Genomic DNA, 144,179 nt, shown 5'->3' with positions numbered 1-144,179 from the left:
ATCGTGATGTAGATGGAGTGTATGGGATTTATTGTAAATTTTTCTTGAAAAATTGCCATGATGCTAGATATATGATGTGTATCTCTATGTGTGTTATGTGTAAATAATATATGTGCGCATGATTTGTTGATTGGATATGGAAAGCATGCTTTTGTGATTATGTCCTTGTGTAATATGTGTAATTGTAGAAATTTTGTTGACTTAAAGCATGCTATAAATTTATGAGAAAATTCTTCTTTATTATAAAATATTGTTAAGGTTTAATGATGTGAAAATTATAGTAAATTGTGAAGCATGAAACATTCATGCATCCATTGGGAAAGAAAAAAAAAAGGAAAAAGTATTTTTTTAAAACCAATGAAATTGTTTTGGGGAAACGTTTTCAAAAGTGTTTGTGAAAACCGGACACTTAGGAGGTGCCTAGTGGTCCGTGGTGTTAGTGTGATCTAGAGGGGGTTAGAGAGAGACTCTAGTGTGGTTGAGCTATCCAGACGACGCCATGGAGGTGCCATGTGGTTGGGAAAAACTAGCCAACCCCTCCCTCGTGACGCCTTGGAGGTGCCTTTGGTCGGATTACACTAACGATTTGGAAGTTGAAAGGGAAATGTTTCGGAAATAGGGAGTGATATGAGCATGGCATTGCACTTCATCGGCATACATGATGAATTTGTGACTTGGATGACATTTGTGTTTATATTGGATGTTGTGGTTATGGTTTACATCCCCAGTATAGTATGATCCCATTCTCTTGTCTTCTATTCTATACGTAGATTCACGGGGTCATAAGAGGTGTGTCTTAGACACTTCTTACTAAGCTTAAGCTCACCCTATTATTAACATTTTTCAGGATACGGAAGGGAAGTGGCGGACGACGCTCCTCCACAGGCTTTGATGGGTTAGTGGACTGTTTTTGACATATTTTCTGGCTATAATCCCATCATTATCATTATTATTATTATTAATCATATTGTGTATCGACATAGGAAAAGACAGTAGTGCCCTTAGTTGACCTCGAGTTCGGATAAGGACCCGGTTAGCGATTCAGACCCTCGGGTTCGGGTTGTTACAAATTTGGTATTAGAGTAATGGTTAGAGGCCTACTTAGGGTTGTGTGGAAGGTGGATTGCATTGTTTATGTGCTTATGTGTCAAAGTATTTGTTATTTGAGCAGCATGCTTACGTGTTTAAACGCTAAAATTTGTATTATATGGCCATATATGTAGAATAATTATATGATCTAGCTATGTAAATGAAATGTGAAAGTATTTGAAAGCATGTTATACATGTGGTACATGACTGTGATACCCCTCGATTCTAGAGCCACGGGAGATCAAGTCCGAGCACAGAACCAAGGAGTACCAAACAATTAAAGTATTTTAAATGAACACAGATTACAAAAAAAATGATTTAAGAAATAAAAGAATAAGCGGAAAGATACTATAAAAGAAATCCTCAATAAAAACCTTAAAATATTAATAACTTAAAATCCTACAATCCAAAATCTCCAATCTTTTAACAACTCGGGAATCCATCTCTAGTGGACCCCTAATATAAAAATCCCAAACTGAATCAAAGTAAAACTGAAAGATAAAATCCAAGTCGAACATCTGGAAAGAGATCCTACATCGTCGGAAAAATGAGTGACCGTCTCTGCTCCACACGAACAAGCTCAAGCCTAGAACTATCGTACACCTGTAAAATAGGAGTGGGTCAGGCCCACGAACAAGTTCTATCCTACTGCAATCCAATCAGAGACCCGATACGCATGTACATGCTAAACAGTTCAACAATAGCTAATAGTCCGTACATAAATATATATCCACACTACTGGACTCTCGCTAGACCATGAAGAGGGTCTCAACCTGAATAGAAGGCATCACACAAATCGCACCTGAGTGGGTATGAGTACCTAAGCCTAAACAGGGTATACCTCAATCCCCACAGTCAGCTACACATCCAACTGCATATACGCATCCTAACTGTTGACTCTGAGACTCAAGCTCATGTCACGGTACCATAAAATATATTTAAACTCCAATTCCATCCATCCACAAGAAATCCATTAAGTCGTTCGGCGTAGTCAACCGCACCGACTTACATACATATAAGGAGGATTTATTTAATAACCCGTACCCTCATTCCAAATAGGTAGAACTTAGCAACTTGTGCTGTCCAAACCTAGTATGTCACCGTCCCATACCGGTACATACAATCCAATCCATCCAACAGTTGATACCATACATAAACAATGCACATAGCAACTGAACCGTAATAAGCATAAATAGAGATATAGACTAGCATGCCTACTCCGGTAACTGACAAACCAAAACCATAAGACATATCAATTAATACCATGATGAACATAAAATAAATATATAAGTTATCATATTCATCCCATATCTCCATTATAAATTATCATATTACTGAGTATGCAGATAATTCATCCTTCTCGTCCACGAATCCATGACAAGTACAATAACCTTAACTATATTAATTACCATGCTTGTCACTATTAATAGCATCATATTAATCCATTTTCCATCCACAGAGAATATAAATTAAATTCAGTAGAAGTATAATTCCTCTGCACTACAATGAACAACTTTCGTCGATGCTTACTAATGTCTAAGCTATAAACACTTACTGGTTTATTAAACTTTAATCCACTCTCACAAGTGTTAATTAGACTTAGAACATCTCAAAACACCCAAGTATAGCTTCCTACAGCTTCTGAAAAATCCAAAATCCGAGTTCCGTAGCCAAACAAGTCACAGAATACGTCACACTAGAAGTTCGGGAAAGAGCCTGCTCTTTCTTTGCTTGGAGCCTGCTCTTTGGTTGCAAAGAGCCTGCTCTTTTTGCTTCTATGAGCCGTCTCTTTGAAAACTTAAGCCGTTTCTTCTCTGTTCTTCTGTTTCCAACTCCGATGAGTTTCTGTTAAACTGTGTTTCAATCCTAAGAGTCTTAGATGTTTAAATTAGATTCCAACTAATTCCAGAGTCCACTAAATTCATTGCTCAGTTACCAAAATTAATTAAAACATAAACTTTGCACAAGAATTTAATACTAGCAGTTTATGCAATCCCAAACTCCAACTGTTTTAACACATCAACCTTGTCACTAAAAATTAATTCCATTGATTTCCAACATGATATAGAATTAATTAAAAAATCATTACTTATCAATTTCATTGAACTAAAATAAAAATTTAACATAATGAAGAAATTATAACATGAAAATACATTCAGGACCAAGCAAAATGGAGTGTAGGAAAACTAGTAAAAATCATGGTGCAACCTTTAATACCTTGGAACTTAATCCCACTCCAGACCCTTGTTAAACCATCCATTACAGTAACCATTCCATTTAGATAACTTAGAAAATCAATCTCCATAAAGCCATCTCACTGAAAACTGGAACAAAACCTCACGGAACGTGGAAAACTGGAGATAACCAAATAGAGCAGGCTCTGGAAAACCTTGGAGCCGCCTCCATGGCCTTGGAGCTGGCTCCCAAGTGTCTTGGAGCCGCCTCCAAGCATGTAGAGCCGGCTCCAAACCCTAAAGGAGCCGGCTCTCCCCCTCCTTTGCTCTGTGTTCTCTTCTCCGGCTACGTTTAAACCCTTCTACAGATCACCGTTTTGATTACCAGAAATTTCTAAGTAATTCCCCGTAAATTCTAATGTTGGTTTAAGCCTTGATTATACTTACTAATATGGATTTAACCAAGCACAATGCAAGATCAGTTCCAAGCTTTAACAGTTTATCAAACTAAACCTAAGACTAACAGTTTGCGTCCTAGTAACAAATAGCCTATCTATTTTTGTTTTAAAATCATATAATAAACCTGGAACCAATTTAATATGCAAAGAACACGAGTATAAGGGAGAGAGTAAGGTTAGAACTTGCCTTTGAGATCTTAGTTCAAAATCTCTACGCCGTCTTTAAAGCTTTCCGACGATTCCCACTGCAAAACTACTCTGTTGCTTCTCTATCTCTAGAGACGTGAATAGGGTTTTGTTTGTTTTTCTAAAAACCCTATACAGACATCTCACATATATTTATAGGGTTTTACTAAACCCTAGATTAATTCCAACCCTCCTAAAAATCCTCACCGACCCAAAGAAACCTAATAAAACCTACGTCAGCAACAACTGACTTTTAAAACAAAACCCTATTTAAAAATACAATTAAATTAAAATAATTACCACTTAAATTAAATTAATCAAACCATTTTATTAAATTAGATTAAATCAATTAAACAGTTAAATTAAATCAAATAAAGCACTTAATCCCAATTAAAACAAACCAATTCATAATTAAATAAATAAAAATATAATTTAAACAATAAAATAAATTCCAAACCTATCCTTTTTAAATTAGGGGTATTACAATGACGGTGGCAAGTAATAGGCATGGTTGGTGCAATTTTCTTTTAAGATTAAGTGACAAGTAATTAACATGGTATTATGGGTTTCATTCATTTTGTGTATGTGTATATATTTATTCTTATATGCTTATACGGATGAGCATTGGGGTGGTTGCTAGTACAGTAGAGTACTTGTCATGGCATTGAAGGTTGTGTAAGTTTTGACCTGAGTAGGAAAGGAGCTCGGTTGCTCAAGGGTTGTTGGGTACTGATTCTTATCGAACTACAGGTGTTGACTTCTAGCTTGTAGATTGAGCTATTTGGTGTGTATTCATTTTGATCTTCTTATTGCATTTTATGCGGTGCTTAGAGCACGACTTTAGAGCGGGTTCATATTTCATGGCATGGTGTCCTTGTTGTGTGTGAATTTCATGCATTGGTGTATGGGTCTGGTGACCGTAGAGGTTAGTGTTTGTGACTTGGGTCACGGTTTGGTGCGGAGGTTGTTTTCAAACCAGTCATGGTAGGTGTTGACGAGCCTCTTTCTAATGCGTTTAGAAAACAAGACTTTTTAATGCGAGAGGTCGCTTCGCAAGGTCAAAATAAGATTGTGGTTTAAGAAGCCTTTCTAGTCAAATTTACATTTATAAAACCACTACTACAACTAATGAAGTATAGCGAGTAGGGATCATCCACAGAGATTATACGTGTTGGAATTTAACTTCAACTCTAGCATATCAAAAGATTGCAAAGAGAGAGATTGGTTGATTAAACTAAGATGCAATTAATTAAAATGCAAGTAAACTAAACTAGTTAGAGATAGGGATTTAAGAGATATGAAGAGAAGTATTAGGGTGTTGGAATCACTACTAAGCTCATGTAATTAATCACTTGCTTTCCATTAATGGGGAATACATTGTTGCAATCAAGATGTGGCCACAAACATAAACACATTTTGCATGTAAAAGTGTGAACTATCTAATGCAAGAGTGAATTGTCTACCTAACCAACAAGTAAACTAAGTGTTGAACAACCCACCAAGACAAAAGCACAATCCATCAATTAATTAACAAATAGGTCTAATGAGAGCACACATCAATCTAGATAATTATGGAATTTGCAATAATAAGCCATGGAATATCAAATCAAGTATAGATTGTCTACCTACCTACAAACATGAATTAAATTATAGAACAACCCATCAAGCATAAGAATAATCTATCAAATTGATTGACAAACCCATTCAATTAAAACCATGTTTAGCCATCACTAAATCCTTAATTAATCACACATAGACATGCAACCAACATAGAGAATCTAGTGTATAGATCAATTCCCAAATAATCACATATAAGACAACATGTAATTAAAATAAAGAATCATAAGAAAGAATTAAATCAACAATCATAAGGCTAAACACTAATCACAACAATATAAATATAAATCCCCTAAAATAGAAATACAAGGGTTTAAATTACACAAGACTTAGGGCTCATCCAAGCCCTAACTGTAGATCTAGCCAATCACGGAGGAGGTGGATGTGGTCATGAAACCCTCAAGGCTAGGGTAAGTTCCAAGCATGGCTCCATCTTCTTCTTCCTCTTCTTTTTCTTGTTCTTTGAAGCTTTAGAGATAGAGAGTATGTGTATCTAGAGATGTGTTCTTGAGATGTGCCTCCACTTCCCTCTTTTCTTCTAACCCTAATCTCTAACTTCCTAGAGAGAAAAACTAATGAAAATATAGAAATTACAATGTGAAAAATATGGATCTCTCTATAAGAATGGTTGAATCTCTCTTATACACAAGGCTTTTAGAGCCCAAGAATATGAGAACTCGGCCATAGGATCTCCTCTTTCAAGCTATGCCCAAGTTGGTTCGAAATGAGCTTCAGATCTGCTTTTTAATAACTTTCGCGAACAGTTCGATCGATCTCATTTTTCTTCGATCGATCTTACTTTTCTTTGATCAATTTGGGTTCGATCGATCTCACTTTTCTGCAATCGATCTCACTTTTCTGCGATAGTCTCACTTGGCAGTTTTCAGCATCAGCCTCTTTTTTGCTCCAGATCAGCCTCATTTTTGCTCCAGAATCTCACCAAGACTTAGTTTGACTCCAAAAAGGCCTTAAGAAATCATTTTTAGCTCGTTTTAACTTTATTGACCTAAAAAAGGAAATAACACGAAATTAGTCTAAAACGAAAAAATAAGATAGATAAAGGTCCTAAAATGTTCAAGCTTAAGGGGTTTAAATGTGTACTTTTCAACGCTCATCACACCCCCAAACTTAAATATTGCTAGTCCCTAGCAATGAACTACGAAATAAAGGAATGAAATGAACAGCTAATTAACTATGAACTAGAAAGCAATAAATGGATAGCGCCACTCTAGTAGGGAACACGATTGCATTTAGCATATGTAACAAGCCTTTTAAACCCCTAAGTTACCCTTAGTAGACAAGTGAAGTCTCGTGAGGGTTTTTAGAAATGATACCCACAGACATTAAGCTCTTTCTCACTAAAGAGGCACCAATATTCCAAACAAGTATTGGGAGAAAACTACCTCAAGTATGCAATTTTTCAACCATTTCAAAGCAATCTCCCAAAATCTCAACATCAAGCAAGCAAGTATGGTTCTCCAAACATTAAGAAAATGATCATGCAAATCAAAACAACTTTAGAATCCTTTTCGAGTGGATTGGTATTAAATATGTTGATATCTAAGCCAACTAAAGAAATGATCACATCCTTACCATCAAACTAGCACACAAATCTACTGCCAATCATCAAGACAAAGTGTGGACCTTTTATTAAAGTTTTATTGTTCTAGGTGCGCTTATTCTTTCCACTCGATTTTTTTTTTTTTTTAATCCTAAGGATCAAAGATGGAAGCATAGTGTAATGTGTTGATCTATTAAGCTTTCTAGCGATTCATGAGGTCGAGCGTTAGGTCAATGACTCCCAAACTGGAAGGCTTTAGGGCACTAGGTGTTTAAACACCCCTAAGGACTTACAAACTCAAATCAACTAGGTTACAAATCAAAACAACCTCCATCTAATCATTTCCCACTTCTCACCTTTTGGGAGAAGTCCTCACTTTTTTTTTTTTTTTTTAGTATTCAATTATTAACCTAAAGTTTGGGCCCTCCACCTTTCAGCGCGAGAAATTCAGTGCTTAATGAGGTTAGAATCCCGTTTACTCAATGAAAAGGGTTTGTAATCTACTTTTATCAAGATGAAAGCTTTCAATGCACTACTAACTTAATTGGGATATAACCAAATCAATAATTAACAAAGTATGTACCCCACAAATGAATGCTAGTGTGCGCCTATGCTAGTGTAGAATCCTAGAGTGAATCTCAAAACAATCACAAAATCAGAATGATGTGGACCACAAGTGCAAGCAAGATATCAATCTTTCGAAAAATTTACTCCTAAATGGCATCCACAAGGCATACAAGGAGTATTGGACTCTCAAGTCAAGCAATTTTTAAATTTTAAGCAATATAGTCATCAAAAGATTAAAATCATCGATAAATTAGATCTCAACCTCAATCATGCATTTAAATCTCAAACTTAAGTAGAATGCAACAAAGCCACCTTACCCCCAAACTTAAACCACACATTGTCCTTAATATGCAATGAGAACAATGGAAAAGATGGAAAGAGTATACCGTGGTGATGAAAACATGAAGCCCGATAATGATCCAATATGAAAAGGGTCTCCCCCAAACTTGGAATCAACAACCTATTTGAATAACCACATTAGCAAACTCACATCAAATATCAAATGGGATAAGAATAATCAAATCATGCATTCTAAGACAATATAACACAAGATAAAAGAGAGATATGAGATCAAGCCTAATAAAAAAATACGAAAGTAGCATGACTACACATAAGGGCACAATGGTGAATTTTTATTTTTTTTATATTTTTCATTTAATGAAAGCAAGTACAATGAAACTAAATGCAAGAAAAATAAAAAATAAAAATAAAAATGAACATAAACTATACAAGAGATAAAAGACACAATGTGTCATGTGGGTGCTAAGTTTAACGTCTCTAGCAAGACGGAATGCTACTTTAAAAAATCATTTTTTTTTAATTATTTTTTTAATTTTTTAGACAAAACAAATATATACACAAACAAAAATAAAAAGGCAAGTAAATAACAATGCAAGAAGTAAAAATGCATGGAAATAAAGAATGCAATTTTTTTTTTTTTTTTAGAAGAGAAAAGTGAGTAAATAAAATGAAAGAAAATAACAAAAGTAAAAGAAAATGAAAAATAAAATAAAATAAAAATAGAAAGAATAAAAAGTCAAAGGGGCAAAGCTGTAATCGATCTAAAGATGATCGATCGAAACTCGATCAATCCAAGATGTAAAAACCTGCAGACAACTTCGAACGATACACAGAGATTCAAAAATTTTCTAAGTATAGAACTAAGATTGATTGAAGGGATAACTGGATCGATCGAGAAATAATTGGACCGATCTGGAATAAAGTTCGCACGATACACAGAGAGCTGATTTCTGTAGAGAATTGACTGTAGAGAGGTTCGATCGATTGAATGGACACTTATGATCGATTAAACTGGCACCAAATGCCTAATTTTGAGATGAAAGTGTAGAAAATCATATGTTAGGCCCCAATTATAACGACCCAAATCGGGGTCCGGATCGCTAACCGAGTTCTTAACCAAACCCGAGGACACACCAGGGGTAAAATGGTCATTTTACGCTGTGAGAGGTATTCCATCCTTAAAATAATCAAATGAGGTTTGAAATAATCATTCTTAATCATTTCATAACACTTGAAGAGGTTCTATGGTCATTAGATATGATTTCCCCAAAAGTACCCTTACCGGTTTAAGGCAATTTCTGACACTACTCCACTAAAATAGTCATAACTCTCAATATCAATGGAATTTGAGGATGAGGTTGGCCTCATTAGAAAGCTAACTCAAAATTCTTGAAAATGGACTTAAGAATGACCTTATTTGGGTTCCGAACGAAGAAGTTATGATCAAAGCTGTCAAACTGACAAGGCAAAATGGCACACTGGAGGGCTTGAACCGGTTCAAGATGGGCAGTATGCCCATTTTCGAACTCTTGAACCGGTTCAATGGGGCTGAACTGGTTTAAGATGCCCAGAACCTCCAAATAGCCCCAAACAGCCTAAAATTGTGATCCTTTGCACCTTGGCTAAACCTTTGTCCCTTGGTGACCTAACTTAAAGCCCAAACCTGTCCCAAATCTTCTATATAATGATGAAACTAACATAATTAAGTGGTAATGAAAATGAGGCTATACATGAATCCAATATATCATTAAAATTAATCAAAACCGTCATACATAAAAAATATGGCCTTAAGGCCTTACATGGGTCTTGAAATATAATGAGACTGCAAAAATACAAATGAATGGTCTCAAGACCATCTCCAACCATAGAGGTGATACAAAATGTTCCTCAATATTATATACAACAAATAGGAGTAAAATACATGTCGAGCACAAAGAGTTCAAGTCTGTCAACTTTACTAAACAGGGGGTGGATTGTCGTCTGCCACATCTTTGCCATGACCCGAAAAATGTTAATAATAAAGGGGTGAGCATAAAGCTCAATAGGAGGTGTCTAAGACACACCTCTTATGATCCTGTGAATTCACACAATGAATAGAGTAAAAGAGAACCGGATCATACAACTACGGGGAAAAATATAACTATAATATCAACAATACACAATCCAAGTCATAACGAGCCATGCCATGCAAGGGGATACAATGACATGTAATGCTGCTCGCCATTCCCAAAACAAATCCATTTCATTGTACCAAATTGTAATAGAACCCGATCCATAGCACCTCTATGGCGTCACGAGGAGAGGGTTGGCTAATAATCCTCGACCACATGGCACCTCCATGGCGTCGTCAGGACCTAGGTAGCTTAAACTCCCTATAGATTACATTAACACCACGGACCACTAGGTGCCTCCTAGGCGTCCGGTTTTCTCAACACTTTTCAAAGCATCTTCCCAAAAAAAATCATTTCATTTACTTTCAAAACATTTTTCCCTTTTTCCTTTCCCAATGGATGAATGAATGCCTCATGCTTCAAATCATAAACTCAACCATAGAATTTTACACATGCTTTGCAATTTAAATCTCTAAAATAGATAACTCATGCTTCCATTCAACATTGTTTTAGCATGTCAAGCATACAAGGCGTAAATCCATTTCACATAAGCATGCTATCACACAATTTATCAACTAGCACATTGTTCAATAATTCATATATACAACACATAAGCAATTTGCAAGGATTCAAGCTAATTAGGCATGCAAAACACAAATTCCATTACACATAGGCATGCTTATACACATACTATCAACTTTCACATAGGCACACCTTCCAAATGTAGTATTTAAACAATTTGCAAGAACTTAAACTAATTAAACATGCAATTCATCAATTTATAAAGAATTAACTCACAAAAAGTATAAGAAATTATTTATTAGAACACCCCTACCTCAATGGAGCAAGCTAAACAAGCCCTAAGCTTCCCAAATTTTGAAATCCTTTAAAACCCTAGCAATATTGGTCTCAACTTGAAGCTCATGCTAAGCTCTCCATCTTCCCTTCTTCCTCTCTCTCAAAATCCCACCTAAAACTCTCTAAATCAAAGCTTTTCCTTTGAAGGCATAAATGGGTGCTTGTGCATGAATATAGAGGGAGTTAGAGAAAGTGAAAGAGAGAGAAGAATGGTACCCGAATGAGAAGGAGAAAGAGGTGCAAAGATGGTCTTGCATCTTCCATGGCCAAGATTTTGGCAAGTGTCACAATTTGAGTGATTCTAATTCAAGCTAAGTTACTACAATGCCCCTCCTCTTACCATGAAATGCCATTCTTACCTCACAAATATCTACCTCTAACCTATAGATATAGATGTATACATATATGCGAGAAAAGTCCATTATACCCCTTTCTTAAAATGACAAAACCGGGAGAAGTTCCCGAGTCGGGAAATCGTCCCGACTCCCAAAAATTCTAAAAATAATACCGTCACTTCTAATTGACTTAAAATGATTAAAAATACACTTCTAAAACCCTTGGCTAAAAAAAAAGACCAAAATGCCCCTTAGGGCCCGTGTGGCACTCGAAACGAGGAAAGACGTAAACACCCTCGAGAAAATCAAAAAATTCTAGAAATTGAAAAATGGCAAAAATCGAAAACATCACAATCTACCCTCCTTAAAGAGATTTCGTTCTCGAAATCTACCCTCCTTAAAAGAAGGAGGCCCACAACCACACACTTCCCGAGAACACCTCATAAAACCCCGAGCTTAAGAACTCAACAACCATATTGCCTTTGACACCGGCACTAACAGGCAATCACGCTTTACCGCCAGAAAACCCAATGATCACCACCCTATGAGGGTACTCATCACTCACAACATCATACATAAAACCCGCTAAATTCTAAACTCGACTTAAAACCAACACTAGTCTCCTCTACATTACTACACAAGGCTTCGGAGCCGAAAGAAGAACGGTCATAAGACCCCTGAACTTGCTTATATCCTATCTCAACTTATCCCTTTAAAGGACAAACAAAATCCCTGACAAGGAACCCCCATCCATCACACAATCAAGCTTAAACTCAGATCTACGCCTCTCAGTCAGGCCAACACTTGTCATCTAACACACGGTTAAACCACCACATAATCATACAACAACCACCAACCACACCAACCGATAATTATTATACTGATCAACCTCAAGATAACTAAATAATGAATCTCCCAACGACTACATAACCATGAGTTACCAAAACAATAAAACAGATCATCCTGTACCCAAGTCACAAATCCTCAATACAAGATCCTCAATAATCAATGATTGTACCATAAACCCATTATCGGATACTTGGTCTTACTTAACACACCTCGTTAATCGAGACAACCACTCGAATCCACACCATCACACTGTCACAACACCCAATACCATACTCTCACTATTTATGACAACTCGAAAAAATCATTGACCGTTGACCAGACATTGTGCCAAAGAGGGATTAATTCAAGAGAAATGGTTGGCCAGGCCATTCTCATCCTTAATCCGACCTCGACACAGACATCGTTCCTGTCCTCAGGTCTAAACCTCAAACACAGTCTCACATAGTCCACAAAACAACCATGAGATCCATTCACTATCCACCCATCGCCATACGTAACCTCAACAATTATACAATCACATAACAGCACTAAGAATCTTAATCATTCCTCAATCATACAACTTGTAATAAGCTAAAAACAACGCGGCACCAAACATCACAATCCTCAACCAGCACGAGCGATCTTTAGTTTCCTCATAACACTCATACCAGGTAAACAACTCATAATATCATTCAGTTCAATTCTTACCTCGTCAAAACACATAATACGATCATCTCATGCCCAACACCTCAAAACCAAAATTAACCATTCCCATTATTCCTCAATGGGGTCCCACATTCACTTCCTAACTACTTAACATTCAAACAACACCAACACTTATCCTCAAGACACTACTCAAATCACATGTCCATAAAACATCCGCTAATACCAGACACTGGAAACATACAATCCCAATTCGATAACTCATGCCTCACGCACCACCTATCAAGAACACTCTCAGAACAAGCAATCGCAAAATCAAAGACTACACCTCCTTTCGTGGGAATGAGTCGACCCATTCAACCAAACCTTTACCAAAGAATTCTAACAGCATCACAAACCACACACAGGTTTGTCTACCCACGGACACGCTACTCACCAATCGTCCAACTAGGAATACCCAACCTCACCAGAGATGAAATGATCTCCCTACATACAAGGAGAAGAACTAACTAAAAACACATAAGGGACTACGATCTCGATCCTAGGCAACCTCGCCACTAACAGACCGTCACACTCTAATAAAATAGAAACCTCGCTTACGATACACCGCGATACCCCTGCTAACCAAAACTAAATCAGGTAAGAGCACCGACGCTCACAACATGCTAACACTAGAAATAATCACAGCCCTTCGGACACCGTGCCCCATTCTACCTAGAATCAGTCACTCCCAATCGACAACCTCTATGCCATAAAACGACACTTTACCGTCCATTACATCTCTACTTACCCAGGCGAAACTGCCTATATCACCGTGCGCACAAGACCCGTGCCCTCAGTCACAACAACTCACTGACTCCTCAAATGAAAAAGATGCCTACATAGCAACACCTCTCTCACTGGCTCTAAAGACCAAGCTGCTTACAATTGCCTCAATTGGCGCACAATCCCATCACTTACTTGGCAACGTATATTAACACTTACAATCCTAAACCACCTTCGGATGATGCCTTAAATTGCTCTGCTCCTCATCACTAAACATCTCACCATAACGACTTCACTGCCACTCATCCCAAATCTACAGTTCAACCTATCATCCCACCGGACCATCAAGCCACTACCAAGCAATCCTTCTTCCACCATCCTTAAAATAATACCACAATAACAAAGAATCAACATTACTCTTGGTACTCCCCCACAATGACCACTATTTACCACTAGAAAAGAATCTCCATACGGCAATGCTATGCTGACAAATCCTCAAAACAAAAATTGAACACCAAAAATCCAGAATGCTCAACACCCAATTGTCTCCTTAAAACCATTAACGGTGCAATCAATCACTAACGCTCAACTGGTTACTCAAACCACTCATTCTAAGGTAATTAACATGCCTAAACAATAAAATTTCATGCCCTAGGTTCAACATCATTACTTCTAATCATTCCAGTTCCTCAGAACACCCTTGGCTCCGACAAAAGTCAAATGGGGTCACTACTTAAACCTACAAGATCAACCTCGTCCCAATCATTTCCAATCAACAATCTATCACTTGAATCCTCAAACACCCAACAGAATTGTTTGATACTCTAAACATACCCGGAATACAACTCCAGCCCACAACTTCAATTTCCAAAGCACAATCCATTTGGTATACAATACCTATCATCTATTCCTCCATCTGTAAACGACCAAGCATATCGTTGATAAAATACTATCTACCTTATCGTGCAATTCTGCACTACATAGCCACAATTGATCACAATATTCTGCCTCAAGACTCTCTCAACAACACAAAAACCCGCTCATTAACTGAGCAATGCAATCAACTCACTGAGAGTTAATTACCCGTGACACACTCCTATAGTTTCCCAGAATAGGAATCACTTCTCAACTAACCATAATCAACACATCTCCCTAGACCGTACCGGAACACCCGCAATACACATCTATAACCAATAGACTACATTTGTGACTCAAACAACCTCTGTCACATCTACTACGACTGGTTTGAAAAGAACCTCTCAACAAACCGTGACCCAAGTCATAAACACTAACCTCCTAAGGTCACACCCTTCTCCCACAAAACTATATCTCACACACCTGACCTCCACGGTCATAAGAATGTAATACCCCTAAATTTAAAAAGGACATAATTGGAAATTTATTTTTATTTTATTATTCTTAGGTGTTTTCATGACTTTTGTTACGTGGTTTCCTGTTTTGTTGTTTAAATGAATTAACTGTTTAATTATAAGTGTGCGTGATTAAGTGGCATTTGGAATGTTAAATTAAATGTATTACTTTTATTTTATTTTATTTTTAATCGAACTTGGGCTTGGATATGATTAACGGACTATTTGGATAGTGTAAATGGGTACCATTTTACCCATGGAAGTATATACATGTATATAGAGCTAGTTTTAATTATTGCTATTTATTAATAATTAAACTTGAGGTATTAATCCTAATTTAATATAGGTTATAATTTTAGGGTTACATATATTCTCACGTTTTTAGCCGACTTACATTATAACTTTTATGGTTGTTTTTCTTTCTCGGATTAAAATTAGAATTAGGGTTTTAGTTTTTCTAAACCTATAAATATATCATTATGTTAACTTAGGGTTTTAAAAAAAAATATATGTAAACCCTTTTCACGTACCAGAGAGATAGAGAGGAACAGAGCGTAAATTGTGAGACAATAGCGGAGCATCTTTGGTGAGGGTTTCAACTGTGGATTAAGGATTGGTCATAGGAGAAGGGAAGGTTGAGTAGTATGAGGCTTGACGGCAGTCATGATCACCGGAAAAACCTAGGAAGACGGCGACAAGGTTTTGATTCCAAAACCGCAAAGGCAAGTTCTGTTCTTCCTCTCTCCCGTTGCCTGTGTTCTGTGCATACCTAGGTGTCTCTAGGATTTTAATTGAATATTAATCAGGTCTGGTATGAGTATTATATGTCAAATTGATTATCTGTATGTGTATATATTTGTCTGAAACAATTCTTGATTGACTTGTGTTTGTCGTATGTTTTAAGCTTACAGATTTGCACTGTTTTAATGGTTGATTTAACTCGTACTGCTATAAACAAGGGTTTAGGATGTTATTGAATATATATAAGATGGTTAAGATCGATTTTGATTATCTGTATACGTGTTAATATAATCTGTAAGTATACTTGCAAATTGAAGTTTAAGTTTTGTGGTAACGCGTAATGAATCGGTAGGGGTTTTAAGTCACAATAATAAATTTCAACTACCAAAACAAATCATTGGGATGCTACTGGATATATATTAGACTGCTAAGGTCATTTTTAAGGAAGAACAGAGGGATTGGAAGTGGTTGGAGTCGAAGCAGAAGGTCGGAAACAAGGCTGAAATGGATTAGAGGCTCACAGAGAGGGAGAGAGCCGGCTCCGGGAAGCCAAGAGCCGGCTCCCACTCTTCAAGAGCCGGCTCCAAGATGGTATGGAGCCGGCTCCATGCATATAAGAGCCTGCTCTAAGTTTCAAGAGCAGGCTCTCTCCTATTTTGACGTATTTTAGTGTTTTCTGATTTTCTGGGCACCGTTTGGATGATTTTAATTCTTTCGAATTGTGTTGTGAGGGCATTTCGGTTCTTAATTTAAAATTCAAGTGTATTTAAACCTCTTATTGCATAGTTTATACATTTATGCTAAAGTGTTAAACAGTAGGAAAGTAGATAACTTTTCAGTATTGTTAATGGTTAGAGGAAAGTTAACTTGCGTAGTTTAATTCAGTGATTGAACGGATTATAAAACCAGTCATGGGGATGATTTTGGGTGTGAATAGGATTCTTAAACTCAGTATTAAAGATGAACCGAAGGTTGGGAATAGCCGGAGACGAAGCTGAAAGGCGAAACGGAGCAAAACTGGACAGAGGAGGCTCTAAGTTTCAAGAGCAGGCTCTAAGTTTTTATAGAGCAGGCTCTAAGTTTCTAGAGCAGGCTCTAAGTTTTTATAGAGCAGGCTCCATGGTGTAAAGAGCCTGCTCTATGATTTTCAAGAGAAGGCTCTTTGGTTAGGTTACGTTTGGTTGCAATCTGGAGCTGTCCGGGAACTGTTTGGGCTATGTTTGGAGTTCTAAATTGTTTTAGGGAGTGAACTAACAATTTTAAAAGTAATTTCAAGAGATCTTAAGCTCTCTAATTGCATAAGTTAGCCTATTATAGGAAGGGAATGATCAGTGTGAAAGTTTGACAATTCACATACTGTTAACGGTTGGAAGGGAAGTAGTTGTTAAATTTTTAAATGGGTGACTTAAGTAATTATAACATGATTTTAATCTTGTTTTAAATGCACGTTAGGGTCATTTAATTAATAAATTTGATCTGTGCACACTCGGGAATATAATTGCTGAATTAATAAACCCGTTCTGCAATTATGTAGATTAAGGATAGGAAATTACTTGCTTGTTCTAATATGGCAATTTAATGAATTATAACATGTTTCTAATTTTTGTTTTAAATGCACAGTAGAGTCTTTTAGTTAACAGATTGTACCTGTGCATGCTTTGGATTTTTATATTGCTGAAACATTAATTTTCCTGCAATTACATGAGTAAAAGGTTTGCTTTAAATTGCTGAATTATTAGATACACTTTTCTACAATTAATTGGATGATGGTTTTCAACTGGATGATGGTTTTGGACTTAAATTGCTAAACTAAAACATAGGTTTTGCAATTTACATGGGAGTTAACCTGGACTTAGTTGAAGAATTAATTGCATATTTTCTGTCAATTATATGAATGGATTCTGGATTCTAAGTTAACGAACGATTAAGTTTTGTCTTGTCAATTTCATGGATATTGTCATGGATATTTAGTTGATAAACTGTTCCAATTTTGTTTTATCAGCTACATGGATTTATGTGGATTGTATTTGGTGTCTGATTGAGTTAATGCATCATTTACGGATCATATGCATGGTATGTACCGGTATGGGACGGTGACATACGGAGGGACGGATTAGATCAAAACACTAATTCCAACCCATTCATACATACGAAATGGATTAACTAAAATAGTTGAATCCTACATGGTTTCATGTCCTATCAACTAAAACAGTTGAACGACATATTGGATGGTTGTTTATATTTTCTGTTAATAGGAAGGATAGGGATTTAATTAAAATATTTAAATCCTAATTATATGTTGTGTTTTGGCGACGAATAGTTTACCGGCTCAACATTGTATTTGGATGGGTTGTATATACACTTAATTTATGTTAGTCTGTGCGGCTGAACAAGCTGAATGACTAGCTGGATTTCTTATGGTTGGCTAGGATTGGACTTTATATATATAATTATGGTACCGCGATCTGAGCTTGAGTCTCATAGTCGACGGTTAGGGAGCGTATATGCAGTAGGATGCATAGCTAGCTATATTGGTTGAGGTATACCCTGTTAGGCTTAGGTAGTTATGCCCACTCAGGTGCGTTTTTGCATGTTACCTTCTATTCAGGTTGAGACCCCTCAGCATAGTCTAGTGAGAGTCCTGTAGTGTGGTTATATGTATATATCTATTTACGGACTATATATATATGGTTGAGACATCTAGGATGTATCTACGTATTGGGTCTCTGTTTGGATTGTAGTTAGGATGGAACTTGTTCGTGGGCCTGACCCACTATTATTTTTCAGGTAACAGACGGTTCCAGGTCTTAGATCTTGTTCGTGCTGAGCAGAGACGACTTCTCATTCTTCCGACGACGTAGGCGGTTCCTGTATGGTGATTCTTTTTCAGTGGTTCATTTCTCAGTGATGATTTTATTAGGGGTCCACCAGATGGATTCCCGAGTTGTATTAGAAATGGAGAATTTGGATGTATCAGAATAATTCTTTATTAATTTAATTTTATTCTGAGGTTTCAGTATTTGGTTTATCATTCTAGTTTCTTTTCAGCAAATTTTTATTTATTCCTGTTTCTTTAATTGTATTCTGTGTTCGTTTATTGCTAATTTGTTTGATATCCTCGGGTAGTCGGGCGTGGGCCTGGCGAACCTGTATCCGGAAATCCGGGGGTATCACAAAGAACCTATACACCGATGTATGAAACTCGCACACAACATAGCTACCGTGCCATGAAATACTAACCCATTTTGAAGTCGTGCTCTAAGCACCGCACAAATGCAATAAGAAAATCAAAATGACTACCCACCAAATAGCTCAATCCACGAGCTAAAAGACCAAGCAATTCATTCGATAAGAATTGGTACCCAAACAACCCTGGAGCAACCGAGCTCCTCACCTACTCAGGTCAAAACTCACACAACTATCCCATGCTCAACTGCATATACACACAAGAATAAAGTCATATACACAAGACATACTTACATATATACACAATAACCGAAGTATAACCCTTGACACAATCGTGTCCTATCACATAAGTTTAAACAGTGAATCCATTAAATTATTATGTGAAATTAAATATCCCGTTCATCCTCATCATCATCTCATATAATACACACTTTCTCACAACCCGTGCTCAACTGTCCGTCACATTATAATGCACCATTTACTTGTCATACCTCATACTTACAGTTCGCCATCTTATCACGTGTAACATGCTTTCAATCATTATTACATAAACATTCTAACCATGTAACACATATTTTAACATTTAAGCACATAAGCACTTAGCAAATAGGCATACTTTCAAAATTGTAAACACGTAAGTAAGTAACAAGTAAACATGTTTCTCAAAACAATAAACAGCTTAACAGTCAATACTTTTGACAAATCAAGTCGAACTTAGGTCAACCATACCCATTGTCCTTAGATTTTTGAACCTGAAGCTTTGATACCATTTTGTAACAACCCAAACCGGGGCTCTGAATCATTAACCGGGTCCTTGACCAAACGCGAGGACACACCAGGGGTAAAATGGTCATTTTACATTATGAGAGGGAATTCCATCCTTAAACTAATCAAATGAGGTTTGAAATAATCATTCAATCATTTCATGACACTTGAAGAGGTTCTATAGTCATTGGATGTGATTTCCCCAAAAGTACCCTTACTGGTTCAAGGCAATTTCTGACACTACTCCACTAAAATAATCATAACTCTCAACTCTCAACATGAATGGAATTTGGGGATGAGGTTGGTCTCATTGGAAAGCTAACTCAAAATCCTTGAAACTGGACTCAAGAATGACCCTATTTGGGTTCCGAACAAAGAAGTTATGATCATCCGAAATTTAGTGATCAAAGCTGTCAAACTGACAAGGCAAAATGGCACACTGGAGGGCTTGAACCCCTTGAACCGGTTCAAAATGGGCAGTATGCCCATTTTTGAACCAAAGACTCCCTCTTGAACCTGTTCAATGGAGCTGAACCGGTTCAAGATGCCCAGAACCTCCAAATAGCCCCAAACAGCCTAAAATTGTGATCCTTTGCTCCTTGGCTCAACCTTTGTCCCTTGGTGACCTAACTCAAAGCCCAAACCTGTCCCAAATCTTCCATATAATGATGAAACTAACATAATTAAGTGGTAATGAAATTAAATAAGGCTATACATGAATCCAATATACCATTAAAATTAATCAAAACTGTCATACATAAAAAATATGGCCTTAAGGCCTTACATGAGTCTTGAAACATAATGAAACTGCAAAAATACAAATGAATGGTCTCAAGACCATCTCCAACCATAGAGGTGATACAAAATGTTCCTCAATATTATATACAACAAATAGGAGTAAAATACACGTCGAGCACAAAAGAGTTCAAGTCCGTCAACTTTACTAAACAGAGGGTGGATTGTCGTCCGCCACATCTTTGCCATGGCCTAAAAAATGTTAATAATAAAAGGGTGAGCATAAAGATTAATAGGAGGTGTCTAAGACACACCTCTTATGACCCCGTGAATCCACACAATAAATAGAGTAAAAGAGAACGGGATCATACAACTCCGGGGAGAAATATAACTATAATATCAACAATAAACAATCTAAGTCATAACGAGCCATGTCGTGCAATGGGATACAATGACATGCAATGTCGCTCGCCATTCCTAAAACAAATCCATTTCATTGTACCAAATCGTAATGCAACCCGACCCATAGTACCTCTATGGCGTCACGAAGAGAGGGTTGGCTAGTAATCCCCGACCATATGGCACCTCCATGGCATCATCAGGACCTAGGTAGCTCAACCTCCCTCTAGATTACATTACCACCACAGACCATTAGGCGCCTCCTAGGCGTCCGGTTTTCTAATACTTTTAGAAACATCTTCCCAAAAAAAATCATTTCATTTACTTTCAAAACATTTTTCCCTTTTTCCTTTCCCAATGGATGAATGAATGCCTCATGCTTCAAATCATAAACTCAACCATAGAATTTTACACATGCTTTGCAATTTAAATCTCTAAAATAGATAACTCATGCTTCCATTCAACATTGTTTTAGCATGTCAAGCATACAAGGCGTAAATCCATTTCACATAAGCATGCTATCACACAATTTATCAACTAGCACATTGTTCAATAATTCATATATACAACACATAAGCAATTTGCAAGGATTCAAGCTAATTAGGCATGCAAAACACAAATTCCATTACACATAGGCATGCTTATACACATACTATCAACTTTCACATAGGCACACCTTCCAAATGTAGTATTTAAACAATTTGCAAGAACTTAAACTAATTAAACATGCAATTCATCAATTTATAAAGAATTAACTCACAAAAAGTATAAGAAATTATGTATTAGAACACCCCTACCTCAATGGAGCAAGCTAAACAAGCCCTAAGCTTCCCAAATTTTGAAATCCTTTAAAACCCTAGCAATATTGGTCTCAACTTGAAGCTCATGCTAAGCTCTCCATCTTCCCTTCTTCCTCTCTCTCAAAATCCCACCTAAAACTCTCTAAATCAAAGCTTTTCCTTTGAAGGCATAAATGGGTGCTTGTGCATGAATATAGAGGGAGTTAGAGAAAGTGAAAGAGAGAGAAGAATGGTACCCGAATGAGAAGGAGAAAGAGGTGCAAAGATGGTCTTGCATCTTCCATGGCCAAGATTGTGGCAAGTGTCACAATTTGAGTGATTCTAATTCAAGCTAAGTTACTACAATGCCCCTCCTCTTACCATGAAATGCCATTCTTACCTCACAAATATCTACCTCTAACCTATAGATATAGATGTATACATATATGCGAGAAAAGTCCATTATACCCCTTTCTTAAAATGACAGAACCGGGAGAAGTTCCCGAGTCGGGAAATCGTCCCGACTCCCAAAAATTCTAAAAATAATACCGTCACTTCTAATTGACTTAAAATGATTAAAAATACACTTCTAAAACCCTTGGCTAAAAAAAAAAGACCAAAATGCCCCTTAGGGCCCGTGTGGCACTCAAAACGAGGAAAGACGTAAACACCCACGAGAAAATCAAAAAATTCCAGAAATTGAAAAATTGTAAAAATCGAAAACATCACACCAATGATGGTAACAAGAATGGAGAGTGAAAAATAGATGGAAGAATGTACACAAGAATGAAAAATAAAAAGAGATGAGGGAGGAATAGAGTTTTGAAACTCTACGAATACTAGTGTTTATGCCTGACATGCATGAAATCTTCAATGAAGCTCAATGGAACATATCTAAATACCGCAAGAAGTGAAAGATAAAAAGAAATGGGAGAGGAATAGAGTTGAAAACTCTATGAATGCTAGTGTTTAACGTCTTTAGCAAGACGTTGGGTCAACTCACTAATAAAAAGAATAAAAAACCGGATATGAGACATCATTATTGATCGTCTTTTCACGTTTCTCAATTAATGCCTCACTTATAACAATGAAATCATCCTCCAAAAGAATGAATTGAAAAGAAATGAAAGAGATGGTATTGCTCCTTTCATCCACGGTCTTGAAAAACAAAATCAATGATGGTTGGCATTGCCTCATTTTTGTGCTCTTGAAATGTATTCAAAGAATCACTTCCTTTGTGAATTGGCAAGTCAATGTCTTTCAAAGACTCATTTGGAATATTAAGAAACACATTCTCTTCATCCCTCTTCTCTTCCTAAAAAATAACCATATCTCCACCCTCTAAAATAGCCTCGGAGTCCATTAGAGAGTTGACTTCATTTATGGAGCTTTCATGGTCAAAACCACAATTTTTATACATTTCTAAAAGACATGTCTCAAGAGGGTCATTGGAGATAATAGAAGGAAGTCTTTCTTCAAGAAGTTCATCCTCCTCCTTTCCTACCTCTATAGTGGTCAACATCTCCTCACTCTCTAAGGTGTGAATGGCCAAGATAAAATCATGATCAAAACAAGGAAAGTCCTCATTAATCATGTTGTGCTCTATTGGATTAGCCATTGACTCACTTGCCACTTCCTCCTCTATACAAGATAGAGTGCTAGGCATTAGCTCACTTACTACTTCTTCTTCTTTACTCTCATCATCCTCATCTATATAAATTGAAGTTCTTACCATTTTTTCATTTGCCTCTTCCTCCTCCTCCTGACGAAAAAAAGTACTTGCAATTTGCTCAACTTGAGCTTTTAACTTGGCTAACATTTGAGAGTTAGAATTAATAAGTGGAGTTTGTGAAATATGCACATCAAGTAAAGCTAACACTTTTTCTTCAAATCCAGGTGAGTAAGGTGATAGAGGTGGTTCTTCATTAAATGGTAGGGGAGGGTAATAGTCACAAGGAGGATAATGAGAATAGTCAAGTCCATAATAAGATGATGTATAATGAATTGGACTCAACCTCATAAAGATCAAAATATGGTAGAGGGACATAAGGTGATGGGAAGTAATTTTCCCCCAAACTTGGATCAAATAATGGCTCCATCTACATTCAAAATCCAAATGCAACAAATAATGGCCTTCACACGGGCCGACGCTTGGACTAAAAATAAAGCATTGAAATTAGCCTCAACAAGGGCTATCACAAGCATACAAAGAAGTCCACAATTAAAATACAAGAGTTCTAAGAATTGCTCACAGAGGTCCTTAAGTAACTTCAAATTCCAATGCTAGGTTCAAGTTCTAATGATTGCTTTAAGATCCAATGTTTTCCTTCCTTGTAGTCAAGTACCTAATTGACAAATAATATCAAGGATGAGAAATGAATATACAATGGAAAATAAAATAAAAATAGAAGCAATCAAATGAACACTATTGTCTAGTTTAATTCTAACAAAACCGTTAATCCCCGGCAATGGCGCCAAAATTTGACGAGCCTCTTTCTAATGCGTCTAAAAAACGAGACTTTTTAATACGAGAGGTTGCTTCACAAGGTCAAAATAAGATTGTGGTTTAAGAAGCCTTTCTAGTCAAATTTACATTTATAAAACCACTACTACAACTAATGAAGTATAGCGAGTAGGGATCGTCCACAGAGATTATACGTGTTGGAATTTAACTTCGACTCTAGCGTATCAAAAGATTGCAAAGAGAAAGATTGGTTGATTAAACTAAGATGCAATTAATTAAAATGCAAGTAAAGTAAACTAGTTAGAGATAGAGAAAAATAGATATGAAGAGAGGTCTTAGGGTGTTGGAATCACCACTAAGCTTATGTAATTAACCACTTGCTTTCCATTAATGGGGAATACATTGTTGCAATCAAGATGTGGCCACAAACATAAACACATTTTGCATGTAAAAGTGTGAACTATCTAATGCAAGAGTGAATTATCTACCTAACCAACAAGTAAACTAAGTGTAGAACAACCCACCAAGACAAAAGCACAATCCATCAATTAATTAACAAATGGGTCTAATGAGAGCACACATCAATCTAGATAGTCATGAAATTTGCGATAATAAGCCATGGAATATCAAATCAAGTATAGATTGTCTACCTACCTGCAAGCTTGAATTAAATTGTAAAATAACCCATCAAGTATAAGAATAATCCATCAAATTAATTGACAAACCCATTTAATGAAAACCATGCTTAGCCATCACTAAATCATTAATTAATCACACATAGGCGTGCAACCAACATAGAGAATCTAGTGTATAGATCAATTCCCAAATAATCACACATAAGACAACATGTAATTAAAATAGAGAATCATAAGGAAGAATTAAATCAACAATCACAAGGCTAAGCACTAATCACAACAATATATATATAAATCCCTAAAAATAGAAATACAAGGGTTTAAATTACACAAGACTTAGGGCTCATCCAAGCAGTAAGTGTAGATCTAGCCAATCATGGAGGAGGTAGATATGGTCATGAAACCCTTAAGGGTAAGCTCCAAACATGGCTCCATCTTCTTCTTCTTCTTCTTCTTTGAAGCTCTAGAGATAGAAAGTATGTGGATTTAAAGACGTGTTCTTGAGATATGCTTCCACTTCCCTCTTTTCTTCTAACCCTAATCTCTAACTTTCTAGAGAGAGAAACTAATGAAAATATATAAATTACAATGTGAAAAATATGGATCTCTCTACAAGAATGGTTGAATCCCTCTTATATACAAGGCTTTTAGTGCCCAAGAATGTGAGAACTCGGCCCTAGGATCTCCTTTTTCAAGCTATGCCCGAGTTGGTTCGAAATGAGCTTTAGATCTGCTTTTTAATAACTTTAATGAACAGTTCGATCGATCTCACTTTTCTTTGATCGATCTGGGTTTGATTGAACTTACTTTTCTTCGATTGATCTGGGTTCGATCGATCTTACTTTTCTGCGATCAATCTCATTTTTTTGCAATAGATCTCACTTGGCAGTTTTCAGTATCACCTCTTTTTTGCTCCAAATTAGCCTCCTTTTTGCTCCAGATTCTCACCAAGACTTAGTTTGACTCCAAAAAGGCCTTAAGGTTATTTTTATCTCGTTTTAACTTTATTGACCTAAAAAAGGAAATAACACGAAATTAGTCTAAAATGGAAAAATAAGATAGATAAAGGTCCTAGAATGTTCAAGCTTAGGGGTTTAAATACGCACTTTTCAGCACTCATCAGGTGTGACAGAAGTTGTTTAAGTCATGAATGTAGTCTATGGGTTGTAGAGGTGTATTTTGGGTTTTCTGGTACGGTCTAGGGAAGTGTGTTGGTTCTGACTGTCATGGGGATTTATTAGATTCTGTAGGTCTGGGGTGATATAGGACCGGTTACAGGATGTAGATCATTTCGTGGTCTTGTAAGAGTCTATTTTAGAGACTGGTTTATAGAGGGGTGATCCCCATTTCGAAGAGTTATAGAAGTGTGCTACTGGTAATTGACTCTCGGTGAGTCGATTGCATAGCTCGGTCGATGAGCGGGTTTCTAGGTCGGCTGTCTAAAGAATCTCGAGGTGGTGTATAGTGGTTAGTTTTAGCTGTGTAGTGTAGGATTGCACAATAAGGCAGGTATTATGTAGTTATCGGTATGTTTGGTTGTTGCGAATGAAGTGATGGATGGTAAGTACTGTGTTACCAAATGGACTTTGTTTTGGAAGTTAAAAGTTGTAGACTAAAGTTGAATTTTACGTTGCATATGGGGTATGAGGATATAGTGCTTGTTGTTTAAGGATTCAAAGAGATAGACTGACGATTGGAATAATTGGGACAAGGTTGATCTTGTGGGTTTAGTTGGTAGCCCCATTTGACTTTTATTGGGGCCAAGAGTGTTTTGAGGAATGGTGAAGAGGGGAGGTAGTGATGTTAAACCTAGGGCGTGGAGTTTTCTTGCTTAGGCATGTAAATTGCCTTTGAAAGAGTGGGTTAAGTGGTCGGTTGAGCGTTAGTGATTAATTACATTGTTGATGATTTTAAAGATACAATTGGGTGTTGAGCATTATGAGATTTGTGCTCATTTTGTTTTGAAGATTTGTCTGCATGGCATTGCTGTATAGAGGTTCTTTCCTAGTGGTAAATTATGGCTGTTGTGGAAGGTATCGAGAGTAATGCTTATTCTTTTGTTATGATGGTGTTATTAGTTGAATTGCTTAGTGGTGACTTGGTGATTTGGTAAGCTGAAAAGTTTGAGTTGTCATTTGAGGATGATGGTAGTAGAGGCGTTATGGCGTGGTGTTTAGTATTGATAAGCAGAGTGGTTTGGGATATGATCAGAGGGTGGATTGGAGAGTATGAGTTGTTGTTGTATGTTGTCGGGTAGGTGATGAGGGTGCATCTGTTGAGGTGATGGTGAACAGCTTAGTCTTTAAAGGTAGTGAGGACGATGTTGCCAGATAGGCACCTTTTTCTTTTGAAGAGTTAGTGGGTTGTTATGATTGAGGTCATAAGTTAGGTGTGCACGGTGATCGAGGCAGTATCGTTTGGGAAGGTAATGATGGAACGGGTGGTAAAGTGTCATTTTATGATATATAGGTTGTCATTTAGGAGTGACGGGTTCTTGGTGGAATGGGACGTGGTGTCTAACGTACAGTGATTATTCCTAATGTTAGTATGTTGTAGGCATTGGTACTCTTATTTGGTTGGTTTTGGTTAGCATGGGTGTTGCGGGGTATCGTATGCGATGTTTCTGTGTTGATAGTATATGACGGTCCATTAGTGGCGAGGTCGCCTAGAATTGAGTTCATAGTTTCGTACGGGTTTCCATTTGGTTCTTCTCTTTGTGTGTAAGGAGTTTAGTTTATCTCAGGTGAGATTGGGTGTCCATGGTTGGACAATTGGTGTATAACATGTGATAAGGTGTCGAGTACATTCAGGTGCAAGTCGTTAGTCTATTGTGAGAGCGGGGTTTGTTACCTTTTCCATTTGGTCTAGTCCTGGCAAGGACGTCATTTGTTGTGAGCCTTGTTTTCCATTTAGGAGTTGTGCGTGTCCGTGGGTGGACGGATCCGTGCGTGATTTGTTATGTTGTTGAGTTCATCGATAAAGGTTTGGTTGACTTGGTCGACTCACTACCACTGAGGGAGACAAAGTCATCAGTTTTTAGTAGTGCTTGTTTTAAGAGTGGTTTTGATGGCACGAGTTGCCGAATAGGGATTGTGTTTCCAGTGTCTAGTACTTTCAGTGATGGCTGGGGATGTGTCGTGAATTGTAAGCTTGAGGATGATTAGGTGATGTGATGTGAGTCATGTACTCGGATGTTTTTATAGGCGTTTGATTTGAGAAGTGTCTTGATTACAAGTGTCAATAATTTCGCAATTAAATCTTCTAGAAAGTCTTTAGTCCTTAGCAACATAAAAACATCAAAAACATGAAAGGATATATACAATCAAATAATGAAGCAATTTTTAAATTTTGATTACAAAACCCTATGCAATCCCCGGCAACGGTGCCAAAAAGTTGATGCGCATAAATGTAATCACTTAAAAATACCACTTATAACAATAGCACATTTATCATTACAGATTAATGCTAGAGTAGGGGGTTATTGAACCATAAGGATTGCTAGTTTATGGTAAACAGAATTATACAACTACTTCCTCCATTTGATAAAAGAAATGATAAATCGATTGGTTTGTCACTTAACCTATGAATTTAACTTTCAGAAAACAGTAAATAATGTGAATAGGATGGATTGAGCTTACAAAGAGAAGGCTATGGAATTGACTTCACCTCAACCTCATAAACATGTTAAACTTGCACTCAACTTGGGGATTGACAATTATATATATAAAATGATGTGTAGGAACATAAAACTACCACAACATCCCTAGGCATGGCCTATCAAGGTCCTTCAATAGTATGTTGTAGCACATGAAATTAATCAAATATCATAGATTATCTTTAGTTGGTATGGACCATTTACCTAACTACATTAATCTAAGGGTGTAGCATGGTCCATCTTTTGTAGGTATAACCTATATAAATGCTCAACTTCATGCCAATATAACCATTCCATAAATTCTTTCCCATTGTCACTATAGGAAATCAAGTGTAATTCTTGTATCAATATGATTTCTAAGACAAGATAATAAATCAACACAAATATGTATTCATATGAAAAACACATGGATCAATTCAATGTAAAGAACATCAAGTCAATGAAAATACTTCTAATTTATGAAACTATATACAATAAAAATCTCCAAATTGAAATACAAATCAAACCATGTTTACTTGGTCTAGGTTACATTAACTCCCTAGAAAAGGGATTTAGCCTCTCATGAATATGGCTATAACCTCTAGGATTGAAGAAGAGAATAGAATCCCCTCTCTCACCATTGTTGCAAGCTTCCTTAAAGAACCCTCAAAATCCCCCTCTATCTCCCTATCTTTTCTCAAAAACAAAAACAAGACTTGATCTCCTTTAGCCTTTCCCCCTCTTTATCCTCCCATGAGTTCAAAAATACAAAAATCTCGTTTAAAATTCAAATCCCCCACTTAAGATAGACAAAATCGGATTAAAATAACATGAGGGCCAGTGGTCTCGTGTTCGGACGCGATGACCGGCTTCCGGACGCGAGGCCTTGATAATGTGATGTCTGGACGCCACAGTTTGTGTACGGACGCAAGCTTATGGAAGGTGGCGTCCGAACGCTAGTTCTTGCGTTTGGATTCCAGGCATGCTACTCTGGCACAAATTCCTTTCTTTAGCTCCGGTTGCATTCTTTGCCTCTTCATGTCATCTCCTTTTGATGATTAGTTGAAATGTAAGCTCGAAATGACTTATACTTCAAAACCTATTAAAACCTTATTTTTATTCCTTTTTCGCAATTAGACCTGCAAAAACATAAAAACATAAAAATGAAGTAAATCTCTATACATAGATTAAATAATGGGCTTAACTAATGCAATTAAGGGCGCTTAAATATGCAATATTTGACTCTTATCAACTACCTTCCACAATTGTAGTTGCCACCACCACCATTGCCGACATCTTCCACCTATGTAGTCATCGTCACCATTGCCACTTCTACCATCACCGTCGCCTTCCACCACCTCTTTTGCTACTGCAACCGCCACCGCCACCGCCTTCCACCACCATTATTACCACCACTATATCATTCCTCCAATGCCAATACATTCCTCCACCGACCCCACCGCCACTTTCCAACACAACCAATTGCACCAGTACTGCCTTCCACCACCACCACTACTGCTTCCATCATCACCACTAACATCTACCACCAACACTAATACACCAATGTTGCTTTCCACCATCATCGCCGCCACCAATTTCCTTCACCACCGCTACCAACTTCTACCACCACCTACTTTGTTACCTTCCACCACCAGCACGGCCCCGCAATATCGCCATTGCAGCTTTCCAGCACTACCACTGATGTAATGACCCGGCCATTTTTCTTCCTTTCCTTTTTTTTGGGTAATTTTTTTCATCCTTTTCCCTATTTTGTCTTTTTCCCGTTTATCATTTTTCCTTGCATAAGGTCACTTTTTGTGTTTGGATTTGATTTCGGCTTTGGATGCATCTATGATATTTGATTTCCAAGATAATTGTATTTTTACTTTCATAGAAAAGCGTGCTAGTTGCTTACTTTTTCGTAAAGGGCGTGGATGCATAGTTTCCTTGAAACATTCTTGATTTTTGGGGTTTTAGTGTAATTATGTAAAATAAATATTTTTTCATTTTAGGGACCATCTTGCCATTTAATTTGGAAGATATTTTGGAAAAGGACCTTTTTACAAATTTTGAAAAGTGTGTTAAGTGTCACACTCTCATGGAGCCACTTGTTGGCATTGGGGTGGAGAGACTTGAAAGCATAATGTTGTGACATGTGAAGGGTGGAGATTCACGCACTTGTTGGCCTAGGATTGGTGTACTTGTTAGCTTGGATGGTTGACAAGTGTAAGCTTAGGATTAAGCCTAGGAAGGAGCCATGGATTTGTGACAAGTGTATGCTCACAATTAAGTCTTGCATTATGTGTGTGTGAGAGGTAGTGTAAGAGCACATAGTGGGTGGAGGAATACTAGGTCCTTCACTCACCACATTCATTTCATCTTTTTCATTTCCTTTGTTCTCAAAACCGTAACCTAGCCACCATTGATGAAAAGCTTGGTTTAGAGCTTCTTGTTTCATTTTGGCCTCCTTCCACTCACCTTAGACATTTAACCTTGGGAAGTAAAAGTTTCCACTCTCATTCTCCTCTACAAAAACCTAGATTTGTTATCCATTTTGAGCTTGGTTGTTTTGGATTATAGAGATTCAATTCTCTATTGAGGTAGGGGTGGTAGTATGTTTATACTTGAAGTGTTTTATGTTCCTTTGGGGCTTAATATATATTGTGTACGTGCTTTTAATATTGTAGTATTGCATATTATAGGAAATCCTCACATTTGACTTAGGGTTTGTTGATTTAAGCATGCATGATATGTATTTATCTTGTATAGAATTATTAATGGTATATACAATTCTTATGGACTTGAATTGCTATAATTATTATGATGATAATTTTATATTTTTGCTAATTACCATTTGTAATTATTTTAGAAGGTTATTACTATAATGTTAAGATTTAGTATATAAAGCTTATTGTTGAGGCATGATTTAAATTGATAAGTTAGTAATATTGTATTATACATTATATTATGATGAGGACTTGTCATTTGGTATGCCATTTTAGACTTGGAATCCTAAGACATGGCTTGTGTGGTTTCAAAATACTTGTTCATGGAAGGTGGTTTACATGCCTTGAATATTGTATATAAGTTTTGAACTTAATTACTATTTTGGATTCTCTTGGGACATTGTTTCAAATGACATGGCTAGAGTTTGGCTCTAGTGTAAGAGGTATGAGTTCTTCCCATTTATAATGCGCACTAGGGTGGTATTCCCAATGGGTTAGTGCCCGGAATAACCGTTTAGGTCTTGGTTTGCTCTGGGATTTGATGTCCAAGTTTTCCACTATTTGATTTCCCATTCAATTTCAAGTTGACAACCAATGTTTAATTGTGACTTATAATTTTTGTTATTGGTGAATTGATGTTGTTAAGTACATTAATGTTGATATTGTGTTGTTATAGAATCATTTGAGTTAGCTTAAGATGATCTCTTAGAACACCTTGAACATAGACATTAAGTGGAATGATCCCTTGTATTTGTCTATATTAATCTTGCAATGATATTAAGACTTTGGGGTATACGCATATGCTTCTTCCTACGATTAACTTGATTACTCACCCTAGTTGTGTGGGTTATTTTACAGGTAAGGAGAAAATGTTCTTGGATGCTCATCATCCTTGGGGACTTATGAACAATGTGAAGCATTTTAGTATATTAAGATGCACTTGTTTAGCATGCTTTACTTTTGATGTTATATTTTGGTATACCATGGATGTATGGTATTTTGCAAGCTAAGATGGCTTCTTTGATATGTAATGTGTATCTAAGCACATGTTTTGGAAGCTTATTTTGAATGTATGACATGAGGCCTAAGACCATAAGTTTTAAAGTTTATAAGTATGTTTTAAAACTCAAGTTTTACAAAATAGCCTATTTTGTGGAAGTTGGAGGTTTGGTATGTCGAATTTTGCAAATGAGTTGTAATGAGGCCGTAGGCCATTGTAGTGCATCTACTATATCGTTTTACATTTGCAGGCTGATGAGTGCTCAAATGTGACGCATTTTAGCACCTAGGCTAGGGTATATTAGTCCATTCATCTATCTTACTTTCATGTTTTAGATACTTATTTGTGTTATTGCCAATTTCAGGTGAATAAAGTTCAAAAAGGCTAAAAAGAGCCATTTAGCCTCATTTTGCAGCTTAGGAGCAAAGTTAGAAAGAAGCCAAGAAAAATGCTCTAGAGGAACTTCGATGGATCGAAGGGAAGTCCCGATCAATCGAAGAGGTCTACAATTGATCGAAATGAAGGCGGTGCTAGCTCAGGAAAGTGGATAAGGCCAAAAGATACTATCATTTTATCTTGTAATTTTGAGAGTAGATATTTTTATATACATAGTTTTCTCTCTAGAACTAGGGTTTTGGGAAGAAAGCAAGGATAAAGATGATGATGCCAACCTCCAAGCTAGCCCTTGAGGGTTCCATGTCCTCTATAATGAGTGGCTAAATCCTTCTCTTGGGGCTAGAGATAGCCCCTAGGCTTGCTTCTTAAACCTAGCTTTTGTGTATTTTTGGGGATTTTAATTGTAATGGATGTTTTGACCATGAATTAATATAGATCTTGTGGTTTCTACTTGATTTGTATGGATTAATGCTTTCAATTGATCATTTAGTTCTAGTTATATGTCTACGTATACTAGAGTTAATGTTTATGTTTTTGTCTCTAGATTTAATAAAATTGATGCATGTCTATGTGTGTTGATGATATTAATCTAGTGATGGTCAAGGCATGGTGCTTAATGGAACACTTTTGTGATTTATTTGATGGTTCACACTTGTTTTTTGATGGATTGTGTCACATCTTTAGTTTAATTAGTTTAATTTCCATGTCTTTAGCCTAGTTGTAGTGTAGTTGCTCTAATTTCTTAGGTAGGTGAACAATCCATTCTTGTTTCTTGCTGTTCCATACTTATGAATGCAAAGAATGCATGTCTCTAGATATTTTTGTGTGCATTAATTGTGGTTTAATTGAATGGATATTGGTTTCATTTGATCGGTTGTGCTATTCATTAAAATTGGCTAGACAATCTATACTTATTTGCCATCTATGCTTAGTTTCAATTAATGACACACACACATAAGTTACAATTTAAATTTCCCCATTAATGTACAATTGCTAGTGTTTGATGAAGTGAAGCTTAGTGGTCACTCTATGCCCCAAGACCTCTCTCTTATATCTTTTCCCTACTTTTAGATTGCTATCTACTTGTTTAGTTCTAATTGCATTGTAGTTTAATTAATTAATCACCAACAATCTTTGATCATTCGATCTACTAATCCGACATTAATTTCCATCATAAACGCACCTCCTTTCCCTTGGGATGTTCCGTACTCATTCTAGCTATATTTTTAGTTGGAAGTGGTAGTGACATTTTATAAATTTTCAACTTGGCCACACGACACACTTTTCTTGCTTCCTTCCATTCACACACCGAGTTTTTGGTGCCATTGCCGGGGATTGGCACCATCGTATTTGGAAATTAATTAGGAATTAGTACTCTTTTGATCTTATTTTTATTTTTATTTTATTTTGGTTACTTATTGTGTTTGTTCTTGATTGGCTAGGTGAATTGAGCCAAGAGAGCCAAGCAAAGTGGAATTGAAAAGTAAAAGAAGCAAAGAAGCCAAGCAAAGCTAAGCAAGAGCATAAAAAGCTCAAAAAAAAAAAAAAAAAAAAAAAATTGCAAAGCAAAGCAAGGCAAAGAAAAAAAAAATTGAAAAATCATTTGAAGTTGCTTAAGGACCCTTTGTGAGCTTTTCTAAACTCTTTCTCTAATTAAATTGTGAGCCCTCGTGGAGGCAAGTCTTTACTTTCATAGATAAATCGTGAGCCCGCGTGGAGGCAATTTAATTTTTCTTGCATATTGTTCAAAGCATGGGAGTATGGGATTATCGTATGTAGAGGATTGTTGATTATTGATTTGTTGTGGAGGGGAAGTGACTGCTACTTGTTTGTTGCTTGTTTTTGTTTTATTTGTGCATGCATGGTCATAGGTCGTTAAATCTTACTCTTGTCCCACTTAATTTGAATCTTGAATCCATTGTTCGTAATTCTAAGGGAAGGGTAATTCTAGTCATTACATTTCATCAATGGAAGACATCAGTGAGGACCGTGTGGAGGACCTTGGTCACGTAGACTAACAAGGCATCCTTCACCCTAATGTGCATCATGACAACATTCAAGTACCATTAGGCATGCCAAGACCTTTCATTTTACCACAACAACAAGGCCAAGTTCCATTGGGAATACTTTGGCCAATTTTTGCTCCACAACCTCTCATTATTCAAGGCAGTCAAGGTGCTGATGTAGCACCTCCAATTGTGAATCGTCCTCTTGCTTTGCGTGATCATTATGTGCCAAATGAATATAATGCACCTATATGTATTCAATTGCCCCCTTTTAGAGCACATCACTATGAAATTAAACCGCAAACTATTCAAATGCTTCTTAACTATCATGGACTTCCAAGTGAAAAACCTTACAAACATTTGGATGAGTTTCTTAAAGTATGTTTTACTGTGAAATACACGGACATGCCGGAAGATGTTTTGAGATTAAAACTTTTTCCTTTCACCCTTAAAGATAAGGCAAAATATTGGTTCAACAATCTTAGGCCTTTTTCGATAACTTCTTGGGCGAAAATGCAACAAGAGTTCTTGAAAAAGTATTATCTGGTTTCAACGACCAATGCAATGAGAACCTCAATTAGAAAATTTTCTTAAGGGGATGGGGAATTGTTTCATGAGGCATGGGAAAGATTTAATGATTTTCTTAGGAAATGTCCATATCATGACATGACTAAATGGCAATTAGTTTAATACTTCTTTGAAAGTTTGCCGGATAATCACAAGGGTAGGTTGATGCATCTATGGGTGGTTCATATCTTGATAGACATGAGGATGATGTATGACGTCTTTATGACAGCATGAGCGAGAATTCAATGCATCGATCCTTGTCTTCCAAAAATGGCAGAAATTTAGGTGGAAGGAAGAATGTCATCTTTTATCAAGTTGACAATTCCAATGACATAACTGCTGAAGTCAAGTCTTTATCTCAAAGGTTTAATCAATTTTTTATCAACCAAAATTCGGTAAATCAAGTGTCTTCCTCCCCTAATCATGTTCATCATCATAATTCTAATGAATCATGTATGACTTGTTCTAGTGTCTTACATTCTACTTCCAATTGTTCCCATAGACATGTGCAAAGTGAGCACCATGAACAAGTCAATGCCACATTTGTCAACCAAGGGAATAATCCCTATGGCTCATATTACAATCCTGGGTGGAGGAACCATCCAAACTTCTCTTGGAAAAGCTAAGGGAAAAATTCAAACCTTCACCAAGGTGGTTTTCAAGGCAAGCATGTTCCACCCCTAATGAAAAGCCAAGATTCCCAAGGTTATAGATCATCCTTTCAATTATCATATGGAAATTAATTTTCTAACTCTCATTTTCCTAATCAATCATCTTATTCTCAAGGAAATTCTAGGAGTCCCGCTTTTGAGGAAAAAGTGTTGACCGCTTTGGGTACTTTGGAGGCAAATACCCAATTGCTTCATTCTCATTCCCAATCCATTACAAAGCTAGAAACCCAAGTTGGGTAAATAGCTAGCACATTGAATGCTAGGGAAAAAAGGAAAATGCCTTTGAATCTACCAAGGCAACAATTTGTTGTGGAGACAAATTCCTCATCGGAAGGTCACACAATTGAACATGTCAATGCGGTGACAACCTTGAGAAATGGAAAAATTGTTGACAATTAAGTTGGTGTCCAAAATGAAGTGAGTGAACCGGTGCAACCAAAAGTTAACACCCGTCCTGTTTCACATTTTATTCCTCCTTCATTGCATGTGCATGATCATCTTGTTGAGAAAATTGTAAAAAATGATTTGAAAAATTCTTATGTTGAAAATGTTGTGAAACAAGGTTTTGAAAAAGCTTTTGAGCCTAAAGATCTATTTCTGAATGCCTTGAAAGGGTCCATTTGTCTTGAAAAGCAAAAAACCAAGGCCAATGAAATAATTGAAATGTTTAGGCTAGTGAAGATAAATCTTCCGCTTTTGGATGCAATTAAACAAATTCCGGCTTATGCCAAATTCTTGAAAGATCTTTGCACCCAAAAGAGGAAGAACAAAAGTCAATCACTAAAGAAAGTGGTCTTCACCGAGTAAGTGAGCTCCATTTTGCAATATAACACTTCCAAAATTTAAAGACCCTGGTTCACCACCTACTTCTTGCATTATTGGTGACCATGTCATTAATCGGGCTCATCTAGATTTAGGAGCAAGTGTTAACCTTCTTCCATATTCGGTGTATGTTCAATTGGGCTTAGGAGACTTGAAACTGAGGTCGGTGGTTTTGTAATTTGTTGACCGATCCATCAAAAAGCCCTGGGGTATCATTAAGGACGTCTTGATTAAAATTGATAAGTTCTTTTTCCCGGTCGATTTCGTTGTCATTGACATGGAACCGGTCCCAAATCCCAAGAGCTAAATTCTCGTTATCCTTGGCTGTCCCTTCTTGGCAACCGTAAATGCCAACATCAATTGTAGGATAAGGATAATGAAAATTTTATTTGGGCATATGAAGGTGAAATTGAATACATTTAATCCAACCCCGAGTTCAATAGACAAGCATGAAGAAGTGTGTGTTGTGGTAAAATGTCTTGAAAATAAAATTAAAAAATTTGAGTCTTTGCAAGGAAGTGAAATTTCCAAAAGTTTGTTTTCTAAAATGATTTCCAAGAATGTTGTTTTGAAACCAACATGGAAGCCCAAGATTTGCATTGACAAAGGATAATCAATCTCTTTTGATTCAAATCCAACAAGTTCTTTAGGGAACCATTTGTTGGGTGGGATTCAAAATGTCATTCACCCCATCAAGGAGGGGATGCACAATAAGATTTTTGATTCGGGCTAAAAAAGCCCAACGTAGAGACGTTAAAGACTAGTGCATTTCGTAGGGTTTGACAATCTTATTCCTCCCTCATTTCTATTTTTACATGTTTTTGCGTCATCTAGATATGAGTTGCATTGAAAAATCCGGCTTAAGAGCCATTTTCTGCATTTTGAGTACTGCTAGTGAGGTTTCGATCGATCGAACTCCAATTCAATTGATCGAAGTCCCACTTCAATTGATCGAATCACCTAGGTTGAGGACCTTTCAAATTCCATTTTGATCGATTAAAGTTAAATTTAATCGATCGAAATCCATTTTGGATTGATTAAAGTTAAGGGTTCAATTGATCGAAGTTCTTTGATCGATCGAAAATGCGTCATTTGAATTTTTTGAAAATCCCTTTGGCCGTTCAAATTCCTGATTTTATTTTATTTATTATTATTTTCTTTTTATTTTTCTTTTTCCTCCCTTTTATTTTCTTTCCTTCTTTTTCTTTTCTATTTTTCTTTTATTCCTCCTATTCACCATCTTCCTCACCAAACCCTAACCCTCTCTTCTCTTCCCTTTCTCCCTGAATCCCTCTTCCTCCATCTCACCACCTCAATCTCTCTCCCTCAAACTCATCGCCATCGCCAAACCACCTTACCCTCTTTCTTTTCAAGTGGCGACAACCAAAGGAACCCCAAGCCGCAGGCGCCGACTCCATTGAAGGCGACAAGGAAGCTTTTGGCCGCGGCCAAGTTTTTTCCCCCTTGCCCTCTTTCCATTTCACTCTATTTCCATTCTTTTCATCATCTCCGGCTAATTTAGCCCAAGGAGATTCGATTTCAAGCTTCGGCGACCTTTTGTATTTTTCGGCGAACTGCCGGCGACCTTCCGGTCATCTTTTCCGACGCCGTTGAGGTTGAAAAACCTCCATTTTTGCTCCAAATCTCTTCCTTTACTCTTCTCTACTCTTTAAGTTGTCGGGTGAGTTCAAAATTTTTAGATTTTCATTTTTGCATCCTTATTTTTATTTTTATCTCTATTTTTGTTTCTTGTTTTATTTTTATTTTTGCTTTTAGTTTTGCATGATAGTAATTTTGTATATATTCTTGTGTACATATTTAAATTGAAAACAAAATAAAAATTGAAAAGCAACAAAAACAAATAAAAAAATGAAAAATGCTAAAAATAATAATAAAAATGTTATAATAAAAACCTTATTGAAGATTTGTTTAAAAATTTGGAAACATTTGATTTGGACTACACTTTGACATGTACCAAATGAAAATGGAATGTAGTTGGTGTAGTTTTTAGAAAGAGGATAGGCAAATTGGTTTTGTGGATTGATTGTGGGCAATGTCCCTTGTTGGATGTTGAGATTGATTAATTGATTGTGTTGAATGTTATACATGCTGTTTTGATGTGTTTGAAAATTTTCGGGATTGTCCATTTTTAAGGGGAAATCATGCCGAATTTTTGAAAAATTTCTACAGTTAGATTTTAAAATCAAAACAAGACGTGGTTTGATTCTTGGACTTTGAGATGGAATTTAAGAAGAATTTTAAAATTGATTATGGGTTAGAAAGAAAGAAATGTTTTACTTGTTTTCAAAGATAAAATGTTAATTTTGAAATGCCATTGCAAAGTTTTAATTGTTGTGAGCATGGTTTCATCTTGTCTCATTTACTTGACTTAAATGTGAAATGCCTGGATGTGATTTAAATTGCCTAAATTGATTACAAGCATGACTTGGTTTGATTTTATGATTTTGAATTGAAAATGATAAGTCTTGTCTTCAATGTATAAAAATGTTTCAAATGGACTTCTTTGAAAAGTTTTGATTGGATTGAGTGCATTATTTTGGTAAAATGAGCTTTCATTGTTATAATGCTTTGTGATCACACTTGTTGGGTTTCAAATGTCTAAAAAGGTAAATTTTTGAACTTTGATTGAAAAATGTGAAGTTGAGTTGCATGATTCCTTCTTTTGGTTTTCAGTTATTGCATGATTCTTGTTATGAAGCTTTTCTACAATGCAATTGAATGTCTTGACCCAAAGTTTTCAAAAATTCCAATTTTGCCCCAAAAGTGTTGAAAAATTCCGAAGTTGACCAAAATGCCCTTCTTTAAATTGAAGCTTGTTCTATTTGATTCCTTTGCATCCATTTGAAAATGCTATGTGCCTTTGAACTTATTTGTGCTATAATTCTTGATTCTTGCCATGTTAGGGCAAAGGTTAGATGTCTTATGACACTCTTTATCATGACTTTAATCTTCTTGTGCTTAATGACTTTGAGACATACCAAATGTGATTTCTGACTAAGTTTGGGGGTATGTTATGGATTTTGGGAATTTCAACTACATGATTAGGATGTTGTATCTGTTCTTTGGCGTTAGTTTCTTTTCTCGAGCTTCAATGAGATTTTGACATGCATTTGACTTGACTCTGAGGCTATGCTTACTTTATTTTGCAAAATATCTGTTTCTATGCCATTGTCTTGATATCTTATACTTGTGATCTATTCTTGATGACCGAAGTTCTTTCCGGTCCAGAGTTTAACTTACAGATGGTAAGCTTCTTGTATTCTCAGTATTTAACCATTCTCTGCTTCATTTAAGCATTAGAGGAGGTCACGAGCCATGAGTGATCATAGGATGTTGATTTTGTTGCATTGCTATACAGGATATTTCTTTGTCTGGAGTTGTTCTTATTTGTGTGTCATTCAGATATATGCCATCTAGTTGCATACCATGTCTAGGATTCTTTCTTAAACTTACCTGTCATAACATGCCTTGGATTGTAGTGTTTTGTAACAGTGCATTTCGCTTAGTCTTTATTGCATGACATGTTGGTTTCTCAAATCCTAGGTTGACATTTACCGTACTTATATGCTCTATGCTATCCTATTGCTCTATTTTGATCTTCACTATTGCACCTGTAGACATTCTTACTAGGAATTGATACGATGTCATCCTAGAGTCTACTTGTCTTACCATTGCACCATCTTCTTGAGTTTTAGGTTTGTGAATGCACGTTGCATCATTTATGCACATCACAGCTTATGATTATCCTATTGATCACTCTCTGCCATTATTGCCTATATGATCTATTTTGTTTAGCTAAGGCATGTAGAATGTTGATTCTGAAGCTTTCTTAATCATGTCTTGGACAAACATGATCTTATTGTCTATTTGCCATTTCTATCTGATTCAGGCATGCTTTATGTTTTCTTATCAGTTGCTTACCTTATCCTATATCTATGCATTAATTTATACTTGTGTTTTACAGATGCATCGTTGAAGAAAGACTCTTGCTAGGAAGCGAGTTCACTGAGTTCCACAGCCTCCATCTCCGGTTGCAAAGTCTTCCTCTTCATCTTCTTGTTCTTCATTTGCCATGGATGCCAAGCATACCATTATTAGAGAGGTCCCCATTGAGTATTACGCCAATAAGACACAGGAGACTGAGTACAGATTTGATCGAGATCTATTCTCCACCTTGGACTAGACCCAGTGGTCTTATGATGAGTTAGTAAGGCAGGGCATTGATACCATCATGACTCCAACAGATATAGTTGTCTACCCCCGATTGGTTGCTCTCTTCCACCAGGACCTTCGGACGGATGAGGATGACAGACTTCTTCTACACACTACCATTGACAGTCAGGAGATCGATATTTCTCTCGGGGCCATAGTTGTTGCCAGTCGATGCCCCTACACTTCTCCATTAGCTGATGATACTCAAAAGCCTCTGTTCTTGCAAATCCACCATTTCCCATTGAGTTAACCATGGTAGCTACATTATCACCACCGGTAGTATGTAAGGGGCACACTTTTATAGACCGGGTCGAGATTGATCCCCAGTACTGGTTCTTCGATTCCGTGCTTTACCTCAATGCTTTCCCCTACCGGTCATGGCACTTAGAGGCGAGAGGGGATATTTTAAGCTTTATATTGTTTAGATCAGGGTTATTGGTTCTCCATTCCTGCACTTATCTGGGAGCTTATCCCCAAGTTCTGGAAGAACTTGCATTTTTCACCTACCACTAGAGCAGAGACCTGGCCTTTACCTTTTGGTCATTTGACCACACAGATACTCTTAGACTAGGGGTATTAGTTTGACCACGAGGAGATTGCAGAGCCTGACGCTGATAGGGCAAAGAGAGCTCATGATCTGGCCCGGTGGAATAAGACCTTCAACTTATGCCGCAAGAATACAGCAAATAGAGACTTCATAAGACTTTAGGCACAGCAGCAGAGCGCAGTTGCAGAGGCAGCCACAGTAGGTGATATCCCAGAGGATGATACAGTAGATAGATCTCCCCCCAGGCTGAGACATCGCATTACCACTTTATGTTCTATCTCCCAGCCAGATGTACCTGGTGCATCTTAGTAGACCGGCCCTTTACATGCCCCTCCTACTAAGCCGACAGTCTATACCAGCATTGATTCTAGCTACAGATTAGAGGTAGCTCAGCTGCACATAGATTTTATATTTTTCAGAGCTGATATGACTGGGCAGCACGATGATATCACGAGGTGGCATGACGACCTGGTGAGGAGACATGACGACTTAGTGGGGAGGCACGATGATTTAGTTTGACAATCCGGTGAGCTACAAGCAGATGTAGCTGATGTAAGACGTGACCTAGGCGCCCTGCGCACTGACCTTACCGATTCTCTCATTCACCACAGTACTGAGATGTCTGCCATGCTACAGCATATTGCAGACATGATTACTCCTGACCCTACTATTTGATTCTCCTATCTTCTCTTATCTTCATTATCTGCTCTTTGACTTCTATTGCTGCAATATTTATGCACCATCTTGACACTTGCACTTATTTTGGATATTTCAGATATTTTGGATATTTGTGGATATTACTGTTTACATTGCACTGATTTTGGATATTATTTTGGATATTTGTTTTGGATATTTGTGGATATTACTGTTTATATTGCACTGATACATTGTTTTCTGGATATCTGATATTGTATTTATTTTTTATCTATGGATTTTTGGATTCTTGATATCACTATTGGATGTTATGAGCTTTACATTACTAGATGCCATGATTTTTGCCCAGTTCTCAGTTCCACTTCTCATTTATATCATTGATGCATATGCTTTGATAGTTGTTAGTGTGACCATTTTTCAGACAGGTTTTCAGAATCTAAGTTTAGTGGTGCGCCTTCCAAAGTTGAGCTTCCGCTGCCGGGTCCCTTATGCTTCACCCATTTGGTATAGTCTTTCCATTATCTGTTGCTTCTTTACATATTGAGGACAATGCATATATTAAGTTTGGGGGTGTATTTGCATACTTTACATGTCGCACTTAGTTTCTATGCATGTGATTGATTTGAGAGTCTTGGGCTATGATTTTGATCGTTTGAGGATTATGATACTTAAAATTTTGAAATTGCTTGACTTGAGAGTCCAATACTCCTTGTTTGCCTTGTGGATGCCATTTAGGAGTAAATTTTTTGAAAGATTGATATCTTGCTTGCATTTGTGGTCCACATCATCCTGATTTTGTGATTGTTTTGAGATTCACTCTAGGATTCTACACTAGCACAGGTGCACACTAACATTCATTTGTGGGGTACATGCTTTGTTGATTATTGAATTGGTTATATCCCAATTGAGCTAGTAGTGCATTGAAAGCTTTTATCTGAACAAAAGTGGATAACAAACCCTTTTCATTGAGTAGCCGGGATTATAGCCTCATCAAGCACTGAATTTCTCGCACCAAAATGTGGAGGGCCCAAACTCTAGGTTAATAATTGAATGACTAAAAAAAAAAAAAAAAAAAAAAGAAAGAAAGAAAGAAAGAAAGAAAAGAATAGTTGCAAAAGCAATAAAAAAGTGAGGACTTCTCCCAAAAGGTGAGAAGTGGAAAATGATTAGATGGAGGTAGTTTTGATTTGTAGTCTAGTTGATTTGAGCTTGTAAGTCCTTAGGGGTGTTTAAACACCTAATGCCCTAAAGCCGTCTGGTTTGGGAGTCATTAACCTAACGCTCGATCTCATGGATCGCTAGAAAGCTTAATAGATCAACACATTGTACCATGCTTCCATCTTTGATCCTCTAGGTTAGTAAAAAAAAAAATTGAGTGAAAAGAATAAACGCACCTAGATCAATAAAGCTTTAATAAAAGGTCCACTCTTTGTTTTGATGATCGGGACTAGATTTTTGTGCTAGTTTGAGGATAAAGATGTGATTATTTCTTTAGTTGGCTTAGATATCAACATATTTAATACCGGTCCACTCGAAAAGGATTCTAAAGTTGTTTTGATTTGCATGATCATTTTCTTGATGTGTGGAGGACCATACTTGCTTGCTTGATGTTGAGATTTTAGGAGATTGCTTGGAAATGGTTGAAAAATTGCATACTTGAGGTAGTTTTCTCCCAATGCTTGTTTGGAATATTGGTGCCTCTTAAGTGAGAAAGAGCTCAATGTTTGTAAGTATCATTTCTGGAAACCCTCACAAGACTTCACTCATCCACTAGGGTAACCTAGGGGTTTAAAAGGCTTGTTGTATACGCTAAATGCAATCGTGTTCCCTACGAAAATGGTGCTATCCTTTCATTGCTTTCTAGTTCATAGTTACTTAGTTGCTTATTTGTTTATTTTCCTTATAGTTCATTGCTAGGGATTAGCAATATCTAAGTTTGGGGGTGTGATGAGTGCTCAAATGTGAAGCATTTTAGCACTTAAGTTAGGGTATTTTAGTCCATTCATCTATCTTACTTTCATATTTTAGATACTTATTTGTGAAATTGCCTATTTCAGGTGAAAAAAGTTCAAACAGGCTAACAAGAGCCATTTAGCCTCATTTTGCAGCTAAGGAGCAAAGTTGGAAAGAAGCCAAGAAAAATGCTCTAGAGGAACTTCGATCGATCGAAAAGAAGTCCCGATTGATCGAAGAGGTCTACAATCAATCGAAATGAAGACGGTGCCATCTCAGTAAAGTGGATAAGGCCAGAAGATATTTTTTATGCCACATCATCTTCGATCAATCGAAGCTAAGTGTTTGATCGATCGAAAATCTTTGATTGATCGAAATGCCTGCTGGCAGTGAGCTGTTTAATTCTCGAGCGCACTGATTTCTACCTAACATTGTATAGTTGTAAATTTTCTCCAATCATAGGCTGTTATTCTAACTTGGAGGCTACTAAAAAATGGAATGTAATGAATTAATGGAAGATACTATCATTTTATCTTGTAATTTTGAGAGTAGATATTTTTATATACATAGTTTTCTCTCTAGAACTAGTGTTTTGGGAAGAAAGTAAGGATGAAGATGATGATGCCAACCTCCAAGCTAGCCCTTGAGGGTTCCATGTCCACTACAATGAGTGGCTAAATCTTTTTCTTGGGGCTAGACATAGCCCCTAGGCTTGCTTCTCAAACCTAGCTTTTGTGTTTTTTTGGGGATTTTAATTGTAATGTATGTTTTGACCATGAATTAATATAGATCTTGTCATATGTCTATGTATACTAGAATTGATGTTCATGTTTCCCTTGGGACGATCCATTCTTGTTTATTGATGTTCCATACTTATGAATGAAAAGAGTGTATGTCTCTAGATATTTGTGTGTGCATTAATTGTGGTTCAATTGAATGGATATTAGTCTCATTTGATAGGTTGTGTTATTCATTAAAATTGGCTAGACAATCTATACTTATTTGCCATCCATGTTTAGTTTCAATTGTTGACACACACACACAAGTTATAATTTAAATTTCCCTATTAATGTACAATTACTAGTGTTTGATGAAGTGAAGCTTAGTGGTGACTCTAAGCCCCAAGATCTCTCTCCTATATCTTTTCCTTACTTTCTAGATTGCTATTTAGTTGCTTAGTTTTAATTGCATTGTTGTTTAATTAATCAATCACCAATAATCTTTGATCACTCAACCTACTAATCCGACATTAATTTTCATCACAAATATACCTCATTTCCCTTGGGACGATCCTTACTCACTCTAGCTATATTTTTAGTTGGAAGTGGTAGTGGCATTATATAAATTTTAAACTTGGCCACACGACACACTTTTCTTGCTTCCCTCCATTCAGATACCACGTGCATGCTCACATCTCACAAAACTCTTAAGTTTCAACTTTTGAACTATTTTTTGATGATTTATGTATTTTTATGCAAAAATTTATGCATTTGAGTTGATTTAAAGTTTCCCCTTTGATTTAGCATGTTAAGTATGCTTGTATGAGGCTAGGGAATGTTTTCAGACTTGTCTCGGGGCATATGGGAAGCCTGTATAGTCTTAAGGTTGAACCAAGCACCATTCCTCACACATTGCAATAGCAGCTTTTGCTGCTATCTGCTATGCCGATCGGCTGATGAGAGATATTAGCCGATTGACACATGCTCGAGATTAATTCCAGTAGGCTTGCTAGGAAAAAATATCATTTCAACCGGCTGATGATTGGGGTTTGGTCAGCTGATGATGGAGTTTTGGCTAGATGGTCCTTGCCGTCAGTCAATCGATCCTCCCTGGAGCTTTTCCTTTTCAGTTTTCCTTGGACAGCTTTCTTGCACAGACTTCAGAGGGTCATATTTCCTTTGTTTTTAATCCAAATTGGGTTTTTCTTAAGTCTAAATTCAAGAGCTTAAAGTTAGCTTTCCAATGGTACCAACTACACACCAAAACTCCAACTGTGGTGAGAGTTATTATAGTTTTAGTGAGATAGGTTTGTGGTATCTCTTAAATAGAGAAGACCACTTTGTTCTTTTCCGTATCTTTTCCTTCTGAACTCTGAATCAGGCAATTATTGAGTCTAAATTCATTCATTTTTTATTGTATTTCCAACAGTGTACACGGTGGCACCCATTTTTGTTTCAAATAACCATTTTACCCTTGGTTCATTTCTTATCGGGTTTGAGATCATCACTTCAGCACTTGACTCATTTGAGTTCCGTGGCTTCATGGGGAGTCATTTTGGTGCCTTAGGGATGACGTACATCTCTAAAGGTCATGTTGTACATTCCACTTCCGCATTTTGAATCCGTTATCAGGTCATTTTTTGGTCATCACTGACGTACCAGGTTTATAAAATTTGGGCCGTCACAAGTGGTATCAGAGCTCTTAGGTTTGAATACCTTAGGACGACGGGTTTTGGGTGCATATCATGCTTTTATTGATATACTTTGATACATTCACATGCCTTTGATAACATGTTTTGGCGTTGTAGCATGTTTACGTGTTTCTTGATAACGCGTTTGGTATTATGACATGTCTCTATGCTTATATGCTTATGTGTTTAAGAAGCATTCTTGTTTGACATGTATGCTTATTTGCTTAAGTGCTTAACTATTTAAAGGACTTTCTTTCATTGCTTTAGCATGACCGTATGTTACATACTTTGTCTTGCTTCATGTTTTGTGCACTTATAGGGTGTTGTATTCGGTCATAATAAGTTGTGTTATTGTTGACCTCTTTCCTTTCATATGTTTAGCATAATGGTTATCACGCATGGAGAGTCTTCACGTCAGGGTATTGAGTAGCAGATGGATGACACCGAGTTTACGAGGGGTCTGGGGAGGCCTAGGATTCCAGTTCGTGGCGTGGATGCTAATCCGCCACGGGCATCGACTTACGAGGAGCGGGTGGCTTAAGGAATCAATCAGGGGATCACTGAACCCCTACAGAAATTGATACACAGGCAGGTGGCACGGATACAGATTCCGGCACCAGTACCGATAGTCAATGAGGCACTAGACTACTTCATGCAACTATAGAGGGTTAAGATTAATCCATTTGCGGGGAGTTCAGATCCGCTAGTCTCAGAGGCTTGGTTGGACCTTATGGTTCGCAAGTTGGACAGTATGGCGGTACCCACAGACAGGTTGAGGATTTCTTTAACTGCCTCTATGTTCATGGGAGATGAAAATATCTGGTGGAGGTTTATGACTAATGTCCGCAATGTTGAGTTGATGACTTGGAATGAGTTCAGAGATTTATTTTTTGAGCGCTTCTTTCCGAGGGCTATGAGGCGGGAGATGAGGATACAGTTCATAGGTCTTTATTAGGGCACTATGAGTGTCATTGAGTACGAGACACGATTTACTTCTCTCTTTTGTTATGCCAGTGATATGGTGGTGACAGATGAGGCCAGGGCAATGAAGTTTCAAGATGGACTACATCTTGACATCAGGCCATGAGTCTCAATTCTTGATTTAAGGACCTATAGGGAGGTGGTCCAGAGGGATATGCTAGCTGAGGCAGAGGAACAGGATCAGTTACGGATCAGGGGTTCATATAAGCAGCCTCACAGAGACACTCCGTTATCTTCCAGGGGTTAGTGGAAGAAGGCTAAGGCAGGGAACAGTACATACTCACAGGGGGCACCACAATAGATTCGTTCTACACCCACAATTCCTGGATCATTGGGATCAGCCCAGGGTGTGATTTGTCACCATTGTCAGTAGCCGAGGCACATCAAGCCTCGCTGCCCACAGCTTCGACCACAGGCCAGTCAGACATCGGTTTCTACGAGAGTAGGGCAGGGAGCTTGCTTCTATTACAGGCAACCAGGTCATCTCAAATAGGATTGTCCAAAGTTGTTAAATAAGTCACGTAGTGGCACAGATTCACAGATGGTACCGGCACAGTCTGCAATGGTTCAGTCTGGTTTCAGAGTTCCTCAAGCACCATAGCTAGTGGCTCCAATTGTTACTTATCCAGTCAGGGATTCTACACTTACTGCTTCTACACATCAGTCAGACTATCATGGCAGGGCTCAGGGCCTTAAGGACGAGCCTACACTCTTCCACAGGCGGATGCTTCCACAGGGACCTCTTCAGTTCAAGGTATTTTTCCAGTTATTGGGCACGGGTTCTTGTTGACACAAGTGCATCACATTCTTTCATTTCTGCATCATTTGCACATTCATTGGGTTTGGAGGTCACACTTCAGGATAGTCTTCTTTGTGTTGACACGCTAGTTGGGGGTCCACTGTCTTTGGATCGTGTTTGTCTGGGTTGTGTTATTGAGATAACTGGGTGGACCTTAGAGTTTGATTTTGTTGTTCTCTACATGATAGGCTTTGACATCATTCTCAGGATGGATTGGTTATCTTTCTTTCGGGCTACGATCAATTGCTTCTGCGGAAGGGTGTCCGTTTGCACTCTCAAAGGAGATTGTTTCCATTTTGTGGGAGATCGGATCGATTCTCAACCAGTAATGGTTTTCAGCATTGGTGACTGGAGTCACCACAGATTCTACTTGGCTAGTCTGCTAATTGATGAGGATAGCAGTTTGGGCCGTGTTCTTCCGGCAGTTGTTGAGGATTTTGTTGATATATTTCCAGAGGAATTGATAGAGTTACCTCCTTTAAGGGAAGTTATTTTTGCCATTGATGTCATTCCCGGTACAACACCTATCTCTATGGCACCGTACCATGTGGCACCGGCAGAGCTTGATGAGCTGAATGGTCAGTTGGATGATTTGAAAGCTAAGGGCTTTATTCGTCCTAGTACTTCACCATGAGGAGCACCGGTTCTTTTTGCAAAGAAGAAAGATAGGTCTTTGAGACTTTGCATTGATTTTCGCAAGTTGAATCACTCTACGATCAAGAACAGGTATCCTTTCCCTAGGATTGATGACTTGTTTGATCAGTTGAAGGGAGCGACATGCTTTTTGAAGATTAATTTAAGATCGGGTTACTATCAGTTAAGGGTTAAAGATGAGGATATATCCAAGATCGCTTTTCGTACACGGTATGGCCATTATGAGTTTCTGGTGATGCCATTTGGTTTGACCAATACTCCAGCAGCTTTCATGGATTTGATGAATCGTGTATTCTGTGACTATTTTGACAGATTTGTGGTAGTATTCGTTGAAGACATTCTTGTATACTCAGCTTCGGTGGAGGTGAATGAGTATCATTTAAGGACAATGTTGCAGATCCTTAGGGACAACTGATTGTATGCCAAGTTCATAAAATGTGAATTTTGGCTACCGGAGGTGAAGATCCTTGGACATGTCATGTCAAGGGGTGGTGTTGTAGTAGATCTGTCGAAGATTGAGTCTGTGATGGATTGGGAGCGTCCGAAGATAGTGTTTGAGGTTCGGAGCTTTCTTGGCCTAACCAGCTATTATAGGAGATTTGTTCAGGATTTCTCGTGTCTGGCGGCACCTATGAATCGACTTACTCGAAAGGGAGTCAAGTTCATATGGAATGAGGCTTATAATACTGCTTTTTAGGAGTCGGAGGTCAGATTGACATCGGCTCTAGTTTTAATCATACCAGAACATGGTTTGGGTTACGTGGTCTATTGTGATGCTTCGCGGGAAGGTTTAGGTTGTGTTTTGATGTAGACTGAACGGGTGGTAGCTTATGGGTCTCGACAGTTAAAGACTCACGAGTTGAACTATCCGACACATGATTTGGAGTTGGCAGTGGTTATCTTTGCCCTGAAGGGGTGGAAACATTATTTGTACGGGGAGAAGTTTGAGATTTTCTCCGATCACAAGAGTCTCAAATATCTCTTCTTTCAAAAGGATTTGAATTTGAGACAGCGCAGATGGATCGAGTTCATGAAGGACTACGACTTTAAGTTGTAGTATCATCTGGGAAAGGCCAATGTGGTGGCTGATGCATTGAGTAGGAAGTCACGGAGTACTCTTGCTAGCATTTCCATTCACAGATGGAAGATGCTAGAAGAGCTTATAGATCTTAGTTTACAGTTTTATGAGGATGTTTCACCGGCTATCTTGTTTAGCTTTGTGGTTCAACCGGCTCTTGTTAGTAGAGTTATTGAGGCATAGCAAAAGGATGTGGAGCTGAAGTCCATCCATGTTCAAATTTCAGGCAGTGAGAATGTAGATGGTTGGACCTTGCATTTAGATAGTGGTCTCAGGTACAAAGGAAAGATGTTTGTTCCTTTATCTTGTCGTGATGTTGTTCTAAGGGATTTTCATTATTCTCGACTAACAGTTTATCCCGGTGGTACGAAAATGTATCACAATTTACGAAGATAGTTTTGGTGGAAAGGCATGACACGGGACGTTTCTCAGTTCGTGGCTAAATGCCTTACTTGTTAGTAAGTGAAGGCAGATCATCAGAGACAGGCAGGTTTGTTGCAACCACTACTAGTGGCAAAGTAGAAATGGGATCACATCACCATGGATTTCGTGATGGGACTTCCAAGATCCAAGGTAGGGAATGATGCCATTTGGTTCATTGTTGACAGATTGACTAAGACAGCTTCCTATTTGCCCATGGTAGTGACAGATGACGCAGAGAGACTTAGTGGATTGTATGTGAGACAGATTCTTAGGCCTCATGGGGTTCTAGCATCTATTGTTTTGGACAGGGATCCCAGATTTATGTCTCACTTTTGATAGAGTTTTCAGGAGGCTCTTGATACGGGGCTTCATTTCAGCACGGCATTTCATCCTCAGACTGATGGTCAGTCGGAGCGTACCATTCAGATATTGGAGGATATACTACGGGCTTGCATCTTAGATTTTAGGGGTAGTTGGGAAGACGACTTACCCTTGGTTGAGTTCGCCTACAACAACAGTTACCATACCAGTATTGGCATGGCACCTTTTGAGGCATTGTATGGCAGACCTTACAGATCTCCAGTTTGTTGGACCAAGGTAGGTGATCCAGTTGCCTTGGGTCCTGATATTGTCTTTGAGACTACAGAGAAGATTAAGTTGATTTGACAATGGTTGCCTACAGCTCAGAGTAAGCAGAAGAATTATGCTGACAGGAGGAGGAGATCCTTGTCCTTTGAGGTAGGGGACCACGTCTTTCTCAAGATTTCTCTACGGAAGGGACTTCTAAGATTTCGGCAGACGGGCAAGTTGTCTCCTAGATTCATTGCACCATTTCAGATTTTGGAGTGCATCGGTGAAGTTACTTATCATTTGGCATTGTCGCCAGACCTGGATAGAGTTCACGACGTCTTTTATGTCTCTATGTTGAGAAAGTACGAGCCGAATCCATCACATATTTTACGGTGGACAGATGTTATTGTTGATGAGGATGTGACCTATGAGGAGGGTCCAATCCAGATTCTTGATTCACGGGAGCAAGTCTTGCGGACCAAGACCATTCCATTGGTTAAGGTCTTGTGGAGACATCATGGCGTCGAGAAGGCTACCTAGGAGCTCGAACATAAAGTTCACTCTCGGTATGCCAATTTGTTCTCTCTTTCAGGTACGACTTGATTTCAGGGATGAAATCCTTTTAAGGAGGGTAGGTTGTAATGACCCAGTCATTTTCCTTCCTTTCTTTTTTTTTTTGGGTAATTTTTTTCGTCCTTTTCCTTATTTTGTCTTTTTTCAGTTTATCATTTTTCCTTACATAACCTCACTTTTTGTGCTCGGATTTGATTCCGGCTTTGCATGCATCCATGATATTTGATTTCCAAGATAATTGTATTTTTACTTTCGTAGAAAAGCATGCTAGTTGCTTACTTTTTCATAAAGGGCATGGATGCATAGTTTCCTTGAAACATTCTTGATTTTTGGGGTTTTGTGTAATTATGTAAAATAATTATTTTTCATTTTAGGGACCATCTTGTAATTTAATTTGGGAGATATTTTGGAAAAGGACCCTTTTGTAATTTTTGAAAAGTGTGACAAGTGTCACACTCTCATAAAGCCTGACCCAGCCGGAAGTGTGCATTGTGATGACCTTGTGGGCGGGTGTGCCATGGGCGGGTGCAAGAGACACTGTCAGGCTACCACACTGGCGAGCTACAGGTGCACAAGTCCCACATCGCCTGGGTAAAGGAAAGGTGAAGTGCTTATATGTAAGTGCATCATCTCCAATTGGTATGAGGCCTTTTGGGGTAAAGCCCAAGAGCAAAATCGTGCGGGCTCAGGTCCAAAGCGAACAATATCATACCATGTGGTGGAGTGGGTCGTTACAAATGGTATCAGAGCCTGACCCAGCCGGAAGTGTGCCGAAGAGGACGTCGGGCCTCCAAAGGGGGTGGATTGTGATGACCTTGTGGGCGGGTGTGCCGTGGGCAGGTGCAAGAGACACTGTCAGGCTACCACACTGGCGAGCTACGGGTGCACAAGTCCTACATCGCCTGGGTAGAGGAAAGGTGAAGTGCTTATATGTAAGTGCATCATCTCCAATTGGTATGAGGCCTTTTGGGGTGAAACCCAAGAACAAAACCGTGTGGGCTCAGGCCCAAAGCGGACAATATCATACCATGTAGTGGAGCCACTTGTTGGCATTGGGGTGGAGAGACTTGGAAGCATAATCTTGTGACATGTGAAAGGTGGACATTCACCCACTTGTTTACCTAGGATTGGTGCATTTGTTAGCTTGGTTGGTTGACAAGTGTAGGCTAGGATTAAGCCTAGGAAGGAGCCATGGATTTGTGATAAGTGTAGGCTCACAATTAAGTCTTGCATTGTGTGTGTGAGAGAGGTAGTATAAGAGCACATAGTGAGCGAAGGAATACTAGATCCTCCACACACCGTATTCATTCCATCTTTTTCATTTCCTTTGTTCTCAAAACCCTAACCTAGCTACCATTGATGAAAAACTTGGTTTAGAGCTTCTTGTTTCATTTTGGCCTCCTTCCACTCACCTTAGACCTTTAACCTTGGGAAGTAAAAGTTTCCTCTCACTCTTCTCTACAAAACCCTAGATTTGTTATCCATTTTGAGCTTGGTTACTTTGGATTATAGAGATTCAATTCTCTATTGAGGTAGGGGTGGTAGTATGTTTATACTTTAAGTGTTTTATGTTCCTTTGGGGCTTAATATATATTGTGTACATGCTTTTAATATTATAGTATTGCATATTATAGGAAATCCTCACATTTGACTTAGGGTTTGTTGATTTAAGCATGTATGGTATATATTTATCTTGTGTAGAATTATTAATGGTATATACAATTTTTATTGACTTGAATTACTATAATTATTGTGATGATAATTTTATATTTTTGTTAATTACCATTTATAATTATTTTAGAAACTTATTACTATAATGTTAAGATTTAGTATATAAAGCTTATTGTTGAGGCATGATTTAAATTGATTAGTTGGTGATATTGTATTGTACATTATATTATGATGAGGACTTGTCATTTGGTACGCCATTTTAGACTTGGAACCCTAAGACATGGCTTGTGTGGTTTCAAAATACTTGTGCATGGAAAGTGGTTTATATTAATATTGATATTGTGTTGTTATAGAATCATTTAAGTTTGCTTAAGATGATCCCTTAGAACATCTTGAACATAAACATTAAGTGGAATGATCCCTTGTATTTGTCTATATTAATCTTGCAATGATATTGAGACTTTAGGTTATACACATATGCTTCTTCCTATGAGTAACTTGATTACTCACCCTAGTTGTGTGGGTTATTTTATAGGTAAGGAGACAATATTCTTGGATGCTCATCATCCTTAGGGACTTATGAGCAATGTGAAGCATTTTAGTATATTGACATGCACTTGTTTAGCATGCTTTACTTTTGATGTTATATTTTGGTATACCATGGATGTATGGTATTTTGCAAGCTAAGGTGGCTTCTTTAATGTGTAATGTGTATCTAAGCACACTTTTTGGAAGCTTATTTTGAATGTATGACATGAGGCCAAGGGCCATAAGTTTTAAAGTTTACAAGTATGTTTTAAAACTCAAGTTTTGCCAAAATAGCCTATTTTGTGGAAATTAGAGGTTTGGTATGTCGAATTTTGCAAATGAGTTGTAATGAGGTCGTAGGCCAATGTAGCGCGTCTACTATATCATTTTACATTTGCGGGCATGCTCACATCTCACAAAACTCTAAAGTTTCAAATTTCGAACTATTTTTGGATGATTTATTAATTTTTATGCAAAAATTAATGCATTTGAGTTGATTTAAAGTTTCCCCTTTGCTTTAGCATGTTGAGTATGCTTGTATAAGGCTAAGGAATGTTTTCAGACTTGTCTCGGGGCATATGGGAAGCATGTATAGTCTTAAAGTTGAACCGAGCACCATTCCTCACATATTGCAACAACAGCTTTTGCTGCTATCTGCTACGCCGGTTTGCTAATGAGAGCCATCAGTCGACTGACACATGCTCGAGATCAATTCCAGTAGGTTTGCTAGGAAAAAATGTCATTTTGGTTGGCTGATGATTAGGGTTTGGTCGGCCAATGATGGAGTTTCGGCCAGCTGGTCCTTGCCGTCAGTCGACCGATCCTCCCTAGAGCCTTTCCTTTTCAGTTTTCCTTGGACAGCTTTCTTACACCGACTTCAAAAGGTCATATCTCCTTTGTTTTTAATCCAAATTGGGTCATTCTTGTGTCTAAATTCAAGAGCTTAAAGTTAGCTTTCCAATGGTACCAACCATACACCAAAACTATAACTATAGTAATAGTTATTATAGTTTTAGTGAGATAGGTTCGTGGTAACTCTTAAGTAGAGAAGGCCACTTTGTTCTTTTCCATATCTTTTTTGTCCGGACTCTAAATCAGGAGATTATTGAGTCTAACTTCATTCGTTTTTTGTTATCTTTCCAATGGTATGCACGATGGCACTCATTTCAGTTTCAAATAACTATTTTACCCTTGGTTCATTTTTTATCGGGTTTGAGATCTTCACTTCAGTACTTGACTTATATGAGTTCCATGGCTTCATGGGGAGTCATTTTGGTGCCTTAGGGATGACGTACATCTCCAGAGGTCATTTTGCATATTTTACTTCCGCATTTCGGATCCATTATTGGGTTATCTTTTGGTCATCATTGACGCACCGGGTTTATAAAACTTGGGCCATCACAACTGATACCATTTATTTTAACAAAAAATATATGTGATACCCCTGGATTTCTATGATAACCCCAGATTTCTAGATGCGGGTTAGCAAGGCCCACGCCTAAATACCTAAGGATATCAAAACAAATGGCAATAATCAAATACAGAATACAAACATGATAAATAGAAATAAATAAAATTGCTGAAAGATAACTAAAACGATAATCGACTAATGAAATCCTCAGAATAATTTTTTTATATAAATAAGAAAGTATTCTAATACATCCATACTCCATTACTAATACAACTCGGGAATCCATACTATGTGGACCCCTAGAAAAACCCAACTGATCAAGTGACTACATTAGAATACTGAAACATAAAGAAAACTTCTAGGTAATTAATCCAGAATAATGAAGAAGTTGATCCCTGCTCAGCACGAACAATCCTTACTCCTGTCGAATACCTGAAAAATAATGGTGGGTCAGACCCACAAACAAGTTCTACTCTAACTACAATCCAAGCAGAAACCCGATACGCAGATACATCCTAGATAACTCAACAATAACTATTTTGTCCATAAATATATATATATCCACACTTATGACATTCACTAGACTACAAAAAGGGTCTCAACCTGAATAGAAGGCAACATGCAAATAGCACCTGAAGCGGGCATGTGTACTTAAGCCTAACAGGGTACACCACTATTTATCATAGCCAGCTGCGTATCCCACTAGATATACGCTCCCTAACCATTGACCTAGAGACTCAAGCTCATATCGCGGTATTATAGATATATATTTAGAGTCCATCCAAACCAGAGTATGTCATTCAATTTTTCATTGATCTGACATAAAATATAAGTAACAGATAATCCAGTTAGTCATTCAACTTATTCAGTTGATCTGACTTGAATCCATGTAAGATATAACTATTTTAGTTAATGCATTCTGTATGTATGAGTAGGTAAGAATTAGCGTTTTGATCTAATCCATCCCTAATATGCCACCGTCCTATACCGATGTATATAATCCACATGATGCATAAATGATGCAACACTTAAAACAGTACATCAAATAAATCCACAATACATGATAAAAATCATATATATATCCTTGTATATAATTAAGCAAAATAACAACTCTATGTAGCATGCATTTAATTTTTACAATAATAAATTAACATGCATCTCAAATAGATTGTTTTAACCTCCAGGACGTAATTAAACTATTTAAATCCACTAAATTGATTAAATTAGTTTAATTCTAATATTCATCCATCTAAATTGCTAAATAATATCAAGCAAATTGATTTAAAACTTCATATTTTTCAAGTCCATAACATATAGTCATAGATTATGCATTCCGGTTATTAATCCAATTTATTTAAATCATATAAATCATCCAAACTGAATTAAACATTATTGGAATCATCTTAACAGTCAAACAGAACCTTTAAAAACCAAAATCTACAAGTTCCCAGCGATAGAGCATGCTCTTATTTTTTAGAGAGCAAGCTCTGTCCTCAATGGAGCAAGCTCTCAAACTAATGGAGTATGCTATCACCTAAAAGAGCAAGCTCCCAAACTAATAGAGCACACTCTCAACCAAAAGAGTAAGCTCCCAAATTAATAGAGCATGCTCTCAGCCTGAGGGAGCCGGCTCCTTTTTCTATGGAGCCGGCTCTCACCCAAAGAGTCGTCAATTTTCACTAGGGAGCCGGCTCCATGCCCTTGGGAGCCGGCTCTCAACCTGTTCTGCTTCTTCTTCTTCATCTCTGACATCCTTTGATCATTCCAATCATCTCCGTTAATGATCCTAAACTTTTGTTCTAAGTCCCAAATGATCTCAAATAATTTTTATAGAATTCTTATACATCTTTTACACAAATTTAAAACAAGTTTCATGCAAGAATTTCAAGATCAAGCCACTATGAATATAAACATATAAATTCTATTTTAAATCAACTTAAATAAGCATAAGATCAATTTAATATGTGATTAATCCTGGAATTAACCTAGGCATGTACAGAACATGAATCTAAGGGAAAGAGTAAGAGCAAAACTTGCCTCTCAAGGTTTCGGTTTGAAACCTTTAACCGTCTTCTTCTAAGTTTTCTGCTGACCTTAGTTGCTGTTGAACCTCCTCTACCATTCTTGGTTTAACCCACAAGCCAGCCCCTCTTCCTCCTCCTCCTCCTTGGTTTAGCCTTCTTGGCCGAACCCTAGCTTCCTCTCTTGGTTTCTCTTCTCTCCTCTCTGTTATTTCTCTTTCTCTAGGACTAATAAAACTCACGTAATAAACCTAGCCTCCTCCTCTACAGACTTAAATATACATATATACGCAATAATATATACCTACAACATAAAACCCTAATCCTAGTTTAACCCTAAGTCGGCTTATACATAAAAGAGGAATAAATAATCCTACTTTAATAATACTAATACTACCCTTACATATGACGTATTTACATATAAATATAATCATTTATAAATATAATATAGCTATATCTATGTATATATAACTAAATCTCCTTATCATTATTAATTAGAATAATAATAATAATCACCTCCAGTACCCATGGGTCCCATCCCTTACACATGAAGGTTCATCCAAGTAGTCCATGTGACCCATTCATCTGGTCCACTACTACTATCCAAAACTAACTCCTTTTTAAAATAAAATGAAAATAAAACATAAAACAATATATCATTTAAGCCTAACAATTTAATTACAAATAAACCACACAATTTAATAAGCAATTAACACACAATTAAATCACAAAAATTAAATAAACAATTATTCAAATAAACATTCCACATTAGCACATAGCCACATAATCAATTAAAAATACACATGAAATAAATATTTAAATTCCAATTTTATCCTTTTGAAAACTGGGGGTATTACAATTTTTGAATGCAAGTTAGCTAGGCCCACACCCGAGCGCCCGGGGATATCAAAAATAAATCGGCAATAAACGAATACAGAATACAAAGTGAATAAATAAAAATAAATAATTTGCTGAAAGACAACTAAAACGATAAAATAATGAAAATCTCAGAATAAATTTTCATTGATTAATAAATCCTTCTGATACAATTAATCCTCCAAAATAATACAACTCGGGAATTCATACTATGTGGACCCCTAGAAATCCAACCTGATCAAGTGACAGCAATAACTGTCAACATTTGAAAACTGAAACACAAACGAATCTCCTAAATAGAATTGGAAGAATGAAGTAGACTTATCCCTGCTTAGCATGATTTTTTTATTATTTTATTTTATTTTTTCTTTTTCTTTTTGTACATTTATGTATTTTTAAATTCAAAAAGAAAAATAAATAAATAAATAACAAAAGAAAAGAAAAAAAAAAAATTGTAATGGGCAGTGTAGGTTGGTGTTTGATTTTATTATAATTTATTATTATTATTACTTTTATATATATTTCATTTTAATGTATATATATTTCTTTTTAGTTTTGCTTTATTAAAAAATATATATATTAAAAAAAACAACAAAATAAAAAAATTGTAATGAATAGTATAGGTTGTATTTGATTTTATTTGAATTTATTATTATTATTATATATATTTTATTTTAGTATATATATTTCTTTCTAGTTTTGTGGTAAAAAAAAAAAAAAAAAAAATCAAGCGTCCCTTAGCCTTGAATCCCCAAATACATTCCTCTCTTCTCTTAGTTCCATTCCAGATCGCCACTCCCAAGTTCTTCATCCAACCCTCACTGTTCTCTTCTTCTCTTCTGCGGCGCCATGGTGTTCACTCTTCACTGTTTGAGACTCGGCTTTCGGTTCGTTTAAACAGCGGTGCCCTTTTCTTTGCTCTTCCCTTTTCCACAGTGCACGGGTAATGTCTTCTCCCTTTTCTTTGCTCTTTGCTTGCCCTTTATTTTTTCGACGTCGTGCGTAATGTCTTCTCCGGCCGTGATTCGCTGCACTGACAGTGGTTGAATTTGCAGTTAATTACAAAGTGGGTGTTGCCGATCTAAAAACTTTTTACGAACTAATACCCATTTATTTCACTTTAAAAAATAAAATAAAATAAAATAAAAAATAAAAATTGCCAATTATCATTCCGTCTTATTAGAAACGTAAACTTAGTCCATTTTTTATTTTGTAGGTTATATATATATATATGTTCTTTTTCTTTATTTCTTTAAAAAAAAATAAAAAAATAAAAAAAAAACCAAAAAACAAAAAAAAAAAAAAAAAAAAACATACCATAAAAATTCAAAAATATGTGTTACCAGTATGCCCTTATGCTTGGTTATGAATGTTTTCATCTTTTATCAAGGATTTCATCTCATATCTCCTTGCATCATCTTATATATTGTTTTGAACTGTATGCATTGCTTATTCCATGTGATATTTGATGTGAGTTTGCTAGTATGGTTATACAGCTAGGTTTTTGCATCCAAGTTTGGGGGAGACATCTTTCCTACTAGATCATTGCTGGACTTTATAGTCTTGCCATCATGGTATACTTTTTCCATCATTTTTCATTGTTCTCACTGCACATTGAGGACGATGTATAGTTTAAGTTTGGATGTAAGGTCATCATGATTCATTCTATTTTAAGTTAAACTTTAAATGCATGATTAGATTTGAGATGTATTTGGCAATGATTTTAAACTTTTGAAGTATAGTGCCTTTGGAAAGCAAGTTGTTAGAGTCTAATACTTCCTGTATGCTCTAGGATGCCATTTAGGGGTAAATTTCAAATTTTAACATCATGTTTGCTTTTGTGGTACACATCATCTGGTTAGTTGAAAATGTTTTAAGAGTTGATTCTAGAATTCTACACTTGCACTTGTGCACACCAGCATTCAATTTGTGGGATACATGCTTAGTTGATTAATGTTTGGTTGTATACCAATTGAGCTACTTCACTTTGAAAGCTTTCATTCTTGATAAAATGACCTTACATGTTTAATAACAACCCCTTTTACGAAGTAATCGGGATTCATGCCTCATTAAGCACCGAACTCTCGCATGAAAAGTGAAAGACCCTCACAAAAAGAAAAAGGAAAGAGAAAGAAAAGAAAAAACAAAAAGAGAAAGAAGCAAAAGAAAAAAAAAAAAAAAAAATGAGTGCTTCTCACCAATGTGGGAAAGCGGGAAATGATAGGATGAGAGTTGTTTTGATTTGTAACCTAGTTGATTTGAGTTTGTAAGTCCTTAGGGGTGTCTTTACACCTAATGCCATAAAGCCTTCTGGTTTAGGAGTCATTGACCCAACGCTTGTTAATGGATCTTCTAGAAAGCTTAAGAGATCACTATATTGTATTATACTCTTATCCTAGATCCCATTAAAAAAAAAAAAAAAAACATGTTACAAATAAATTGAATAACAAGGTTCATTCAATGTCTTGATGATTGGTATTATATTTGTGTGCCAGTTTGAGGGTAAGGCTATGGTCATTTCATTGATTTGCTAAGATAGTAACATATTTTGATGCAGGTTCACTAAAAAAGGGTGATAGAATTGATTCAATTTGCATGATTAACTTGCTTGATATGTGGAGGACTATTTTTGCTTACATGATATTGAAATGTTGAGAATAGCTTAGAAATGGAAGAAATTTGCATACTTGAAGAAATCTACTTTCAACACTTGTTTGATATGTGTCGTTGCTTCTCAAGTAAGAAAGAATTGTTGATGTTTGTGGGTACCATTCTGGAAACCCTCATGAGACTTCACTCGTCCACTAAGGGTAACCTAGGGGTTCAACCGTGATCCCTACGAAAGTGGTGTTATCTTTATTTGCTTTATTAGTTCATAGTTGTATATATGTTTGTTTCATTTTCATACTATAGTTCATTGCTAGGGACTAGCAATATCTAAGTTTAGGGGCGTGATAAGTGCTTAAATGTTGCACATTTCAGCACCTAAACTAGGATATTTTAGTCCTTGTATCTATCTTACTTTCATGTTTTAGTTTTAATTTATGTTTTTGTCAATTTCAGGTCAATAAGGTTCAAACATATTAATTTCGGTTCATTAAAGCCTTTTTGGAGTCAAACAAAGACAGTTGGAAAAATTTGAAAAATGGCAAGAAGAGGTCGCAGCCATTATTCGTATAGTGTGCTCATCCTTCAAAAGCAGTCAATTCTATATTTTTTGGGCCTTTAATTATGTTCCCAAAGATCAAGAAGCAAACCAATTTACCGGGGCCAAAATAGAGTTAGATGAGGCTAGAAGGAAATTTCCAAGGCTGGGGGATCAATCCCCCACCATTCACAGAACTAAAAATCCCTAGGGGATCGATCCCCCAACACCTGGCAGCATTGTGGGATTGATGTTTACTTGACTACGAGATTTTCTAGTTTTGGGCTTATTTTGTAACTTATTGGTCTCCAATAAGGCTTATTTAAGGAAACTAATAACCATTAGTTTTGGGAGAGTTTTATTATTTGGTATTATTAAGTTTTTATTTTTCTGAATTGATATATCGATATTCTCTCTGGAAAACACGAAAAAGAGAAAAAGCTAGGGTTGTTGAGAAAAGTTCAGAGAAGAAGAAAAGGAGCCAGATGAATCAAAGGATAGGGCTTGTTGACATCTTGCATCCATCAACCATGAGCGGCTAATTCTTCAACTTTGGGTTGGATAAACCCTTAGCATGTAACCTAACTTTTCTCAATTTTGGGGATTTTATTTTTGTAATTTTTGCTATAGCCTTGATATATATAATAATAATTATTTCAATTGATTATCTTTGTCAATCTCATATTTTCTTATATGTTTTTGAATGATAATTGATCTTTACACTTGATTTCTTTGTGAATTGAATCATGTGATGACTATGCATTGTATTAATTTGATGTAATTGTGTTCTAATTTGATGAAAATTGCTTATATTAGATGAGTTGTACTACACAATTAGGTAAATGTCTAATTTAAATAGGTTAATTTCATATTTGATTAGTTTAATTTAAGGTAAATTAGTAAATTGTAATTTAATTATTAGGTAAGTAGACAATCCATACAATTGTTTTAAATCCATACTTATTGTTACAATTACATATCCTCTAGATTAATATGTATTAAATTTGTAATTTGAATTAATGAATCATGCTTAGAATTGGTGAATTGCACTACACTTAGTTTAATAGTCATTAGGTAGTTGATTCATGCTTAATATTGATGATTTACACTTTTCATTGCAATTGTTAGTCACATATAGATTACATAATATTATTTCCCTAATTAGTTGAAAATTAGTGAGTTAGGGAATGTATTTAGTGGTGAATCTTACACCCTAAGTCTCTTTCTAATCTATTAAACTCTATTTCTTTATTGAAATCATTTAGTTTAAAATTAGTTTTAATCACTAACAAAACCCTTTTTAGCAATCACATAAGCACTAAAGTAGAATTCAATTCCGAAAACCACTAATTGTTTAGATCTCTTGGGACGATCCCTACTTGCTTTATACTCCATCGTATAAGTGTTTAGTGGTTTTATAAATTATAAAATATGATGCCCACTTGACATTATTTCTAAACCTAAAACAATGTGCATTATTTTGTGCACATATTCAGTCGCATCAATATTTAAGCGCCCTTAATTGTATTAGTTAAGCCCATTATTTGATTTATGTATAGAGATTTAGTCCATTTTTATGTTTTTGCAGGTCTAATTGCGAAAAAGGAATAAAAATAAGGTTTTAATGGGTTTTGAAGTACACGTCATTTCGAGCTTAAATTTCAAGTAATCATCAAAAGGAGTAACCTGAAAAGGCAAAGGATGCAACCTGAGCTAAAGAAAGGAATATGTGCTAGAGTAGCTTACCTAGCATCCGGACACCAGAACTGGCATCCGGATGCCACCTTCCATAAGCTCGCATCCAGATGTAGACTATGGCGTCCGGACGCCATATCATTAGGGCCAGGCATCCGGATGCTGGTCCTCGCGTCCGGACGCGAGACCATGGGCCCCCATGTTATTTTAATTCGATTTTGTCTATCTAAAGTGGGCGATTTAAATTTTAAACGAGATTTTTGTATTTTTGAACTCACGGGAGGATAAAGAGGGGGAAAGGCTGAAGGAGATAGAGTCTTGTTTTTGTTTTTGAGAAAAGATAGGGAGATAGATGTGATACCCCCAGATTTCCGGATGCGGGTTGGCCAGGCCCACTTCCGATTACCCGAGGATATCAAAACAATTAGCAATAATTGAACACAGAATAATTATATCAAAAGAGATAAATAAAATTTGCTGAAATGAAAACTAAAAGAGTAATCCAATATTTGAAAACCTCAGAAAAATAACTCCATTGGTAAATAAGATATTTCATATACAACTGATTCACCACGAACACATATCATTCTCTAATACAACTCGGGAATCCATCTAGTGGACCCCTAAAATAACCAATTGAACTCAAAAGACGGGAAACAAAACCTAAGTCTACACACAAAATATACTCCTATGTCATCGGTGGAGTGAACAACTGTATCTGCTCAGCACGATCAAGCTCTGCAGCCTGGAACTAACGAACACCTGTAAAGAATAATAGAAGAGTGGGTCAGGCCTACGAGCAAGTTCTAATCTAACTGCAATCCATACAGTGACCCGATACGCAGATACACCGTAGATAACCCACAATATCTATCTAGTTCATACATATATATATATCCACACTATGGGACATTCACTGAACTACAATAGGGGTCTCAACCTGAATAGAAGGTAACATACGAAAACGCACCCAAAGGTGGGCATGAGTACCTAGACCTAACAGGGTACACCTCAACCTACTATAGCTAGCTACGCATCCACTACATATACGCGTCCTAACCAACGAGTCTGAGACTCAAGCTCATCTCGTGGTACCATAACCATATATTTAAAGTCCATTCAAATCCATCCATAGGAACTCCAATAAATCGTTCAGTTTATTCAGCTGCACAAACTTATATAAGGAATCCAATAAGTCGTTCAGTTTATTCAACTGCACAGACTTAAATATAAGGAGAATTATGTTTTTATAATTCGTGCCCTTCTTCCCAAAATAGGTAGGACTGAGTATTCTGAATCAGTCTGTCCCCAGTATGCCACCGTCCGATACCGGTGCATACAATCCACAAAATCCATATAACTGATAGAACATGTAAAACTATTCACCAATTAAAAATCCATAAGGCAGGAATTAGCATTTTAAGCTAAACCATACCTAGTATGCCACCGTCCCATACCGGTGCATATAATCCTCCATATCCAGGTAAATTACAGGGCATAAATAATAAGCGCGTAATTTATAGTCCAAAACCAACCATCCACATCATTGCAGAATAGTATTTAGTATTTCAACAACTTAAAACCAAAACCATATAAATTACAGACTATGAATGATAGTACAGCAATTTAAAATCCAAAACCAATATCCAATTAATTGCAGAAGATTTTTAAATGTTTCAGCAATTTAAATCCAAGCGTTAAACCATATAGTTGCAAGAAGCAATTAATAATTCAGCAACTAACATCCAGAGAATGCATAGATCACCTCTAATATACCAATGACTCTATCATGCATTTAGAATAAATTCTATAATCATATTATAGTCCAATAAATTACTAAATTAATTTAAGCAATTTAATTCCTTCCATCCGACAACAGGGTACTAAGTTGTATACTTATATTCTGTTTTATCATTTAGCCAGAGCCATGCACTATGCCCTAAGTCCAATCTATTAATTTAAAAGACTTAACTGTGCTTTTAAACTTAATTTAGAATCATTATATAACACCTTAAATTGTCACATTAAAACTAGACAATTAATTTCCTTCCAGCCGTTAACCGACGTGTAGGGGTTGAATAGCACACTATTAATTCCATTAATATAAAGAGGGTATTTTATGCCATTCAAGACCTTAATTACATCTTAGAATAATTATTGAAAACCCCCATTAATGTTTTAAAACTGTTCATGAACCCAAGTGCTCCAACAGTAAAGTTTTTACGCCTTAAAAATAAATCAAAAATGAATTTCAGAAAAGAACCTGCTCAAAGTTTCTAAGGAGCAGGCTCTTAGAGCCTTTTTTATGCGTGGAGCCGGCTCTATGGTTGGTGGGAGACGTCTCTCTCCTCCGTGAAGCCGTCTCTTTCCCCTTCTGCAAGCTTTAATCCGTTCCTGCTCTATTTCAATCCGTTCTCTTCATCTCTGGTCTATTCCTAACACTCAATTGGTATTTAAATCTGATCTTGGGAGTTTAATTAACATCCAGTAGCATCCCATTAGTTTGTTACAATATTTGAAATCAATTGCAGAGATTTAAACAAAGCCATTAAACTAAGATGATTAAATTACAATACTGAAACTAATTGGTAGGATCAGTTCTAATCCATCCCCTCTGTCCTTCATTACCCTTGAACTTAGGAGTCCTATAACATCCCATTAAAATCCCCATAGTTTGTTTACAGTAAACAAAAACAAGTACAGTACACCAAATACAATAGAACTATCATGCTTTAAAGAACGGAACTGGAAACAGTCATGCAAAAATTGTATCAGTTTTAATTTCCACACAAACATACCATTAATATAGCATACAATAATATGAAGTTCCAGTTAATGATTTGTTAAATCCTAGAGGCTACCTAGGTGCACAGAACACAAGCCAGAGGGAAGGAGGAAGATCAGAACTTGCCTCTGTAATTGTTGGTCTCCTTTCCTCTGTTCTGGCCACACTGAAATACTGCTTAGCCTCCTATTACTTCTATTCTTCCCTTCTCCTAGGTCTGACCTTGAAGCTTCAGTCGAAAAGCTCACAAACTTGCTCTGTTCTCTCAAAACCTCACTCTGTATCTCTCTGTGTTTTGATACTTGAATAGGGTTCTCCAACCCTTCCTTCAGATTATAACCGTATATATATAGGCATAGATAAAACCTAATTCTAATGATAATCTAATACAGAAAACCTAGATTAAACCCTAATCGGCCATAGGATAAAACCCACGTTGTAACCCTTGTCTGCTTCCAACTACTGGACCTCTTAATAGAAAACCTAAATAATTATTGACGTAATCCAACAAAAATTAATTAACTTATTATATTAAAATTAAAATTACTAAATTACTTCAACTAATGAAAAAAAATACCAAACACATTTAAAAAAAAAAATAAAACAATTCAAAAACACCAGAAACAATTAATGCAAGTATACCTCCATAATTAAACAATTAAACCACAATTAAATCAAATAACAAAATCAAACAATTACACACTTAAACAACTAGTCACATAAAAATGAAATAAAAAAAACCTAAAATTCCAATTTTATCCTTTTTAAAACTAGGTGTATTACAATAGAGGGGGATTTTGAGGGTTCTTTGAGGAAGCTTGCAACAATGGTGAGAGAGGGGATTCTATTCTCTTCTTTAATCCAGAGGTTATAGCCATATTCATGAGAGGCTAAATCCCTTTTCTAGGGAGTTGATGTAACCTCGACTAAGTAAACATGGTTTGATTTGTATTTCAATTTGGAGATTTTTATTGTATATATTTAGTTTCATAAATTAGACGTATTTTCATTGACTTGATGTTCTTTACATTAAATTGATGCATGTGTTTATCATATGAATATATATTTGTGTTGATTTATTATCTTGTCTTAGAAATCATATTGATACAAGTATTACACTTGATTTCCTATAGTGACAATGGGAAAGAATTTATGGAATGGTTATATTGGCATGAAGTTGAGCATTTATATAGGTTATACCTAAGAAAGATGTACCATACTACACTCTTAGATTAATGTAGTTAGGTAGATGGTCCATACTAACTAAAGATAATCTATGATATTTAATTGATTTCATGTACTGCAACATACTATTGAAGGACCTTGATAGGCCATGCCTAGGGAAGATGGTTCATACCACAATCTAGTTTTGGTGAATAAACCATGCTAACCAAAGATGGGTTATGCTTAGTCTTGAATGTATGATCCTCTTGACGATGTTGTGATAGTTTTATGCTCCTACACGTCATTTGATATATATAATTATCAATCCCCAAGTTTAGTGCAAGTTTAACAAGTTTATGAGGTTGAGGTGAAGTCAATTCCCTAGCCTTCTCTTTATAAGTTCAATCCATCATATTCACATTATTTACTGTTTTCTGAAAGTTAAATTCGTAGGTTAAGTGACAAACCAATCGATTTATCATTTCTTTTATCAAATAGAGGAAGTAATTGTATAATTCTGTTTGTCATAAACTAGCAATCCTTGTGGTTCGACAATCCCCTACTCTAGCATTAATCTGCAATGATGAATGTGTTATTGTTATAAGTGGTATTTTTAAGTGATACACATTTGTGCGCATCAGTAGTGGAGGTGGTGTTGGTGGAGGGCACTAGCGATGGCAGTGGTGGAAGTCGATAGTGGTGGTAGTGGAGGTGGTGGTGGTGGTGACAACAATGATGATGTGGTGGTAGTGGAAGGCGGTGACAGTGGTGGAGATGGAAGGTAGTGGCCTGACAATGATGGATTTTGGACGTAGATAATGAGGATTTTTTGGGAACTTGATTTTTTTAAGACAAAATAATTTTTGGAAATAAAATGGCCATTTCATGGTTAGGTTTAGTTGTGAAATAAATTTTTTTTTAAAAGAAATGATGATTCCCACCAAGACAACAACACAAGTATAACAGGTATGCTCTCAATATAACACAACGCTATTACAAATATGTAACACTGAATCATACTCAACAATTTACATATACCATAAGGCATAAGGCATATAACATGTAGTGGCAAAACCATCAACTAACATGCTTGTGCAAATAGCAACTTAAGGTCCTAAATGCTTCATCAAAATGTATTATATCAAGCTAAACATACTCATACTTATCACATAGCATACACATAAACATAACAATTAGTATGCTCCAAAGAAAATATGCGCACCTAACAATGCATAAAACTCGAAATGAGAAGTACATTACCCCTCAAACATCCTATATTAACTGTCTAAGTCGAAGACACAATGTAATACCCCTAATTTTAAAAAGGATATCCCGGGGATTTTAATTTAGTAGTTAATTGCATTTTATTTGATTATGTGTGATTAGTTGAATTAATTTGATTATTTAATTGTTTAAGTGTTGTAATTAGTAAATTGATTATTTAATTGTTTAATTGTTTTAATTAGTAAATTGATTTAATTATTTTAATTTAATTGAGTTAATTGTTTTGATTTAGTTTATTTAATTATAGTTAATTATTTAAGTGGTAAATTTATTTGTTTTGTTTAATTTGGTTTTCACGGGACTGTATGGGACACATATAGTTATATTAGGGTTTCATTTTATAGCCGGCAATGTATATATCATAGGTCGGTTTATGGGCAAAGAAGGGCTCTGTCTCTATTAAACAAGGATTAGGGTTTGGGATTTGTATGCCTATATATATATATAAATGCTTCTTGGTATTAAGGATTGGAAAAAAAAAAAAAGACTACTCGCGTAACATAAAAACAGAGAGATACAGAGTGAGGTTTTGAGAGAACAGCTTTTGTTTGGTGTGGGATTCGACGGGGATTTCAGGGTTGGACCTAGGAGAAGGGAAGGGTAGAGGTATTAGGAAGCTAGACAGTGTTGCAGTGGTAACCAGACGTTGGGAAGACGGCGACAAGTTTTGAGTCCAAAACTTCAGGCAAGTTCTTTTCTTCCTCTTTCCCGTTGGCCTGTGTTCTGTGCACCTAGACATACTCTAGGGTTTTAATGGATCAATAATTGAATTAAGCATGTTTTTATATATCAATTTAACCTTATCTTTGCCATGAATAAATTCGGTGATGGGTTTTGAAAGTTCATTACAGTAGTTGTTTTTCCTAAGCATGATTTGTCTATGGAACTTGTAGTTTTTGTTTTTGATTTCAACTGTTGTAAACACTGCATAGGGTTTATACTGGACATAGTAAGGACCCTTGGGAACAGTCTAAAACTAAATAGAACGGGTGGGAAGCGGCCGGCATTGAAGAAGAAGGTCGCAGAAGTCACAGACGGACAGACGGCTCTCAGAGAGGGAGAGAGCTGGCTCCATGGAGGAGGGAGCCGGCTCCCCCCTAGTGTAGAGCCGGCTCTAGGAGGTGTAGAGCCGGCTCTACCCAAGTAGAGCAGGCTACAATAAAAATTGGAGCCGGCTCCACCTTTGTTCATAACCTGGTCTCGCTCAGTTTGCTTCCGGAAGGTGTTTAATGCACTGTTTGAAGCTGTTGTGTGTTTGAACCGTTAAAAAAAAAAATATTGGGACTTGCCATAGTGATTAAGAAGTTAACTTTGGGTATTAATAGAACTTTTAATTGATTAAAGTTTACCTCTAAATTAACGGAACAAACTGTATAAAATTTATGCACATTGTACACGATTAAGGGATGGAAGAAGACTTAATTGCTAAAGCTTATTTTTGAGCATTCTAGTGGGATCTAATATGTTTATAAATTGTTCTAAATACTTTATAGGGTCATTGATGTATTGAAGTTGACCTATGCATGCTTTGGAGGCTAATTGTCGAAATAGTAAATACTTCTGCAATGATATGAATTATCGTTTGGATTTTTAATTGCTAGAACATCAAATATCTTCCTACAATTATTTGGATAATGTTTTGGAATGTAAATTACTAAATTATGATTTCTATATTGTAATTGGCATTGATATGGTGGATTATATGCACCGGTATGGGACGGTGGCATACTAGGGATGGTTTAGCTTCAAAACGCTAAGACCTAACCTAATGGATTAATGGAATGGATTGTAAGATATCGAATCCTAATTGTGACTAAGTCAGGTCAGCTGTAACCAAGTTGGATGACTTCCTGGATTAACGGATGGTAGTTAAGCCATATCAACTAAGTAAGTTGAGTGACTAACTAGTTGGTTTATTGTAAGTCAGTTTAATAAATAGTTGAACTGCTTACCCTGGATTTGGACGGACTTTATATATGTGTTTATGGTACCACGAGTTGAGCTTGAGTCTCAGACTCGTTGGTTAGGTTACGTATATGCTGTGGATGCGTAGCTGGTTATAATAGATTGAGGTGTACCCTGTTAGGTCTAGGTACTCATGCCCACCTTTGGGTGCGTATTCGCATGTTGCCTTCTATTCAGGTTGAGACCCCTATTATAGACTAGCGAATGTCCCTTAGTATGGATATATTTATACGTATGGACTAGATAGATATTGTGAGGTGTCTACGGTGTATCTGCGTATCGGGTCACTGTATGGATTGCAGTTAGATTAGAACTTGGTCGTGGGTCTGACCCACTCCTTTATTATTCTTTTCAGGTACAGGACGGTTCCAGCCTTAGAGCTTGATCGTGCTTGTCGAGGACAGTCTCACTTTCATCGGATTACCTAGGACTTCCCCAGATGTTTCTAGTATTATCTATTTTCAATCTCAGTTTCAGTTGAATTATTAGTTAGGGGTCCATCAGTGGATTCCCAAGTTGTAACTTTGAAGTTTTGGAGGATTGGAGTTTTAAATTTTCAGTTACACATGGAGAATTTTACTATTATTATTTCTTTCAGTTTTATTCTATCTTTATTAGTTTTGTCATCTGTGTTCGTTTTAAAATACTTTAATTGTTTGATATTCCCTCGGGTTTGGGCCTGGGCCTGATCAACCCGTGTCTCTGATCCAAGGGGTATCACAGTTGGTATCAGAGCACTCCAGGTTCAAGTGTCTCTAGGACGTTTCGTATTAAGACTTCCGCGTAGCGTTTTTTTTTTTATAGAGCTCATGTTTAGGATTCGCTGAATTCTTTTACGGTTCATTTAAACTCATACTGATGTCTGTCTTTCTATGTTAACAGCATGGTTAACACTGGAAGAGGACAGAACATGAACAGTCGATAGAGGAGAGTGGCACGTAGACAGCAGGAACGTCTACAACGTCGACAAATGGAAGAAGCGCAGCAATTGCCAGGGTTTCAGGAGGAGCAGGAGGAAGTTCAACAGACTCAGGGTCGGGACAGAGATCCAGAGATTCCTCCACACCTCAATGACCTTGTTGCTCGGGCTATAGAGGCTGGGGTAACAGCTGCACTCCGGAACCAACCACAGGTTCAGCAGGCACCTGTACCAGCACCAGTGGTTCAGACGGATTCTTGGGGAAAGGCTAGGAGCTCTTTCACCAAAGGGAGTCCACCTGTGTTCTCAGGCTCCACCGATGCGAGAGCAGCTCACCAGTGGAAGCAGGACATTGAGCGTCATCTTCGTTTAGTTCAGTGCACGGAGGTTCAGAAGCAGATGCTCGCTACTTTCAAGTTAGTTGGGGATGCACTACAGTGGTGGGAGTGAGTTACCACCCCAGAGGAGAGGATGACATTGACTTATGATGAGTTCAGTGCTCGCTTTGAGGAGAAATATTTTCCCTATGCAGTCAGGGCAGCTATGAAGACCGAGTTTCTAAATCTGCAGCAGGGAAACATGACTGTGGCGGAGTATGAGCAGCAATTCACACGCTTGTCTCTCTTTGCACCGGAGGAGGTGGATACAGAGGAGAAGAAGCGTAACAGTTTCGTCAAGGGACTGATGTGGTCTATCAAGAGAGCTATTACAGGTAGTCCAGCCTATACTACCTATGCTCAGGTGGTAGACGCCGCTCTACAACAGTATCAGTTGACTGTGGACATCAGACAGGCTCGTGGTGAGAAGCGGGGAGATAAAGACTCTACTAATCAGTCAGCTGAAAGGGGAATGGCAATGGTCACCGGCAGAATGACAAAGGCAAGTTCCAAGGACAACAGCCTTGGAAGAAGCACAAGGGTGGTTCAGATGCTCACCGGAATGGGGCACCTATTCAGAGGCAACAGAATAGAGGACCACAGGCAGGACAGGGTCAGCCACAGGCAAACCGGCAGAGGAGGCCATTTGGTACTTTCCAGGGTAGTTGTTACACTTGTGGAGAGTATGGTCATACCACTAGGCAGTGTCCTAAGGCAGGACAGGGACAGGGACAGTATGTGCAGCAGGGACAGAGGGCGCTAGTGCCTCTACCAGCTCCACAGGTTCCACGGATTCAGGGACAGACACATCTGGCGTTACCGGCACCGCCGCAAACTCAGGGACAGGCACCACAGCAGTTGCATTATGGTAAGGTGTATAACCCCACGCCACGGGATGTTCAGGCACCTCAGACTATTGAGGGTAAGTTTCCTATTCATGGTTTACATGGACGTGTTTTATTTGATACGGGTGCTACACACTCATTTGTAGCTAGGACTTTTGTTGCTTTATCTGGGATGAGGACGAGGATATGCACTAGACCTCAGGGTATTTCTACACCATTGGGTGATACAGCTATTATACATGAGAGTGATGGGCCTGTGACACTAAATATTGGCAGACTCAGATTTCTAGCTAATCTACTGGTCCTGGACATGCACACTTATGATGTGATACTTGGGATGGATTGGTTGTCTCACTACCATGCCCAAGTTGATTATTTTGATAGATCTATTATTTTTACCATACCTGGTCAGGATATGTACGTAGTAGCTATGCCACGTTCCAAAGGAGGCGATAGCACCTATTTGTTCCATGTGGAGGAGGAAAAGGATTAGGGGATTACTTTGTCATTGGATAACATACCAATTGTACAGGATTTCCCGGATGTATTTCAGGAGATTCCAGGGTTGCCACCTAGTCGCGAGATTGACTTTCTGATAGACTTAGCTCCAGGCACTGTGCCTATTGCTAGGGCACCCTATAGGATGGCACCGGTAGAGATGAGAGAGCTGAGGGATCAGATTCAGCAGTTACTCAGCCAGGGTTTTATTCGTAGGAGTACATCACCTTGGGGAGCACCGGTTCTGTTTGTGAAGAAGAAGGATGGTTTGCTTCGTTTATGTATAGATTACAGGGAGTTGAACAAGGTTACGATTCGTAACAAGTATCATTTGCCTAGGATTGATGACTTGTTTGATCAGTTAAGGGGAGCCACATATTTCTCCAAGATTGATTTGCGTTCTGGGTATCATCAGCTGAGGGTTAGGGAGCAAGATGTTCCTAAGACAGCATTTATCACGAGATATGGTTCTTATGAGTTTCGTGTTATGCCGTTTGGGACGACTAATGCACCTGCAGTATTCATGGACTTAATGAATAGAGTCTTCCGGGCATATTTGGATCAATTTGTTATTGTCTTTATTGATGACATCTTGATCTATTCTCGGTCGGAGGACGATCATGCTAGACATCTTCGCATAGTCTTGCAGACGCTTCGTGAGCACCAGTTATATGCCAAGTTCGATAAGTGTGAATTTTGGCAGCGGGAGGTGAAATTTCTGGGTCACGTGGTGTCAGAAAAGGGGATAGCAGTGGATCCGGCCAAGGTTTCAGCGGTGGTTGAGTGGGGACAGCCTACATCACCTACGGAGATTCGGAGTTTTCTTGGTCTGGTAGGATATTACAGGCGATTCATCCAGGGGTTCTCCAAGATAGCAGGACCACTCACTCATCTGACCAAGAAGGGTGTACAGTTAGTGTGGGATGAACACTGTCAGCGAGCTTTTGGTGAGCTGAAAAGGAAGCTGACTTCTGCACCAGTTCTGGCTACTCCGCAGAGCGGGATAGAGTATCTTGTTTACACGGATACTTCGTTGCAGGGTCTTGGATGTGTATTGATGCAGGAGGAGCGACCGATTTCTTATGGATCTCGGAAACTTAAGCCTCATGAGCTTAATTATCCAACACATGATTTGGAATTGGCAGCAGTGGTCTTTGCCTTACGTATTTGGAGGCATTATCTGTTGGGTGAGTCCTTCAGATTATTCAGTGATCACAAGAGTTTGCAGTACTTGTTCACTCAGCGGGAGCTGAATATGAGACAGCGCAGATGGTTGGAGTTTGTAAAAGACTATCATTTTTCTATACAGTACCATCCAGGGAAAGTGAATGTGGTGGCGGATGCACTCAGTCGCTGGCCTGTTGGTAGTCTTTCTGCTCTATTCACCACTGAGTGGAATGCTTTGAAGAATGTAGATGAGTTGTCAGACGCTTTTATGGCTTGCATGGTGGTTACACCTTCCATCATTCGCAAGGTTTTACAAGCACAACTCACTGATCAGCAATGTGTCGACAAGGTCACAGAGATCGCTTCCGGAGAGGTTCCATTCTACTATGTTGGGGCTGATGGAGGTTTAAGGTACAAGGGATGGTTAGTGTTACCTTCTATTGATAATTTGAGGAAGGATGTGATGACTGAGACTCACTACTCTGAGTTCTCTGTTCATCCAGGAGGCGATAAGATGTATCAGGATATGAAACGGCAGTTTTGGTGGGCAGGTATGAAAAGGGACATTGCTCTTTTTGTTTCTCAGTGTAGTACTTATCAGATGGTTAAGATTGATCATCAGAGGCCGCCAGGAGCTCTACAATCACTACCAATTCCGGAGTGGAAATGGGAGAGCATATCTATGGATTTTGTGGAAGGGTTGCCAAATTCTTTCAAGGGGCATAATTCCATATGGGTCTTTATGGATAGGTTGACCAAGTCAGCTCATTTCTTGCCTATTTGCACTGACTACACTTCGGAGCGGTTGGCGAGGCTTTACATTTCAGAGATTGTGAAGCTACATGGCATTCCATTGTCTACTATATCGGACAGGGATTCGAGCTTTGCATCTGGATTTTGGAAGAGTTTTTAGAAGGCTTTAGGTACGGAGTTACACCTTAGTACTACTTATCATCCTCAGACTGACGGACAGACTGAGAGGGTGAATCAGATTATGCAAGATATGCTTCGGTCGTGTGTTCTGGATTTCAAGGGCCACTGGGAGGAATATTTGCCACTTGTGGAGTTTGCTTCTAACAATAGTTTCCAGAAGACTATTAGGATGGCACCTTTTGAGAAGTTATACGGTCGACCGTGTCGATCACCTATTTGTTGGATGGAGGTTGGAGAGAATCGATTCTTAGGTCCTGAGTTCATCAAGGATACCTCTGAAAAGATTGCTTTTATTCGAGATCGCATGCGTACTGCCCAAAGTAGGCAGAAGAGCTATGCTGATCGTCGTACTCGTGCTTTGGAGTTTCAGGTTAGGGATCAGGTTCTTCTTAAAGTATCTCCTATGAAGGGTGTTATGCGCTTTGGGAAGAAAGGGAAGTTGTCTCCGCGGTTTGTCGGTCCATTCATGATTACGGATCGAGTTGGAGCTGTTGCTTATCGGTTGGCACTGCCGAATAATTTGGACCACGTACACAACGTATTCCATGTGTCCATGTTACGGAAATTTTTGCGCGATGAGGATCGGTATCAGCATATTGATGTTGGGGAGATTGAGTTGCAGCCGGATGTAACTTATTTGGAGCCACCATGTCGTATTGTCGACCGTCGGGATCAAATCCTTCGTAATAAGGTTATCCCATTAGTTCGTGTGCAGTGGAGTCATCACAATGAGGCTGAGTCTACTTGGGAACGAGAGGATGTCATTCACTCGCAGTTTCCTGAAATACTGGAAGAAGGTAAGAGCGAATTCCGAGGATGGAATTCCTTTTGTTAGGGGGGAAGAATGTAATACCCCTAATTTTAAAAAGGATATCCCGGGGATTTTAATTTAGTAGTTAATTGCATTTTATTTGATTATGTGTAATTAGTTGAATTAATTTGATTATTTAATTGTTTAAGTGTTGTAATTAGAAATTGATTATTTAATTGTTTAATTGTTTTAATTAGTAAATTGATTTAATTGTTTTAATTTAATTGAGTTAATTGTTTTGATTTAGTTTATTTAATTATAGTTAATTATTTAAGTGGTAAATTTATTTGTTTTGTTTAATTTGGTTTTCACGGGACTGTATGGGACACATATAGTTATATTAGGGTTTCAGTTTATAGCCGGCAATGTATATATCATAGGTCGGTTTATGGGCCAAGGAGGGGTCTGTCTCTATTAAACAAGGATTAGGGATTGGGATTTGTATGCCTATATATATATATACATGCTTCTTGGTATTAAGGATTGGAAAAAAAAAAGACTTTACTCGCGTAACATAAAAACAGAGAGATATAGAGTGAGGTTTTGAGAGAACAACTTTTGTTTGGTGTGGGATTCGACGGGGATTTCAGGGTTGGACCTAGGAGAAGGGAAGGGCAGAGGTATTAGGAAGCTAGACAGTGTTGCAGTTGTTACCGGACGTTGGGAAGACGGCGACAAGTTTTGAGTCCAAAACTTCAGGCAAGTTCTTTTCTTCCTCTTTCCCGTTTGCCTGTGTTCTGTGCACCTAGACATACTCTAGGGTTTTAATGGATCAATAATTGAACTAAGCATGTTTTTATATATCAATTTAACCTTATCTTTGCCATGAATAAATTCGGTGATGGGTTTTGAAAGTTCATTACAGTAGTTGTTTTTCCTAAGCATGATTTGTCTGTGGAACTTGTAGTTTTTGTTTTTGATTTCAACTGTTGTAAACACTGCATGGGGATTATACTGGACATAGTTAGGACCCTTAGGAACAGTCTAAAACTAAATAGAACGGGTGGGAAGCGGCCGGCGTTAAAGAAGAAGGTCGCAGAAGTCACAGACGGACAGACGGCTCTCAGAGAGGGAGAGAGCCGGCTCCATAGAGGAGGGAGCCGGCTCCCCCCTAGTGTAGAGCCGGCTCTAGGAGGTGTAGAGCTGGCTTTACCCAAGTAGAGCAGGCTCCAATAAAAATTGGAGCCGGCTCCACCTTTGTTCATACCCTGTTCTCGCTCAGTTTGCTTCCGGAAGGTGTTTAATGCACTGTTTGAAGCTGTTGTGTGTTTGAACTGTTAAAAAAAAAAATATTGGGACTTGGCATAGTGATTAAGAAGTTAACTTTGGGTATTAATAGAAATTTTAATTGATATAAGTTTACCTCTAAATTAACGGAACAAACTGTATAAAATTTATGCACATTGTACACAATTAAGGGATGGAAGAAGACTTAATTGCTCAAGCTTATTTTTGAGCATTCCAGTGGGATCTAATATGTTTATAAATTGTTCTAAATACTTTATAGGGTCATTAATGTATTGAAGTTGACCTATGCATGCTTTGGAGGCTAATTGTTGAAATAGTAAATACTTTCTGCAATGATATGAATTATCGTTTGGATTTTTAATTGCTAGAACATCAAATATCTTCCTGCAATTATTTGGATAATGTTTTGGAATGTAAATTACTAAATTATGATTTTTATATTGTAATTGGCATTGATATGGAGGATTATATGCACCGGAATGGGACGGTGGCATACTAGGGATGGTTTAGCTTCAAAACGCTAAGACCTAACCTAATGGATTAATGGAATGGATTGTAAGATATCGAATCCTAATTGTGACTAAGTCAGGTCAGCTGTAACCAAGTTGGTTGACTTCCGGGATTAACGGATGGTAGTTAAGCCATATCAACTAAGTAAGTTGAGTGACTAACTAGTTGGTTTATTGTAAGTCAGTTTAATAAATAGTTGAACTGCTTACCCTGGATTTGGACGGACTTTATATATGTCTTTATGGTACCACGAGTTGAGCTTGAGTCTCAGACTCGTTGGTTAGGGTGCGTATATGCAGTGGATGCGTAGCTGGTTATAATAGGTTGAGGTGTACCCTGTTAGGTCAGGGTCCTCATGCCCACCTTTGGGTGCGTATTCACATATTGCCTTCTATTCAGGTTGAGACCCCTGTTATAGACTAGCGAATGTCCCTTAGTGTGGATATATTTATACGTATGGACTAGATAGATATTGTGAGGTGTCTACGGTGTATCTGCGTATCGGGTCACTGTATGGATTGTAGTTAGATTAAAACTTGCTCGTGGGTCTGACCCACTCCTTTATTATTCTTTTCAGGTACAGGACGGTTCCAGCCTTAGAGCTTGATCGTGCTTGTCGAGGACAGTCTCACTTTCATCGGATTACGTAGGACTTCCCTCGATGTTTCTAGTATTATCTATTTTCAGTTTCAGTTTCAGTTGAATTTTCAGTTAGGGGTCCATCAGTGGATTCCCAAGTTGTAACTTTGAAGTTTTGGAGGATTGGAGTTTTAAATTTTCAGTTACACATGGAGAATTTTACTATTATTATTTCTTTCAGTTTTATTCTATCTTTATTGGTTTTGTCATCTGTGTTCGTTTTAAAATACTTTAATTGTTTGATATTCCCTCGGGTTTGGGCCTGGCCCTAATCAACCCGTGTCTCGGATCCGAAGGGTATCGCAGTTGGTATCAGAGCACTCCAGGTTCAAGTGTCTCTAGGATGTTTCGTATTAAGACTTCCGCGTAGCGTTTTTTTTAATAGAGCTCATGTTTAGGATTCGTTAAATTCTTTTACGGTTCGTTTAAACTCGTACTGATGTCTGTCTTTCTATATTAACAGCATGGTTAACACTGGAAGAGGACAAAACATGAACAGTCGACAGAGGAGAGCGGTACGTAGACAGCAGGAACGTCTACAACGTCGACGATTGGAAGAAGAGCAGCAAATGCCAGGGTTCCAGGAGGAGCAGGAGGAAGTTCAATAGACTCAGGGTTGGGACAGAGATCCAGAGATTCCTCCACACCTCAATGACCTTGTTGCTCGGGCTATAGAGGCTGGGGTAACAGCTGCACTCCGGAACCAACCACAGGTTCAGCAGGCACCTGTACCAGCACCAGTGGTTCAGACGGATTCTTGGGGAAAGGCTAGGAGCTTTTTCACCAAGGGGAGTCCACCTGTGTTCTCAGTCTCCACCGATGCGAGAGCAGCTCACCAGTGGAAGCAGGACATTAGCGTTATCTTCGTTTAGTTCAGTGCACGGAGGTTCAGAAGCAGATGCTTGCTACTTTTAAGTTAGTTGGGGATGCACTACAGTGGTGGGAGTGAGTTACCACCCCAGAGGAGAGGATGACATTGACTTATAATGAGTTCAGTGCTCGCTTTGAGGAGAAATATTTTCCCTATGCAGTCAGGGCAGCTATGAAGACCGAGTTTCTAAATCTGCAGCAGGGAAACATGACAGTGGCGGAGTATGAGCAGCAATTCACACCCTTGTCTCTTTTTACACCGGAGGAGGTAGATACAGAGGAGAAGAAGCGTAACAGTTTTGTCAAGGGACTGATGTGGTCTATCAAGAGAGCTATTACAGGTAGTCCAGCCTATACTACCTATGCTCAGGTGGTAGACGCCGCTCTACAACAGTATTAGTTGACTGTGGACATCAGACAGGCTCGTGGTGAGAAGCGGGGAGATAAAGACTCTACTAATCAGTCAGCTGAAAAGGGGAATGGCAATGGTCACCGGCAGAATGACAAAGGCAAGTTCCAAGGACAACAGCCTTGGAAGAAGCACAAGGGTGGTTCAGATGCTCACCGGAATGGGGCACCTATTCAGAGGCAACAGAATGGAGGACCACAGGCAGGACAGGGTCAGCCACAGGCTAACCGGCAGAGGAGGCCATTTGGTACTTTCCAGGGTAGTTGTTACACTTGTGGAGAGTATGGTCATACCACTAGGCAGTGTCCTAAGGCAGGATAGGGACAGGGACAGTATGTGCAGCAGGGACAGAGGGCGCCAGTGCCTCTACCAGCTCCACAGGTTCCACGGATTCAGGGACAGACACATCTGGCTTTACCGGCACCGCCGCAAACTCAGGGACAGGCACCACAGCAGTTACATTATGGTAGGGTGTATAACCCCAAGCCACAGGATGTTCAGGCACCTCAGACTATTGAGGGTAAGTTTCCTATTCATGGTTTACATGGACGTGTTTTATTTGATACGGATGCTACACACTCATTTGTAGCTAGGACTTTTGTTGTTTTATCTGGGATGAGGATGAGGGTATGCACTAGACCTCAGGGTATTTCTACACCATTGGGTGATACAGCTGTTATATATGAGAGTGATGGGCCTGTGACACTAGATATTGGCAAACTCAGATTTCTAGTCAATCTACTGGTCCTGGACATGCACACTTATGATGTGATACTTGGGATGGATTGGTTGTCTCACTACCATGCCCATGTTGATTATTTTGATAGATCTATTATTTTTACCATACCTGGTCAGGATATGTACGTAGTAACTATGCCACGTTCTAAAGGAGGCGGTAACACCTATTTGTTCCATGTGGAGGAGGAAAAGGATGAGGGGATTACTGTGTCATTGGAGAACATACCAATTGTACAGGATTTCCCGGATGTATTTCAAGAGATTCCAGGGTTGCCACCTAGTCGTGAGATTGACTTTGTGATAGACTTAGCTCCAGGCACTGCGCCTATTGCTAGGGCACCCTATAGGATGGCACCGGTAGAGATGAGAGAGCTGAGGGATCAGATTCAGCAGTTACTCTGCCAGGGTTTTATTCGTAGGAGTACATCACCTTGAGGAGCACCGGTTCTGTTTGTGAAGAAGAAGGATGGTTCGCTTCGTTTATGTATAGATTACAGGGAGTTGAACAAGGTTACGATTCGTAACAAGTATCATTTGCCTAGGATTGATGACTTGTTTGATCAGTTAAGGGGAGCCACATATTTCTCCAAGATTGATTTGCGTTCTGGGTATCATCAGCTGAGGGTTAGGGAGCAAGATGTTCCTAAGACAGCATTTATCACGAGATATGGTTCTTATGAGTTTCGGGTTATGCCGTTTGGGACGACTAATGCACCTGCAGTATTCATGGACTTAATGAATAGAGTCTTCCGGGCATATTTGGATCAATTTGTTATTGTCTTTATTGATGACATCTTGATCTATTCTCGGTCGGAGGACGATCATGCTAGACATCTTCGCATAGTCTTGCAGGCGCTTCGTGAGCACCAGTTATATGCCAAGTTCGAGAAGTGTGAATTTTGGCAGCGGGAGGTGAAATTTCTGGGTCACGTGGTGTCAGAAAAGGGGATAGCAGTGGATCCGGCCAAGGTTTCAGCGGTGGTTGAGTGGGGACAACCTACATCACCTACGGAGATTCAGAGTTTCCATGGTCTGGCAGGATATTACAGGCGATTCATCCAGGGGTTCTCCAAGATAGCAGGACCACTCACTCATCTGACCAAGAAGGGTGTACAGTTAGTGTGGGATGAACACTATCAGCGAGCTTTTGGTGAGCTGAAAAGGAAGCTGACTTCTGCACCAGTTCTGGCTACTCCGCAGAGCAGGATAGAGTATCTTGTTTACACGGATGCTTCGTTGCAGGGTCTTGGATGTGTATTGATGCAGGAGGAACGACCGATTTCTTATGGATCTCGGAAACTTAAGCCTCATGAGCTTAATTATCCAACACATGATTTGGAATTGGCAGCAGTGGTCTTTGCCTTGCGTATTTAGAGGCATTATCTGTTGGGTGAGTCCTTCAGATTATTCAGTGATCACAAGAGTTTGCAGTACTTGTTCACTCAGTGGGAGCTGAATATAAGACAACACAAATGGTTGGAGTTTGTAAAAGACTATCATTTTTCTATACAGTACCATCCAGGGAAAGCGAATGTGGTGGCTGATGCACTCAGTCGCCGACTTGTTGGTAGTCTTTCTACTCTATTCACTACTGAGTGGAATGCTTTGAAGAATGTAGATGAGTTGTCAGACGCTTTTATGGCTTGCATGGTGGTTACACCTTCCATTATTCGCAAGGTTTTACAAGCACAACTCACTGATCAGCAATGTGTCGACAAGGTCACAGAGATAGCTTCCGGAGAGGTTCCATTCTACTATATTGGGGCTGATGGAGGTTTAAGGTACAAGGGACAGTTAGTGGTACCTTCTACTGATAATTTGAGGAAGGATGTGATGACTAAGACTCACCACTCTGAGTTCTATATTCATCCAGGAGGCGATAAGATGTATCAGGATATAAAACGGCAGTTTTGGTGGGCAGGTATGAAGAGGGACATTGCTCTTTTTGTTTCTCAGTGTAGTACTTGTCAGATGGTTAAGATTGATCATCAGAGGCCGCCAGGAGCTCTACAGTCACTACCTATTCCGGAGTGGAAATGGGAGAGCATATCTATGGATTTTGTGGAAGGGTTGCCAAATTCTTTCAAAGGGCATAATTCTATATGGGTCATTGTGGATAGGTTGACCAAGTCAGATCATTTTTTGCCTATTTGCACTGACTACACTTCGGAGCGGTTGGCGAGGCTTTACATTTCAGAGATTGTGAAGCTACATGGCATTCCATTGTCTATTATATCAGACAGGGATTCGAGCTTTGCATCTGGATTTTGGAAGAGTTTTCAGCAGGCTTTAGGTACGGAGTTACACCTTAGTACTGCTTATCATCCTCAGACTGACGGACAGACTGAGAGGGTGAATCAGATTATGGAAGATATGCTTCGGTCGTGTGTTCTGGATTTCAAGGGCCACTGGGAGGAATATTTGCCACTTGTGGAGTTTGCTTATAACAATAGTTTCCAGAAGACTATTGGGATGGCACCTTTTGAGGCGTTATACGATCGATCGTGTCGATCACCTGTTTGTTGGATGGAGGTTGGAGAGAATCGATTCTTAGGTCCTGAGTTCGTCAAGGATACCTCTGAAAAGATTGCTCTTATTCGAGATCGCATGCGTACTGCCCAAAGTAGGCAGAAGAGCTATGCTGATCGTCGCACTCGTGCTTTGGAGTTTCAGGTTGGGGATCAGGTTCTTCTTAAAGTATCTCCTATGAAGGGTGTTATGCGCTTTGGGAAGAAAGGGAAGTTGTCTCCGCAGTTTGTCGGTCCATTCATGATTACGGATCGAGTTGGAGCTGTTGCTTATCGGTTGGCACTGCCGGATAATTTGGACCGCGTACACAACGTATTCCATGTGTCCATGTTGCGGAAATTACTGCATGATGAGGATCGGTATCAGCATATTGATGTTGGGGAGATTGAGTTGCAGCCGGATACAAGTTATTTGGAGCCACCGTGTCGTATTGTCGACCGTCGGGATCAAATCCTTCGTAATAAGGTTATCCCATTAGTTCGTGTGCAGTGGAGTCATCACAATGAGGCTGAGTCTACTTGGGAACGGGATGATGTCATTCGCTCGCAGTTTCCTGAAATACTGGAAGAAGGTAAGAGCGAATTCCGAGGACGAAATTCCTTTTGTTAGGGGGGAAGAATGTAATACCCCTAATTTTAAAAAGGATATCCCGGGGATTTTAATTTAGTAGTTAATTGCATTTTATTTGATTATGTGTGATTAGTTGAATTAATTTGATTATTTAATTGTTTAAGTGTTGTAATTAGTAAATTGATTATTTAATTGTTTAATTGTTTTAATTAGTAAATTGATTTAATTGTTTTAATTTAATTGAGTTAATTGTTTTGATGTAGTTTATTTAATTATAGTTAATTATTTAAGTGGTAAATTTATTTGTTTTGTTTAATTTGGTTTTCACGGGACTGTATGGGACACATATAGTTATATTAGGGTTTAGGTTTATAGCCGGCAATGTATATATCATAGGTCGGTTTATGGGCCAAGGAGGGGTCTGTCTCTATTAAACAAGGATTAGGGTTTGGGATTTCTTTGCCTATATATATATATACATGCTTCTTGGTATTAAGGATTGGAAAAAAAAAAGACTCTACTCGCGTTACATAAAAACAGAGAGATACAGAGTGAGGTTTTGAGAGAACAGCTTTTGTTTGGTGTGGGATTCGACGGGGATTTCAGGGTTGGACCTAGGAGAAGGGAAGTGCAGAGGTATTAGGAAGCTAGACAGTGTTGCAGTGGTTACCGGACGTTGGGAAGACGGCGACAAGTTTTGAGTCCAAAACTTCAGGCAAGTTCTTTTCTTCCTCTTTCCCGTTGGCCTGTGTTCTGTGCACCTAGACATACTCTAGGGTTTTAATGGATCAATAATTGAATTAAGCATGTTTTTATATGTCAATTTAACCTTATCTTTGCCTTGAATAAATTCGGTGATGGGTTTTGAAAGTTCATTACAGTAGTTGTTTTTCCTAAGCATGATTTGTCTGTGGAACTTGTAGTTTTTGTTTTTGATTTCAACTGTTGTAAACACTACATGGGGATTATACTGGACATAGTTAGGACCCTTGGGAAAAGTCTAAAACTAAGTAGAACGGGTGGGAAGCGGCCGGCGTTGAAGAAGAAGGTCGCAGAAGTCACAGAAGGGCAGACGGCTCTCAAAGAGGGAGAGAGCCGGCTCCATGGAGGAGGGAGCCGGCTCCCCCCTAGTGTAGAGCCGGCTCTAGGAGGTGTAGAGCCGGCTCTACCCAAGTAGAGCAGGCTCCAATAAAAATTGGAGCCGGCTCCACCTTTGTTCATAACCTGTTCTCGCTCAGTTTGCTTCCGGAAGGTGTTTAATGCACTGTTTGAAGCTGTTGTGTGTTTGAACTGTTAAAAAAAAAAATATTGGGACTTGCCATAGTGATTAAGAAGTTAACTTTGGGTATTAATAGAACTTTTAATTGATTAAAGTTTACCTCTAAATTAACGGAACAAACTGTATAAAATTTATGCACATTGTACACGATTAAGGGATGGAAAAAGACTTAATTGCTCAAGCTTATTTTTGAGCATTCCAGTGGGATCTAATATGTTTATAAATTGTTCTAAATAGTTTATAGGGTCATTGATGTATTGAAGTTGACCTATGCATGCTTTGGAGGCTAATTGTTGAAATAGTAAATACTTTCTGCAATGATATGAATTATCGTTTGGATTTTTAATTGCTAGAACATCAAATATCTTCCTGCAATTATTTGGATAATGTTTTGGAATGTAAATTACTAAATTATGATTTCTATATTGTAATTGGCATTGATATGGAGGATTATATGCACCGGTATGGGACGGTGGCATACTAGGGATGGTTTAGCTTCAAAACGCTAAGACCTAACCTAATGGATTAATGGAATGGATTGTAAGATATCGAATCCTAATTGTGACTAAGTCAGGTCAGCTGTAACCAAGTTGGATGACTTCCTGGATTAACGGATGGTAGTTAAGCCATATCAACTGAGTAAGTTGAGTGACTAACTAGTTAGTTTATTGTAAGTCAGTTTAATAAATAGTTGAACTGCTTACCCTGGATTTGGACGGACTTTATATATGTGTTTATGGTACCACGAGTTGAGCTTAAGTCTCAGACTCGTTGGTTAGGGTGCGTATATGCAGTGGATGCGTAGCTGGTTATAATAGGTTGAGGTGTACCCTGTTAGGTCTAGGTACTCATGCCCACCTTTGGGTGCGTATTTGCATGTTGCCTTCTATTCAGGTTGAGACCCCTATTATAGACTAGCGAATGTCCCTTAGTGTGGATATATTTATACGTATGGACTAGATAGATATTGTGAGGTGTCTACGGTGTATCTGCGTATCGGGTCACTGTATGGATTGCAGTTAGATTAAAACTTGCTCGTGGGTCTGACCCACTCCTTTATTCTTCTTTTCAGGTACAGGACAGTTCCAGCCTTAGAGCTTGATCGTGCTTGTCGAGGATAGTCTCACTTTCATCGGATTACGTAGGACTTCCCCCGATGTTTCTAGTATTATCTATTTTCAGTTTCAGTTTTAGTTGAATTTTTAGTTAGGGGTCCATCAGTGGATTCCCAAGTTGTAACTTTGAAGTTTTGGAGGATTGGAGTTTTAAATTTTCAGTTACACATAGAGAATTTTACTATTATTATTTCTTTCAGTTTTATTCTATCTTTATTGGTTTTGTCATCTGTGTTCGTTTTAAAATACTTTAATTGTTTGATATTCCCTTGGGTTTGGGCCTGGGCCTGATCAACCCGTGTCTCAGATCCGAGGGGTATCACACACGATGAGTGACGAGGAAGGATAATCAATCACTTCCAAGCATTCGTGACCACATGCAACTCGTCGAATGAATGTATGAAATGAAATACGAAAATACACATAAGGACACCTAAATGATATGATATCACATAATCAATGTGTTAAACACATACGTACCCCAATTATGTTAAGTCATATAATAAAAGTGCCAAACAATTTAGCACATAAGAATACATGTCATATAAAAAATGCTTCTAAAAACTTAAGCACGTAAACATGTGAACACATCAAAGCGTATCAATAGGAAGCATGTGATAAACCCAAAATCCATCATCCATAATTTTCGAACCCGGACGCTCTGATACCACTTATGGTGGCCCGAATTCTCAAAACCTGATGCGGCAGCGAGTAACACAAAAATTGACCTGATAACAGATCCCAAACATGGAAGCAAGAAAAGGAAAAAGGCCTCTAGAGATGAATACCACCCCTAAGACACCAAAGTGACTTCCCGAGAAGTCACGAGACTTGAAAAGAAACAAATGCAGAAGCGAAAGTTTAAAATGGTTAAGGCAAAACATTATGGTTAAAATGGTCATTTAAAATAAAAATGGATGCTACCGTGCATACCATTGGATAGACAACAAAAATGTAATAAACTTAAACTAAAAAATCACTTGATTTGGAGTTAGAATGGAGAAGATATGAAAGTCCGAAGTTTTACAAAATTTTACAAAAAATGGTGCCCAGGTGCGTCGATCGCACCTACAATACGATCGGTCACAAATTTGCGAACAGTTAAAGATTCAGAAAATAGTGCAAGTGCGATCGATCGTACCCTCCAAAGCGATTAATGAAAACATAGGTTTTGGTGCAGGCATGATCGGTCGTATCCACTTGCGACCGATCGCATCCAATGCGATCGAAGGGCTAATGTTGCCCTATTTTTAAAATGTTGAAATTTGAAGGCTTAGACGAGGTTTTTTAGAAAACGTTTGTGAAGTGAAACCCCCCTAAAACTAGGTCTTCTGATCAACCATGGTCCAAACCAAAATTAAAAAGAAAAAAAGAAATGACAAAAATGCCCCCAAGTGAAAATAATGCCAAAAGATAAAAACATGTTACAAATTTATATGCTTTCAATACATAGAAGTGTTTGGCCCTTGGCCTCGTTACATACAAGATAAAGCAGCTTCAAAATAGTGTCCTTAAGTACACATTACATACCCAAGGAAAATAAGCATGCTTCAAAATAGGTTATACATTACAACTTCAAAAGATAACTAAACATGCTAACACTTGCATGCATCAAAATATCCAAAAGATTGTTAAAACGAAACACTAGCCAAGCTAAGGATATTGAGGATCCAAAAGAGTGTCTCCTTGCCTAAAAAACCACAATCAACTAGGGAGAGTAATCGAAATTACTCGTAGGATGATGTTTATGCGTATAACATAAAGTTTTACAAGTCTTTGCAAGTATAATATAAACAACACATGTGGATCACACTCCCTAACGTCTAAGTTCAAGGTGAAGCTAAGGGACCATCCTAAGACTATCCTTGAAACATTTTAAACATAATCCACATTAAGTAACATAATTAAACAATATTGGAACAACTAATACAAAACCATAAGTTACAAGTTCCTAGTATTATCAACTTGGAAATACATGTGAAATCAAACAATGTGAATATACTTGGAAGAACAATTACCACAAAGCTAGTCGGATAACAAAGTTTACACCACTTCAAGAACTATAATTCAACCTACACATAGACTCCACTATGATGTAACTCACAAATGTGACTCCATGATGCAATGTGATGTTATGCCGATAGATACTTCTGATGAAAATGATTAGTGCACTTCCGCGCCCCACTGGCCAAGTGTTTGTAGGGACCTTCCACCGTAAAGACTTGATGTCCACTATTTTTCAATGCATGGATAGCGCTTATCCTTCAATCTTGTTATACATGTTGTACACGCACAAATTATAATCTCATGAACTTTATGATCAAAATGAAGACCACGTGCTCCTAAGGCCAAAGAGGCACACATAAACCATGTTTCACTCACATGGACAATATACTAATAAGTTCACAATGAGAATGAAGATACACTAATACAATGTTGTTAATTTAGGGAACCATTTATGCCAATATAAAGTAAGTTTCAAGTCCATGATTTAAACAACAACATAGTATTACACAATTGAATCATTGGCAAGAATTAAATAGAATTTCTATAGTTGCACAAAAATAATCACCAAATTTTAATCCTCCACCAAATGAAATAATATTAACGCGAAATGTAAATCACATACAAACCTTAAACAATATGAAACCCTAGGTTAGTTATATACAAGATTCATCTATATGCAACCTTAGAATTAAATAACATACATACTGTTGACCATAAGAGTTCATCTAAGGACAATCTAAGTGTTTTAATGATTACAAACCATTAATGGTGTTTAAGGACTAATGTCTACATTGGAGTGTTATTAGATGATTTACATTCAAAGAGTGACCTCAATAAAGCACTAAAGATCATTTCAAGTTTTTCTACTTAAGATCACATCTATGGAAAGCAAAGGATACAAAGGAAGAAAGCAAGTCTACCTGAAAGCCTACACGATCATGGACAAAGCATGAAGAAAGGGGTAAATAGGTTGGTGAGTGTTTAGGATTCATTGTCAAGGTATTTATGAATCCATTTGAAGCTCATCTCTATAGGACCATGCATATCACATCATCATCCATATATTCCTATATCCATTAGCAATAGACTATGCACTTCATACATATATATATTTGCACATTAAGTTATTGTGAAAGAATAAGTTAGTTCAAGCTTGCTTAATCTTTGAAAAAACTTATCACTTGTGCCAGAAATGCTAAGACTATGCACATCAATCATATGATTCATATTAGTCAACTATTGAGGCATGAGAAGCCTTCATTACCATGAGTTGGTAAAGGACATAAGGGCCCCTAAATGCGCATCATGAAAAACTGTGTTCTAAGTATGAAAAATGGCTAAATGTGAAAAATGAAATTTTGAAATAATGATTATTTCAAAATAATTTTTCCCGGTAATAACTCTTTATACTTCAAATAGCCTAAATTGATTTTATCAGAATTTTTGACCAAGTCTACATTGGTTTACATACGGATTCATTTTTAACAAAACTGTCGAAAATCCAAATTTGTACTAAAACTGAATTCCTACATTTTGATTTAGTTGGATTTCAATTTTCTTATATTTTTTATTGAATCCAAATGGGGGTACTTCCTTATTTACATTGTAAACTTAAAGTAAATGACATTTACTTAAATATTTAGAATAGAAATAAGGTATGTTGTAGAATGTCCTATAGAAAAACTGTCATCTATTATCTTAGAACATTTTTCTGAAGAAGCAATTTTTCTTAAAACTGAAGTTCCATTTCGGTCGACTGAAATGGAGAGACAATCTGAATCGAATGACCGATTTGGGCAGTAGCTAAGTTAATTCGAAAGCCACAACCGACAGACCGAAATGCCATTTCGGCCAACCAAAGTAAAAATGCACTGAAAGCCTCAGGTTATATCAACTGACCGAAATAAAGAGCCAATTCATTTTGGCTGATAGAAGTAGGTACCAGATCCATTTAAATTTACAGATTCAAAACCAAATTCAAAACCTGCAACTTATTTGTTATCCCTTGTTTAGTCCACTCACAGTAGCCATAATTGACCTTACTTGATCTGCATATCAAAAAAGATTCTTCTCAATATTTGAGAAGACTTTAGAAGGGAACATTGATCCTACAAAGTCAAAATCAAAGCTATTTCTTTCTTGACCCTTGTGAACTCCAATAGCCACATTTGAATTGGCTTTACCTTTGTCTTGAAGTCCATGATTTAATTCATTCCTTCTGCAGATTTTCTTATAAGTTGTTCCCTATGCGTGATGTCGCTTAAGACCAAAGCATGCAAGAGTGTAGTGTGGCCGAGTTTAAATTTAGAGATTGCCACTACCACTTCTAACTATAAATATAGCTAGAGTGAGTAGGGATTGTCCCAAGGGAAATTGGGTGTATTATGCTTGGAAGTCAAGGTTGGATTAGTAGGTCGAGTGATCAAAGATGTTTTGATTGGTTAATTAAACTATAATGTCAACTAAATGAATGCAAAGTAAAGCAATTGGAATAGAGTAAAATGTAGAGAATATAATAGAGGGATTTTGGGACTTAGAGGTCACCACTAAACATCACCTTCCTAGACACTCAATGTGTAATAAATGATGAGGGTTATGTGTTGCAATATTAGTGTGTGTCATTGATTGAATCAACAAGCATGGATGACTAATTAAGTATATATTGTCTAAATAACTAGTGAGTAGCACAACATATCAAATTAAGTCATTATTCCTTCATTTAAGTCCACAACCAATACACATCATCAAATTAGAGAAATATACTACTTGCTTTCATAAGCATGGAACATCAAACAACAAGCATGGATTGTCCTCCCATCTAAGAAAGTAAAGCAACTACATTACAACTAAACTAAGGACATGAAAATTAAACTAATTAAACTAAAGAAGAAGTACAATCTATCAAGAAATAAGTATGAACCATCAAACAAACCACAAGAGTAATGCATTAAAGTAACATGCATTAATATCACAAAACCTAGAGATAAACACATGGACATCTATTCTAGCAAACATAGACATATGAATAAAATGAAATGATTAATTAGAAGTATTAAACTACACAAATCATTATAGAAACAAGATTCATATATAAATCAAATATCAAGACAAGAATTACAACACAAATCCCCTCAATATACAAAATATCAAAGTCTAGGAGGCATGCTTAGGGTTATCTCTAGCCCCAAGAGAATGGTTTAGCCACTCATTAATGTAGTCATCCAACCCTCAAGGGCCATCTCTATGGTAGGAATGATCTTCTTCTCCTTAATGGAAACCCTAGATGAGTGGAAGAACTCCTAAATGGTGTGTGTCTCTCTAATCTCTAGACTCCTCCAACCTCTCTCTATGTGGTTCCTTTCTCTCTAAGATTGTATATATGTAAAAATGGCTCAAAATCCTTATATAGGTAGCCAAGTGTCACACCTAATGGTCAGACCCGTGCACTACGACCTCCAAATGATTGCACCACGAGCACACCTTTTAATTGCCTGGAACTCTGTTTTTCTCGCACTTGAAGAGGTTTGATTGATCACAAGGATGGTTAGATCAATCGAACCATGGCGGAACCTTTTTGGAATAAGACAAATCTAAGATATTTTTGGGATATTTTGGGAAAAAGACAAAAGTGGTAGGTAGGGATAAGATCAAAGAAGTCAGATCGATCGAAGAAATATTGGATAGATCGAAGATGGAAATTTCTCGAGGATAAGGACAAGAGGCTCGATCTATCTTGAAATGGTTGGAACGATCATTGTGAGATATATCTGAGATTGGTATGATCGATCGAAGATTCCTGTTTTCCACCACTTTGCTTCCATTCTGCTCCTTTCTTCCACTAAGCTTGAAATTGCATCTTTTATGCTCTAATTCAGCTGGATTAACTTAGTTTGGGGATAAGTGCCTGAAAAGGGAAATAACATGAAATTAGACTAAAATGGAAAAATAAGATAGGATAAGGTCTTAGAATACCCAAGCTTAAGGGGTTTAAATGCGCACTTTTCAGCGCTCATCTATGTGTATTATGACTTGAATACTTTATGCAACATGCTTGGACTTTGCATCATTAAAGAAATAACTTCACAATGGCTATTTGCAACAAAAAAGTCTTTATATGCTGAGATATGTTGTCTACAAAAATAAGAGGAATAAAGCTGCGAAAATAGAAAGTTATTCTAGACCTCTAATCAGGGTTTTTGCTCTGCAAGCTACACTTATACAGAGTTGTTGTTCTGTCATTCATTCTCTCACATTCATTACACTTAGAGAGGGAGCTTCACTTTTATTCATTGATTCTCTAGAGTGAGTTATAATCTGTAAATCAGAGAGAGAGAGAGATTTATAACACTTCTATATTTCTAATAAATCTGTTGTAAGCTTAAGAGAAGAAGTTCTCTTAATAAAGCTATTATAAGGGCTAGTGTGGCCCAAATGAAGACTAAGAGAAGGGTGTTCTCTTAGCAACGAGTTGTTTCATGTAAAGGTTTGTTCTCCACCTGTAAAGAGGTGCCATAGTGGATTGGGAAGTCTCAAGAGGGGTCTTGAGCCGAGGAATAGGAGTTTTAGAACCTCGCTAAAATCGCCATGTGAATGTTTGCAATCTCTCTTCCCTTATCTCCTTTACATTAATGCTATTAATTGTTTATGTCTATATATTGATAATTGCATAATTGTTAGAAGGATTTTAGTAAAATTTGCAAAACTGAAAATTGGCCATTATTTGCCATAGACTCTATTCACACCCCCCTTTAATGTCAATACTTGGGCAACAATTAGTATCAAAGCCTAAACTCTATCTAAAGGTTTTAATCGTCTTAGAGTACGATCATGGCTAACAATGGTTTAATCTCACAATTAGAAGGGTAGTCTATTGATAGACCTCCTTGGTTCGATGGAAATGATTTTATCTTTTGGAAAACCAAAATAAGAGCTTTTCTAAGAAGTGTAAATATTGATATATGGGAAGTTGTAGAAAATGGTGATATTATAATTGCTAAATCAAAAGAAGGATGGAATGCAAATGACCGTAGATTAATTTAATACAATGTTAAAGCCATAAGTTATCTTTATTGTGTATTGAGCAAAAATGAGTTCAATAGAATTGCTAATTATAAAATGGCAAAAGAAATTTGGGACTCACTTAATATATTCCATGTTAGTAGTTGTAATGTTGAGGAATCAAATTTATGCATTCTTATCAATGAATATGAACCCTCTAGCCTGAATGAAAATGGTTCAAATAATGAAATGTTTTCTTGTTCTACTAACATTACTACTTGAATGATCATGATAAAACTTACTCGTTCTCTAATAGTGAAGAAAAGCAAGCAATCCAAAAGAAGACTATAACTCTTCAAGCTTCAATTGACATCAAGGAAATGGTTGATAATCATGAAGACGTTAACCATTGTCTCATGGCCTTTGAAGATGAGGTAAAATCTAACCTTGATTCATTATGTGATGAAGATGTTTCCTGCAATGAACTAGTTGATGCACATAGTGAATTACTTAGCTCTTTTAAAGAATTGCATCATGTGTTAGGAAAAACAGTTTTGAAGTGCACATCTTGATAAGTGCTCAAATATGACGCATTTTAGTACCTAAGCTAAGGTATTTTAATCAATTCATCTATCTTACTTTCATGTTTTAGTACTTATTTGTGTTTTTGCCTATTTCAGGTCAATAAAGTTTAAACAAGCTAAGAAGAGTCATTTAGCTTAATTTTGGAGCCAAGGAGCAAATCTAGAAAGAAGTCAAGAAAATTACACCAGAGGAACTTTGATCGATCAAAGGAAGTCTTGATCGATCGAAGAAGGCTACAATCAATTGAATTGAAGGTGGTTCCAGCTCAGTAATTTGGATAAGTCCAAGAAGATATTTTCATGACACGTCAGCTTCAATCAATCAAAGTAAGTGTTTGATCAATCGAAATTCCCTTCGATCGATTGAAATGACTGCTAGCAGTGTGCTGTCTAATTCCTGAGCGCGCCCGAACTCTACCTACTTCTGTAACTGCGAATTTCCACCAATCAGAGGCATTATTTCTGACTTGTTGCCTACTCAAAGAGGCTTGTAATAGATTAATTGAACGATATTGTAAAAAGATATCATCTAGTTTTTCTTATCAATTATAGAAATAGTTTTCTCTCTCTAGAACTAGGGTTTGTGAAGAAAGTAAGAAAGAAGAAGATGATGCCAATCTCCAAGCTAACCCTTGAGGGTTCCATAGCCACTACTATGAGTGGCTAAATCCTTCTCTTGGGGCTAGAGATAGCCCCTAGGCTTGCTTCCTAAACCTAGTATTTTGTATATTTTGGTGGATTTTAGTTGTAATTGATGTTTCGACCATGAATAAATATAGATCTTGTTATTTTTACATGATTTATATGGATTAATGCTTTCAATTGATCATTTAATGCTATCCATATGTCTATGTATGCTAGAATGAATGTTCATGTGCTTTTCTCTAGATTTAATGAAATTAATGCATGTCTATGTGTATTGATGTTGTATATCTAGTGATTCAAAGCATGGTGTTTAATTGATTATTCTTATGATTTATTTGATGGTTCATACTCATTTATTGATGGATTGTGCCACATCCTTAATTTAATTAGCTTAATTTTCATGTCATTAGCTTAGTTGTGGTGTAATTTATTTAATTTCTTAGATAGGTGGACAATCCATTCTTGTTATTTAATGTTCCATACTTATGAGTACAGAAGTACATGTCTCTAGATTTTTGTGCGTGCACTAATGGTGGTTTAATTGAATGGTTAATGGTCTCATTTGATAGGTTGTGCTATTCACTAGATTGATTAGACAATCTATGTTTATTTGTCATCCATGCTTAGTGGTGTTTGTCAAGCACCAACGTCTAAAAGATGTGCACTAAGAGTGTAAGTATGCAATTTGGCCAAGTTTTAAATTTATAAATGCCACTACTACCTCTAACTAAAAATATAGCTAGGGTGAGTAGGGATCGTCCCAGGGATTGTGGGTGCACTAGCAATGGAAACAATATATAGGTTAGTAGGTCGAGTGATCAAAAGTGGATTGTTTGGTTGATTAGACTACAAACTAAACTAAACAAGTTCAATGTAAAACAAGCAATTTAAATGAAATTTAGAGAAAACAAGAGAGTGAGGTCTTGGGGTCTAGAGGTCACCACTAAACATCACCATTCTAGACATTCAATGTATAATTAATGAGGGGAAACATGTGTTACAATTTGAGAGTGTGTGATTGATTTTTTCAACAAGCATGGATGACCAATTAAGCATATATTGTCTAAGCAACCTAGTGAATAGCACAATACATCAAGCTAAGCCATTAATCCTTCATTTAAGCTCACAATCCAAACACATCACATGGTTAGAGAATAATACTACTTGTATTTATAAGCATGGAACATCAAACAAAAAACATGGATTGTTCTCCTATCTAATAACTAAGGTAACTACACTACAACTAAGCTAAGGGCATGAAAATTAAACTAAATAAACTAAGGGAGAGGGACAATCCATCAAGACATGAGTATGAACCATCAAATAAACCACAATAGTATTATGTTAAGCACTATGCCTTGACAATCTCTAAATCCATAACATCAACACATATAGACATGCATCAATAACACAAAAACTAGAGATAAACACATGAACATCTATTCTAACATACATAGATATATAGATAGAATGAAATGATCAATTGGAAGTATTAAACCACACAAATCATTGAATAAACAAGATTCATATATAAAATAAGTGTCAAGATAATATTACAACACAAATCCCCTCAAAATACAAAGCATTGGAGTCTAAAAGGCATGCTTAGGACTAACTCTAGCCCCAATAAGATGTTTAGCCACTCATTGAAGTAGCCATCCAACCCTCAAGGGCTATCTCCATGGTAGGAATGACCTCCTTCTTGATGGAAACCCTAGAAGAATGGAAGAACTCCCAAGAATGTATCTCTAGCCTCTCCTCCTCTCTTTTTTTTTCCTTTCTAAAAATGTTTCTAAGTATATCTCTTTGTATATGTGTAAAAAGTAGCTCAAATCTTTATATAGGTAACTCAAGTGTCACATCCAATGGTCTGGACTCGTGCACAAGGTCTCCTCCAATGATTGCACCATGAGACAACTTTTAATGAGTTGGAACTTATTTTTTTTCGGACTTGAGGAGGCTCGATCGATTGAACTGTGGTGAGATCGATCGAACTTAGGTAAGATCCATCCAATGCTGTAGAGATCGATCATCCTTGGCATATTTAACCACCATTTATTACATTAGTTAAGCCCATTATTTGATCTTTGTTTATAAATTATCTCCATTTTTATGTTTTTATGTTTTTGCAGATCTAATTGCTAAAAAAGAATACAAATAAGGTCTTAAGGGTTTTTGGAGAACAAGTCATATCGGGCCTAAACATCAAGTGGTTTTCAAGAAGAAATGGCCCAGATAGGCGCTGGATACAATCAGCACTGTAGAAAAAAGTATGGGTTTTTGGAGAACAAGTCATATCAGGCCTAAACATCAAGTGGTTTTCAAGAAGAAATGGCCCAAATAGGCGATGGATACAATCAGCACTGTAGAAGAAAAAAAAAAAGCCAAGCAGCTACACCTTGCGTCCGGATGCAGGACCTCGCATCCAGACGCAAAACTACAAGCGCCCATTTTGAATAAGTTTGAGTTTGTTCCATCTTAAGTGGGGATTTGAATGTTGATGAGTTGGGTTATTTTGAAACTCATCTTGGGATTAAGACGGGGCAAAGGTTTTAATTAAATCAGTTAGTTTTGGATTCTAAAAATATATTGTAAGGGAGAGGATTTTCTTTAGGGTTTTATGCTGAGTTTTACAACAATGGGGTTGAAAGGGAAATCTTTCTCTTCTTCAATCCTTGATGTAATGACCCGGTCATTTGCCTTCCTTTCCTTTTTCCTGAAATTTTACGAATGAATTTTTTTCGTTTAATTTTCTTTTATGAGCTCTGTTTTGTGTCGCTTAGTGTCATCTCGAGTGGTTGAAATTGGTTTCTGAGACTCATTCATGTGAATTGACAACTTCCTTTGAAGACCGAGTCATTTTCGCATTTTCACTTTTCGGACACTATGCGCCTTTCGTCCTTTTCCTTGTTTCATCTTTTTCCCTATTCTGTCTTTTCCCCGTTTCTCACATTGTTGGCACAACCTCACTTCTCATGCTCAGGGTTGGTTTTTGACTTCACGTGCCTTCATCTTGAGTGGTTTTATCGAAATACATATCTTTACTTTTGCAAGAAAGTACTCTGGTTGCGCCCAGTGTCCATAGGGGCATGGATGCACAATTCTTTGGAATTATTTTCCTTTCTTAGGGTGTTTTTTGTAAATATCTTTTGAAGATATTTTATTACAGGGGTATCTAAGAAAATATCTTTTGGAAGATATTTTCATTCTAGGGCAGTTTCGTAGTTAACCCTTTTTGTAGGGGCCATTATGCAATTAACGAAAGTTATTGCAAAATACCTCGTCTGGAGCCTGGATCCTCTTACGGGATTCATTTTCACTTTTCTTTGACTCGCAAATTCATAGAATTTCCTTCTGATCAAACAGTTTTTCTCCAGTTTCAAAATTTCTGGACCCGGTTGCTGCCAAACTTGTTTAAGGCATAACTTTCTTTTCGAGACTCAGTTTTCAATGGTGTTTCTTCCATTGTTCATATTTTCTTATTTTAAATCTTTTTTGTTCACGGAGTTTTGCCATTTGAGCGCGTTTGCTCAAAATCCACTTTTCCGGACCCGGCAAGGCCCGTTCGGGGCACTTTTTGAGATTTCTATAAAAGGGGGATGAGATATTTCATTCTTCATCTTCCCCACTCCCCTTGCAAGACCTGAAGCAGCCATGGATGCCCATGGAGCTGCCACCTTCTCTCTCCTCCTTTGATTTACTTTTCCTAAGTGAAAAGTTTTCGGCTTTCACGTTTTTTGTTTCCCTCGACGTGTTCTACCATTCCACCTTATTAGAATTCATTTTTGACCATTTCTTGAGTTTGGGTTTGAGGTCAAGTTGTGATCTTCATGGGGCTTCCTTCGGATTCATGTAGATTATGTTGTCCTCGACAAAACCCTTCTGTTTCGGCGGATTCGGAACATTTTTTTTTCGGTGGGCCTTTGAGGTTTTCATCTCAAATTGAGGTAGGAGGTGTTATAATTTACTTTCTTGCTCTATTACATGCTTGTGATGCTTATTCAACTCAATTGCATGCTTGGATATTAAATCTAGAATTTTTGATTATTTATTTTCTAGTATGAAATTTAATTTTCCCGGTGAGTTATAGCATGTTTTAAACTTGTGGCTTGACATTATATTACACCTTGATATGTTGATTAACATATATTAAAATTGGAGCATTTGGATAAGAAATGAAGATTTTATTTAATATTCATCTTGAATAAAATATTAATTCATGTGGCCTTAACTAGCTTGAAATCAATGTGTGATAGCATATTATATTTGGCCTTAGCATACACTTCAACATAGTTGAATTTAAAAGTAATTCGAGGTGTTTTGAAAATTAGTAATTTTTAATTAATTTGATTAATTAATTTGCCCTGAGTGCACTATTCACTCCATTTGAATTCTGACTTGATATTCTTGATCTACATGCCATATAGCTTTACATATATTTGATTTAGAATATTCGGTGAGGTTTTGAAACCTTTCATTTAATTAATTTCCTTGTTTAAGATTTAATCCTCATGGTGATATAAAACTTGGAATTAAATTGTGGCATGCTAGAAAATTAAGCTTTGGTATGGTTGTTCATATATATTAAATTGGGATTAATTGCATGAGAATTGCAACCTTAGTTTTATATTTAACTTTAGTGAAAGTTTAATTTACATAGGTGTAACTTGCATGAAATAAGCTTGTAATGTGATATTACATTAGTCATTGGCACGTTCTCTAAGATATATTAAATTGAGAGTATTTGGTTAAGTTTAAAAATCTAGAAATTTTAATTAAAAGAATTAATTAAAATCTACTTTGTGGTCCCATTAGCTTAATTAAGATTTTAACTTGATATTTGTATTGGTCATGACTTGTTTACTAATATATATTAATTGTGGACCATTCGAAGTTGCTTTAGAATCTTGGTAATTAAATTAGCATGATTTAATTAGAGTTCTACTTTGTTGGTCCAATAACCTAATTGAGTTTTAGAATGGATATAGGTGATGACCATGCCATGTTCTTTAATATGTATTAATTTGAGGTTATTTGGAATTGAATTAGAATCTAAGGAATCTAATTATTTTTATTTAATTAAATTCTATCTAATTGAGCCATGGATTTAATTGTGTTTGAAAGTCGTTTCTATATCAAAATCCTAGATATGGACTTGTTGTATATTCATTTGGTTATATTTTGAGCATTGGATAACATAATTGCTATGTTTATACTCATGAGAATATGTTTTCCTTATTGAATATATTGTTGCCTTGTGTAATGATTTGTACATTTCGTATTTAACATCTTTCATGCATAGCGTGTAACGAATCACACACTGAAGATTCGATATTCATCATATCATATTAGTTGTGGACTTAGAGCATGTATTGTATAGGTTTCCAAATTTGGTTGTGCATGGTAGATAGTTGATTATCTTATATATACATACTGATATATACGTTATTACACAACTTGTTGATTTTGGAAACTTGGGGATATCGTTGTTTGGCTACGGCTAGGACGTGATTCTAGTACGGGAGATAGTCCCTCTATATAGTCTAATGTACACATAGGGAGATTACCCATGGGCTAGTAACCCTAAAGTAACCACATTGTCGGTTTGATCCAACTTGACGTCCAAGTATCCACTTTATTTGATTTCGCATTTCATTTCAAGTTGATAACTAGATGATGTTATGAATTGTTGTTTCTTACTTGTTTTCTCATTTTAAGTTTCAGGATGTTTACTTTGAGAAACCATGTTTTACGCGTTGTATTAGAAGTTCTAATGTTAGTTAGATGGCATCGATATTGTGATTTGTGTTTTGATATTCTAATGTAGTTTAGGAATGATCCTATAGATTCAATTGGAACATAGACGTTAGGTGGCATGACCCACTTCTGTTGTTTTCGTGCTTTAGATTTCAAGCTGATAGCTTTAAGAATTTGTATTTTGTTGCCTTGTATAACATGCTTTTATGTGGCTAGATTGCATTGAAATTGTAATTTGTGTTTTGATTGTTCAACATGGTCTAGGATGATTCCTTAGACTTATTTAGAATATAGACGTTATGTGGCATGATCAGTTTAGTTGTTTCTGTATTCTAGATTGCAAGTTGATACCTTTAAGAACCTTTATCTTGTTGCTTTGTATAAAGTGCTTCCATTTTATTTAAATTGCATAGATGATGTGATTTATGCTAGAAATGATCTAAGATAGCTTAGGATGATTCCTGAGTCTAATCTTTGACTTAGACGTTAGGTGACATGATTCCTTTTGAATTATATCATGTTAGTCCTAAAAATCTCTAAAGAAATCGAGTCGATGCATACTCATCCCCTACGAATAAACTTGTTAGTCTTGTTTATTCACTCTGAAGTTACTGGGTGTTTTGCAGGTAAAGAAGCTTTGTTGTGGGATACACAACTCTCTTAGACATGCTAGAAGTCTTGAAGTATTTTTGATGACATTGAATATGCACATGTTAGCATATCATGTTTACTTTTGTTTATTTTGATAAAACTTATATTCTTTGATTCCATATATGTAAAGTGTGCATAAGCACACTCTTTTCATTGTAATCCATGTATATTCAAAAATGTAGAATTTTGCCTTTAATGAGAAAAACATGAAAACTTGGGTTTCAATATGTTATTTTCACACCGGTGTGTGCATTGTGTATGTAATTCATCCTTTAACATTCATTTGTCATATGTGAGGTGTGGCCAAGGGCCAAACACCATTTAGTTTTCATTTTTGTATTTCAATTCACATATTGCATTTTGGTCTAAAATAATAGAAACCGAGCCTTTAAGGGTTCATTTTCAAATCGGGTGGTGCAAAGTGTGTTCCGGCACCTCCACTCAGTCTCATTTATCTTGTATGAAGTGTGGCCAAGGGCCAAACGGTCATTTGAAACCATTTCCTAATTTTGGTTCCCATATTTTCCATTTCAAGTTCATTTTCGCCTTTTTGGCCATTGGGGGGTCGGATTTTGACTCGGCCATTTCCGGGAGCCGCAGACCATTCCCGCGTGCTCAAAATCACCATTTACGTCTGCGTGCATGATCGTTTCCGGGAAAAACCCTTTCCTTTGTGATTTGAGTCTCCTATGGAATCATTTTTCAATTTTGTTACATAATCTGTTCTAGGGGCATTATAGACTTTTCACATCAGTTTTATTTTCTTCTTTCGACATGGTCACTTAGAAACGTGATTTTAGGGGGGGGTTTCTTCTTCGTGTTTTTCCAGAAAACATCGTCTTGGTATCAGAAATCCATCGCAAAGTTCAGCTTTCTATTTTTTTTTTATTTAGCAGCTTTTTGGACCTCCATGACCAGATTTCATGGAGGGACATTTCGGGCATTCTACATTACATTTTTTTTTAATTCTCTCACGAGTCACATAGAAAACTCGATTTTAGGGGAGGTTTTTTCTTCGTGTTTTTCCAAAAAAACTCGTCTTGGCCTCCGTTTCAAGCCTCAGTTTTGGAATCTCATTTTTTTTTTCCTTGCTGTCAACTTATGCATGCCATTGGGTGCCGGCATGGGCGCCAGTGAGCTCGTGCATGGGCGCCGTGTGCGCCATGGCCTTCGTTGGGCCACCACGACGTCTCAACTTCAAACTCTCATTTCTCCCTCGTCCGGACTCCAAATCGAGTGAACTTTTTTTTGAACTTGATTAATTTTTCGCTGTCTTTCCAACGGTGTGCTCGGTTGCACCCAGATCTTCCTGAATAATTACCAGTCTACCCTTTTAGCCTTAAGTGCTCGCTTTTCTTCGTCAGATCGTTTCTCCTTCGTCCGGACTCCGAATCATGCGATTCTTGAGTCCATCCTGATTATTTTTGTTGTCTTTCCAGCGGTGTGCTCGGTGGCACCCGAATCCATATTTTTCAAAAATGACTATTTTGCCCCTAGGGGCTTATTTGTCATATTTTTAACCTTTTGCTTCCGCATCAGTTTTCATTAAGTTCTACGACCTCATGGAAGGTCACTTTGACTTCTTAGAGTCTTGTTTTCTGTTTTCGCTTCCATATATCGGATCCGTTATCGGGTCAATCTTCGGTTCATCACTGACACACTGGCCAAAAAACCAAGGCGGTCACACTTAAAGTTGTTACCATATCCATGAGAGGCTAGTTCCCTTCCAAGGGAGTTGATATTATAATGACCCGGTCATTTTCCTTCCTTTCCTTTTTCCTAAAATTTTACGGATAAATTTTTTCCATTTAATTTTCTTTTCCGAGTTCTATTTCTTGTCACATAGTGTCGTCTGAGTGCTTGGAAATAGTTTCTGAGACTCTTTCATGTGGATTGACAACTTCCTTTGAGGATCGAGTCATTTCCACATTTTCACTTTTCGGACACGATTCACTTTTCGTCATTTTCCTTATTCTGTCTTTTCTCGTTTGTCACTTTATTGGCAAAACCTCACTTTTCATGCTTGGAGTTAGCTTTTGACTTCACGTTCCTTCATCTTAAGTGGTTTCATGTATCTTCACTTTTGCAAGAAAGTACTCTGGTTGCTCCCGGTGTCCATAGGGGTATGAATACATAGTTCTTTGGAATTATTTTCTTTTCTTGGGGTGTTTTTCGTAAATATCTTTTGAAGATATTTTATTTCAAGGGCATCTAAGAAAATATCTTTTGGAAGATATTTTCATTCTGGGGCAGTTTCGCAGTTAACCCTTTTTTGAGGGGTCATTGTGCAATTAACCAAATTTATTGCAAAAATACCTCATTTGGAGCCTGGATCCTCGTATAGGGATCGTTTTCACATTTTGTCGAGTCGTGTACTCTTAGAATTCCGTTCTAGTCATTTTTCTCTAGTTTCAGAGTTTCTGGACCCGGTTGCCGCCGAACTTGTTCGGGGCATATATCTCTGCACGGGACTCAATTTTTGACACTGTTTCTTCCGTTGTTCATATTTTCTCATTTTGAATCTTTTTTGTTCATGGAGTTTTGCCGTTTGAGCGCGTTTGCTCAAATTCCACTTTTCCAAACCCAGTAAGGCCCTTTCGGGGCACTTTTTAAGATTTTCTATAAATAGGGGACTTAAAGTCAAAAAGTCAGATCTCTCTCTCTCTCTCCCCTCTCTTCTAGCCAGAATCCATGGCAGCCATGGCTACCACCTTCTCTCTCCTCCTTTGAACCACTTTTCCTTGGTGAAAATTCTTCGGCCTTAACGTTTATTGTTTCCCTCGTCATGTTCTATCTTTCACCCTTGTTGGAATCCATTTCTGACCACATTTGAGTTTAGGTTTCAAGTTCAAGTTGTGTTTTTCATGGGGCCGCTTGGGGATTCTTGTTCACCGTGTTGTCCCCGATAAAACCCTTCGGTATCGTCGGATTCGGCGTACTTTTATTTCGGTGGGCCTTTGAAGTTTTCATCTCAAATTAAGGTAGGGGGTGTTATAATTTATTTTCTTGCTATCTTGCATGCTTATGATGCATACACAACTCATTTACATGATTATGTATCAAATCTAGAAACTTTGATTTATTATTTCCTTGTGTAAGATTTAATTTTTTCGGTTGTCCATAGCTTGTTTTAAATATGTGACATGATAGAATATTACCCCTTGACAGTCATATATTAAATTGAGAGCTTTTGGACAAGAAATGAAGATTTTATTTAATATTTATCTTAAGTGAAAGATTAATTCATGTGGCCTTAACTAGCTTGAAATCAATGTGTGTTAGCATATTATATTAGGCCCTAGCATGCTCTTCAACATAGGTGAATTTGAGAGTAATCAGAGGTGTTTTGAAATCTAGAGAATATTTAATTAATTGATTAATTAATTTATTTCATGTGCACTATTCACTTCATTTGAATTCCGACTTCATATTCTTGATATGTATGCCATATACTTTCATATATATTAAATCTAGAATATTTGATTAGGTTTTGAAACCTTTCATTTATTATTTTTCTAGTATTAAAGTTTAATACTCATGACCGTAACTTGCATAGAATGCACTTGTATCATGTTTTTAAACCAAGTCTTGACATGTTGTATAATATACATTAACTTGAGACCATTTGGGTGAGTTTCAAAATCTAGAGATTTTAATTAAAAGAATTAATTAAAATCCATCCAATAGTTCTATGAGCTTAATTCACATTGTCGTGTCTTATATGAAATGGACTTGTAACCTGATATTAAACTTGTCCTTGACATGACCTTTGACATGCCTTGTTCGTGGGACAATTGGACTTACCCTAAAATCTTGATAATTTAATCCCTTAAGTAGATTAAATTCTTTTGTATGCTTCCATCGAGTTAATCATGCCTTGATATTGAATTCTTGTTAAACTTGTGAATTGTACTTGTTTCATGAACTCGTATCTTTTTATCAAGCATCGTGACCCCTTGTATCTTGGTTTCATTAATGTACTTCATAGACTTGTACATTTGTCTTGGAATGGTTTAATTACACATGTGTTGTTTAGTAAATAATTGAATCATGTATCTTATACTTGTGGTAAATTTACTTCAATGAATTTATTGTGCTATATATCTTGGTTCTAGTCTATATTGATGCACACTTGATTTCTTGACATTTCACATGCCATCATAGTTGTGAATCTAGGGCGTGACTTGTGTGTTCCAAAATCTTGGTTTGCACAACTTGTTGATTTTGGGACTTGGGATATCATTCAAGAACTGACATGGCTAGGACTTGGTTCTAGTACGGAGGAATGTCCCTCTACAACTATAGTGCGCACTAGGGGAAAGGTACCCATGGGTCAGTAGCTCTAAAGTGATCTCAAGAGTACGGTTTTAATCCGAGTGATATCCGAGTTTCCACATTAGTTGATTTCACTCTTTAAATTTCAAGTTGCTATTCTTGAAGATTTAAAATTTTTCGTGTTATGTGAAATGCACCAATCTTGTTAGTTGCATAGATTTTATGCTTCATTCGTGATTTTACTCCTTAAATTTCAAGTGTTGTATTAATTGAAGATTTAAGACTCTTTTCGTGTTTTATGGAATATTCCATCCCTGTTTAATTGCATAGATATTATGTCTTATTCTTGATTTCATGTATAACTCTTTTCATGTTTCGTGGGATGTTTCATCCTTGTTTCATTACATAGATATTATGCCTTGTCTTTAATTTCGTGTATTACTCCTATCGTGTTAATTGGAATGCTCCAATCATGTTAATTGCATTTATAATGTAATTCTTGTTAACTTATATTCGAGCATGCTTCTTGTCGTGTTAAATGGTATAACCCGATCATGTAAATTGCATTGAAAATGTGATCCTTGTGCTCTAGTATATTCTTGTCGTGTTCTTTGGATTATCCCAACCTTGATTTGTTTCATATATATATATATATATATATATATATATATATATATATATATCATGATTCTTATTGATATTGCTCTATGGTAGCTTAGGATGCTCCCTGAATCTAACCTTTGACATAGACATTAGGTGGCATGACCCTTTTGAATTGTTTCATGTTAGTTTAAAAATCTGAAAGAAATCGAGTCAATGCATGCTCATTATCTACGAGTAAACTTGTTTACTCACCCCAAAGTTACTGGGGGATTTGTTCAGGTACGAAGACTAGGTTTGTGATGCTTGTCGAACATGGGGGTGGCTTGTAGCTTCAAGTTTCCATTTCACGCAAGTGTTTACATGAAATGCCATTTTTGTAGCTTTTTATGTCAAAACATGTATTCTTGATTCCATTTATGTAAAGTGTACGTAAGTACACTCTTTTCAATGTATTTGATATGTATGACAAGAGGCCAAGGGCCAAGCATGTTTATTCTTATACTTGTATTCACTTGGTATCAAACTTTGCTTTAAAAATGTATTTTTACCAACTTTGGAGGTTTGACATGTCAAATTTTGTAAATGTTGTGTAATAAGGCCATGAGCCATTATAACATTTTCCCATATATAAAGTACACTTGTGAGCATGCTTTTATAGCTTTAAAACCTTGTCTTTGGACCACATTCATGTTGGGGTTTGAGGCTTGGGTGAAGCCTCAACAATTCATATGCTTGGCAGGTCATTTAGCAGCTTTTCAAGGAGTTTCGGTCGACCGAAACTCCAGTTCGGTCGACCGATGGCCCAAAAAGGCCTACCGAACAAGGAAACCCTAAAAAATCACTGTTCATAAAGTATTCTATGAGTTTTGGTCGACTGAAACTCACACCACCTCTATTTCAGTTGACTGAAAGTCGCTCCACGCGCCTGACTTCCAAATTTGTTCCAACACTGAAGTTCCGACTTCAAATGGCCATAACTTCTTCGTTTCTAACCCAAATAGGGTGATTATTGAACCTAAATTCATGGATTTTAAGTTAGCTTTCTAATGGTACTAATTTCATTCTCAGATTCAAATCACAGCAAGAGTTCTTTATGTTTTAGTGAAGTAGTGTCGGGATTTGGTTTGAACCAGGAAAGGGCGTTTCGAGGGGTTCATGTCCAAAGTTCTTAGAACCTCTTGGAATGTTATGAAATGATTAGTATAGGTTGTGTAGACCTCATTTTACTTGCTTGGAGTCAAATTTCTCCTCATGGTTGCAAATTGACCATTTTGCCCTTGATTAACGGGTTTAGCCCGCTCTTCTTCATCCTGTCGTTTCTCCTTCGATCGGACTCCAAATCATGTGATTCTTAAGTCTATCTTGATTAGTTTTTTGGTGTCCTTCCAGTGGTGTACCCGGTGGCATCTGCATCCATACTTTCAAAAATGACTACTTTACCCCTGGGGGCTTAATTGTTATTTTTTTTATCTTCTGCCTTCACACGTTGTTTCTTTGAGTTCTGATACCTCATGGAAGGTCATCTTGGGGTCTTAGAGGTGTGTTATGCCTTAGAAGACCATTGTTTTGTTTCTTACTTCAGCATCTGGATCCGTTATCGGGTCGATCTTCGGTTCATTACTGTTGCACCAGGTTGAATAAAAAACCTGAGTCGTTACAGATATAACCTAGGCTAAGTAAATATGTTGTAATTGCTATTTCAATTTGGGGATTCTTCTTGTATATATTTTTGATTTCAAAAATTAAAAGTGTTTACATTGAATTAATGTGTTTTTATATTGAATTAATGTATGTGTTTTCATGTGAATATATAGTTATGTTGATATGTTTATCTTGCCTTAGAAATCATATTGACACAATTATGCACTTGATTTCCTATAGTGACAATGGGAATAAATTTATGAAATGGTTATATTAGCATGTAATTGAGAATTTAGTTAGGTAGATGGTCTGTACCAACTGAAGATAATTGATTTCATGTGCTGCAACATATAATTGAAAGACCTTGATAGGCTATGCCTAGGGAAGATGGTTCATACCACAACTTAGTTTAGGTGGATGAACCATGCCAACCAAAGATGGGTTATACTTAGTCCTGAAATGTATGATTTTCTTGAAGATGTTGTGGTTGTTTTATACTTCTACACATCATTTTATATATATAGTTGTTTATCCCCAAGTTGAGTACAAGTTAACATGTTTATGAGGCTAAGGTGAAGTCAATTCCCCAGCCTTCTCTCTATAAGTTTAATCCATTCTATTCATTTTATTTATTGTTTTTATACAAATTTTAATTCATAGTTTAAGTGACAAACTAATCAAACTATCATCTCTTTTATCAAACTAAAAAGTAATTTTACAATTTTGGTTGCCATAAACTAACAATCCTTGTGGTTCGATAACCCCTTACTATAGCATTAATCTACATTGATGTATGTGATATCGTTATAAGTGGTATTTTTAAAGTGGTACACATTTGTAGTCATCACAGTCTCGTTACTCGCCTGAAGGAGATCTCGGGGGTTCCATTACCCCCCGAATAAGGCTACCATAACCATCTTCACTCAATATCATTTCACTCAATGGAACGATGTCTGGGGGCATATGCCCAAGCCCAGATGCAGGGAGTGGGGGGTTGACGATGAGATCCGAGAAGATCGACAGCGATTAGATGCCGAGACTAGAGGGGTGCCATATGTGCTAGATGGACCACCTTACCCACCTCCACCTATTATTCTTTCAGCTGACCGTGCAGATGTAGCAGTGGAGGAGGAGGATAAGGATGAGGATGATGATGATAATGAGGCTACAGAGGATGAGATGGATATCTCTGATAGCCAGGCACCACCTACGAGGAGGCCAGTTCTTGCAGCACAACCTGAGAGTTTTTCTCAGGCTGAGATTAGAGCATTACAGGTCAGGGTGGCAGAGCTACAGGATGGACAAACAGTGCTGAGACAGATGGTGACTGCACAGCAGAGCATTCTTGAGGAGCTATTACACCGCACTCCGTCTACCCCTTCTATTTCTACAGATACTCCTCTACCTCATATGGATTAGCTGTTTAGGGCTTTTTTGTATTTTCTTTTGTTAGATAGGCACTTTTGTTGACTATGGTAGTATTTTTGATGTATTTCATTCTCGATACTATATTTATGCCCTAACTCTGTTATTTAAAAAACATTATACTGATTCTGATCATTTATATACATGCTTTTTGGATTATCTTATACTTGTGTTGTTATGTGAGTTCTATATGATATTTCTCTGTTATTACTCCATATACTTGATACTCTGATGTGTGTTGGAGTTTGTTGATTTTGCCAAGTACTACAGACTAAGTATGGGGGTGATTCTTTATTTTGCCCTTCCGTGCTTCATTTAGGTATATCCTTGCTGGTCTAGTTTTATAGTAATATCTTTCTTACTCCCTTCTATTTTCACATATTGAGGACAATGTGCACATTAAGTTTGGGGGTAAGGGAATTCAAAATTTTTGATGGAATAACACAAGGTTCTGAAATTTGATATTACAAGCATGATTTTGAGTCTGTTGATTGTCAGTTATTCTTTTTGTAGTCTGATGTTGATTAGAAATGGTCTGTATGTCAATATAATTTTAAAAGGAATTCTTGAAAAAATTTTAAATTAGTTGGTGGCCTGTGGTCCACTTTGTTAAGATGATTATTGTTCAATGATATTGATCTCTGACATACTCCACTTTGCATATATTCACACTTGCATGAATTCTGTGGGATATAAACTAGAAGTCTTCTTTTGTTTTGCGTTAAACTGAAATGAGCAGGTGAATTTGAAGATTTTGATAACCAAGGCATATATGTAAAAAAATTAAAATAAAAATAAAAAATAAAAAAAATAAAAAAAGAAGAAGAAGAAGTAGAAAAAGGTTAAGTTCAAGTTTGTACCTAAATTGTTTGAGCAATTAAGTCCTTATGGGTGTGTTATGAAACCTAATGCCCTAAGACCATCTGGTTTGGGAGTCATTGGCTGAAAGCTTATTACATAAGGTGTGATACCCCTCGATTCTAGAGCCACGGGTGATCAAGTCCGAGCACAGATATGAGGGATACCAAACAATCAATATGTAAACAAGCAAGAATAAAAACTGAATTAAAAATAAAAGAATAATGCGCTGAAAGAAAACTAAAATAAAAATTCTTAACCTTAAATAATAAATTAATATAATTTAAATCCGTACAACTCGGGAATCCACCTAGTGGACCCCTAATCCCAAATCCTTAAATAAATTTACAGAATTAAAATCCAAAATTAAAACAGAAAGGAAATCCTATGTAACTGGAAGAATGAGTATCAGTATCTGCATCAACACGATCAAGCTCTAAGCCTGGTACTATCGAACACCTTAAAAATAAGAGAGTGGGTCAGGCCCACATGCAAGTCCTATTTTACTACGATCCATACATAAACCCGATACGCAGATATATCCTAGATAGACTCAACAATATCTATAGTAGTCCATATAGATAAATATATATCCACACTATAGGACTCTCATTAGACTATGCTGAGGGTCTCAACCTGAATAGAAGGCAACATGCAAAACGCACCTGAGTGGACATGACTTCCTAAGCCTAACAGAGTATACCTCAACCAACATAGCTAGCTACACTTCCTACTGCATATACGCTCCCTAACCGTCGACTATGAGACTCAAGCTGAGATCGTGGTACCATAATTTGTATATATAAACTCCCATCCAAACCAATGTAGTGCCGCTCAACTGTTCGTTGCCATGACACGACATAAATTGAGGATTTAAATGTTTTAATTAAATCTCTATCCTTCCTATTAACAGAAAATATAAACAACCATCCAATATGTCGTTCAACTATTTTAGTTGATAGGACATGAAACCATATAGAATTTAATTGTTTTAGTTAATCCATTCTGTATGTATGAATGGGTTGGAATTAGCGTTTTGATCTAATCCGTCCCTCCGCATACCACCGTCCCATACCGGTGCATACCATACATATGATCCGTAAATGACGCAATAACACATTCAGTACATCACATAAATCGACATAATCCAAATAGTTAATAAAATAGAATTAAAACAGTACATCAACTATAATCCCAAAATACCATCCCTGTAATTGCTAAAACAGTTTAATAGCCCAGCAATAAAAATTCAAATCCATAATCCAAGTAATTGCATAAATAATTTAATAATCCAGCAATTAAAATCCAAGCATTTAATCCAAGTAATTGCATAAACAGTTTGATAGTCTAACAATTAAAATCCAAATCCATAGTCCAAGTAATTACAGAAAAGAATATAGTATTTTAACCATTAACATCCAAGATATGCATAAATCAAACTTTTTAATTAAATGATCCTAGCATGCAACCAAAATAAGATTTAAACATCCTATTCTAGTCCTTTCAATTTGTAAAATATGATTAAGAAATTAACTCCTCCAAACAATACTTTAACTGATACAAAATACAGCAAATTTAAACTTCAATTACTTCCATCTAAGCATACATGCATTGAAACCATTACATGCTTATAACACAGATGAGAATATGATTAACCATTCCAGTTCATGCAGAGAAGTTAAATTCCTAAAACAATAAGCAATTACAAGCTTATAATCCAACCATCCACATACAAGTTCACTTTTAACCTTAGGTTACTTCTATCTACAATGTCTGAATATAACCATGCTTCCCAATATTTTTATAAGTCTTTAGCAATGATATACACTCTTTAGTAGCATCCAGACAACCTTAGACAAACCCCAGTTCAGCCAAACAGACCCTAAGTATCAATTTTACGTCTTAACAAGAGAAAGAGAAGGCTCTGAAACAAAAGAGCCTTCTCCATCTCAAGGAGAACCTTCTCCATATCAAAGAAAGTCTTCTCCATTTCAAGTTTCAGTAAGCAATTCAAATAACCAAAAAGTGTACGTTCTACCATTGTTCCTTAACTGCAACTTGCTTCATTCCCTAGTCCAATTATGAATTAGTGTTTTTTCATCATAATGCAAGTCTGTTACAGTCCTAAGTATCATTTAAAACAAGTTAAACGAAGTGCAAATACCCTATAGAGCCAAACAGCCCCTAAAATCAAATCTGTTGCAGCCTAAGGAGAGAGCAGGCTCTCCCAAAATTGGGAGCCTACTCTAAATGACCTATAGCCAGCTCTAGGTCCCTAAGAGCCGGCTCCAATGCTTCTAGAACCAGCTCCCCCTCTTTGGGAGCCGGCTCTAAGGTTTTGGGAGACTGCTCAACCTCCCCTTAGCAGCCCTCGTCTGTTTCAGCTTCGTCTCCTTCAACTCCAGTGATGTTCCAGCCCTCTGCACTGTAATAAATTCTTATTCTAACATCTAATTAACCTTCCAGACTAACTACAAGCCATCCATATGTATCATTAATCTCAAATAGCAAAGCTTAAACGCATAAACAAAAAGAACCAAACAAACAGAGACTTTAAGAATTTTGTGAAACAGCTTCATTCAACGAGTCTAATTATCAATCAAGCATACATAAACGTTTGTTTAGGCATTTATTTAAACTCATGGAGTCCATCTAAGCATGCACAGATCACAAGTTCAAGGGAAAGAGAAGAACAGATACTTGTCTTTGAGACTTTAGATTAAAATCTCTAATTGTCGTCTCTATCAACTCCGGCAACGTCGGTTGTATTAAACGACCTCTGCTGCTCCTAGTTCAACCCAGTAGCATACACCAAACTCCCCTCCTTGACTCTGCTTTGTGAATCACCCAAGATCACTCTCCGTTTCCCTCTATATCTCTATGTTTTAGGTGAAAAGTCTGTTTTTATGTGAACAGACTAAGGTTGTATTGCTTTCAAAACCCTAAGCCTAACGTAACAACATATTTATAGACTCAGTAAATCTATAACCCTAATCTTAATACACTACGGAAAAGAACCGACTAATGCTAAGTCGGCAATACGTAAAATCCGCAACCCTAACTTAAGATCTAATAATTTAAAACAATTTAAATAATTATAAACAGTCAACCAGTGACATACTACTAAGGCAATTAATTTAAATAAATTCAAATAATATAATTAAAACAATCTATCAAATAATTAAATTAAAACAATCTCAATTCATCAATTCAATTAAACACACACAAATAATAACAAATCAATTTGGCAAATAAAACAATTAATTTAAACAAATAAGTCCAATAATTAAATAAAAAAAATGAAATATAAATTAATATTGAAAATTAAATTCCCATTTTATCCTTTTGAAAACTAGAGGTATTACATTCTTCTCCCCTAACAAAAGGAATTCTGTCCTCGGAATTCACGAAACTCTGAATTAATGTCTTTGCAAAATCCATTTCTATTTTCGTGTGGCACAACCCCTTTAGATGAGCTCTACCAAATTCCAACACATCCAACAATATACAAGGTTTTTATGTTTAAGAAATACCGTATATGTACAACTTCTAGATTGTATCTACCATCAATCTAATCTTACCCAATATTTAATGAAGGGTAACGATCCCTGTTCCTCCAAGTTCCATAGAAAGAAGTATAAATTCCTATGCATCCAGCGCTAACGAATTGGTAATGCTAAGCAATAGGCTGCTGCCTAAATTTATAACCAAAATCCATGAAAAGTCAGTGTGATACATAAAATTGACCTTCCTCTAAAATACAGTGCTTCCTATACAGAAGTCCGCCCAAATAACCATTTCCTGATAAAAACTCTTATGTACGAGTTCAACTATCTACAAAATCCGACTGTCGCCTCCAACCCGCGCGCAATCATTACCAAAAGAGAGTATTTTTCTCTGATGCATTTGGAAATAAAGGCAAGGTCTTATTATATAACCTCGTTTCCATGACAGACCAACGAGTGAGAGATCTGCGCTATGTAATAGCCAAAACCCCAAATGTTGTCGCACCAACCTCTTGGTGCCCCCAATAACACAAAAATTAACTGAAAAGCTAAGTAATTCTTCCAATTACCCATGCCAACCTAGGATATATCCTAAGCATATTTGCCGTGATTAAATATAATATCGCGATCAAATTTCCCGTCTAGAGATGCGAAGCATAGTTGTTGCTCCAACACCTTCAGAAAACTCCTTTGACATTCGTGATATTCGTAGGAACTGCTATCTTACCAGTTCCAAAATAGACAACACAAAGCTGATTTAATTGTATCATTCAACCAAAATCCTGACCCTTGTGTAGAATCAGCAATCTCTTATCTTGTTCCGTCGAAACTACTCCGTCAGTCCTGCTCTATTATGAGAAATGGCTGCAAGGATCTAATGATCTCTAATGGTCCATCTAGATTATTTACTAGATATCAAACTTTGAGACAAATCATTATGTCCCTCCTCCTACCTACCTCCCAAACCTCTGTTTCCTTTTGCGAAGCATCATGTTTCCTCCGAGACCAATTAAAGAACTAAGAGTTGTAAACCTCAGTCCTTACATCTTCCTTCCAATTTGTCTAACGACAATATCATTAGTCTGGTAACACTAGCTTCCATATTTAGATGTTCAATCTTACCTACAAGGCTTTGACATCCTACTTTCCTAACATAAGTAAATGTCTGTTAAACTTAATGTCGCACTTCACAAGATTATGGAATCCTTCCATCCCCCAAACAGTCAAAAATTTCTGAGCGACAACTATTTGTTGCGAATTGTAACCTAAAAAAAAAAATTCATATTATTTGTGGAAATGAAGTGACTTTACTTCGTCCTCGATATGCAACTCCAGTAACGCCTTCTAACAACACACCCTTATGAACCAAATTCTTGATTAAGGATAGACTGACGAATAGTTAATCCGTCTACTATCCTCAGTCGGTGCCATTCCCACAAATACTTAAACCAGTACCAAAATTCTCCTGCTAACTTGGGACTACCTCTTTTAAAATTTTCGAGAAGATATTTAGCCAAGTCGTTTCCTCCGATAAACCATCGTGACGTTACAGTTTATCAAATGAATCTATATCATTTGACTCGAACTGCCAGCTTACTTACCCCATTCTAAAAGCGTACTACAACCTCACATGTCTAGGTTCATCAGATTGGCTAAAAGTTAGGTATACTTACCAGATCCTATGACCACATGCCCAAAATCCTAGCGTAATTAGCGTTATTCCTCCAAAACAGTAGTTGACTGATTACCCACTTGTGTCCCCAACTAAATCGTATTCCCAATCCTGACTAATTAACAAAAATAAAACACCTAAAGCACACATAATCACACACAATAAAATACAATAAAAATCTACGTAAAACAACATTCCTCCTAGCAAAGAAAATCTTCTTTAGAAATCAACTTTAACTGATTGGTTCACAATCTTCATTTCCAGTTTCGGAGGTAATCCTCCAACCTCGAAACATAGCTCAAACCCTAGCTCACCACAAAATCCATTTGCCTCAGCAAATTCCGAGACTTAACCCTCATCCTCCTTATATGCGGAATGCAACCCTCTACTTAAGCTGTATAAAGCAACTTAGAATGTCATAACCTAATCCCCATACGCCCCCGGAACGTGATATAAAATCATTGCCTCGTTCTGAGAAGAACTCCATCCGATTCCTGAACCCCCGAAGAGTTCCTTTTTCTACCTCCTTTAAAGGTAATACCAAAAGGTTAACTATATATAGGTCGATCTACACCAACTCTACAAGTATTGTTCACTATGCTATTAGCGAACTTATCCCCCTCGCGCGATCCTTAAGTTCTAAGATTCAATACCCTCTTTCTTAGGTATGTGGAAATCCCCTCCACTAGAATCCTCTTCAGACTCCTATTCCTTGGTTATCTCCTTTATGAGAACAACTAAAATCATGCTGGTCCCTTAATATGGTGACCAAAAATGCACTCATATATCCCTCCTTGGCTTATACTTCCAAAAGTAGCGTCAATCGGAATTAAACCTTCGATCTCAAGTTCTACTTTTGATAGAGAATTCGATAACATACTCCTCTACTCCTTTGGGTCTAAACCGCTGTCGCCTTGGACCCCATCCTCCTCCTAATGTCAACCATTCCATAATTATGAAGTATAATTGACATCAGCTGCTCCTCCTAACGAATTGTAAAAGAGTACAACGAATCCTAGAAAGGCACTAAGTTTTAAGAGACGCAACGCGGAAGACTTCTAACGAAAAACACTCCTAAGGACATTAGAACCTGGAGTGCTCTGCTACGAACTGTGATACCCCTCGATTCTAGAGCCACAGGTGATCAAGTCAGAGCATAGATCCGAGGGATACCAAACAATCAATATATAAACAAGCAGGAATAAAAACTGAATTAATAATAAAAGAATAATGCGCTGAAAGAAAACTAAAATAAAAATTCTCAACCTTAAATAATAAATTAATATAATTTAAATCGGTACAACTCGGGAATCCACCTAGCGAACCCTTAATCCCAAATCCTTGAATAAATTTACAGAATTAAAATCCAAAATTAAAATAGAAAGGAAATCCTATGTAACTGGAAGAGTGAGTGTCTGTATCTGCATCAACACGATCAAGCTCTAAGCCTGGTACTGTCGAACACCTGAAAAATAAGAGAGTGGGTCAGGCCCACATGTAAGTCCTATTCTACTACGATCCATACATAAATCCGATACGCAGATATATCCTAGATAGATTCAACAATATCTAGAGTAGTCCATATAGATAAATATATATCCACACTACAGGACTCTCACTAGACTATGTTGAAGGTCTCAACCTGAATAGAAGGCAACATGCAAAACGCACCTGAGTGGGCATGACTTCCTAAGCCTAACAGGGTATACCTCAACCAACATAGCTAGCTACGCATCCTACTGCATATACGCTTCCTAACCGTTGACTATGAGACTCAAGCTCAGATCGTGGTACCATAATTTATATATATAAACTCCCATCAAAACCAATGTAGTGCCGCTCAACTGTTCGTTCTCATGACACGACATAAAATTAGGATTTAAATGTTTTAATTAAATCCCTATCCTTCATATTAATAGAAAATATAAACAACCATCCAATATGTCGTTCAACTATTTTGGTTGACAGGACATGAAACCATATAGGATTTAATTGTTTTAGTTAATCCATTCCGTATATATGAATGGGTTGGAATTAGTGTTTTGATCTAATCCGTCCCTCCGCATACCATTGTCCCATACCGGTGCATACCATGCATATGATCCGTAAATGACGCAACAACTCAATCAGTACATCACATAAATCTACATAATCTAAATAGTTGATAAAATAGAATTAAAACAGTACATCAACTATAATCCCAAAATACCATCCCTGTAATTGCTAAAACAGTTTAATAACCCAGCAATAAAAATTCAAATCCATAATCCAAGTAATTGCATAAATAATTTAATAATGCAGCAATTAAAATCCAAGCATTTAATCCAAGTAATTGCATAAACAGTTTGATAGTCTAGCAATTAAAATCAAAATCCATAGTCCAAGTAATTGCGGAAAAGAATATAGTATTTCAACTATTAACATCCAAGATATTCATAGATCAAACTTATTAATTAAATGATCCTAGCATGCAACCAAAATAAGATTTAAACATCCTATTCCAGTCCTTTAAATTTTTAAAATATGATTAGGAAATTAACTCCTCCAAACAGTACTTTAACTGATACAAAAAACAGCAAATTTAAACCTCAATTACTTCCATCTAAGCATACATGCATTGAAACCATTGCATGCTTATAACACAGATGAGAATATGATTAACCATTCCAGTTCATGCAGAGAAGTTAAATTCCTAAAAAAATAAGCAAAATCCAACCATCCTCATACAAGTTCACTTTTAACCTTAGGTTACTTCTATCTGCAATGTCTGAATATAACCATGCTTCCCAATATTTAGCAATGATATACACTCTTTAGTAGCATCCAGACAACCTTAGACAAACCCCAGTTTAGCCAAACAGACCCTAAGTATCAGTTTTACATCTTAACAAAAGAAAGAGAAGGCTCTGAACAAAAGAGCCTTCTCCATCTCAAGGAGAGCCTTCTCCATCTCAAATTTCAGTAAGCAATTCAAATAACCAAAACAGTGTGCATTCTACCATTGTTCCTTAACTGCAACTTGCTCCATTCCCTAGTCCAATTATGAATTAGTGTTTTTCATTATAATACAGGTCTGTTACAGTCTTAAGCATCATTTAAAACAAGTTAAACGAAGTGCAAATACCCTATATAGCCAAACAGCCCCTAAAATCAAATTTGTTGCAGCCTAAGGAGAGAACAGGCTCTCCCAAAATTGGGAGCCTGCTCTAAATGACCCAGAGCTGGCTCTAGGTCCCTAAGAGCCGGCTCCAATGCTTCTAAAGCCGGCTCCCCCTCTTTGGGAGCCGGCTCTAAGGTTTTGGGAGACTGCTCTCCCTCCCCTTAGCAACCCTCGTCTGTTTCAGCTTCGTCTCCTTCAACTCTGGTGATGTTCTAGCCCTCTACACTGTAATAAATTCTTATTCTAACGTCCAATTAACCTTTCAGACTAGCTACAAGCCATCCATATGCATCATTAATCTCAAATAGCAAAGCTTAAATGCATAAACAAAAAGAACCAAACAAACAGAGACTTTTAGAATTTTGTGAAACAGCTTCATTCAACGAGTCTAATAATCAGTCAAGCATACATAAATGTTTGTTTAGGCATTTATTTAAACTCCTGGAGTCCATTTAAGCATGCACAGATCACAAGTTTGAGGGAAAGAGAAGAACAGATACTTGTTTTTGAGACTTTAGATTAAAATCTCTAACTGTCATCTCTATCAACTCCAGCAATGTCGGTTGTAGTAAACGACCTCTGTTGCTTCTAGTTCAACCCAGTAGCATACACCAAACTCCCCTCCTTGACTCTGCTCTGTGAATTACCCAAGATCACTCTCCGTTTCCCTCTGTATCTCTCTCTTTTAGGTGAATAGTCTGTTTTTATGTGAACAGACTAAGGTTGTATTTCTTTCAAAACCCTAAGCCTAATGTAACAACATATTTATAGACTCAGTAAATCTATAACCCTAATCCTAATACACTCCGGAAAAGAATCGACTAATGCTAAGTTGGCAATACGTAAAATCCATAACCCTAACTTAAGATCCAATAATTTAAAACAATTTAAATAATTATAAACAGTCAACCAGTTACATATTACTATGGCAATTAATTTAAATAAATTCAAATAATATAATTAAAACAATCTATCAAATAATTAAATTAAAATAATCTCAATTCAGCAATTCAATTCAATACACACAAATAATAATAAATCAATTTGGCAAATAAAACAATTAATTTAAACAAATAAGTCCAATAATTAAATAAAAAAATAAATAAATAATGAAATACAAATTAATATTAAAAATTAAATTCCCATTTTATCCTTTTGAAAACTAGGGGTATTACATAAGGGGTTTAGGTTGCCTAGATTACTTGAACAATTAGGTCCAGAGGGGTGCTTCATCAATTAATGCCCTAAAACCATCTGGTTTGGGAGCCATTGGCCGAAAGTTCATTACATGGGTGATTTAGAAAGCTTAATAGACCTGAACATTGCACAGTATTCTTTTTTTTAAAAATGCATACCTGCAAAAAAATATATATATATATAATGCCTTGTGAGTTCAAAATTGAAAAGTTTGCTTGTGAGTTGAGGGATAGCAAGGAATAAATGCAAGTATGGATAGAAAACCACATGTTTAACTGTAAGTTCACTACTAAAGATTTTTGGAGATTGAGATTGTTGAATAAATGATTAAACTGACATATGGGGACCATAGCTACTAAATTAAAATTGGAAGTTGAAAGTTTTTCTGATTAATATAATTGATTGTACTTGCTATATTTGATTGATTGATGAACTGCAGGGATATCATGATTTAAAACAGGCTTGAATGAGCTTATTGTGCAATTAAGGCACTGTTTAAGAAGTTTGTCGGTACCATCACTAGAAACCCTCATGAGACTACAACTCATCCACTAAGGGTAACCTAGGGGTTTAAAGGCTTATTGCATAAGCTAAATGCAATTGTGATTCCCACGAAAGTAGCTCTTTAGTTTTGAATTGCTAAGGTACTAGCAATATGTAAGTTTAGGGGTGTGATGAGCACTGAATATTGCATATTCGAGCCCCTAAATATACGTATGTTATAAAGCCTAAAGTGATACTTCTATCCATTGTTAGACTGATTTATGTTTATTGTATGTTTATAGGTACTTTTCCAAAGAAACAGTTAAAACCGGGACCTTATAATGAAAAGATTGATATCGAAGCTTACAGAGTCATTACCGGTCATTCAAAGCAAGCCGAGAGCTTAAATGGTGAAGTTTGGAAGAATTCAAGTACCAAAGCTCGAGCCTAAGTCCTGAGGCTCAAGCCCTGCAAGAAAAAGGAGAAAATCAACAAGGCATTAAAGCTCAAGCTTTGTACCTTCAGAGCTCGAGCCCTACTCAGTGGTGCTCAAGCCTTGGCCCTCAAGCTTGAGCATGAGGTGTCGGAATTTGAAGTGTTGATTTTAAAGAAAAACCAAGCTCCCAGGGCCTCGTGCCAGACCTCAAGGATCGAGCACCATCATTCAAAGCTCGAGCCTTGAGTGCCAAAAGCTCTAGCCCTATGAAGCTAAGATCGAGTGATGTTAAAAGAAGAAAACCCCAAAATATTCTAAGTGTTAAAGGAAAAGACGCTTTAAAAAATAGTTGAAGAAGTTTAATTAAGTACAGAATTGAAGATCGAGCACCATCCTTTGAAGCTCGAGCAATAATTCCAGAAAGCTCGAGCTTTACTCCTAAAGCTCAATCCTAAGCCCCAAAGCTAGAGCTCCACTTCTTAAGCTCGAGCTTTCCAGGACAGATCAGATTTAAAGTTACGGGATTATTCTTTTTTAAGTTATATCTCACTCCAGATGGTTTAGAAGACCTAAAAGCCCACCAGACCTTTATTTTCTTCTATAAAAGAAGGCACATACCTTGATAGAAGAAGTCCCTTATTCTCGTATTATTTAGAAGGCTGATATTTAGAAGGGTTTCCATAACCTTAGAAGGTGAAGATCCTGAGAAGAGAAATGTCGTCCATGACGATAAAAACGACAACAACATAGATGATATTTTACATCGTCATGAGTAGCTAATTCCTCTCTTAGGGCACTGATGTAACCCATCTGATTACTATGGTTTGATTGTTTTAACTCTGGGATATTTTTAATATATATTATATTTCTAATTACATGATTATGAGCAATTGAGACAACTCAATTGGATCCTTAAAGTTTTAATAGTTTTTGAATTGTAGGAAAGATGGATTGTTTACAAAATTAGTTAAAGTAGGTAGGTGGATAGTCCATGCTAACCGCAGAGAGGTTATAGTTAACTACAATTTATAAAACATCTTTCTTTAAAACTTGAATTGAACGAATGTTATTGAGTTTAATTCATTTGAAATTTAATTTGTTAAATCCCTAGAGTTGAAATAGTTAGCCATAGTATGAAGATTGTGGTGAAATCAAAGCCCTAAGACCTCTCTATCTCTCTGATCACTGAGTTTAATTTTAATTTAATTTAATTTTATGCTCGTGACAACCAAACAATCAATCAATTCGACCAGTTACATGTAAACCAAGATATTAGTTAAAAACAAGGCAAACAAAACTCCTCTCCCTGTGGGATTGACACCCTTTATATAGTATTATCCTACAAAGATTCGTGCTATTGTGAATGGTAATAAACTAACACACATCAAACACCACGTTTTTGGTGCCGTTGTCGGGGCTTAGTTGTAATACCCCTAAATTTTAAAAGGATATTTCTGCCATTAAAGTAATTATTTGATTGCATTTTACTTGATTATGTGTCATTTAATTGGATTATTTGTTTAATTTAAATTATATTGTGGTGCTTTAAGTGATTATTATTTAATTTGAATTATTTGTCTAATTTAAATTATTTGTTTTTTTGAATTAATTGTTTTATTTGAATTATTTGTATTATTTGTATTATTAAATCTGTTATATTATTTATTTGTGATATTTGATTTAATGGTGATTTATTTTGTCTATCGTAACTTAGGGATTACAGTTATAACTTTGGCTTATAATTCACGTATAAGTGAGCCGCCGTAGGTTAGAACTTAGATAGTTTCATGGGCCGATTAGGAGGGGAATTAGGGCTTGGTCTCTAAATTAAACATGGACTAGGGTTGCTGGGATAAACCTATAAATATGTGTATTACCGTGGTTTAGGGTTTGGAGACAGAAAAACAAGAACAATATAACAACGTTCTATAAAACAGAGAGATAGAGGATACAGAAATACAGAAAAAGAAACATAGAGTGGAGTTGAGTGTTATACAGAGCAGTTCAAGGAGGAAGGAACGTGGTTATGTGGAACTACAGTCTAGGATATTAACAGAACCTTCAGAGATGATGAATTAGAGTTTCAAATCTGAAACTCAAAGACAAGTTTTGTTATACTCTATCCCTTGATTCTGTGTTCTGTGCATGCGTAGATGGACTCCAAGAATTAAATTAAGTCTTAATTACATCTTTTATATGTGTTAATTCAGTTTTTAGAATCATTGAATTAATCGGTTTATCAGTTGTTTACAAATTCAGTATTGAATCTTGTTGTCGTTGTTGTAAAAGTTAATGTGTAATTAGATTCTTGGTTGTATAACTTTGTCTTGTGGTCAATCTGGGATGAGGATGGGACTTTAAAACCTATAATAAAACTGAATTCAAAGACTGGAAACCACCAGAGTCGGAGAAGAAAATAGAAGAACAGACGTTTTCCTTGAGATGGAGAAGGCTCTCCTTGAAGTGGAGAAGGATCTTTTGTTTTAGAGCCTTCTTTTTCTCTTGTTTGAAGTGTAAAACTGATAATTGACCTTGAAATGGAGAAGGCTCTTTTGTTTCAGAGCCTTCTCTTTCTCCTTTAATGCGCAAAACTGATAATTGGGGTCTGTTTGGTTAAACTGGATTTTCCTAAGGCTATCTATGTGCTACTGAATGATGTAAATCACTGCTTAAAACTTATAAAACGGTTGGGAAGCAAGCTTACATTCAAATATTTAGGATGGAGTTAACCTAAGCTTAAACAGAGAGTCTGTAGGTGGATAATTGCAGAATTAACTTCTGTTGCTTACTGTTTTGAAATTTTGTTTTCTTTACAAAATCTTAAATTGAGAATCATGTTTTCAGCTGTGATTTAAGCATATAATAATTTTGATAATGTAATTTTATTTTACCAATTTAAAGGACTGGGATTTGGATTCTAAATCTGTTGTTGGATGTATGATTTAGTTTTACACATGTGAAATTGTATTGGTGATTGTCTTGGAATGTAGTTGATAACTATTTATACTGTTTTTGTCAACTATGGTAAATGGAGGATAGTATGCACTGGTCTGGGACGGTAGCATACTAGGTATGAATTAGTTCAGACACTAAGTCTACCTAATCTGGATTGAGGTTTGGATTAACAATAAAAGTTAAGTTCGACTTCTGTTAGTGTCAGGTCAGTAAATAACTGAATGACATACTTTGATTTCTGGGATGAATTGTTATACAGATATCGAGCCACTATATCAGATGGATGATATTCTGTATTAGGAGGACATGGACTTTATATATTTATGTTATGATGTCATGGTATGAGCTTGAGGCTCATGACCATGGTTAGGGTGCATATATCGCCTAGGATGGATAGCTAAATAGTAGTTGTTGTTCCCTGGTAGGTCTAGGTACACATGACCACGTAATGTGCGATTTGCATGGTATCTTTACTCAGGCTGAGACAGACCTATTGGACTAGTGAGCGTCCTATAGTGTGTAATATATACATATATGGACTAATCTAGATATTGTTGAGTCTATCTAAAATGTATCTGTGTATTGGATTCCTGTTTGGATCGTAGTAGATTAGGACTTACATGTGGGCCTGACCCACTCTTTTATTATTTTCAGGTGCTCGTCAGTTCCAGGGTTAAAGCTTGGTCGTGCAGAGCAGATACAGATTTCTATTCCACCGACTACGTAGGACTGCTTACTTTTTAGCTTTGGATCGTATTTCAGTTATTTCATTTACAGTTGGGATTTTTATTAAGGGTACACTAGATGAATTCTCGAGTTGTTAATTGATTGGAGGTTTTGGAGGTTGGATTTTAATAATTATATTATGAGGATTTTCATTAGAATTCAATTCAACTATTTTTATTATTTCATCTTGTATTCTGTGTTCAATAAAGTATTAATTGTTTGATATTTCCCTCAGGTTTGGGCCTGGGCCTGATCAACCCATGTCTCGGATCCGAGGGGTATCACATTAGTCGATGTCATATTTGGAGTTTAAATAGGAATTAGTACTCTTTTGATCCTTGTCTTTATTTTTATTTTTGTTTTCTTACTTGTTACTTTTCAATTACGTACTTCGAGCCAAAGAAAGCAAGCGTTGAATCTTTAAATTGTTACTATTGCTTGGGACCTTTGTGAACATATCTTAACTCTTTTACTTAATTATGTATCGGCCTGTGTGGAGGCCATTAATTTCTTATATTGTTCAAAGCATGGGAGTATGGGAACAATGTATGTGGAAGTTGATTGATGATTGATTGCTTGTTGTTGTGGAGGAGAAGTGTTGATATTTGTTTTTGTTATTGCTTATTTGTGCATGCTTGGTAGGAGATCATTTCACCTTCCTCTTGTTCCATTGAATCCTAATCTTCAATCTGTTGTTCGTAATCTAAGGGGTAGAGGTACTTCTAGTGCCATTCCTTCCACTTTTGATCACCCCATTACATCAATGGAGGATCATATTGAGGATCTCAGTCATGTTGACCAATAAAGAGTCTACCATCCTATCAATGTGCAACAACCCAATGTGCAACAACATGATAATATGCACATTCCTTTGGGAATGCTTAGACCACCACTTATTCCTCAACCACCAATTAACCAAGTTCCACTTAGAATGCCAAGGCCAATCTTTGTGCCACCACCTCTAATAGGTAAAGTTAATCTTGGAGCTCAAGTAAAGCAACAAGCCCCAAATCCTCCCATAGTTTTGAAAGACCATTATGTGCCGAATGAATATAATCCATCCTTGTTGTTTGACAATCTATGCTCAAAAGATTTTTCAAAAACATTTTCCTGAAATTCTCTTTCATTCTTTACCTTCTTAGGCAAATTTTCAGCTTTAGAAAACTTAGGTGGCATAATATTCTTTTTCTTTTTAGAAAACACCTTTTTCTTAGCATAAATATCATGAGAATGAGTTTTAGAAGACTTTTTCTTTTTTCCTTTGAAAACATAAATGATACCTATGTCCAGTCTTACCATAGAAAGTGCAATGCAACAGTTTAGGCATATAAAACATATTATAATGCAATGAATCAAGCAAATATAGTTTAGGCATATCAACAAGTTTAACAAAAATTATTTTACCTTGACCACTAGAAGAACCTTTAACAAATCCTAACCCAGTTTTATTATTCAAATCATTTCCCATGTTGATTATCTTTTTCAAAGTGTTTTGACTCATATTGAATCCTTCCAGTTTATCTTGTTCAGATTTCAACTCAATTTCAAGATAATCATTTTTCAAATCAAGACATTCCTTCAATGGGTTACTAATACTTACCTTATCCTTAAGAATAATGATCTTCTTCTCAAGCTCAGTGATGACAGAATTGTTTTCAAAAGCTTTCCTCTTGCCTTCATCAATCTGTTTCCTCAAATCTTCATTCACTCCTTTTGCTTGGATAAGTTCCTTTGCTAGCTTATTTATAGCCTATTTTACTCCTATGGTTTCTCTGATCATCTTCTTTAATCTTTCATCGTCCTTTTCAGCCTCTTGTTCTTGTTCTTCATGAATTTCATTGTCTTCATTATCTGAAATATCATAGTCAGATAAAGTAACGACATAAGGACCTCTTTAAAGAAAAGCGATATAAGAAAAATCACTAGTTTCATCAAGAGTAGAATCATTATCACTTAAAGCAGAATTTTTCGACATAGAAACTTTCATTGCTTTTCCTTTATTCCTATCCTTTTGTTCTTTCCTATGACTAGGACAGACATTGGATGCGTAACCTTTGCCACCACAATTCCAGTAAGTGAATTTAGTTTCTTTTGACTCTTCTACTTTATTTTCATTAAACCTAAATTTTAACGTCTTGTCAAAATTTTGAGGATTAGCCATGTTGTTATTCCTTCTCCTCTGTTGTCTTTACAAGATCTTATTAAATTGCCTTAATAGAAAAGCAAAATCATTATCAAAGTTATCATCCACAAAATTCTCAACCTGTGTAGACTTTAAAGTAAAATTTTTCTCCTTCTGATTTAAATCAAAGTTCTGCATCTCAAAGGTTTTCAATGAACCTATAACCTCGTCAACTTTACAAGAAGTTAAATCCCAATGTTCAGTAATGGTTTCAACCCTAATTTGAAATCTTTTAGGTAACAACTTTAAGATTTTCTCACAGATTTTCTTATCACAAACCCTTTTTCCCAAGTGACACAATTCAGAAATTATTTCAAGAAGACTAGAATAAAAATCAGAAAAAGATTCATCTTCTTTCATCACGATGTTCCTAAAGTTAGAGAAAGCATCTGAATTTTGGATAACTTCACTTTTGAAGTTCCTTCATGAGTAACCTGCAAAATATCCAAGCTTCTTTAGCAATTTTATAATCAGAAATTCTAGCATATTCAGATGGAAGAATAGAATTAATAATTTTATATAAAGCTTTGCCATTAGTATCATTACGCTCAGTTTCAATAGCAGTAAAAGTAAAAGCATCTTTTAAGACCTTAATTTCTTTACCATTTATAGTTTTATCTTCTGTAGATGGTGAATAGCCAGATTCAACAATAGCCTAAGTTTTTCCACCTGAGTTTTGCAAATAGGCTCTCATCTTTGATTTCCAACAATTATAATATTCTCCTTCAAACAAAGGACCACGTTGATTAAAACCACCTTCTTTCAACACATAAGACATGATTAAAAAAAAAATTTAAATTAATCAAAACTTTCCTATAAGGATCAACTCAGTGTGTAGAGATTGGCTCTAATACCAATTTGTGAGTTGTACGCAGTGGAATATTTTAGAAAGTTTTGATTATTTTGAAAGCAGATCTTGTGTTTTTTTAACTTTCTTTATTTTAGTAATTAAATAGTTAATCACAAGCAGATAAAATAAATCAAAGTAAAAGTTAGAGATAACACTTGGATTTTAGCAAGGAAACCCCGGTTGATAAAATACGTCAACTATTTACATAGAAAAAACCTCACGGACTGTGCAGTCTAAAGTAAACCAATCCACTATGTTTGAAACAAAGTACATTGAACTTTGACTCTGGCTCACACCCTGTCGTTTTACCAAACACCAATTGCTGACAATCATCTGGCTTTGCGACTCCCCGTCCAACAGCAACTTGACCTCAGGCTTATGCTTGATCTTTGTAGAAGAGTAGCAAGTAGATTAGACAACTCTCCTCGAATGCTCCAACCATTTCAAAGTGTGATCGTTTTTACTTCTGTTCTTCAATTGTCTGAATTCGATATAGAAGTAGATATGCTTTTATCTGATCAATGTAGATGTAACTGTATGATTACGATCAGGATTTGAACAACACAACTCTAAAATCACTGTGTGAATATGTGTGTGTTCTAGAAAGACTTAACAGAAAAATCTCTAAGACTTTCTGCAACTAAAATCTTTCTAAAGCTTTTAAGAATAATAAATTGATAATGCAAAAGCCGTGAATAAACCTATGTGTATGACAAGGTTTATATAGAGTTTAGAATGTCCTAATCCCTCTGAAAATATGAAAAAATTTATGCATAGGACTTGGTACAATTCTAGACGAACTAGGAAACAATTTTGAAACAGGAAACTGAAAGTTGGATTACTGTGAGGACTACTTGAACTGGTTCAAAGGGGCTGAACTGGTTCAAGTTTGGCAGATTGGTTTTTCGAATCCAATCTTGAAGCTTTGAACCAGTTCAGAGGGGCTGAACAGGTTCAAGTTGACCAGAACTTGAAACTTAGTTCTTTTAAGCCTGAAAACACTATATGGTAAGTTTAAAATAACTACCAAGTGTAAAAAGAGTCCTAATCTGTTTATAATCCTTCCTAATGTGTTGTTTTTACCTTTTTCTTTAAATGATCTTCATTTAAGGTAACTTTGAACAACTTTCTAATTCCGTAGTTGCCGTCGATCCCGATATAGTAACTTGAATTACAACTCAACTTGGACTGTTTTGTTTACGATAATTGTCAATTACAAAATAATATCTCACGCTAGATAGGTAGACAATCTATGCTTGTTATTTGCTGATCCATGCTTATTCTTGCAAGATGTACATTTCTCTAGATTGTTGTGTGCTACAAATGTGAGTTTATTGAATGGTTAATATCTTAACTTGATGAGTTGTGCTACACACTAGCTTAGGTAGACAATTCACACTTGTTTTGTCATCCATGCTCATTGTTTCAATTGGTAGCACACATATGGTTTACAACGTTGAATTTCCCCAAGTTTATCAAAGACTAGTTGGTTAGAGGAAGGGCTTAGTGGTGATTCCTATGCCCTAAGACCTCTCTCCTATTCTTTCACCTTAATCATCTTTAGCTTGTTTCTTTTGCATGTTCCTTAGTTTAATTGTTGTATAAACGAAACCAAACCCCTCTTTTGATCATTCAACCTACTAATTCGAATTTAACTCCAAAATACACTTGCGGTCTCTTGGAATGATCCCTTCTCAATTCATGCTACATAGCATAAGTGTTAAGTGTTTTTTATAAAAAATTTAAATGTGGTGGCCACTTCACTAATTACTTTTTGAGCACTCGACTCGAGACAATACCACGATTCATCTTCACCATTGTAGACCATTCAGGAAGTGACATTTGATGTCTTATAACCCTCATTATTTGTTTTGTTTGGAGTTTAATCATTTTGTAATTGTATTTATTCTAATGACAATGTAATTTTTATTATTTTGGGGTATGTAATTGGTAGCAATAGTATTGCATCCCTATAATATAATTTTTTTCAAAGCATTATTCTAACGTTGTAATAATATTCGCAATAATCCTATTTGGGTACATAAGTATGAGTGGAATTGTAGGAAGCTACACGTCGACTAGTATCTCTTATTTTTGGGCAGTGAGCAATTTCACTGTAGATGACCCAAACCAGTCGACGTGAAGTTCTCACACGTCAACCGATTGTCCTAAACCAGTCGACGTGTAGTGTTCACACATCAATCGGTTACTGTTTTACACATTTGTGATTTAGTTTCCCTAATTATCCCTTATCGCCCATTTAAAGTTGCGAGGATCTACTATATGGCCCAATAAAATACATTAATTATATTTTAACCATAGGAATGACCCTATTACCCCCGGACTTCATCATAATCATTGGATGACCTTAGTAAATGACCATTTTACCCTTTTGGGTCTTAAACCATCATAATTATGTTTAATTGACCATTTTGCCCTTGTTGGGCCTTAAAGTATTAATTTAATGAGAAATGACCATAGTACCCTTGCATGACCTCAGGTTTAGGTAAGGACCCGGTTAGCGATTTGAACCCCTGGGTTCGGGTCGTTACACAAGTCCCGGCAACGGTTCCAAAAACTTGTTGTGAGATTTATATGTACCACTTGTAAGTACACGAATCTTTACAGATAGGGCTTACTTATAAGGATGACGTACCCAAAGGACTTGTGTTAATAAAGTTTGTCAACAGATTTCTCAAACTCCCAATTAACTTGAAAATAGGATAACCAAATTTTGATGATTGATTCTAAATGAACTAAGTAGAAAAATAAAAGACAAAACAATGATTAAATAAGATGTAGAAAATAAAAAGAGAGAACTAGGGGGATGACTTCACCACTAACGTCACACCACCAGTCAATTGCATCAATTTATTAGAGATATATATATATATATATATATATATATATATATATATATAATATACATAAGGAATTAATCATGGCTACAAGCACATATTAATTCAACTAGAAGATAATATAATTTAAAACTAAGCATGGATTATTTTCTATTGGCATAAACCATCTACCTAACTACTTTACTCTAGGGTGTAGTATGGTCTATCTTTTCTAGGCATAATCCATCAAATCTCTAACATTATATTCAGAGAAAAATTATTATATAATCATCTCATTCATAACTACAAGAAGTGAATGAGTTGTGTTCAATCATATGATTCAAATATCTAAGATAAGATAGAAAAATATTTGTAATTGGATTAAAACTTTAAAATTTATTGAAAAGTCAATTAAAAATCCTTCAAATTACATAATCATGCATGATAATAATTGTTCTCCAATAAATAAATACAATCAAACCAGTAGTGCTAAGCTAAAGCTACATCACAACCCTAGCAAAGCGTTTAGCCAAGCATAACTGGAGTGGAATTCTTTATGGTTGAGGAAGACATCTTCACCACCATGAATTGATCCCTTCTTTCTTCTGAATGCTTCTCCTCTGATATCAGCCTCAAGCTCCTCTATATAATGCTCTAATAATGTAGAGAACTCCCTTTAAATAAGAGAAGATCAGCCCTAAAATTCCTTTTTTCACATAGAAGACATATATGAAAAATTCTGCCAAACAAGGATTCTAAAATTCATACAGACTTCTAGCCCAGTTTTGACAAGGTAAACAACTATTTTATGAAATCCTCGTGAAATACAAATTTGTAGCTCTTCAAATTTCCTTTCAACAATCATGAGAATTTAGCTGTTTTAACACTCAAGTAGAGAGATACAGACAAATTACCAAAATGGGTTCAAGTTACCAACTTTGAAGAAAGTTTCCTAGTTAGAGAAGGATTCTTCCTTTTCTTCTTCTTTCCATTCTCATCAACTTGTGGCTTCTCTTTGACTCTTTTCTAAGTCTAATTAAACTTAGATCTTCATCATTACTCGATCCCACGGAATGTCATCTTTTAAAGCTCGAAATCACTCTTCTTAACTGATGTTACAATTAAAGCCTTGAAATAAATAAAAATAATAAAACAATGTAAAATCACAAATAAACTACTACTAAGAGAATAAAACATACTCCGTACAAGTTAAGAGGCTAAAATGTATAACATTCAGTGCTTAATAGGAGGCCCAACAATCGTACATTTTAGGTAAAACATGATTAAACTTATTTCAATGGGAGTATTATTATTGATGATGTCTTGGACTGGCTTGAAGAAGTTGAAGATTTTTTTGAGTATTTTGATGTACCTGAAAATAAGCAAATTCCACTTGTTGCCTTTAACCCTAAAGGGTGGGCTTCAGCTTAGTTGGAACAAAATTCAATTTTATCACATGAGACAATGATCACAGCCTATTTAGTAGTGGTACAAGATGAAACAAATATTCATGGCTAAATTTCTCCACCAAATTATGAAGAGATAATGTATAAAAAATATCAGAATTTTCAGAAAGAGAGTCTATCTATCAAAAAGTCTACAAAGGAGATTCACAAAAAAGATAGTGGCATCAATGATAATAATAATTTTGTTAAGGCAACAACTGGCATTATTGTGGTTGATCAAGAGAGAAATTAAGGTGCTTCACCTATTGTAGTTAAAGAAGACGAAGTCAATGATTTGAAAATATTAATTCCTTTACACAAGTTGGTAGATGCAAAAAATGACTTTAGCACTTCAAAAGAAGAAGATGGTGAGAAGAATTTCAATGCTGAAGGTGAGCAACATGTATTGATTGATGATTGGGTCAAAGAAAATTATAAATTGCATGTCCAAGATGGGTTGGATGAATTCGGGCTTCAAATTGGTTAAGTATCATTATTTGAGTAGATTGTAAACGAAAAATATTTATACCGAAAGGTGCCAATGAAAATACTTTGGTATCGTGTTTTGAACGTTCTCATAACAATGAACAATATAATTTTGTGGTAGGCAAGATTTCAAGGTATTCACAATCAGACGAAGTTTTTTTAAGTGGTGGGGATTGATGTAGGACAGAATTTCAATCAATTCAACAAGTCTATTTCTGACCCAAAAGAAGTGTTTTTGGGGTGGAAATGACCCATTATTAAAAACCCAGTAGCATGTCATGTTGCGTCTAAAAATCTTCGTTTAAGGCTCCGAAATACTGTTTTCTTGTGTTATAAATCATCTGTTCATTATTTTCGAATTTATGTTTGAGACCTAAACAAATCCAGGTTGTTCTAAATTTTTATATTCAATAGTAATTATGTTTCTTATTCTTTCTTTTTTTTCAAAATTTTTTAGAGATATTTTTTATTTTGGGTTTATTTTTATTTTTAGTGTTAGTTTCATTTACAATTTTATGGTTATTTATTATAAAACCAAACCAGAAAATCAATCATTCATTTATCAATAAAAATATAAGATTCTTCTACCATCACATCTTGTGAATTGGAGGTAACTTTTGTTGTTTGTGAATATTTATGCTTTTTATCACTTTCTGTCACCATCAAAGGAGGGACCAAAATGAATTCCATCTAAATACAGCAAACCACCGGTCACACAAAAACCATGAGTCTTGCCATGCTCAACACAGAAGCCCTGAAAGGTTCAAACTTAATTTTAAAGTAAGAGATCGGTGATGTCAAGCGAACAAAGTGATAAGTCGTGTAAAGATGGAGTACTGTCTTCGTTTTTGCATTCCCTGGAGGAGTGCAGTGAAAAAAATGATATGTTGATGGACAAGGTTCCAGATCTGCTTCGTGAGCAAAATGTAAACGCCTATACCCCTACCACCGTTTCTATTGGCCCTCTTCACAGAAAGACAGAACGTCTTCAAGTAATGGAGCCTGTCAAGTTGAGCTACACGCGTGCCCTGCTTGCACGAACTGCAGATTCTAAAAGAACAAAAAGAAATTGTTCGAAGGCTATGTTGGAGACGGCAGGAAAAGTTAGGGAGTGTTATGAGCCGGCCAGATTACCGCCCTGGTCGGGCGACAGTCCCAACAGCTGGCTTGCAGAAGTGATGCTTATTGATGGTTGTTTCATCATTGAACTTCTACTCAGAAATTTGAAAAAGCAATATGACCCCATTTTGTCTAACCCTTTCAAGTGCTATGCGGTCCAACGTGACTTGCTATTGCTGGAGAATCAGATTCCTTTCTTTGTTCTTGAAGACTTGTTTGACATAATAGTGAAAGAAATCTGGCCTAGAACCAGCCCCCTTACTCAATGGGTCCTTAAATTTTTTGGAAATATAATGGGCATTGAAAAATATAAACACATAAAAGACCAATTTCCTTTTCATATACTTCATCTTTTGCACATTCAGTACCTGCCGGCTTGGACTGATGATGATAATGTAAACAATCGCATAGGCATATGGGTTGATATGGAAGAGGAAGATATGGAAGAGGAAGATATGGAAGAGGAAGATGATGGAATAGAAATTATAGAAAACAGAATCAACTACTCGGCAACGGAACTTCGCTTGGCGGGAGTCGAATTGAAGGCAGGTAAAGAGAGAAACCTGTTCCACATAAAGTTTAGTACTGCTTTTAGTTGTACTAGCTGTTCTTCTTTGTTTAGAAAAGGTCACTTAGAAATTCCATCTTTCCTTATTTTTGATTCCACCGAGTCTTTCTTAAGAAACTTCATTGCTTTTGAGCAAAGTTACCACTTCATCCATAAATACTTCACATCATTTGCTTTTCTCATGGATATCCTCATCGACACCCCAAAAGATGTTAAACTGTTGGAGGAAGCAGGAATCATACGCAACAATTTAGGTTCAAGGGAAGAAGTGGCCCAACTTTTCAATGGTATTTGCAGGAATGCCATTCCGCGTCGTTTTCTTTACGGCGAGCAATACAAGGATGCGATGAATTTCTGCAATCATTGGCGGCTTTCTACCAGAAGGGTCAGACAATACTATTTTGGTAATCCGTGGTCAGGCATATCAGTCTTTGCAGCTATCATCCTCTTTGTCCTCACTTTTTTATCCACACTATACACCATGCTTTCTTATTATTAACTAGCTATTTGTTACAGTACAAAATAATGCAAATAACTATGTGTCTTCATTCCTACCAATCTGTACCATATTATGAGTCTGGTATCAGTATAAGTACGTAGTTTGGAATGTGTTTGTAATAGCATGTCTGAATTAAGTTAATTAAATACTATTATATATGTAGCTATCATCTTATGGTTTGCTCGATCATTTACATTTATAAGCCCTGTTGTGGTTCATCTGTATAATTGACCTCCTAATAAAAGTGTTTGATTACCCAATGTAGTCATATACTAGTATATGCTTTCTAATGAATGTAACAAATTTGGAATAGATTATCATTGTCAGTGTGTATATGTTTATTAATTTTCCAAAGGAAAACATTTTTAATTAATTATTGTAGGGATATAGAGAGAACAGTACTAGAAAAAGTTAATTAGCTCTACTTTTAACCCTATTTAATTTCGAATATTACAAATACAAAACATATGTAAGTGGCAGATCATAGCAGAGCAAGCACATAGTAATTTGAAAAAGGACTGTGACTGAAAAAAATAAGAGGTCTACAGATAATATGAAAATTGAAATATTTTACTGCGGTAGTCAAAATCATTATACATAGCAGAGCAAGCACATGGTAAGTTTAAGCTAGGTAGCATCCAAGATGGAGACTGGAATGGTATCTTACGAAAACGAATGATGGAGATAAAAAAAATCCATATAGATATAGGCTGTCGGTGATTAATTGATGCTTAGTTTGTCAGATTTTGAATCAACTATTTTTTCCCAAGTGGTTTTTATGCTTTGGGTAATTAACTTGTCCCATAGCTATGAATCATTTTCTCCTTTAATGTATCATGTGGTCCCAAACGTATTTACAAGATAAAAATAAAAACGGTAACATGACGAATTGAGGCTGGCCTTAAGAAGACGTGATGGGTTCTTTTATTCCATATTTGAATATGGACAGAAATCTATAAATGAACGTCATGATTTTATTTATTGATTGATTTAATATATATATATATATATATATATATATATATATATATATATTAGAGACAACTTTAAGGCGTTGCATTCCAATAGTTAGCTAAATAATACTCTTATCTCTTTTGAGGTTTGGATAATTTCACAAAGTTAAACTGTTCAACTATTATTATTTTGATCTTCCCTAAATCTATTAGTTAAAAAAGTGACTTTGATTGTGAAAAATAAATTATGTCCTTATATTATAAAATATATTATATATACACATTTTATATAAGGGAATAAAAAAATTTTCATTTTATAAAATATAAAATTTGGTCAACATGTCTTCTGGAAAGAAAAGTGTTGCTGAGCACACGCGCAAAATCTCAGAGAATGTCAAAGTAATAAATACTGAACGATCTATCTCTATGTCATTTGTCCAAACCTCAGAGAAGATTAGTGTAAATTACCTTTTATTTAAATATGTCAACTAATTTTTCTTTTATAACATAATATAGAAATTGATGGCACTCTATTTTAATAGGAAAATTAAATAACAAGTGCAGAAGCGCAATTCGGTTACCTCAAAATAACTCTACTCGATACGAAAAATGAATCATTGAATGCTTCACTTGCCAACACAGCCTCCTTTGAATCTTATGGTAGAACTAAACTACAAATAAGAGTTATGCTTAACAACTCAAAATCTAGCAATATAGGCACACTTACATTGTAACTCACTTTAGGCAACATAAGTTGTCGACAATGAATATAAAGTAGACAATGAATATAAAGTAGAGATGTGTCTAGGAGAATCTTGTTAGGGAAACGGAAGTTTTAAAAACTTTAAGAGAGATTTTCAAATAAAGATATTGATTCATGTGTAGAGACAAGTTTTATGCATAAAGAATATGATAATCCATTTAATTAGAGATATAAAATTTACATCAAGGTTTAAGTAAACCTTAAATCTCTTATCTAAAGTGAATGTTCTCACTTATTGTAGATCCCTTAGTTAGATGCTTCTTCCTTGGAACTCCATCTTCTTGGTAATGATATTGCCTTGGAGAGCTTAGCTTGTATGAGCCTCCATGAGATGAGAAAACTAACCCTAAAATCTTAGAGAGAGAAAATATTTTCTTGTCTTCAAAAAATATTGCACAAAGACGTAACTTAAAATATATATGGACCCATGTATATATAGGAAAAATAAAAATAGTAATTGAAGACAATATATTTTTCTCAATCTCTAAAATTCACGTGATATCTTAAATCTAACGAGCCTCCAATATCAAGTTGGGCTATAAGTGAGAATCCTTTGGGCTTATTCTTTTCTTATCTACAATGAAATAATATTGGCCTAATCCATTATACCATGGACCCAATTCAATTCATTCATAAATTAATTTCTACTTCACTAAAAGAAATTTATTGAACTCCAATTAAATAATAAATAATCTCTAAGTCATTATTGCATTTTAACCCCTCTATGCATAATTAGTTATTGAATAAATAAAGCCATTAATCCGACTACTAAATTAATATATTTATTTTTGTACCTTTAATTATTTCCGACTTGACCATAATAAAAAATTTGTTTGATAAAAATAATAATTTAAATAAAAATATACATAGAAAATCATTTTGTCTAAAACACACAAACGCCTTCGAATTTACTTTGTGATCAATCATAATCAATACAAAATAAATACAAGTAACAATGATGCAAATATTGAGAATATAACTCTCTAACTATTAATTACATAATTACTCAAAGTGCCGATCTTTGGATTTCGAAGAATTCGCCGAACAAATTAAAGTAATTACTAATTAATAAAACAGCCTATATTTCTCTCATGATTAAGAGTCAAATGTCATGACAGTGACAGGGAGTAATTTGCATACGACGACTCTCGCAATATATCTCATCCTAATGTGAATCCAGTTCAAGTCTTAGTTAATTAAGAGTCCAACCATAATTACTAACTATGAACTATTTATGATTACTATTTATGTTCATGTATCGATCGTTATCACATACATATAAATATCTCTTGTAATCAAGTAGACACTATCAATTCCATAATGAATCGATACATAATATATTAAATTCACCATAAAACATAAATATTTCAGATATGTTAAGAATATATGTCACTTTAATCTAAATAGGAATTCGCTATGTCAGGGCATACAAATCCCAACAACTCCTACTTGCCCCTCATAGCCAATTCGAATGCATCTAACTTCCATGTTATCCAGGTGATGATCAAAACTATTGATCGATGACACCTTTGTTAATAGATCAACAAAGTTGTGTTCCGATGTAATGTTCTCAACCACAAGTACATTTTCTCGCCGGCTAATATTATATAGGACATTATACTTCTTCTCAATGTACCTTGTTCCTCTATGGAGCCTCGGGTCATTGGTTTGTGCTACTTCTGCACTATTGTCGCAATATAACTTGTAAGGCAGGCTAATATTCTCCACAACCTCTAAATCAGTGAGATCAAACCAAAAGGCTTCCTTTGCTGTCTTTAAGGCTGCAATATAATCCACTTTAAGGGTTGAGTCAACAGTCAAAATCTGTTTAACACTACCAACTGATTTCTCTTCTATTGAGTGAACATACACCAAGTCATGAACCTCAAAATATCTACATCTAATTTAAAATTAGAATCAGCATACCTGACTAGGACCATATCATCACATCCATAATTGAGCATGAGACCATTGGTTCTCCTAAGGTACTTTATCTAACGATTTTATCCACTTTGGGCCTAAGCCCTCATGGTTTTGCTCTAACACTTTACCCCAAAAGGCTGCATACCAATTGGAATGACACACCTACATATAAGCACTTCACCTTTCCCTTTCCCAGGTGATGTGGGATTGTGCACCCGTAACTCGCTAGTATAGTAACCTGTCAGTGTCTCGCACCCTCCCATGACACACCCGCCCATAGGGTTATCACAATTCACCCCCCTGGAGGCCTGACGTCCCCGTCGGCACACTTTTGGCTGGGTCAGGCTCTGATACCATTTGTAACAACCCACTCCACTACATGGTATGATATTATCCGCTTTGGGCCTGAACCCGCATGGTTTTACTTTTGGGTTTTACCCCAAAAGGCCTCATACTAATTGGAGTGACACACCTACATATAAGTACTTTACCTTTCCCTTTCCATTTCCCAGGTGATGTGGGATTATGCACCCGTAGATCGCCAGTGTGGTAGCCTGCCAGTGTCTCACACCCGCCCACAGGGTCATCACAATCCACCCCCTTGGAGGCCCGACGTCCCCGTCGGCACACTTCCGGCTGGGTTAGGCTCTGATACAATTTGTAATGACCCACTCCACCACATGGTATGATATTGTCCGTTTTGGGCCTGAGCCCACATGGTTTTGCTTTTAGGCTTTACCCCAATAGGCCTCATACCAATTGGAGTGACACACCTACATATAAGCACTTCACATTTCCCTTTCCTAGGCAATATGGGATTGTGCACCTGTAGCTCGCCAGTGTGATAGCATATCAGTGTCTCGCACCCGCCCACAACACACCCACCCACAAGGTCATCACAATCCACCCCCCTTGGAGGCTCAACATCCTCGTCGGCGCACTTCCGACTGGGTCAAGCTCTGACACCATTTGTAACAACCCACTCCACCACATGAAATGATATTATCCGTTTTAGGCCTGAGCCAGCATGGTTTTGCTCTTAGGCTTTACCCCAAAAGGCCTCATACCAATTGGAGTGACACACCTATATATAAGCACTTCACATTTCCCTTTCCCAGGCGATATAGGATTGTGCACCCGTAGCTCGCTAATGTGGTAGCTTGTTAGTGTCTCGCACCGGCCCACGACACACTCGCCCATAGGGTCATCAAAATCCACCCCCCTTGGAGACCCGACGTCCCCGTTGGCACACTTCTGGCTAGGTCAGGCTTTGATACCATTTGTAACGACTCACTCCACCACATGGTATGATATTGTCCACTTTGGGCCTGAGCCCGCACAGTTTTGCTCTTGGGCATTACCTCAAAAGGTCTCATACCAATTGGAGTGACACACTTACATATAAGCACTTCACCTTTCCCTTTCCTAGGCGATATGGGATTATGCACCCGTAGCTCGCCAGTGTGGTAACCTGTCAGTGTCTCGCACCCGCCCATAACACACCCACCAAAGGGTCATCACACTTTATGATATTTTTCTTAACAGACAAGTTTTCAAGTCCGGGATTGGATTGATTTTTCTTGACTATCCCTACAGTGTAGTGGATGTCTTGTCTAGTATAGACCATGGCATTTATGAGAATTTCACATGATGAAGCATATTATTCCAGTCTCATTTGCTCAATCTCCTCTGTAGTCAAGGAAAACTACTTACTAAAGAGAGCAATCCATGTCAATAAAGTAAGAACTCATTCTTTGAGTTTTACATACCAAACCTAGTCAAAACTTTATCAATGTAGGATTGTTTAGATAAACCTATTTTCCTTTTAACCCAATCTTGCAAAAGCTTGATCCTAAGAATATAGCTTACATCTTGAATATCCTTTTTTTTAAAGTAATTGAACAACTACCTCTTTACTGATCATGAAACTTCCACGTCATTATAAATGAGTAGGATGTCATTAATATATAGAATTAGAAAAATAATGACATTATCATGTATGTAATGACCCAGTCATTTTCCTTCCTTTCCTCTTTCTCAGATTTTCACGGATATTTTTTTTCTGTTGATCTTTTCCTTTCTGAGTTCAGTTTCTCGTCACTTAGTGTCATCTCAAGTGCTCTTAAATGGTTTCCTAGACTCTTTCATTTGGATTGACAACTTCCTTTGAGGACTGCGTCATTTTCATATTTTCATTTTTTTCGACAATATTCATATTTTGTCATTTTCCCAATTTTGCCTTTTCCTCATCTGTCACTTTGTTGGCATAACCTCACTTTTTGTGTTCGGAGTTGGTTATTGACTTCACATATCTTCATTCTTTGTGGTTTCCACGAAGTAAAAAATCATTACTTTTGAAAAAAAGTACTCTGGTTGCTCCCGGTGTCCATAGGGGCATGGATGCATAGTTCTACAGAAACATTCTTCTTTCTTGGGGTGTTTTTCATAAATATCTTTTGAAGATATTTTATTTCAGGAGTTTTTGGAAGATATTTTCATTCTGGGTCATTAGTGCAGTTTTCACTTTTTTGAGGTGCCATTGTGCAATTAATGAAAGTTATTGCAAAATGCCTCATTTTGAGCCTAGATCCTCATACGGGATTCATTTTCACTTTTCGTCGAGTCGTGTACTCTTAGAGTTGTCTTCTGGTCATTTTTCTCCAGTTTTTGGGTTTCTGAACCCAATTGCCGCCAAACTTGTTTAGGATATATCTCTCTGATCGGGACTCAGTTTTCGACACCGTTTCTTCCGTTGTTCATTTTTTCTCATTGCGATTCTTTTTTGTTCATAGAGTTTTGCTGCTTGAGCGCATCTGCTCAAATTCCACTTTTCCAGACCCGGCGGGGCTCTTTTGGGGCACTTTTAGGGTTTTCTATAAATAGAGGGTTAGTAGATGAAAAGTCATATTTTTTTGTCTCTCTCCTCTCTCTTGGTCGGCAGCATGGCAGCCAAGGAGCTGCCACCCTTCTCTCTTCTTTTCCGGCCACTTCCCTTTAGTAAAAAGTCGAAGTGCCTTAGTGTTTTATATTTGCCTTGATGTGCTCTACCTTTCCCCCTTATTAGAATCCATTTTTGGCCATTTTTTGAGTTTGAGTTTGAAGCCAAATTGGGATTTTCATGGTACCTCCTTAGTGTTTAATGTTCACCTTGTTGTCCCCGACAAAACCTAGAAGTTTCGTCGGATTCAGAGCACTTTTCTTTTGGTGGGGATTTGAGATTTCATCTCAAATGGAGGTAGGGGATGTTATAGTTTTATATTTTTGTTGTCATGCATGCTATTGATACATATACAACTTGTATGCATACTTTTGTTCATAATCTATAATTTAATTTAATTATTTTCTGTGTTTAAGATTTAATTCGTATGATGATATATAACTTAGAATTAAATTGTGGCATGCTAGAAAATTAGGCTTTGATATGTTTGTTAACATATATTAAATTGGGATTATTTGAATAAGAAATGCATTTTTTATTTAATAAATATCTTTTGTGAAAGTTTAATTCTCGTGGACGTATCTTGCATGAAATTAACTGGTGATTTGCTTTTAAATTAAGTCTTGGAATGTTCTTTAACATACTTTAATTTGAAAGCATTTGGATGATTTTAAAAATCTAGAAATTTTAATTAAAAGGATTAATTAAAATCTATTTAAAGGTTCCATTGGCTTAATTGAGTTTTAGGGAAAAAAAAAAAAAAAAAAAACCTTGATATTCGTAATGACTAGGACTTGGTTACTAGCATATATTTAATTTGAACCAATTGAAGTTGCTTTAGAAGTTAGAGATTTAATTATCTTAATTTAATTAAATTCTACCTTGTTGTTCCATTGACCTAATTGAGATTTTGAATGAATGTATCTAATGACCATGCTATGTTGTTTAAAATGAATTAATTAGGGATCATTTAATTGAGATTTGAAACCTAGATAAATTAATTAGGTTATCTAATTAATTTTCGTTTCTATTGCGTTGATGATTTAATCATGTGTTTAACATTGATTGTATATTTAAATCATGATTTTAGACTTGTAATGGATTCATGAGTTTATGTGCTCAATATTAAATTATATTGTTATAGCGTGTAACGAATCGCACAATGAAGATTCAACGTGTGATGTTATTATAGCGTGTAACGAATCACACTCTGAAGATTTGACATTGTTATCCTATAATAGTTGTGGATTTAGAGCATGTATTGTGTGGTTTCAACCTACTTATGCATGAAGGTAGTTTTGTGCACTATTTAATACGTATATAAGTTGTTAACTTATTTATTTTGGAGCCGCTTGGGACATTGCATGATGGTTAAGGTTTGGCTCTAGTATAGGGACAAGAGTCCTCTAAGTCAAAAGTTCGCGCATTGGGTAGGCTACCAGGGGGTTAGTAGACCAAAAGTAGCCCTGTGTCAGTCTGATCCGAATGATGTCCAAGTATATCCGCTTTTGCTGATTTTGCACTTTTAGATTTCAAGTTGATAACTTAAAGAATCTATGTCTTGATGTATGGTATTAGAAATTTTAATTATACTAAATTGCTATATTTAGTTGTTTTCACACTTTTAGATTTCAAGTTGATAACTTAGAGAATCTATGTCTTGATGTGTGGTATTAGAAATTCTAATCATACTAAATTGTTATATTTAGTTGTTTTCGTACTTTAGATTTAAAGTTGGTAACTTTGAGAATCAATACCTTGTTGCTTTGTATAACATGCTTCTATGTTGGTTAAATTGCATAGATATTGTGATTTATGTTTTGTTGTTCAAATGTAGCCTAGGAATGATCTTATAGATTCATTTGGAGCATAGACGTTAGGTGGCATGACTCACTTTTGTCTTCTTCGTACTTTAGATTTCAAGTTGATGGCTTTGCGAATCTATGTCTTGTTGCTTTGTGTAAGCATGCTCTTATGTTGTTGAAATTGCATGAATGATGTGATTTATGCTAGAAATGATCTAAGGTAGTTTAGGATACTCCCTGAGTCTCACCTTGACATAGACGTTAGATGGCATGACCTTTGAATTATTTCACATTAATGTGATAAACTTGTAAAATGTTAGGTCATTGCATGTTCATCTTCTATGAGTAGCTTTATGTTACTCACCCCGAAGTTAGTGGGGATTTGTTTCAAGTACGATGGCTAGGTTCGAGATTCTCAGTATTCTTGAATGATTTGTGGAGTTAAAGGTTTTCATTCTTGTGAAAGTTGGCTTGAAATGCCACTTGTAGCCTTATATGTCAAAACTTGTATTTTTGTTCTAAATATGTAATGTGTGTCTAAGCACACTTTTTGACTTTCATTTTATATGTATGACATGAGGCCAAGCTTGTTTAATTTAGCACTTGTACTCATTTAGCCCCATATTTTGTTTAAAATTGTATTTTTATCAACTTTGGAGGTTTGGCATGTCAAATTTAGTAAATAAATTGTAATAAGGCCATGAGCCATTGTATCATGTTTTAAATGTCATATTACACTTGCGTGTATATTCACATTATCACACACTTGCATATAATATATATTGATCATGCTATGGAGGATGTAAATGAGACTTAGGAACTTCTCTTCATTTTTGGTGCATAACAGGCTGATTTGCACTTTCTCAAGTCATTTCGGCCTACCAAAATGCTACTTCGGTCGACCGATGGCTTTTGGTTTTCAATTACACAATAAAAATTCCAATTCCAGTAGCCATTTTTCATTCTGAACTACAAACCGGTCGATCGGTTTGTCATTTCGATCGACCGAAATAAAGGCTCATTCCCTTCTTTTTCTCTGCTCACTTCGGTCAACCGAAGCATCATTTCGGACAACCGAAATGATTTTGCCTTGTGGGTTTGGTTTGGTTTGTTTCCTAGACAGGTTAACTCCATTTGTTCGTTCCCACATGACCTTGTTTATCTTTTTCTAAGCCATTTTATGGCACACATGGTCTAGTTTGAACTAGATCTTGTTCTTCTGGTTGTCATTGGTGCCATAGGGTACCATTCTACCTTTTCATTTTAGCTTTCACTTCTGGTTATTCCTTTGAGTTATGTGACTTCATAGAAGGTCACATTGACGTCTTGGGGATGATCTATATCTGTAAAAACTTTAGTTTATCTTTCAATTTCGCATTTTGAACCTGTTACCGGGTCAACTTTTGGGTCATCAGTGAAGCACCAGGTTGCAAAACTTGGGCCGTCACAAGTGGTATCAGAGCGCCTAGGTTTGAATATCTTAGACGACGGGTTTTTGGTGCATATCATGCTTTTGTTAATCTGCTTTGACATATTTATATGCTTTTTGATAACATGTTTACGTGCCTTTTGATAACATGCTCGGTATAATAACATGTTTTCTATACTTATATGCTTATGTGTTTAAAAGCATCCCGATTTGATATGTGCTTAGGTGTTTAAGTACTTAGAAGTTTTTATTATTTGTTTAGCATGTTGCATATGCTTATCTGCTTTAGCATGATTGTATGTTACATATATTGACGTGCTACTTATTTGATGCATTCACTGAGCGAGTTGCATTCGATCATAATAACTTGTGTTACTATTGATCTCATTTTCTTTTCATGCATATAACATCATAGCCTTGACTCATGGACAGTCTTCTCGTTAGGGCTTAGGTGAACGTAGGGTTGTAGTCTCCGTCTGGCGAGATGAGACGTGGGCCACGGAGGCACCATTTCATCTCACTTTCTTTTGTCTTTTCGTTATGTAGTCATGGTGGTGTTAAGTGCCGGTGTCATCTCTTAGGACTTCCTAGTGGTCTTGGCATCATGACGCCATTGAGGTCCCTATTTCTAGCGTCATAGGACGATGAGTCAGGTTTGACTCGAATCATTCCTTTGGGAGTCAGGAGTTGCCTTGTGAGCCTAAGGGCGAGGTTCTCATGTCTTGTTTTCTTAGGATGATGGTTTCGGGATTTGGATGGGTGTGTTAACCTAGGATCCTTCTTGTGTTGCCTTGGACAGATCTTACGAGCTACGGTTGGGATGTGAGCATTCGTGTAATTAATTGCGTTGGTGCAATTAATTATTCTCCCTTATCTTTGGAGACTTGTGGCATTGTGTTAGGGTTCTGGTAAAATCCTGTAGAGTTCCCATCGGACTCGTTGGCATCTTGGATTGGGGGTTTTCTTGTTGATGTCTTGTAATGATTAGCATTGAGGCTATCCATTTCGTTGTTGTCTTGTTTCGTGTGGTGTTGGGATTCCATCAAGGTATGAGCTGGTCTTGGGAAAGACTTGCTGACCCTATGTCTCGAGAACCTTAGTGGTCGTTTGGGGGACGGTTCCTTTCCTCATAGTGAGAGATTGGACTCGTCCAGGTTCGGTTGTACGTTTTCTGTGTAGTGTCTTTTGGGAGGCATTCCATTCATTTATTTTGACTTTATGAACTTGCCATTTGTATGATCACTTTTATATGTTTATGAGCCCCATTGTTTTCGGGCATGCCTTAGAAACATGTTTAGGATATGTAACTATGTGGTAGTTTATGTTAGGATATATATGATACGTTTTCATATATTGTATCCGTTTAACATGCTTATACCATTAGTGGTGTATAGCATGTTGTCATTTATTTGACTCCCATATGATAGGTGGCATGTTTCGTTTATTTTATATGTACTGTGTGCTTAGTACTAAGGTATTATTTGATTTATGTCATTTAATTTTGTAAGTATCTACTAT

At 36.7% G+C, this 144,179-nt stretch overlaps 2 protein-coding genes and 1 pseudogene across 2 annotated transcripts; 2 read left to right on the top strand and 1 right to left on the bottom strand.

Moving 5' to 3' along the window:
• Positions 1-34,917: 34,917 nt before the first annotated feature.
• LOC132302023 (small nucleolar RNA R71) lies at positions 34,918-35,016 on the bottom strand (annotated as a pseudogene).
• Positions 35,017-67,253: 32,237 nt separating this feature from the next.
• Positions 67,254-107,865, top strand: LOC132301726 (two-component response regulator ORR7-like). Its single transcript, XM_059798955.1, has 2 exons — positions 67,254-67,360; positions 107,424-107,865. The coding sequence occupies exons 1-2, from the start codon at positions 67,254-67,256 to the stop codon at positions 107,863-107,865; spliced, it is 549 nt and encodes a 182-aa protein (XP_059654938.1).
• A 23,505-nt stretch (positions 107,866-131,370) lies between these two features.
• LOC132300747 (UPF0481 protein At3g47200-like) lies at positions 131,371-133,135 on the top strand. Its single transcript, XM_059797966.1, has one exon. It carries the CDS (start codon positions 131,459-131,461, stop codon positions 132,848-132,850), a length of 1,392 nt encoding a protein of 463 aa, XP_059653949.1. The 5' UTR covers positions 131,371-131,458; the 3' UTR covers positions 132,851-133,135.
• Positions 133,136-144,179: the final 11,044 nt, after the last annotated feature.

This window comes from Cornus florida, unplaced genomic scaffold (assembly GCF_030987335.1).
Source record: "Cornus florida cultivar Cherokee Brave unplaced genomic scaffold, ASM3098733v1 CherokeeBrave_3.0.0_Hap2_Chr03, whole genome shotgun sequence".
Lineage (NCBI taxonomy): Eukaryota > Viridiplantae > Streptophyta > Magnoliopsida > Cornales > Cornaceae > Cornus > Cornus florida.
Note: the sequence above shows the minus strand (reverse complement) of the source record. Positions and strands in the feature narration are given on the sequence as shown.

Coding starts and splice junctions, on each gene's coding strand:
- LOC132300747 (XM_059797966.1), top strand. CDS start 131,459: ATGTCAAGCGAACAAAGTGATAAGTCGTGTAAAGATGGAGTACTGTCT.
- LOC132301726 (XM_059798955.1), top strand. CDS start 67,254: ATGGCAGTGGTGGAAGTCGATAGTGGTGGTAGTGGAGGTGGTGGTGGT. Junction 67,361..107,423: donor GACAGTGGTGGAGATGGAAG/GTAGTGGCCTGA, acceptor GCCCAAGCCCAG/ATGCAGGGAGTGGGGGGTTG.